The following is a 144,179-nucleotide window of genomic DNA, read 5'->3' as shown; positions in this document are numbered from 1 at the left end:
ACCAGTTACCACTCCTGGGATTGCTGGAATATTTTTTTGCAGGGAACAAGTAGTACAGCTAAAAATCAGGTAAGGATCGTTTCAAGCAAAGATGAATAGGGTCTACTGTTTCGTAAGCATCGGCTCTTTTACAGCTAATAGGAACATCAAATAATTTTTGTGGTTGTGAACTGATCCCCTGGCTCTAGCCTTTTCTCAAAAACAGTGCTATGTCTCTCACTGTCCTGAGCAGTGCAGCCTGTGGCAAGGAGAAGCGCTTACTGATGTGTGCGCTTACACAAAGGATACAGAGATTGCAAAATACTCAGAAGTAGGATTCCTGCACCTGATCCTCAGATAACAAAGTCTGAAGACTGTGTTACCACATGCACCTAAAGAGGGCAATAGTTGTACTAACAGTGACTATTACATGGACTATGGGTAGAGGCCACTTGCTACTCTTTCTCACAAGTGACAATGACATAGGCAGCATTCCCCAAGCCCTTTTCTTCATTGCTGACTTAACAATTTACCAGCACATCACACAATATAATAAAATCCTGAGAAGAGACTAGTACACTGCTACTAAGTCACTTGTAAGCTTTCAAAAATCAAAGCTCCATCAGACTCTTCTAAGCTTATACCCAGGAAATCTTGTTGGTCTCTAAGGTGCTACTAGACTTGAAGGAAGCTGTTCTGCTACAGACCAGCACAGCTACCCTCTGAAACTACCTCAAGCATTGCAGTGAAGCACAGGATCACAGATAGTTCCTGAGCATGAGAAGGGACAACCACAAGAACCTTCTAGATCTTGACACGTCTGGGTCCTATGCTGCTGCCTATGTACATATGAATTTATGGCTTTACTTGTCATAGGACTGTCATAATTCCCCACAAAAGAATCCCTTAGAACAAAAGAAAGGTATATCATCAATGGGTCTCTACAAAGTAAGAACCAACCAACTGAAGTATATGGTTTAAGTACCAAGTCTTGTGGGGAGGGAGTTGGGCACAAAAGGATGACAGATGAAAGGAAACACTTTATCCAACAAGCAGTTAAATTGTGGAATTTACTGCCAGGGGAGGTAGTGTTGGCCACAAGCACAGATGGCTTTAAAAGGGAGCTAGACACGTTCATGGAGGACAGGTCCATCAGTGGTGACAAGCCATAATTAGTAAAGGGAATCTGTGTATTCAGAGGCAGTGCTAGGAAGCAACATCAGGAGAAGAGGCCTCTGTGCTCTTTGTTGCCCTCCAGAGCAATTGGTTGGCTGCTGTGTGAAACAGGATGCTGGTCTAGATGGACCACTGGTCTGGTCCAGAAAGACTCTCATTGTTAACTTTCAGTACTGCATAATAAATACAGAAAGGAAGGCTCAGGGCATATAGTTTTAGCAGAAGGACCACCACCAAGGTTTTTAAAACAACACAGGGCAGTCTGTTACAAGGTACATAAATACAACAAGTATTTGTATAGCCTCCATCAATATATAATGCGGGTGGGAGAGAATAAATAGTAGATCATTATAAGCATGTCCCTCTTTTCACCTGTCAAATGTATGGTCCTCCAGCCATTAATTGCAGAGCAGCTGAAATCCACATACAAGGCTACAACCCTATTTGCTTGGTTAACACCCCCCACCAGCCAAAGGGTTACTTTTGAATGCACCTAGACCAACCAGAACACAGTGCACTTGCATTTTTACAAGAACTTTCTGCTTTCTTCGAGGAAGCACACAAATAAAGGTAAAGTCTCCACAAGCTAAAGAATAGTTCCATTAAGACTGCTTAACTCCAGGTTGAACACTTCCTGGAGATTTGGGGGTGGCGTCTGGGGAAGGCAGAGTTGGTGGGACGCGGGGTTTTCTCGGCCTCGGATTCAGCAGGAGCTCACAGAAGCACAGCTCCTAAACCTCTCTGAGGGTTTCCCCTCCTCCCCCCCACCTTGTCCATTGAATAGTAGGTGCAGCTGCATAACAACCCCTGGATGAGCTCCACCACCTGTTTTTCTACAAAGCGACCCCTGGTTGGTGGTGACTAAAACCTCAGTGGGGTGCACTGAACGGCCATACAATCCATCCTCCAAGGCAGCCATCTGCTCCAGGGGAACTGATCTGTGTAGCCTGGAGATATTCTGGGAATTATCCAACGTTACTTGAGGCTGGCAATTTTAAACTTCGCTGCTTGGGAAAGCCAACAGCCGTCGGGGCCTCACAAAGGTCAGGAAAGCGCTTGACCTTCAGCGAGCCCCGACAAACAGCCATGCGAGTACCTGGCTTGGGCCTGCCAAAAGATCTGTCTTACCCCATAGTTCATGCGTTCGTACAGAGCATCTACGCCCTGGTCGAAAACCCGCTCGAAGAACAGCGCGCCCACTACGATCGTGAGAGCAAACGTGGAGGTGCGGCGAAAAAGCAAGTTGTACACTTGCCTCCCTAGCGCCATTTTGAGCTCCTCTGCCGCTAAAGCGCACGCGCAGCTGCTTCCCCGCCTCCTTTATCTATCAAGGGCGCCCCTCGCGGGTTGACTGGTAACATGAAGACATTTCCGCTCGGAATTGTGGGCTTTGGAGTCTAGTCTCTCTCGATGCGGTCGTTGACCTGTCTAGTATTCCTAGAAACTGACTACAATTCCCATAAGGCTACACGGTACCTTCTTTGGCACGTGATGCTTGAGCGCTGATGCTTTCGGGAGTCAGAGTTTATTCGTTTATCATTTGTGGTCATCCGCGTTCGTTTGGGGACTGCGGAAAGAAAATACGTCCCAAACTCCAATTACATCTTTGGGGAGGTGGTTTTGAGGTTTAGGTCCGAATTGTGAAGTTTATCTATCTAGTGTCAGGCACTGAACACATGTAGCATTTGGAGAGCGGTGAGTAGTTTGTTTAGTAATTTGAGCAAAATAGGAAGCGTTACAAAAGTATATCACTCATATATCTACAATCTTATGCATGTTTCCTCAAGAATACCTTCTTTTGAAAAGTCAGGATGCTGTTGTAGTGGTTAGAGGGCTGTGGAGGCTTAAGCCTTAATGCCTTTGTTGCAATAAAATTCACATGAACAAAGTTTGAGTCCAGTGGCATTTTTATGACCAACAAAATTTTATTTTGAATATAACCTTTTGTTTGTGTGTGGGACACAGCTTTAGGTACGAAGGCTACAAGCCTGCAGAAGCAACATCTTTAAGGGTTTATACACTGGGTTGGCTGAAAAAGACAAGACTTAGTCTCACAGTGCAGGTGCTGAGACCAAGACAACTAAGGTTTCAGCCTTATCTGAAACAGAGACATAACTTTCACTATGCCTTACTGCATTTCTACTGTGTTTCTAAGTAACAATAGAAGTGGGGGGTTCTTAGACCCACAACCAGATTTAACTGGTCAAGACACATACATATTGAATTTTTTTGTTGCGCCACAGCTTGTAGCCAGTGAACTGATGCCTTGATAAAATATATTAGTAGTGTTCAGCTGAGTCTCACAATTAAATTATGAAGGAGGTCACAGCCAGTTAGTATGTGTATGTGCCAATGTGTCAGTAAGGATATATAAGGTTTTGACCACCCCGAAAGGACTGGAGCAGCTTGGTATGCAGGACTTGCCATAGCTCTGCTCCACAATTCATTGCAGTAAATCCTTTTTCCTCCTCACCCGGACTTCAGCAACATGTCTTTTACTGGCCAAAGGCATTCAGATTGCAGATTTGTGCAGCATGTGCACGCACACTTCTTCAGATCAAACTTTGTTCTGCTGCTTCAGACTAACACGGCTACCCACCCAAATAAAATTCATGTTAGCTTTGTGCCAGTCTCCTAGCCTAACTTACCTCTTTGAGTTTTTTAAAAATTGCATTATAACAAATCAACACAATCAGGGCTTTTTTTGAGCAGGAATGCAGATCTGGCTGGCTTGGCATTGGGCTTGGCGTCAGGGGGTGTGGCCTAACATGTAAATGATTCCTACTGGGCTTTTTATACAGAAGCCCTATGTGAAACAACGGTGACATCAGGGGGTGTGGCCTACTATGCAAATGAGTTTCTGCTGGACTTTTTCTACCAAAAAAGCCCTGTCTGTAATTACAACTGAATCCATCTTAATACTCACAGCTACAGATAGCCCTTAGTTACAAATTTCATTTTTACCATTTCCTAGTAATAGGATCCAATAAACTTCCTAACCTTTTATCACCTCATCTTTAAAAAAAAAAAAAATACTGCCAACCTTTTCAGTTTTACCACACCCCATTACCTTTTTTTAAAAAATGAGCCATTCTATCTTACTTGTAATGTGTTTTGTTTTCTGTCAACCAGCTAACCCTTGCATTTGTTAGCAGATTTTAACCACCTCTTAACCTGTTGATAGGATAGAACGGGAGGGGAAGAAACTTAGTATATATGCAATGCTGAGTTCCTTAAAGTTGTGGTGGGAGAAAGATAGGGTAGATAAGACTGTATTCATTAGTTCTGATGCCCTCTATACGGCTTACTCTCCAGAGAGTATATATAGTGTGGCAGTCATGATGCCTGCTTTTGCAAGTATGTGAGACTGCCAGAATTTTGAGAAAAGATCCAATCTCATGGAAGTGACTTGATGGAGGCTTCCACAATGGAAGAAAAAAGTAGGGTATATGTATGAAAGACGTGTGGATAAATTGTACTTAACTTTCCTTCAGAAAGTGCATTTGGTGGCGTCTGCATGGGGAAGCGCTACTTCTGCGACTACTGTGACCGCTCATTTCAGGATAACCTCCACAACAGGAAGAAGCACCTGAATGGGGTGCAGCACCTGAGGGCCAAGAAAGTCTGGTATGACCTATTTCGAGGTAGGAGACAAGTTTTTTCCCCCAGTACTAGGAAAGGGCTGTGGATGTAGTGGAGAGTGAGGGAGACCCTGTTGCACATGCAAAAGCACCTTAGGTGGCTTTTGGAGTCTGGCTGTTGGCTGCAGAGCCAGGAGCTCTGGCTGTTTTCACACAAGGAAGCTTCTTGCAAATAGGTGGGATCCAAGTATATGCAACAGAGAAGGGACAAAGCATTGCATTATCCTGCAAGTTCCTTTTGAAATGATGGCTTTGATTCCTGGGGGAGAAGGCTCACAAGGGCAAAAGCTGGACTCATGCCAGGCTGAAACAAGAAGAAATGCTGGGCCTGGCTCTCCCTCCCATGTGGTCCTTTTGTATTCCACAGATGCTGCAGCAATCTTACAGGAGGAGCAGAGTAAGAAGCCCTGTCGGAAGTTCCTGCAGACAGGTATGCACTTTTTTTCTGGCAAAGCCATATTTTTGTTAGGGTTGAAAGCAATGTTCCCTCTAAGCTGCAGAGTCTTGGGAGCAAAAAATCTATTTTGTGAGCTACTAGTATTAAAGTTGTGAGCTACTGGCAGTAAAGTTGTGTGTGTAAATTAGTGTGCTCTGGGGCTATTCTTCCTGAATGAGGACAAAAATATGTGAGCTAGAGGCTAAAAATCTGTGAGCTAGCTCACACTAACTCAGCTTAGAGGTAACACTGGTTGCAAGCTATAATTGGCTCAATCAGAGGAGTAAATTTACTTTGGGAGAGCCAATTGGTATCTGCAGGCCTTGCCTCCAAGCCAGTTTTATACAGCTCCTACCAGGTTTATCAAGATGTACAAAAAAGTGTGGTTGGAGTTTCATTCATAAGGAACATACATTATTATGAAGACAAAAGTATTCAATACTGTAATTTTAAAATCCATTCTCTCAGATTTTATATGTTGTTTGCACCTGGGGCTGCCCTGAAGCTTATGTGCCCTGTAATAGCAGCACTTTCTCTGTTAGGTGACACAGTCTTTAATAAGGAGATGGACCACTTGCAAAAGGGTATTTGTTGCTGGTGCAACAAGTCAGACTGTTACCTCTCCACCAGTGTTCCCTTTAAGCTGAGTTAGTGTGAGCTAGCTCACAGTTTTTAGCCTCTGGCTCACACATTTTTGTCTTAGCTCAAGAAAAATGGCCCCAGAGCAAATTATGTTATGCAGTAGCTCACATCTTTAATGCCAGTAGTTCACAATTTTTGCTCACAAAACTCCACAGCTTAGAGGGAGTATTGCTCCCCATCCCCTGCCAGAGTGCATTCTTAAGAGTTGAGCAGACCTCGGAAATACAGTTATTTGCCTATCTTTCTATTAGATATAGCCTTAGTTAATTAATTGGCAGGAACTAATTTTTCAGTACATTCTTTAGCATTGTTGCACCTAAGTCAATAGGCTTAGAAGGGTATAACTCTGTTTAGGATGCTTCTTCCTCTTCCTCCTTTTCTCCTTCTTATCTTCATATGTAGTCTGCCTTTCTCACTAGAACTGTGGATTAAGGATATGAACATTTGAGTTTTTCCTAAGGCTGCATTGGTTATGGTTTATTAACAGGGAATATATATATTTCATTTCTACAATCATGACAGTCTGCTCAGGTGAGAGATTCTGGGACTAGGCTACACATCTGCTGGGAACGTCTGGCCTATTCATTTGCAAATGCATCAGTCTTGCATAAATGCACTCAACTTGCATGCCTTTTTGGAACTAAACAAATTGTATGTGTGTCTAGCAAACAAAATATGGAGCTTTCTGTTTTCTTGTAAATCTGTAGAGAAGGGTGGGAAACATGCACAGAGGGGCTGAGGGATCTGCCTCTATGCTAAGTTAAAAAGCTCCACTCAAACCCTTCTAGTTCCTTAGTGTACTGTAGCAACTGTCCACGTAGTTTTTACATTTTCGTTTACTCATGAGGGCTAGAAACTTTCTCTATTGAAAACAGCAACACCAGCATCTTTTTGTGGTGATACCGAATCATGTGCTTGATGCAGTGCTCTGTACTGTTGTGTCCTAGTGCACATGATGGCAGGCTGAGGATTAACAGTGTTCTTTCCCTGCCCCTTTTTGTGCCGTCTGCTTCATATGCCCTTTGTCTGAGTTTCCTTGCAGGTCAATGTGATTTTGGCTCTAACTGCAGATTTTCTCACATGACTGAGGTGGACTTGGAGAAACTGAATGCACAGGTACAAGGTAAGTTGTTGCCAAGGTGAAGACTGGAAAGAGCAAACAAATATTGATGCAGTTTCCCAGTATCTGTTTCCTCAGAATTTCAAGGTCAGATTTTGCAGTATGTGGAATCCAGAAGTAATTGTAGGAAGTTCAGGGCCTTAGTTCAGTCCAAGGTATGAAGTCTAATGCATCTGAAGACCTGAAGTTGTCCTGTACCCAGTTGGACCACTGGCCTACCGACCTTAGTAGTTTCTGTCAAGCCCACTGATACAGCAAGCTAGAAAAAAATGCACCATGTTGCATTCACTGACATAGGAGCAGTTCCCCAGTTGCATCTTGCGAGGGAGGAATTACAAAATTAAAAAGCTTGTGTGAGCTCCAAGCACCCGTCCACAGAAGAGTCAAACTGCAGCTATGGCAGTGACTCATATAGAGATATGCGGGATTTACCTCCCAAATTGGGAGGCCTCCTCAGAACAGTGACTTGCACAGAGACCAGAGAGAGTGAGTTCTTCTGAGGGAGGGTAATTTCTTTTTTACTGATTCATACACCAAGAGTAAACTTTTGGGAGGTGTTCATATGCTTCCAATATAGGAGGGAAAGTGCTCATAGTTCTAGAGCGGTAGACTTGGAAGATATCCTGGTTTCAAATCCAAGCTCAGCCTTGAGGCTGGTGGAATAACTAGAGTTGATCTGACGGTAAAATGGGATGCTGTCCAGGTCTCCGCTCTGACCTCTTTGGAAGAAAGGCTGAATACAAATTGACATATATGACAATGCCTAATATGTCCATCCAGACATGTATCTAGTGATAGGCAGTGATTGTTAGTTCAGTCCTATTTTGGAGTCTGGGCCAAAACTGAGTTGAGCTAACAGTGAATCTTCATGGTCTCTGGCAGAGATCTTTCCTAGCCACTGATACTTTTTTGCCAGTGGGCCCGGGAATTGGACCTGGGAACTTGCATATGCAAAGTACATGCTTGACCACTGAGCAGTGATTCTTTCTACATGTCCTCGTTGTCCCCTTCTGTAAGTGGAATTTCTTTCAAATTATTCCTGCAGCACTTCAGCTTGTGTCGTAAAGGCAAGGGTACCTGGTTGCAAAATAAACATTTAAAAAACACTTAAAATGCTTCAACGAGCAGTGCCTTCAGGAAATGCAGCCCCTCTGCTATGGAGCTGAAGGGAGAGGTTGATTTGACCAGCTGTTCCTGTCAGGTTTGTTTGCCAATTATCCTGCTATTGATTATTGGCAGAGGTTAGATGGGCCAGATGAAAGCAAAGGAATTGAATTAGCTGGCAAGAGAAGCCATTCCTCTGGGGGACCTCAGCAAACTTTCCCCCTTTCATACTGCAAATTGAAACCTTTTTAATTAAACTCCTATGTGGACAATCCTGCATTGGCTTCTATTTTGACTTGCTAAGTGCAGCATACATTGGAGTAAAATCTTGTTTGCTGCTCCTGGAAGACTGCATTGAGACAAGCTAAGTTCCAGGGCATGGGAGAGGCATTCTGGACCCAGGATGACAGAACCTGGAAGTTGGAAGGAGCTGAAGGGGAAAGCAGCTAAGATGCTGTTGCAGCTATCAAAAGTGAATAGTTAATAATCCAGTGCTATAAATATGGAATTGAGGCTGAGGTACGAGCTTGTTCGAGCCCTGCAGGAAGCCAAGTGTTTTTTGCTCACATTGACAGTGGATATCTAGGGATAGAGAGGATGTTCTCAAAATCAAACATGTTTGTATCTTAGACTCCTGTGGCTGGTTCACACACGTATGCTTGCCACATGTTGGTGATGTGCATGTATGAATGGGGGTATCAGAGACATGATGCACAAATAAAACTTCCAGGTTACCCTAAAGGCAAAGACAGTGAATGGTCTTCACTGGAAGCCAGAATAACTCTTTGAAGGTAGGTGCATATCATAGCACCTTCTCTGCTTGCAGGGTAGGTACCACTGAGAAGGAGGTATGGGCTGCTTCACACATGCATATTCATCTGGTGATGACTTACATGTATGGAAGATGCCACTTTTGAATCCTTCTCCATGAGGCAGGGGAGCATCCCTGCAAATAGAAAACCAGCTAATCAGCAAGAATTTCAGTCCAGTCCTTGTAGTGTTGTGCTGGTTTACTGTTTGCAAAGATTTCTTTTTAACATGGGGGAGCATTCCAAAATGTGAATTTCCCCCTCCTGTTGCAATCTATTCTATTCCCTCATTGTGCTGCTTGTGTATACCAGACCTGGATTTGTATCACTTTAAGCAGTAGACAGTTAAGGGTAGCATATTTGAATGTTGTCCCAAAAGGGGATAAGGTCCCATCAGATAGGAAGATAGCCATCAAGGATCCCTTTATTTTTGTACTTTTGTCAAGTTTGCTCTTGTTCCCTTTATCTTATTTGTTATGCTTACATGGGAAGGGAAGGTGGTAGTAGCGGTTTTTTCTGGGAGGGGCTTTGGCTGTGTAGAAAAGCCTTCGCCAGGCATGCAGGGCCCAGGTTCAATCTTCAGCATCTCCAGTAAAAAAGGCCCAGGCAGTAAGTGATGAGAAAGACCTCTGCTAGAGACCCTGGAAAGCTGCTGTCAGTCTGAGTAAACACTGCTGACCATGATGGTCTGATTCAGCATGTGTGTTGAAGAAGAAGACTGCAGATTAATACCCCGCCCTTCTCTCTGAATCAGAGTGGCTTACAATCTCCTATATCTTCTCTCCCCACAACAGACACCCTGTGAGGTGGGTGGGGCTGAGAGAGCTCTCACAGCAGCTGCCCTTTCAAGGACAACTCCTGCAATAGCTATGGCTGACCCAAGGCCATTCCAGCAGGTGCAAGCGGAAGAGTGGAGAATCAAACCTGGTTCTCTAAGAGTTGCACACTTAACCACTACACCAAATTGAGATCTGCAACACCCCCATTCCAATGCACAAATTCACTTGAAGTGGTAGAGTCTAGGAAAGTTTCATCCCATGATTCTACTGGTGGCACACAAACCCACCACCACCAAAAACAAACCTTGTCCTTTGCAAAAAGGGTGATATGGAAGAAGTTAATCTGGCCACACCAAGACCTCAGAAGATCTGCCACACACCCCCCCCTCCCAAATGCCTGCCACTGCCTTATTGTGTGATTCCTGAATAGCAGCCAAACAGTGTATGACACGTTATCCATCTCTGGCTGCTCATTGTGTGTCTTGCTTCTGCCACCATCATTAATATTCAACAGGAAAGAAGAATAATTGGCTGCCATCATGAGTCTGGCGTTATCCTTCACTCTGTTGGCGTACTGGTGCTAATTTTACACACTGTTGAGAAATGCTTAACGTTTTGCTTAAAGCTGTGGCATACAGCATCTCATTTTAAAGCAGGCATCTGATGGAAAGGGGTTGGGGAAATGGTAGGGGCCTTCTGTGTGGGAGTGGATCCATGCTGATGGTGGGCAGAGCCAGGCATGCATCTCTCTGCCCTTCCCTTGGCATTTAATCCCTGTAAGCAGTCCAATAAGGAAAGAAGGCCATCTTTCCCCCTGCTTCCTAAACCTCTGTTAAGATCATCCTCTGAAGCCCTGCTCAGTCTCCTTCCCTTGTCAGAGCTGAAGAGAGCCATAACAAGGAGCAGGGCCTTTTTGAACGTGGCTCCCCAGCTTTTAGATGAATGGGTTTTGTTCTCTTCCCCTCCTTCTGACGCTTGGTTTTGAGTTGCCACTTTTACCAACCTTGCTGTTTTCAGGGATAGTGCTGTTGGCTTGTAATGCTTTAGAATCCTCATTCATGCATTTGCAGAATCCCTTGTTTCCCAAAGGGCTTTCTTAAGCATATCTTATCTCGCAGCATTCTGTTTTCAGAGAAGCAGGAGCAGCAGCAGCAGTTTGAGGGGGCTCGTGGTACTTGGCCTTGAAACCTGTAGATCATTGGTGAGCAATGCAGGCCCAGCTCCTCTTTAACTGCCATGATTTCCAGGCTGGCTCACCTCCCAGACTGTACAAATGCATCAGGTCTAGCCAGGCCAGAAGGGCGGATCTTTTGAAAGCCGTTCAGGGCTGGTGGCCAGTGTAGGACAGGAAGAAGGAAAGAGGTTGGGCCTGGATCTGGCCCAGTCTCCAAATGCGGGAGGACAGCTGGGAGGGAGGTTCCACTCCAGGCCAAATTGTGCAGGCAAAAGCCGTCAGCTCTGAGAGAACTGCAGGCTAATGAGCAGACTTAATGGAGTAAAAGGACAGCAGGCTAAAGCAGCTCTACTCTTGTCACCTTCTTTAAAAAAAAGAGGAGAGGAGAGCAAAAGAACAGCAGCGAGATGGGATACCAAATCCCCCAGGGACCATCGAGGAGTGGCTGGAGAAGAGGGCCAAGCGGCTCAGCTCGACTCAGACAAACAGGTACGTGCTTTTCAGGCTTGCTCTTGGAGGGGTTCCTGCGGCACTCCAGATGGTCTTGGAAGGCCTGCCTATATTCCCAAGGAGAGGAAGAGGCATTTTGAACTTCCAAAGCATCCCTGGCGTTTTGCTCATTCTGCTCGCATCCTACATCTGTTGCTATCATCTGCATAGCACCATGGGTGCCCACAACTCTTGGCAGGGTTACAGGAGGGGGTGTCCTCTGTCCTGCAGAACTTCCCATTCCGATTCTAGTACTGGGAGAGACAACAGAGGAAAAGACGAGGCAGGAATCAAAGGGGGTGAAGGTGCACGTTTGTATACATGTGCTTGGAGTACAGGCAGAGAGGTTTATTTTCATGGAAGGAATGAGCATGAAAGAAAGGTGGGAGAATTTATCTATTAGATATCTATTAGGTATTAATCCTCATTTATCTGTTAGGTGTGGACAGCTCCATCACCATCCTCTTTAGGCTCCCAACAAAACCCTTGACTTGTAGTTCTCACTAGATCCCTGACATCCCCAGGTATGGAAGGCAGAGCTCTGATTCAGAGTCACATGCTTGCATTCTTCCCTGGCTCTGCGATTCTCAGCCTTGTGCTCTTCATTTCTCAGTTTCCTTGTCTGGGAGCTACTGGAGGGTAGGGAAGACAGCATAGGATCCTTTTCTCCTCTTGGGGGAAAAAGCACTGAAGGGTTCTGTTGGTAGCTTCTCTACCCACTGCTTGCCTTTTGGGGCAGACTGTGCTAGCTGGTACCAGAGTGGAACCTGCTGCTTTCCCCTGCCTGCTGCCTCTGCACTCCCCTGATTCTGCCACAAGCTGAAGGCTCCCTCTCTTTGGATGGCTCCTGTCTGTCTGGTGCTGCCCTCACTGCCACTGAGTTATCTGCCTTTGGGCAGCTCTGAACCTAGTGCTGTTGTGAGGGCTGCCAACAATTTGGATTGCTTTGCTCAGCAAAGCTTATGTTGATCTGGCTTTCAGATCCTGCAGAGAGCATTAGCTGTGTCTCTTTGTTCAGTAGTGCATTGTGGAATTGTGGTTCCAGGCCTATTTCCTGGGGGTGGGGGGACACTGAGGTAGATATCCAGAGAAGTACTCTGTTGATAGACCATTGCCCCCCCCCCCTCCCACAACTAGCACAAATATCTGAACCTCAGAAAACTCCTAGGAGCCAGACTTCACGTGTGTATCAACCATGGGCACAGGTGTATGGCTCCACAATGGTTGCGGTTCATAAATCAGTTACAGAAGAGTTTAGGGGGTATTGGGTAAGACTAGTAAATCCCAAGGTCAGATTTCATTCCATTATTTTATGTAGCCAATCCAGTTGTCTTCCAGCCTCACACTCCCATCTGCAACCTGAGGATAATAATACTGATTCTACCTCCCAGGGTTGTTTAGAGATTGCTTAAATAATGTATCTGAAGCACTCTGAACATTGAAAAAGTGCCATGTACCTGCCAGTTATTTATCCAGTGTTGTTATCATCTCGCTCCTTCCAGTGCCGACCCTGAGGAAGAGTCCATTTTCCAGTATCCACCTGGTTGGCCACCAGTTCATGAGCTTCCTCCTTCCCTTCAGGCTCCGCCTCCCGGTGGATGGCTGGTCCCGCCCAATCTCCAGTGGGGATGAAGGATGGTTCAGAATTTGGAGGGTCATTGTAAATTGCAAGTATTGTACTTGAGGTTCCTGCCTCCCAGTAAACTTTAGCATTGGCATGTTATTTTTCAGAATGGATGAAGTTCAAATCAGAATTTTTAAAAAAGATAGGGGAGGGGAGGACCATAACAAATGGCGAGGAAAATAAAAGTGTGGAGAATTGTTAGAAAGGCAAGCTATGTGGCATCTCTAGTCTGTTCACTTTTAAAAAGATATTTGTATAGAGCCAGCTGGTGTTTAATGGGATTACACTCTTGCTTTGGTAAATACATCTTTTTCTAATGAATAAAGAACCATGGGCTCCACTCTGTGCTTGAGTGTGTGTTTGTGCAAGAATTAAGCCAGTGCTTCTCTGAGTGGCAGAATTTTAGTTGACTTCTCCAGAGTCTCTTTAGCCCAATCTAGGCAAATGGCTCTCCAGGCAATAAAACCATTCCTGGTCTTCCTTTTGTACATTATTCCATTTCACAAAGGTGCATTTGAGGCTGGGACTTGCTCAGTACTGCTTGGTGGGGGAACGGGGGGTGGGGGTGGAGATAGCATTTGAACTTTGCATTGAGCACAGAAAAATCTATTTTTGTCTCTGTTGATGATCTTCCATTTACTAATCTCCAGTATGTGTTTTGACAGGGTCTCATCACCAATAAATAGTATATTCAGTTACTGCAAACTGCAGTAGGAGGGGGGAGGCTTGTGCTGCAGAAAGATTTGCAGCTTTGATAGCACTTTTTTTGCGCATCTGACTAGTGGAGGTTTTTAGAGTTTTATGTTAAAAATCAGGATTCCATCTGCATTGTGTTCAGTTTCTGTGTGCTGCAGAGAACCTTGGCCATGATACTCTGCAGTGTTGGGAGCTAGATGTTTAGAGTTCTTTAAGGCTGTGGTACTGAGCAGGCTGGCTTGCAAGACAATCCTATAGCTCTAAATGGGGCTGACTTGGGAGGAAATCTGCTTAGGACTGGGCTTTTGTAGCCCACTCCCAGGTAGGGAGTGTTCATTGGGACTTCATGCAGGTAAGTATGCCTAGGATTGTACTTTACAGCTGCAGTTCTAGGCAGCCTTATTTGGGAGTAAGCCCTATTTGAAAGTGGCTGGACTCACTCCCAAACAGATAATGCAGAGGAAAGCACCTAGATCTTTCCTTTGCTGACAGTGACAACGTGGTGTTTTCCTTCGCACTCAGGATCAAACTTTGCAAGCTAAAAATCCATGTTTTGTTCTAATGTATACTTGCCAAAGGAGTGATTAGGATCAGGAGGACAGAGATTGGGGTTCGAATTCCGAAGTACGTAGCAACCCCTCACCTGTGTATGTTAGTGACTCCTTACCTGCTTTACTAAGAGACACTCTGCCTGGCACAAACTTTGCTATTAAAAGGAACATGTTGGAACCCATGAAGAATTGAGGGAGAGAAATAATGAGTGGAAACCCTGTTCCCTTTGGTGCAGTAGCTTGACACAGCTTGGTTCTGGGGCAAGACCAGCAGCTCAGTGTGCACCTACTCTTAAGGCTCAGAAGGCTAGGCCTATAGCACAGTAGTCCAGATTGCTATCCATCACTGGGGGAGCAGGAGGCTGGTCTTCTGGCTGTGATGCTGAACAGGGGGATATTTTTACTTCTTCATCCCTGGCCTGCCTGGGAAAGTTGGGGTTGGTGAATGTATGCCTTATGGTGTGGATCCTCCAACCCTAGTTTCCTCCCTCCCCATGAACCATTTGAGGGCTATGACCCCCTAAGTTATTGGCAGGTGAATCTAGGAATGCCAGCCTCCAGGTGGGACCTGGGGATCCCCCAGAATTACACCTCCTCTTCAGACCACAGAAATCAGTTCCCCTGGAGCAAATGGGTGCTTTAGAGGGAGGACTCTATGGCATTGCACCCCACTGAGGTCTCTGTCCTCCCCAGGGTCCATCCCCAAATCTCCCAGGAGTTTTCCAATCTGGATCTGGCAAACCTACCCCCCCATCCCCCACCAGTGGGCTAGGGGGCCTGGCAACCCTAGGTTAATCCCTTTTGCTGCCTTTCTTTTTTCTTTTTTGGCGGGAGTTGTATTTATATGTGCGTGTGTGTATGCATTTGTGAGTGTGCATGTGCACCTGAAAGTAATGTGACTGACCTCTATAGGGGGCCTGGAGGACATTCAGGGAGGTGACTGAATAAAACCTGCCCCTGCCTCCCGACTTCTGGTATTCCAAGGAGGTCTCTCATCCAAATACTTTACCAGAGTCAACCCTACTTAACTTCCAAGACAGGGGTGGCCAAACTGTGGCTCAGGAGCCACACGTGGCTCTTTCACACATATTTCACACTTTCGAAGCCCCCACTGCCCCGTCAGCCAGCTCGGAGAAGGCATTTGTCTTTTAAAATTACTTCTCCAAGCAAAGTCAGCTGGCAGTTTGGAGAATGTATTTAAAGTTGATTTCTTCCCACCTCTCCCCCTCCTGTTTGCTTTCCTCTGTCCCTCCCTGTCTTGCGGCTCTCAAACATCTGACGTTCATGTCTTATGGCTCTCAGACATCTGACATTTATTCTTCGTGACTCTTATTTTAAGCAAGTCTGGCCACCCTTATTCCAAGATCTCATGAGATTATGTTTGCCTGGACTGTCGAGGTCAGGGCCCTTTTGCTGCCTTATTGATAGCCCCGAGGCCATCTCCAGCAGTTATCTGGGTATACTAAACAAATAAGATACTAGGAGTGATTGTTATTGATAGCAATTGTATTTGCTTTCAGGCAGATTTCCAGATTTTTGATTCAGCAGTTGCCAATTAGATTAGAAATTTGGGAGGATTATACAGAATTTTCACCTACCATAACAGTGAACATCTCTGTCAAGCACATCCATTATCCCAGTAATCCTTACACCAGCTCTGCAAGGTAGGCCAGTCTTATCCCCATACTGCAGATGGAGGGAGCTGAATCAGAGTGGCTTTCAAGTGAGTTTGCGGCAGAGGCAAGACTGGCATCATGGATCTGTCAAAACCACAGCTTCTACTCCCAGACAGGATTTCACACCAACTCTCCTGTGTGTGGTCAGGATTGGAGAAAGCGATGGGGGGGTGGGGAAAGAATGGATGTTGTCAAGTGAACGGGTGCAAGGATGATTCATAACAGGCACAGAAAATGTTTTATTTGTCGGGCAGTAAAAATGTTTAAAAATCAATGCAACTATTTATGTTCCAGAATGAATGAGGAAATGCCAGCAGGGATAAAAAGCTTTGTTAGGCATGTTGGAAAAGATTGGGTTGCCACCTGGACATTTTCTAACAGACGAGAGAGGAATTTAATGCCAGTAAATAACTGCTGTCTGGCAGTCTTGAAAAATGCTACAGAGAACCAATAAACCAGCAGGTTGGCCAAGGTACATTTGGAACATGAGGGTCCATGCTCCCCCGCCACATTCCTTCTGCATCTCGGCTGATTGCTACAACTGCACCATCAAAGAACTGGAGCCCAAAAGTCAGCTTCCTGAGGCTTCAGAAGCAGCAAGCATTAAGAGCAAAGAGTCAGACGGACCCTGTACTGTGGCAGCCAGAGGCGAGACATTTAACCCATTCAACTCTGTTCCATGTGGCTAACTGAAACCAGGCTTCCCACACTCTTATTAAAGAAAATCAGTCACATCCTTTAAAATATATGTATGTATATTCCCACTACTTTAAAATACTAATAGCATGGGGTGCCCAGAGTCAATTTAGAAAACAGTGCAAGGGAGAGGTTAAGCCATGAAACCCTCCGAAAGAAAAATCCACATTCTGATATCCACTGTAGGCAGCAACACTATTAAGTGGGGGAGGCGGTGACACTGGATATGGGTACAATATGATACCAACTAATAGCCCCATCCTAAGCAGAACTGTACCCTTATAAGCCCACTGACTTCAATGGGCTTAAAAAAAGAAAAGTGTAACTCTACATAGGATAGCACTGTTGTTTCCTTGCATTGGGTTGTGGAATGAATAAGGGAGAGTTTGCCTTCCCTGGCTACAGCTGGTCTCCTTTAAGAGTGGGGGGAGAGATGTAATATTAGGAGGAAAAGACTGTTAGCTGTTAAACTAAGGCTGGGTGAGGGGTGGTTAGGAGGTGTTCTGGTTAGGCAGGGAATGCGCTAAGGACTTCAGGGTAAAATGGAGGAGAGGAGAATGATGTAAGCGACTTTGGGTTCCCATTGGGAAGAGAGAGGCAGAGTACAAATGAAGTAAATAAATGGGCATTTGATAGGCAGGATTTAGGTGCTGTTCCTTAAAAGACAAAAATCGATCTGTTTGGTATTTAAAAGTCTACTTTTTAAAGATGTTGAATGGTAAACATGTACTTTCCTGAGACCCAGCTCTCCATAACTTTGTTCCATTAAGAGCTGAAGAGGGTGGGAGAAAAACCAGTCACTCTTACCAGGTAAATGCTGGTTTGTGTGTATGTGTGTGTTTACTCCATACCTTCAGTGGTATAACCTGCCTGGGAATCCTGTAAACATAGGGGGAGCCACCTTGGAGAATATAATACCCGCCTCTGCAAGGATTAGTCTTCCCAGAGAATATATCTTCACCACACATTAGAGTGTCCTGGAAATTATGAAGGAGGGTGTGGTTGGTGAAGTGGGACACTTTGGCTCAACTTGAGGGGCCTGAGGAAGAATTATCTTTAAAGTAAAGAGCTTGGATCACAGATAGAGGTCAGTACAAGCTGCACAAGGAATTTGGTGTGCGTGGTGCCTCTGATGATCTCAGAATGTTAAGCCAACAAAAGGGAGATATAGAGAAATTGAGATGCATACACACACACACACTGAAACATTCTCATTGATGGAAAGCCCAAACCATTGCCCGTCTCCTAGTTGCTCAGCTTCCTCAGCCAAATAGGATATTGACAAGCTCTGCAGCCAATCACAGCAGAGCTTGCATTTACTGGAGCGGCAGGTCTTTGATCTAACCCAGTGGGGAAACATATCTATAGAATTGCTGAGCAGGGAGAGACAGAAAATTAAAAGATGCATTGCAGGTTACCCACAACAGAGTTTCAAATATGTTTCCCTGCATCAGCACTGCATGATCAGTGTCCACAGAACATGAGCCCAGCAAAAAGAGTGGGATGAAGCCGTAAACTCACCTTTTGCACAAGTCTTTGAGCTGTAAGCAGAACCCACAAAGTTCCATTACCTGTAGCAAGCTATAAATTACAGGCTTTTCATAGGTCTGCGTGTGTGTGTTTTTATGGTGCTGCTGAGTGGGGAACTGTAATGAATCTATGCATCATCTGTACCAGCTGTTTGGGACAAACTTCTTTTAAAAGCATTGTAAGAAAAGGAGCCTGCAGGTCGGCTGGGGAACGCCTGGACAGCTTGAGACCAGGCGGGGGTATTAATCAATGTGTCAGCCTCCGCAATGGAGGTGCTCGGACGGTGGGCCATGGATCAGGGAGCATTTGGTAGTAGCCTGGAGTAAACTTGCTGGGTCATCACCCTGGGACAGCTTCCAGCTGTTTGCTTGCATTAAGTGCCTGTTGAAAATGCATTACGTGTCTCTTCCGCCCTCCCAGTTCAGCCTCTTCATATCTGCGGTTGGCAGAAACTGTAAATGAGAGGAGAGGGTACTAATGGACCATCTAGTCAAGGGAAAGACTCTGTTAAGGAGCAACTGCTCTGGTTTAAAAGTTTTCATGTGGTTCAGTGATTTATTTCTTAAGATATGTCTATCCTGCCTCACTGCAAAGATTCAGGATGGTTAGCAAAAAAGGCCAACAGGTGTGGAAAAAAACAAAGACATAAAAATCACAGGGCACCAGCATCAGTGTAGATGTAAGTAGCAGCAGTGCCTATATGATTACACAGTTCTTGTGACTGGTAACTTTCAGAGAGCAGTGTTTCTGAAGGAGGATTGGAGCCTTTGCATGGTAAATGGCCATGGACCGGGGTGGAACTATCACACTGGACTGCAGGCAAGGGAGGAGCTGTACTTAGTTCTGTTCCCCTGCTATGCACATTGCATGTGAACATCTGTGTTGCGTATACAGGGGGAGTAGGTAGGGCAAGCAGAAACTAGAAAGCCAAGGCGTGGCCTGGACAAGAATTATACTTTCTATTGGCGAGGGTCATTCAAAACTATGACCTACCCACACAGTTTGAAGTGGTAGAGCTCTTTCTGCCAGCTCGGGATTCTACTACCTCATTCTTGCCTTATTCAAGGGAGAGGCTGTGGCTCTGTGGCTGAGCACCCTCTTGACTTGCTGAAAGGCCTAGGTTTGGTCCCCAGCATCTCCACCTAAACAGATAAGGTAGCAGTTGATGGGAATTGGGTTGCCAGCTCTGGGCTGGGAAATACCTGGAGATTGTGGGGGGTGGAGCCTGAAGAAGGTGGGGTTTGGGAAGGGGAGGGACTTCCATGGAGTATCTATACACTATTAGCCACCTGTGGCCCCCAACCTTGGACAGGTAAATTTAATTTAATTTTTAGATTTATATCTCTCCCTATCCCGCAAGTGGGCTTCAGGACAGCTTACAACAATAAAACAACAGAGTTAAAATAATATCATAAAAGCAGGCATTACGAAACAGGAGCAGCACAGTAAATTTGTGGATCGGGGCCAATTGGAGGCTAAACGTTTTCCCACACACTTGGGGCATTCTTCAGGTTTGCAGTAAAATCTGATTCACACACACGGGAGCTTAAATCCCCTGAAAAATAAAACAGTGTTCTCTGGACAAGCATAAAGAATGACTTACCTGCAGTGGTCAGTGGTGGCTGTGCAGCCCAAGGCTCCACACTGAGTCCAGTGACAGTGGCTGTGCAGTGCAGGAGCTGCACCGGGTCTGGCAGTGGGTCCAGCAGCACCTGTGCAGCCCAGAGCATGCCACTGCTGGTGCAGCCTGGGAGCCTCACTGCATGCTGCCAGTATCAATGCAGCCTGGGAGCTGTGCTGGGCCTGGCAGTGGCAGAACAGCCCAAGGAGAGCCTGGGGGGCTGCACCAGGCCCTAAAGCAGCTGCCGGAAGCCTGGAGGCCAGATCAGGCCCAGCAACAGCAGCCCCACAGCCTGGAACTGTGTGCTGGACCTAGTGCAGTAATGCCCAAGAGCTGTGGTGGGCTCCAAGGTGGTGGTGGAGGAGGAAACTCACCTTCACTTGGAATCTCAGAGCAGCTTACCTTACCAGCGATTGCCTTCCCTTCCTCTCCCCACAACAGGTACCCTGCAAAGTAGGTGGGGCTGAGAGAGTTCTGTGACTGACCCAAGCAGGCTCTATGTGGAGAAGGAGCGCGGAATCAAACCCAGTTCTCCAAATTAGAGTCTGCCGCTCTTAACCACTACACCACAGGTGGCTCTCTGCTATTAAAGATGCACAGTAAGTTACTAGTGCAGCCCTTAGGTGTCTTGATATTGTCAGCTTGGTGTCTTAGTTCTAGGGCTAGACTTGTGTACCTCCAAGCCTGTTTCTCTTGGACTGATAGCAATGGGAAAATGCAAAGGGTTGTGCAAGCTAAGCGTTCTTTCCCATGAACTTCAATTGCCGTGGACACTTTGCCAAAGTGAGAGTACAAAATCTGGAGTGGCTGTCAGTTTTATGGGCCCAGCAAATACCTGATCTGGCCACTCATTGAAGCTACAGTCCATCAAAGTGTTTGTGGAATGCTCATTGTCTGACGGCCTTTCTTATAAAAATGGAAAGGAAGGGCTGGGGGATGTCCCTGCATGTTGTTTAGCCAGGGTGGCTGAACCCAAGTCTGCACTTGGAATGCATATTCTTCAGGGTGTGTGTGTGTGTGTGTGTGAGAGTGAGTGAGTGAGAGAGAGAGGTGCCAGCAAGCCTGGGGAAAAATGGCCTCTCTCTTTAATTGTGGCAAAACATGCAGAAATAGGAATCTGAAGCTTTTCGTGGCATGGAGGTAAATATCCTTCCCCTGGTATTTGCTGCAGATCAGTTAAATAGTAAGAGGGATTAATTTAAATAAATTATTGTAGGGGGAAGATCAACAGATGGAAGTCTTCCCCAGCTGCGAGTGAAAACACTTCTCTTCACATACATTTGCAAACCATTCTGAAGGCCTAAAGGATGGAAAGGCTGGATCAAAATCTTTAAAATAAATAAAGAAGCCTTGGTGGAGAGGAGTGAGTCTTAATGAAGACAAAGCTGCACTTGCTTCTTTTGCCTCCTGGTATAGGGATGTCTCCAGATCTGAAGAGCTGAGGCTTCAGGAGGAATAGGGCTAGGCAGCCCCCCAGTGAACCAGCAGTCTGCTATAATAGAGCAACCCTAGGAATGAAATGCAATGGGGTGGGGGGGATGTAGAGCCAATGCCGAGGAAGCAATGTCAGTCCTCAAAGACCTGCTAAGGATTCTTGGAGTTTACCCTGTTATTTATTCTTTTAATCTGTTTCCCATTAAAAATGCATAATTGAGGAAATTAAGGAGGGATCATTCATTAGGCAGGAGTGGGAGGCTCCTGCCTAGAGAACATATAAAGATTGTTTTTTTTTTTTAAAGGAGGTCTTTTACATAAACAAGGCATTATTTTCCTGAGGAGCTTGTTCATCTTTTTGGAGCTCAAAGTACAAGTGAACCAGAGATGAAGGATACCCGAGGTGGGGGTGGGGAGGAATTCTTGGTTCTGCTGAAGTTATGGTGCGGGTTACTTCAGGCTGGCTCCAGAAATTACATTCTAATAGCTGTTAGATTTGTGTGACAGTAGCACTTTACAGACCAAGATTTTCAGGGTATGAGCTTCCGAGAGTCACAGATACAAGAAGGAATAGAGATTTCTGAGTCTGTCTATCCCAGTCAGAAGATAGGAGAAGTGTTGTGAAGAGGATCCTAATAGCTATCCATGAAGCGCTTAAGCAAATATATATTGCAGGGATGGCCAGACTTGCTTAATGTAAGAGCCACATAGAATAAATGTTGGATGTTTGAGAGCTGCAAGACATAAACGTCAGATGTTTGAGAGCTGCAAGACAGGAAGGCAGGCAAATAGATGGGGAGAGGGAAGGAGGTGGAAAGAAAGCAACTTTAAATGCATTCTTCAAGCTGCTAGCTGGCTTGGCTTGGAGAAGTGATTTAAAGAAGCAAATCCCTTCTCTGAGCCAAATGAAAGGGTGGTGGGGGCTTCAAGAGCCACACAATATGTGTGAAAGAGCCACATGTGGCTCCTGAGCCAGTTTGGCCACCCCTTATATAGGATGTTCCTGGAATCTTGTGGAACTTAAAAACACAACTGTACAGCTTGAACAAACTTTACTGAGAGGCGGCAGGATTATTCATAGTGTCATTGCTATGCAAAGCAGGACGATACCTTTACTTTGAATTTTGTATAGCTGAATCATTGAAGAGGCTGCTTTAAAGGGTATGGATCATGAGATGATGCTTGCTGAAGTGTGCATCGACAGCTGTCAGGTACTAGCTACTAGACTCCCCCAACCTGCTAGGGTTACAGCTGGAGAAAACCATTTGGTAGTTGGTACCAGGGGAGTCCAGAGTCTCCGTTATTGTGCCTGGCTCGCAAAAGAATTCTTGGCGTGTGTGTGGGAGGGGATTCCAAGGACACGCTGTTGCTTTTGGAGAACTGATGCTGTCTTAAAGTCTAGCACAGTCTGTTTGGTTCTTCTCCCCCACACTCAGTTTGTAAGATCCGTTTGGTTACCATTTAGTTATTTTTAAAAAAATACTATGTCTCCATCCTCCAGAACTGATCCTGTCTCAGCAATTTCTGCCGCCTGTGGAATTGAGATGTAAAAAAACAAACGATATTCTGAAACCTAAGTATACAATTAAGAGCTTTGTTGAGCCAAAGGAGTTGTAGAAACTGGTGTGACGCTTGTGGCTTAAATCACAGGTGTTGCTACAGGTAAAAGGTAAAGTGGTTCAAGGGGGGGCAGCTGGGATCTCTCCCTTGTTTCTCTTCCTCTTGGTTCCCTGTGGCAATGACCTTTCTCTGGGTACAGCTGTGGTTTGATTGTCTTATTGCTGTGCTAGGGTCTACTGCTATGTGATATGCCTTTGGACACAGAATTGCTGCCACTTGTTAGGAGAAAGCCAGAGGAGACTTAGAGATGCTTTTCTGGGGGATGAGATTCTCTTGAGTAGGTAGTCGACCAGTGTTTTCTCTAAGTTGAGTTCATGTGAGCAAGCTCAGTTTTTTAGCCTCCAGCACACACATTTTTGTCTTCGCTCAGGAGAAATGGTCCCAGAATAACTAATTTATCCAGTAGCTCACAGCTTTAATGCCTGTAGTTCACGAGGTGGCATTTTTCTCACAAGACTCCAGAGAGGGAAGAAGAAGACTGCAGGTTTATACCCCACCCTTCTCTCTGAGAAGTAGCCTTCGCTGACTTAGTCGTTGCGTGACCTTCCTGATCACCTTTCATTGGATTCACAGGAATGTGGGAGAATGGTCAGACGGTATGAGAAAAGATCTTGAGCTTGGGGGCTTATCATGCAGAAATGGGGACCCCCCCCCAAACATTGATTTAAAGGTATAGAGTAAACAATGAAGGAGAGAGAAAATGAAATAAAATCAAATTATTATTGCTATCTAGCCTATAAAGTTCTAGTTCTTAAGACAGAAATAATGACTCATAATTTTCTAGGAGTAGGCAGACATTTTATCATTCAGTATATGTCACTGGTTTGATCCTAATGTAAAGGTATTACACGGATTTTGGGGTTTTTTTGAGACAGCTGACATCCTTTAGGGAGACCAAATGCTGGGGTTTTTTTTAATGGAGTGTAAGGACCCAGGGAAAGCTGATGGTCCTGATTCATGTCCCATCAGATCCTAGGGGGGAAAGAGAAAAAGCCTGTTTCTTGGATTGTGATGGTCTACTGCAATAAACAAATAGATCCAGTGGTAAAGTGGAATGAAATTGAATCAACCTTTGGTCAGAGCCTATGCAAAAAGAAAAAGAAAAAAAGATCTGCCTATGGATCACATGTAACCTCCTTGCCAAGCACTGTTAGACCAGAGCAGTTAACTTATCTGGGAGTTCCAGGAAAACTAGAAAGGGTGTGAACCTCCTTATCAAGTGGAGAGAAAATTACTGCCATCCTTGTCAGGCTGGAGTAATTAATGTGCCACAGGGAGGTAGAGACATCGCTTCTCTTTTAGAAAAGAAGCAACACTTAGCTGAGTTAATTAAATTGCAGCCTAGTCTGGGAGATTGTGCCCAGTTCACCCCTACATGTTGGTTAGTGAGAACGGAGAAACTGGGTTTGAAGACTCTTTGACAGCACAGAAAGAGGGAAAATGGCAATTTAAAGAGTAAAGCTTTTTTTTTTTTTTAAACACCCTATCACTAAAAGTAAGCTCGAGAGTCACAGAGTAAAGGGACTGGTCCTCTTGTCGATCAAAAACTGGCTAATTAATAGGAAGAGAGTGAGTATAAATGAGCAGTCTTCGCTGTGGAGGACGGTAAGCAGCGGAGTGCCGCAGGGCTCAGTACTGGGTTCCATGCTCTTTAACTTGTTCATAAATGATTTGGAGTTGGGAGTAAGCAGTGAAGTGGCCAGGTTTGCAGATGACACTAAATTGTTCAGGGTGGTGAGAACCAGAGAGGATTGTGAGGCACTCCAAAGGGATCTGTTGAGGCTGGGTGAGTGGGCTTCATCGTGGCAGATGAGGTTCAATGTGGCCAAGTGCAAAGTAAAGCACATTGGGGCCAAAAATCCCAGCTACAAATACAAGTTGATGGAGTGTGAACTGGCAGAGACTGACCAAGAGAGAGATCTTGGGGTCGTGGTAGATAACGCACTGAAAATGTCAAGACAGTGTGCGATTGCAATAAAAAAGGCCAACGCCATGCTGGGAATTATTAGGAAGGGAACTGAAAACAAATCAGCCAGTATCATAATGCCCCTGTATAAATCGATGGTGCGGTCTCATTTGGAGTACTGTGTGCAGTTCTGGTCACCGCACCTCAAAAAGGATATTATAGCATTGGAAAAAGTCCAGAAAAGGGCAACAAGAATGATTAAAGGGTTGGAACACTTTCCCTATGAAGAAAGGTTAAAACGCTTGGGGCTTTTTAGCTTGGAGAAACGTCGACTGCGGGGTGACATGATAGAGGTTTACAAGATAATGCATGGGATGGAGAAAGTAGAGAAAGAAGTACTTTTCTCCCTTTCTCACAATACAAGAACTCGTGGGCATTTGATGAAATTGCTGAGCAGTCAGGTTAAAACGGATAAAAGGAAGTACTTCTTCACCCAAAGGGTGATTAATATGTGGAATTCACTGCCACAGGAGGTGGTGGCAGCTACAAGCTTAGCCAGCTTCAAGAGGGGGTTAGATAAAAATATAGAGCAGAGGTCCATCAGTGGCTATTAGCCACAATGTGTATATATATGTGTGTGTATATATATATATATATATATATATATATATATATATATATATATATATATATTTTTTGCCACTGTGTGACACAGAGTGTTGGACTGGATTGGCTATTGGCCTGATCCAACATGGCTTCTCTTATGTTCTTATGTTAAAATCTCTGTTTGGGAGAGGGTCTTTGTACTGGAGACCAGAGAAATGATGCTTGGGCCTACTTGAAAATATATTTATAAAGATAGACATCAGATCAAAGGAGGAGTCCACAGATTGCAGGGGGAGCATTAATTGCATTCAGAGATGGAGTGAAAGTGTGCCAGAATGGTTCTGATGCCCAAACCTGTGACTTCTGACCCCACCCTTGACTCTCCGTGGAGACTGAGAAGACTCCGAGGGCACCTCCCACCCCCTTTTCCAAATCACAACCAGGCTCAGGGTTTTTACCTCATTGATTCAGGCCACTTTCACAGTTTGTTAGTCTCTTGAAACTGTGTCAATGCACATGTAAATTGTTTCTTATTGCATTCTGTAAAATTGTCCCAAAATTGGTTGAACCAAGATGTGGAAAGTCTTCAGTATGGCACATGCAACCATTTCAAAGAAAGGCACTTTGTAAGCTATGCTGTTTGCTTTTAAGACATTTTATGGTATTTTATTTAGCTGGGGAAACAGCTGCATTCAGGCTGCACCCAGGGGGGAAAAGATCATGATGCATGAGCAGTTAATAAAAGCTGCATTATCAGCTGTAAAGGCATCCCCCCTCAGTCAGTTAGTCTGGCCATGGGCTGGAGATGAGCACTGGAGACTGGGATGGAATTGCTAATTCCTTTGCAGGGCCCGAGCCAAAAAGAAAGTATCCAGCACTTAGTGGTACAGGAGAGAAAGAGGCTCTACCTGCCCTCAGGTCAATACTTTGGACTATTGTAGGGTTGCCAGCTCCAGGTTTGAAAATCTATAGAGATTTAGGGGGTGGAGCCTGAGAAGGTGGGGGAGGGATTTGTATGGGATCTAATGCCATGGAGTCCACCTTCCAAAGCATCCATTTTCTCCAGGGGAACATCTCTGTAGTCTGGAGAGGAGTCGTCAATCTGGGAGATCTCTGGGCTCCATCTGGAGATTGGCAACCCTAATTACCATCTGGGAACCACTTGTGATCTGTTCAAACCACATGTCCTAGTGGGTGCCAAAGACCCTGCATTTACAAAGGCCGCTACATTTGAACTAAGCATGTCTGTCTTACACATTAATTCTGATACCTTAAAGAAAACCTGCTTTCTTGGGTTTTGTTTTTTGCCTTTGAAGCAGCTTCACAGTTGCCCAATGAGCCACAAAGGCTACTATCCTGTCTTGACTAGCAGCATCTCCAGTTCTCCACTTTGAGGAATTTAGGAGACGGATTTATGGAGCCAGGGGTCTACAGGATTAGATGAGCATCTTCCCAAACACCTGCCTAGAATGCTGGGGTAAACAAAGAAAGAGATGGCCTTCATAAGGTGCATATGCTCAAACTCTTCCAGTTTGCCAGGAAGAGTTCCTATTTCCTTATAACTATTCCTGATAAATCACCCACCTTAATCTTGACCGTCTGTTTGTCTTTTAAGAAGCATCTTGCTAAGCTTTCATTCTCAAGAGTTACTAGATGTGTCATTCATCAGGGCTGAACTCCCAGGCATCTACAGAAGTGAAATCCCTGAGACATATCTGAAGTGCACACATGTGTCACGTTTTATCTGCCATTTCACACCCCAATTAGGCTAATTTTGAACTGTTAACAGATTATAGGACAATTATGATGGGCCCCGCCCAAGCCTATCTTTAATCTGTGGAACAAATACCTTCTGGGCTTCAGAGCCTTCTGTAATGTGTAACTGAAGGAGGAGGAAAGAGGGGCACAGGCTCTAGGCCTGGTAGGAGAATGGGGTGTCACAAGCATGTCCCTGTTTCCCTCTGAGAATGGGTGAGAGGTATGCATGTGCAGATTGGCATTTTTCTTATACTGAGTAGCCCAGGGCTAAATGATTTGTGTCCTACTGCACTGAATGCACCTGCTACATAGAGGGGTCTATAAGGATATGATGAATTTCCCTAATTTGAGAAAGTCTGCATAGAGAGCAATTTTTCTCCCACTTCCATAATACTTGAGCTCAACCCAATGAAACTGATGGACAGTAAATTCAAGACAGACAAAAGGGTGGTCAATGGAGTTGCATCATACAACAGGCAGCTGACTTGTGGAGCTCACAACTATTAGATATGATGACACTGTTTTTCTACCCATCAAGTTGCAGATGGGTGAACCCATGGTATTTTCAAGGCAAGAGATGTTCAGAGGTTTGCCATTGCCTGCCTCTGCATAGTGACCCTAGACCTCCTTGGTGGTCTCTCATCCAAGTACTAACCAGAGCCAACCATGCTTAGCTTCCAAGAGCTGATGAGATTGGCCTAGCTTGGACAATTCAGCTCAAGGCAAGAGACAAAAAAGTTGTTTGCCATTGCCTGCCTCTGCCTAGCAACCCTGGACTTCCTTGGTGGTCTCCCCTCCGAGCGCTAACCGGGCTGACCCTATTTGGTCCCTGAGATCTATGGATTAGGCAGGTGTAAATGGACTAGTTGTATGTTCCATCCCACAAAGAGATGCAATGAAAATCTGAGCAACAAACTGAATGCTGACAAATCTGTGCACATTGCTTCAGTGCCTGTTGTGCTACATAGCAGCCATAGGGTGAGCTGGTTTGCATCAGGGCCACAGCACATAGATGTGGGGGGAGGGGTGGTCAAAACTGCCCTCCATGCCATTTTCTCAGCTTCAAATGGCCAATCAGAGATGTTGTTTGCCCTGGTAGGAAACTATCCAGGCAACATAGGGTAATCCGTAAACAACATCCTCTGCCTTGGGCAAATAGCTCTAGTAAGACCATAGGAGGGGAAATGACATGAAAGGGAGAAATTAACTCTCCCCCCTCCCCCAATTCCTGTGCCACAAGCCACCATCCTCCACTCTCTTGTGGCTGTTGCTTAGTAGTTGAAATTCCACTGGAGATCTGTTCATGGATCTTCCAGCATCTTCTATGCTTTGACCCTAAAGCACACATACAAAAGAGGATCCTTGAAATATACAAGCCCTTGTCCAACTGCCTATCATAATGACAGGCATCTTGCTAATGCAGATCAGAAACAGTAGGATTATTCCCCTCACCGTGTAAAATTGTTAATAACACACAGCAGGTTGGATTGTTTAATAAAAATAGGGGGGTGAAAAAAAACCACCCTGAGCTTTGTATTTAGAAATAAGCGTATGATTTATTCTTTTTATTAGAAATGATAGTGAGCAATTCCCTCTGCCGACTGCAACAGTAGAATATATTTCCTCTGTCGGGAACATTTTAAGGAGAACCAAGATTTAAAAATAAATCAAAACCAACCCCCCCCCCTACCAGCTTACATGTTCAATTAATCTTGAGGATGTACACATTATTCTAAACATCTTGGTAATTGCTTCAGCTGGGTTTCTGTCATCTTAGCTTAGGCACTCTGTCCTCCAGTTTAAAAACAACGAGGTGATGGAGGGGAAGGAAGGAGTGATGAGAATGTTGGGAGACTGGCGGGAATGATGAAAAGGTACCCAGCTTGGGAGTCTATGGTACTCTTGATCATAGACAGCCAACTTCAGTATTCTCAGGGTGGTCAAGGGAGTGCTCTCTTTTCCAGAACATGAACCAGGATGTGTTTTTGCCCTTACAAATCCCGTCTTCATTTAAGCACTCATTCTTCCTAACAAACTCAAAGCTGAAGAGCCTTCACCATTATGGAGCACTCCTGCATACCTAGTCATTCTGCACAGATCCAAAAGCGGGTAACGTAGAAATGGTGGATATCTCCACTTCCTGTAACTTGAAAAGCCACACCTGATCACACCCTGAGATTTGAGAGAGTTGCCAGCAGCCTGATTCAATATGTTCAGGAACCTCCTCCACCCTCATGGCTTCCAGTTGACCGTACTGGTTTTTGGACTTGGGCCTGACAAACATGGGCACAAATTCCATCCCCCCCCACACACACACACATACAGCCACACACATAATCCACCAAATTCAATTTGCATGTAGAAACAGATTTTTCATACATGGATCCCATAGGGAAGATGTGTTAATTAGAGGCAAAGTAAAGACTGCATCCAGCAAGCCCAGCACTTATCTCTAAAGGGATTATATCTGATGACGGGAAGTTTGACTTTCTGAAAATTTGGTTGGTTTCTAAGGTATGCAGGACTCAGGTCTAATCCAAAAGAGAGGTTCATTTGACAGCCTACGCAACTAGGATATCTCTCTTCATGTGAGTGTGGTTTTCTTTTTCATCTGCCATTTTGTAGACTGGGTGAGTCCACTGGGCAAATCAGTCTCCTCTTCCCTATTTGTGAAAATCAGGCCCAATGGAGAAAGTTCATTTCAATCTATATAAAGGATGGCCAACTTTTGAATGGTTGGCTCACTGGAAATCAGGTGCGCTGTGTACCAATACAAGGAACTCTGCAGCATTTTGCAATTTTTTGTATGCTTTAGGATGAGATTAAGAAACATACACTCAACTGCAGAGTTCTCCTGCAGCACCTGAATCAGATGGGCAGACACCTTTCATATCTGCAAGTTCTGGGGTGGGCACAGGAGGGGGCTACACAAAATAAGCACCCTGATCATTCTGATGCCAACTTTCCTTCTCTGTCTGAAGACTCTGGTCACACTTATATATCACTTAGCAGGTAAAACTCAGATCCCCTGCTCCAGCACCTGTCCAAGATGTACAGGATGAAGAAAATCTAAATACTGCCTTACCATCCACTTCCCCCACTCCCAAAGGTGAAAAACTTCACCATAAACTAGAAAGACAACAATTTGCTCTTTAATGATGAACCACCATCACCACCACCCTGCATCGTGCTAAATGTTGGGCTGGCCCTACAGCTGGAGTAAATGCCAATTGCTGGATACAAGTTTTGCCTCCATTCCCTGAAAAGCTGGGTTTTTGCATGCCCAGCATGTGCAGAACCTAGTCTGGTCATTTGAATCACTGCTCCTGTTGGATCTGAGCATTTGTGTTTTTAATTTTAAAAGTTTGAAAAGAGCTGACTTGAAGAGCTCCAAATAGATCTTGTCGTTTTAGTTTTACTGTGGATGTTCTCAGCTTGCAGAAAGGATATTGGTAAATGCCAGCTGTCACCATGCAGGGGCATATTTGCCTCCTGAAACTGATGATGCAGGTTACTCATGGGATTACCATGCTGAAAAGGAATATGGGAAGAAGGCCCAAAAGAGCACTCAGACTAGCATCCCCTCAGAAATCTACTGCAGAAAGGTCTGTGCAATGAAGTTCACACCACATACCAGGAAGGATTTGGCCCTTTTTGTACTCCCTGCTTGTATGTGTGGAAGAGACATTGGTTCACACATGCATGAGCTACACTTGAGACTGCATATACATTGACTTTGCTACATAGAATAATACAAATGTCCTTTATATACACAAACACAAATGGTATTTGCATTATTGTCTTTCAGTAACCAGTTCCAAGTTCATTCACACAATCAGAACGATAACCAAATGTGTGAACAGACTTTGCTGAAAAGCACTTGGGATACAGGTGACACGAAAGTTTTATCTGTGTTGTTGATATCTGGGTTCAGCCATTCATGCATGCAAGTAATTGGTTGATGTTTGCTGTTATCAAGCGATACCCATACATGTGTGAATCTGTGTCCTTAGTGCCTGCAACACCATCCAAAGGTTTGTTCATATGAATGGGTTTTTGCAGATACAGATACCACAAACATTAAGAGATCTTTCATAATCCCTGAAGTGCGATACTTTTAAATATGGCTAATTCAGCAGCTAGTCATCAAGGGTAGATACACACATGCCAGGGCTTTTTTTATAGCAGGAACTCTTTTGCATATTAGGCCACATACCCCTGATGTAGCCAATCCTCCATGAGCTTACAGGGCTCTTAGTACAGGGCCTGCTGTAAGCTCTTAGAGGATTGGCTACATCAGGGAGGTGTGGCCTAATATGTAAAGGAGTTCTTGCTACAAAAAAAAGCTCTGTATATCCACGTGTCCCCTAATTTCTGCATGCTTTCTTGTTGTCTTATTGATTAGCAGTTGAAAATCATTGCCCCTGAGACAATGGAAGTGTTCAGTCTGGGGCAGTATATCAGCAGTAGCCAGGGTTGCCAGCTCTGTGTTGGGAACTATCTGGATGGCCAGGTTTGGGCAGGGGAGGGCCTTCAGCAGGATACAATGTCATAGAATCCATCCTCCAAAGCAGCCATTTTCTTCAGGGGAATTGACCTCTATCGCCTGGAGATCTATTGTAATTCCAGGAGATCTCCAAGCCCCAACTGGAGGATAGCAATCCTAGAGGTAGCCCATCTACACATGCAGGGTTTTTTCTACAGCAGTCATCAGGATATAGACATGGATGTATGAACTAGACTCACACAAGAAAAGTTTTGAGTCCAGTGGCACCTTCAAGACCAACAAAGTTTTATTCAAGGTATAAGCTTTTGTGTGCATGCATGAGTGCATACAAAAGCTTATGCCCCTGAATAAAACTTTGTGGATCATGAAGGTGCCACTGGACTCAAACTTTCTTCTGCTGCTTCAGACCAACATAGCTGCCCACCCGAATCTAGACTCGCATAAATAATTAATAAACTTCAGTTTGCAAGAAAGAAGATTCTCACTTTCTTCCCTCTTTATCTGAAATTTAGGGTTTTAACTGTTTTTTTAAATTAAAGAATTTGCATCATTCACCTGGCCCATTTGTTAATTTCACCCAATCAGTTCCTTTCATCCAAAGCTAAACCCTGCTTCTTCAAGCCCCACTTTCTCAAGCCTCTTTCAGTTACAGATTCTGATTATCAAATTTCTCAGGGGTGTTTGTGTGCAACTGTGCAAATCCAGCACGTATGGGGGGGGGGGGAATCAGGAGACAGCAGGTGTGTGGGAGAGGGAGCATGAGGATGGGTCTGGGACTGCAAAAGACATATGTTTCTGAATTGTGTGGACTCTGGTGAAGGCATCCATTCTGCAATATTATCCTCTCCTGCCCCAGAGAAGAGAAGGGCATAAAAGAGTAGGAAACAGTTTGCAAAGACATAAAAGCAGGCTTTATGAGGGTGGATAATGTTACAGCAGGAAGTTAGTTCTGGGTGTTCATTCTCCAGCTCATAAAGCCATGCATAAGCCACAAAAATCACTTTCCAGCGATACCTGCAATGCACCCCAGAGGTATTTACTCTACACCCTTAACCTGGTTTAATTGTCATTCCCTCTGCTTAGGGAACTATAGTTCTTTTGAGGGGCTGGATTGGGGATCTCTACCAAAGAAGTCTCAGCATCCTCACCAAACCACCATTCTCAGGCTCTTTTTCAGAGAAGCGTGACAAGTATGTATGAAACAGATATAAACTGGTGCTGTAGATGTGACCCAATGATAAAGACCCAGATTATATTTCCTTGCTGTTTTGAGGCTTGAAAAACACTTCAGCAACAACTCAATATAATGGGTCGGGTCCTGTACACTGCCAGCAGAAACTGCTGACAAGAGGCAGATCTTTCCTGCTTCCCCCTTCCTTCAGCAGCCCTCCATGAGTACCCAAAAGGTGATGCCAGGAGTAAGGGGACCAGAACACCATGCAGCTCAGGTGACTGCACTGAAGGGGGAGAGGGGAAACAGACAAATTAGCTCTCTGCCTATTATTTCCAGTGGAGCCTCTTGCCAGAGCTGCCTGAGTTGCATGGCTTTTTGACTGTATGAGTCCCTTTTCCTAGCAGCACCTTTTTTGGGTACTCATAGGGGTTACCAGGGGAAGAGGGGAATAAGCTGTCTTTGCGAGCATCTTCTGATAGCAACCCAATGTTAGATGCACTTATGCATATTTAATATACGTAAGTCCATCTAGCTCTGTGCAGGAGAATGGTCGATGAGCACCTTTGGTCAGTTAGCCCACAGGCCGCCTAGGCTTCTGTATAGGCCATGCTGGCGCCAGGGCTTTTTTTTGTAGCAGGAACTCCTTTGCATATTAGGCTGCACCCCCCTGATGTAGCCAATTCTCCAAGCGCTTACAGGGCTCTTAGTACAGAGCCTACTCTAAGCTCCAGGGGGATTGGCTACGTCAGGGGTGTGTGGCCTAATATGCAAAGGAGTTCCTGTTACAAAAGAAGCCCTGGTTGGTACAATGTATGTGTATGTGAGGATACTGATTCTGTCAAGCATGCAAAGAAATAACTATCACAAAAGCTCCAAAGGTGGTCCTAGGGCTAAAGGAGTTATTAACAGAGGAAGAGCGAGCAGAGGTAGAGAACGGATCATACCTCTCTGATGAGAACGTGACTAGATCCACCAACATCCCCCTCTAGTCTCCACATTTTAAAAAAAAGGCATGCAGGAAGTGAAGAAGGCCCACCAATATAAGCAAAATCTTTTTTAAAATGTTTAAAGTATACCTATGGAGTATAATAATGAAAAGAAAGACTAGGGATAGGAAAAGGCTCTTTGATCTAGCCACAGAATAACAAGAAACAACAGCTTGCAAGTTAAACGCTGGGCAAATTCAAATTAGAAATAAGGCACAGTATTTTTTTTTTTTAAACAGAACAGGGAAAATGGCTAACCATTGGAACAGGCTACCCAGGAAAGGGATGAATTCCCCGTCAATCAAAAATCTCCACCTCAAGACAAGATAAATGTTGCCCAAGAGACACTCTAGCCAGATACATGATACTGAGCTTGGTGGAAGGGAAATCTGCGTTTTTAAAGATGGTGAACTTGATGATTTCAGTGGTGCCCTCTGACCTTTATATACAGTATGGTGACATAACGAGGAAGATGGTACAGGGCACAAAGAAGATGGAGTCTCTTTTGTCTCCTGGAATATCATGGCCCAGCATCTCCTTGAGGAGGAGAGGAATTTCTCTGCACCCACAGTGGCCTGCCTTAGAATATTCACATGCAAGGTTTCCAATGGTGATGCAAACAGCCACTGAGAGCGCACATAAGGAGTGTCTCCTGCAGGCAATCCACCCTTTCCCGGTGCCTTCCATCCATACAACTCCACATCCACATAAAGCAGGCTCTAATAAGCCCGTCCCTCCTGGACGGGGTGAGAAAAAGTGCATAGATGTCAGAGAGAGCCTGCAAAGAGGAGGTCGGATGATGATACAAACAACGAGTGATTTGTGTCCAGCCCTTGTTGTGTTGATGTCCATGCAACGCCCGAATCTTGGATAGAAAATCCCGACGCGTGTGTATTGCTTAACTGATTATTCGGTTTATCATAAATATATATATATTATATATATATAATATATTTTATATATTTTTTAGGATTCTAATATCCGATTATAAAAGCACACAGTATTGCATCACTCAGATTGAGAGGTGGGGTGGGGCTGGGTGGGGACTTGGGGGGAGATCTCCATGCACTTTTACATGCTCGTAAAGTTTAGTTTAAAAATCCCACCATGCGAATCCCAGTGACTCCCCCAGCTGGGCTGAGTTGGACTCACCTTGGGGAAACCATGCTATCTGCTGAGAAGACAGCTGTACCTCCAGGAAGGGGGAGGACCCCTTGGAGACAGGAGGAAGGGAAAGTGAATTTATGGGCGTGTGCAGGAGTTTTGCCATGGAGGAATTACAATTTCCCCCTCCCCCACCCCTGACCCTTGTGGCTATAGGTATTTATAGATATTTATAGTTTGTTTTCTGTTTGTTCTTCAAGAAAGTCCATCTGTCCATCCATCCATCTGCCCAGGCTACTTCATCCCACTTCGCAGCACCTGGTTGGCGGCAATCAGCATGACACTGATTATGAATGCAATGGCGAATGCACAAATGAGGCTTTTTCGGACACACGTCTGTCTGATCTGCTGGTTTGAACAAGCTGAAGAGGAAGGTAGAAAAGTAGAGGAGTATGTGTTGTTAGGAGGAGATTTGGGGTTTGTGGGGTGAAATGAAGTGAAAAACAAAGAGAAAGTAGAAATTAGTAATATAACTTTGGGCTGTCCGGGAAGATATGATGGCTCTACTTTCCAATCTATGGAGTCAATATCTCCAGAAGACCCCATCCTGATAGTTGCACCTTCGTTTAGGAAGGTACTTCTGCACAAATGGAGATATCTGAACAAGGCAATACACAATGGAGATATCTGAACAAGGCAATATACACCCTATTAGTGACAGATACTGTTCGGTAAACACGGAGGGTTTTTTCTTAAACTGTCAGACAAAAGTAGTCAATGGACACCGTCTTCAAATGCTACTTTTATGTTCCTACTCATGATCTGAAAAAACAGATTAAAAACTGTAGAAAATGGACAAAATCTGTGGTTTTATTGTATGGCTGAAGGAGCTTATTGTTAAGAAAGAAAATGCACAATACATTATGCAAAATAAGATCAGACTAATTCTCCTAATAAGTACTGGTTTGCAGAATGCAGCACTTTTTGGTGCGGAATTCAGGTCACTTTTGCAATGTTTAATTTTTGGTGCACAAACTATTCCACACTACTCCTGCTTTGAAAGACACCATTTCATCAAGAGAAGCCAACTGGAATGTCATAGAATGCTTGGGAAGACAAGCACCTATGGTACGCTTGATATGGTGGCTCACCCAGTGTTGGCTTCTGTCCTTGGTGAGACACTCAGGGTCCACTGCCTGTGAAAGATGCAACTCCTGGGATTTCTTCTCTGCTGTTCACTGACTGCCAAACCCCCTATTCAGTAGCATGGCGTATCAAGCAGCACTTTCTCTGCCTGTCCCCATGCGGCTTCCTTTGACATAGAATCATAGAGTTGGAAGGGACCTCCAAGGTCATCTAGTCCACCCCCCTGCACAATGCAGGAAACTCACAAATACCTCCTCCTAAATTCACAGGATCCTCATTGCTGTCAGATGGCCATCTAGCCTCTGTTTAAAAATCTCCAAGGAAGGAGAACCCACCACCTCCTGAGGAAGCCTGTTCCACTGAGGAACCGCTCTAACGGTCAGGAAGTTCTTCCTTATGTTGAACCAGAAACTCTTGATTTTATTTCAACCCGTTGGTTCTGGTCCTACCTTCTGGGGCCACAGAAAACAATCCTGCAGCATCCTCTAGATGACAGCCTTCGAGTACTTGAAAATGGTGATCATATCACCTCTGAGCCACCTCCTCTCCAGGCTAAACATGCCCAGATCCTTCAACCTTTCTTCATAGAACTTGGTCTCCAGACCCCTTACCATCTTTGTCATCCTCCACTGGACCTGTTCCAGCTTGTCTATATCCTTCTTAAAATGTGATGCCCAAAACTGTATACAATACTCCAGGTGAGGTATTACCAGGGCACAGTAAAGTGATATCATCACGTCACATGATCTGAACACTATACTTCTGCTGATACAGTCCAAAATTGCATTTGCCTCTTTAGCCACCACATCACACTGCTGACTCATGTTCAGTGAATGGTCCACTAAGACCCCTAGATCCTTTTCGCACATACTACTGCTAAGACAAGTCTCCCCCATCCTATAGCCATGCATTGGATTTTCCCTACCTAAATGCAGAACTTTACATTTATCCCTGTTAAAATTCATTTTATTGGTTTTAGCCCAGTTTTCCAGCTTGTCAAGATCTTAACATTCACAGTAAACCACAGCCTAAATACAACTGCCACTTTCATAATTAAGCAGTAAAAGAGACAGAGAGAGAACAAAGATTTAGGAACAAATAGCTCTTTTTGCTATTGTGGTTGTGCTACGGCCAGGGTAATTTTTTTGCAAGGAAGAAACACAACATTGGTTCCCACTATCATTTTTTCAGGTGACATGCCATAACTAAATACTTTTTCTGTTCCTGTCTCAGCACCGAACTGAATCCGGTGCAGGTTCTCAGGCAGTCAGCTCCTTTGAAGCAGACATACCTTCCATCCCTCTTCACACAGCCCTTAGAAGCAGCCACAATGGACTGGCAAGCAGATGACAATGGTCTTCTGTCTATCGAAATTCCTTCCCTTTTCGGTCCATCTGCACTCACTTTTAGGCACCAGGAAAAAAACTTTTTAAAAATCTGCCTGGGCTTTTAGGGGTATTTGATAGATAAATTCAACATATTTTAAAGTTTGTATGTAAATTCATAGCTGATATAATTAGATTTTGATGGCATATTATTGCAAGCGTCTTCAAGGACTTAGGCCAAAAGATAGAGTACAAACACAAATAAATACATAGGAGGAGAAGGGCAAGAAGAGATGGATTTGGTTACAGTCCAGCCAACTGAATACTGGGTACACTGAAGCCAAAGTATTTGTAAGTTCCATCTATTTATATGCTGCTTCCTCAAAGACCTGCTTGAGGAGACTCACAGAATGAACCACCAAAATAATAAAAACATTAACATTAACCAGCATTAAAAACCAGCCAATAAAACCCAGAAACATCAAACACTGAGCAGTTTAAATGATCCTCAGGCTACAACCAGATTTTAAAACAATGAAAGAGATCAAGCCCTAGTTAAAAGCCGGGGGGGGGGGGGGAATGTAGTGTGGCATTGAAACTTAGAGTAAGAACCCAGGCAGAGTTCTGCCATAACTCTTTCCCCTGAAGTCAACAAGACCTAAATGTAACTCCTTCTGGATAACACCCCTGGTCCTTACCCAACAATGATGCACTGAAGAGACTCATTAGATGTGGATCAGTCTAGGATATTTAAACTTCCTAGGCAGAAGCCTAACAGTGTTTCCTCTCATGGTGCAGCATTTCCCATCAGTTTCTACTGTCTCTGAATGCCTCCTTTCATTCCTGAAAGTGCCCATCTTTCCGTGGATTTCTTTTGGTGACGCCAAGCCTTGAACCCAACCATTGGACATATCTACACTGCATGTTTGTTTGTTTTTTTACTTGGGTAAATGATTTATTTTTATTTTGTGACCTGCCTTGGACAAGTTCCCTGAAGGCGTGACATTAAAAATTTCTGAACAAATAAATAAAGGAGGGGGACTCTTGTTTAACCCCTGTATGCCTGCTGGGAGGATGCTGTTTGGCATAAGTATGTAATTTGTCCTTTTGCCAACAACATGCCATCTCCACATCTTAGTGGTTGTTTTGCAAGCATAGGGTTGGATCCTGCCTAAAATTTCCTTAGGCCATATTAACTTTTACTGTGTGGTTCTCAAGCGGCCAGTAAGAATGTGCCCAGCACTCCAGTCTCACTCAATTGAACAAAGGTTCACTTACTTTCCACATCCACCGGACACTCCTCTGTGTTCCCCATGTGGCTCTCCTCCTCGGTCATGATGATGTTCTCGATGTCTTTCATGGAGAGGTGTTCGCAGAAGGTGTCGTAAAGCAGCCGCTTCAACTCATCTACGGTCAGCTTTTGCATGTCGCACTGCACAGGAGGAAGAGCCCATGGAGGGTGGGTCAGGTGGTTTGATGCCATTATACAGGGATCCAACTGAGCCAGGGTACACATGCTCATAGACATTTAGCTCTGTAAAGTGGCTGCACAGTACTTGGACCGATGTCTAGAAGTCACAGTACAGCACTGAGAGTCCCCGACTGGGGACACAAAGTACAGCACTGTGGCTGCTGCTTACCGTTTCCCTTTTATCTCTCTTCTGCCAGAGAGAAAAAGTGAGGTGGAATATGGGGAAAGTACTGTGGCAAACTCTTGGCTTTCTCGCCTTCCAGAGGCTAGAAATACAGGACATGTTTCTTCCCCTCCAAAAGCTAAAATTATGTTTGTGGTGTGAGTTATTCCCCCCCGTCCCTCTCTTATCTTTTGTACTACTTAAATCTCTGAAAGCCCACTTGACCAGAAGTGATAGCAGAACAAAAGCTGTGCATGAGCACAAAGTGACTGGCAGTATTTCACATGCTACAATTGCTGAGGGTTCACTTTCAACTATAACAATTATGTTTTTACAGTACAACTTTACCATGGAGAACAAACCTATTTTGGCTTTTCAATCAGTAAACGAATCCAGCTGATGGAGGCCTTCAATGAAGTGTAATTAGGGGAAGGAGAGTTTGGGCCACAATTCTCAGTATGAGAACAGGAATGTTTTAACAAGCATGCCCCAGTTTTCAATTGTGAAATGTCATAGGTTATATCATTATTGCCATATTTTCACCACAAGTTGAACAGTCACCCTCTTTTTGAAAGTGATGAGATTTAAGAACATGAGAAGAGCTTTGCGAGATCAGACCAGTGGTCCACCTAGTCCAGCATCCTGACTCACAAAGTGGCCAACGTGGTTACTCTTTTATTGCTTCAGCCACCTCCCTTATTTCCTTGTCCTCCATTTGTACCAACAGCACCCATCTCTCTTTTATTTTATGGTACACCATTTCTATACCAAAGTGGTTCACAACATAGTGAGAAACAGTGGTCCACCTAGTCCAGCATCCTGACTCACAAAGTGGCCAACGTGGTTACTCTTTTATTGCTTCAGCCACCTCCCTTATTTCCTTGTCCTCCATTTGTACCAACAGCACCCATCTCTCTTTTATTTTACTGTACACCATTTCTATACCAAAGTGGTTCACAACATAGTGAGAAACAGGGCTTTTTTTGAGCAGGAACACAGAGAAACGCAGCTCCAGCTGACTTGGCATTAGGGGTATGGCCTAATATGCAAATGAGTTCCTGCTGGGCTTTTTCTACCAAAAAAAGCCCTGGCAAGAAAATAGTAACAACAATAAAAATGTTACTGAAGCACAGTAAATGCCAAGAAACAGAAAGCAGAAAAATTCTAGCCTTTAACATGTATTAAATTTGTATGTGGATTTTTAGACATAAGGCCCTCAAAGAACCTTTCATCATTTCTAAAATGCAGTATTAAATATTACACTCTTCCACATCTGCCCATCCCCAAGATATCAGACCCTGCTGGTGGGTGCTGAATGACAGTTCCTAGGTGGTGTTCTCTTCCTCCCAAGACTGGAGAGCTTTAATGTTTTGAGAGCCAGACAGGAAGGAGACAGATGCTGCTCTGAGTCAGATGCTAATTGGAATCTTTAGATGTGCTTTTAATTTAAAACTGAATTAATTTGACTGTTTTACCTTGGAAAAATTTAGATACTATCAAATGTTTAAGGCCCAGCACAACAGTATAGTCTTTATCTGCCCATAGAAAGAAGGAAAGGCAAAGGGCAATTGAACATCCTGAGGAGTGAATGCCATGATGTTAGAGCAGCCACTAAATGGCCCCATTATTGATGGATGCCAATCTTGCACGCCTCCAGATGGAATCTTAGACTGGTAAATTTTAAGCAGTAAAAAGATTTCTTTGGGGAAATGCATTATGGACCATTTTTGGGTTCACACAGCATTTAGGGCAAGGCTCAACAACCTTCCACAATGCAAAGAGCCAGGCTATGTCAAAATTACTGCATTACTGAAAGTACGGTATATAACTTAATATTACTGATAATTGACATGCCTATTAGCATACTATACAGTATCTGCAGCCCAAACACTGGTTGTTGTGCAACTTTTATTACGAAGGTAGCATCCAAAAGGTCTCACAATAACTAACACATATAACACCAAAGCTCCTGCATGATTATTTTAGTGTATGTACTGGCAAAAATCTGTGCATGGTTTGCACTTGGATTAGTGACAACTGTTCATCTCTACCATTTCCTGTTCTGGAGATCCTTTAGTCCCATCAAAATCTTTGCCTGCCATAACCAATTCCTTTCACACACTGGCTACTCTAGCAACCCAATTATCTCTCCAATATAACGTAAAAGATTTGATTTTCCTTTTTGAAGAGCCATATTTAGTTCTAGTGTTGAGCTACATTTGGCTCTAGAGACATAAGTTGCATACCCCTGATTTAGGACTTTAAAGATTAAAAACATGCCTTAAATTGTGCCTAGAAACATTAGTAAATAGTATAATTCTCAGGGCAAAGTGTAATAATTCCTGCTTATTCTTAGAACTGCATTTTAAACTACCAACATTTTGGGAGAATCTTCACCGTCTCGGGTAAGCACAATGCAGCAGTCCAAACTAAGACCTGAAGGTGACAGCAGTATCTTTTTGTTGTGTACTATGTACATAAGCCTACAGTCACAGACTCATGAACTTGACAGAAATATAGACACATGTTTGAGAGGAATGATTATAACCTAGTGGAAAACTCAGGGTGGAGGAACAATTGTTTCCCCCCCCCCCTTCTCAAACAGTGCCCGTGCTTGTCCCCTAGAGGACAGCAAGACCTTTAGATCACCGGAGAAGGGACTGGTGCCTCCTTACCTTCCAGAACACAGTGTCAAAGTCAGTGCCATGGAACTTCTCAGGTATGCCGGAAGCTGAAAGCTTGGGGCCAAGTAACGTCACAAACTCCTCAAAGTCCACCTGTCCATCCCCTGGAAATAATTGACACCATCAACAGTGAAAGGAAGTCAAGGATGCAATATAGATAAACACACTGCAAATTGTTTGCAGCATCATTTGAAGCAGTAGCATAACTTCCTAAGCCCATTCACTACAGCAGACTTCGAAGGAAACAGCTCTGCTTAGGCTACCACTGTAAGTTATGGCAGGCAATAATGGTTTATTTAGTGAAGCATAGCAAGGAAACAATGCGACTGACTTGTTCATTAGTGAGAAACTATTAATTATAGTCACTTTTATAATAAACCTACATTTACCGCAATAGTTTGAAAAGCTGTATTGTCATTTTGTAAATTTAAAATATTCATATCCTGCTGTTCCTGTTTAGCCCAAGGTGGCTTACCAGTGGAACCATGGGCCAAATAGCACAGTTAAAATACAGTACTGCTCTTCAAAACCCCATAAAGCTTGCAAAGAAAGCAACATCCAATTGAACGCCTGTCAACAGAAGTTAATAAACTTGGCAGCTTAAAATCTGCCCTGTACAAGAAAGCCTCGTGGAAAAAAGGCCATATAAAAAACGATCAGTGATGGTACTTTCTGAACTGCCTCAGGTAACCCATTTCATAATATAAGAACAGTGAGTGAAAAGGCTTGTGAGTGGACACAGGCAGAATGCAATGAGTGATTCAGCTACTGGATAGACATTTCATTTTCTGAGCATCATTCTATGGCAACGAGCACTGGTATTTTATACCAACTGGGGTTATTAACCCTTGATTTAATGATTGATTACCTAGAATCAGGGCTTTTTTGTAGCAGGGACTCCTTTGCATACACCCCTGATGTAGCCAATCCTCCAAGAGCTTACTGGGCTCTTAGTACAGGGCCTCCTGTAAGCTCCAGGAGGATTGGCTACATTAGGGGTGTGTGGCCTAATATGCAAAGGAGTTCCTGCTACAAAAAAAAGCCCTGCTTAGAATACTAATTAAACCTTTTTAATTGATTGAAAAGGGAACCCTCAGTGAATTGGGGACAATGAGAAATGTTAACAAATTTTGAAAAAATAAATCTACATAACTTATGAAAGTTATGCAGGGCAAGCATTATCTCAGAAGAGGCATTCCTCCTAACACAGAGAAAGGAATGCCTCTTCTGAAATACACCTGCTGTGACATACATTTGCATCAAAAGGGATGTTTTTCTCTTTAAAATGATTGTTGTTTTATTGCTCTGCAAATAGATTTAGATTTTATAGATGGTCATAAGATTTTGTTGGTGATGGGCACAGATAGAGAATTGTGGTTCTGAACCTGAACCGGTTCACAAACTGGTTTTAATGAAAAAATGCCCCCAGGGGGCCTAGAGGCAAGGGATCTCCACCTGACTATCCCCTACATGCCCACCAACTTTGGTGAAGATTGGAAATTGGCCCCCCCAACAAGGTGCCACCAGACAGTGCTTTTCAATGAGAGGTCATGTACCAGTTCAGGAGTGCTCAAAATGGACCCTGGGTGAGCTTGAGGCATCCACCTTACAGAGTGCCTCCTGGGGGTATCCCTCCATATGCTCAACAAGTTACATGCAGCTTGGATCTGGGGGACCACCAAGTAAGGGGTCCCCAAGAAGGTGCTTTTTGGAGAGATTTTGGGCGAAGAGTGGGGAGGAAGTGGGGTGTATGGGAGCAGAGCAGAAAGAAAACTCCAGGCAGCAGAATCTCAGAAAGCTGAAGGGGGAGGGGGGTTCCCAGTATGGGCAGCAGAACCCCAGAAAGTGATAGGGTGGATGATGGGAGAGGCAGAGGAAGGAGGCAACCATAATGGAATGACTATGGAACAATAGAGAGGAAACCCAGGAAAAAGTGGGGTGTATTGGAGAAGAGCGGAAAGGATACCGCAGGCAGCAGAACCCCAGAAATTGGTGGGGTGGGTGTTAGAGATGCAGAGAAAGGAGACAAAGCCAAGGCAATGACTGTGGGATGATTCTGGTAGAAAACCCAGGGGAAAGGTGGTGGGGGGAGATTTGAGATGGGGAAGAGTGAGGGAACCCAAAGCAATCACTCCAAAGCAATCCAAGCACAGACAATCGAAGGAGATGTGGGGGAAGGGGGGCGGTAAAAAGCAGTTACACCCTTTGCAGCAGAGAAACAAACGGCGGGGGGAGGGGGGGAGGAATTGCAACATAGAAACCCAGGGAAGGCAGTTCCCCCAGGCTTCTGATGAACTAATGTTGATGAGAAATCTTGTGTGGCAGTCTGCACCGTAGCCAGGCGATCCAGCAATTCCCCACCACTAATGCTATTTCACAAACACAATAACACCCAGAACTCCCAAAGACTTGATGTGAACAAAGGCAATATGCACAGCTCCATGGCTTATATACACCCCACATTCCATCGCGAAGAGTGGAGAAGGATGTCTGATTGGCAAGCAGCATTGCCTGTCAAGCTTGGGAAGGTCTGTGTCATGAACCTAGGCCTAGTGCAGCCTACAGGCTCCAGAGAAGCCTGTATTGGAGTAGTAACCAGGTTTACATCTCCCAAGATCCTTTCTTTCCCTCTGATTGGGTGGCAGAAATTCTGGAGGGAAAACTAGAGGGGTAGGACCTTGGAGGAAAGGATAAAAGGACTAGATAGAGGGGGAAGTGCTCTCTCTGGAAAGGCTGAGCTGTAGAAAGTTTGCAGCAGGAGAGTTCTCTCATCCAAAGAAGGGTGAGTTGGAAGCAGAAAAAGGGAATGTATACTTAGTTATGTCAGGGCTTTTATTTTTCATTGTACCACTTTTACTGTTTCCCCCTTTTCACTATTGCACTAATAATTAAAACCCATGTGTTTGTTCTTGAGCACTTACAGTAAACTTTATAATTGTTATACTGCCTGGATCCTCATGTCTCTTCAGCCACGAAGGAAGGTACTTGCCGAGACGGAAAACAGAGGGGTTGGGTGAATGTTCTGGGCCCTCCCAGATAGACTTGTACCAGAGTGGTGGCAGCCTTCCCTGGCCCCCTGCTAGTGACAGTCTGTATTGGCACTTCCAGGGCTGCAGAAGACCACCACCATGGCATAAAGTTCAGATAGGTCCATGCCGAGCACATGATTCTGGAGCCACAGCTTGCAAACCTTGAACAGGGCAAAGTTCAGCCTGGACTTCTGAGTCTGAACCACTTTGTGTCCATCCTTAGATTCCGTAATAGGGTAACAACCATGTGTGTGTGCGCGAAGTGCTGTCAAGTCACAGTCTACTTATAGCAACCCCTTGTGGGGTTTTCAAGGCAGGAGACTATCAGAGGTGGTTTGCCATAGTCTGTCTCTTCATAGCACCTCTAGTATTTCTTGGTAATCTCGCATTCAAATACTAACCAGGGCTGACTCTGCTTAGTTTCCAAGATCAGCTAGCCTGGACCATCCTGGTCAAAACAAAAACAACCTTAGCAAAAACATAATGACTAATGGTAGATTTGTATCTCACCTTTCTTTCTGCACAGAAATCAAGGTGGTGCACACAGTCACCTCGTGAGTTCTCCCATTCAGATGTGACCATCCCCTAGACTTGCCCCACTTCAGCAAAGGTGCTGTGACAGACTCGGGGACCTAAACTTTGTCTATGCCACAATTCTGCAACGGCACAGGCGAATCATAGAATGTAGTTTACAGTGCAGATTTTACTTCTCAAAAATATCACTTTTGAATATAAAGTATGTATATTATTATATTTATTTTGCTATTGAGCGTGTATCAAAGTTGTTGGTTATTGTTGGAAAAATTAATAAAAATTTAAAGTTTTAAAAAAAATATATCACTTTTCATTTCAAAATGGACATGCTTTTGCAAAAGTCGGCTTCAAAATGTATAGCAATAATACCAAAAGTGGGAGCTTTGGCACTTTGTACAACTTTTTGACCTGCCCAGAACTAACAAAACCAGAACATGTTATATGCAAAACAGTAAACAATGGAATACTTTAGGAAAAACTAAAAATATGCAAACTGTCTCAACTTTAATTTGTGAAGGCTGCAGAACTGGCAAAGAATTTAGATTCCTATGGTATAAAATTTAATTTTTAAAAGTCTCTAGCACATTCAACCTTCATTAATTCTTCTATAAAAGTTTATTTTAATTCCACTGCCTGTTCAACAGCCCTTTGGGCCATTTTGGATGAATTTTTCAGCAATGCATGGTAGGGGATTGGGAGAAGCTCATTTGTCTCAATCATGCCTGTTCTGTTCTGCAGTCACCAGTTGTCCATGTGTGCATGCCATGGTTGTGTAAGACTTTGAGTGCAAACATCCAATACACATTGGTCCAGACTGCACAGTTTTCTGAATTTAATGTGAACATCCTCTGGATATTTTGCTCCCAAATGCAACATTGACACACAGCTGGCTGGCAGGACAAAAGGTGGACAAGTAAGCCATATCGCTCTCCCCCATGGTGCATAACCTGTACATTTATCCCAATCAGGTTCAATCCCCAGCATCTCCAGTTTAAAATGGACCAGGCAGCAGGTGATGTGAAAGGCCTCTGTCTCTGGAAAGCCCCTGCCAATCTGAGTTGACAGTATGACTTTGATGGATGAAAGGGTCTTAATTAGTATAAGACAGCTTCACATGTTCATGTTCACCAAGTTCTTTTTGGTTAGTCTGAAATCCTGGCTGCATACAGTTACATTTATTTAAGTGCATTTTTATCTCACTTTTCCATTCAGGAGCTCAGGGTGGTGTACGTCATTCTCCCACCCTCCATTTTATTCCCACAACAACCTTATGAGGTAGGTTAGGCTGGGAGGGTTAGTCGGCCCAAAGTCACCAAACAAATTTCATGGCAGGGGAGCAGTTTCATTAAAAATGTAATGTACTTGTTTACTTTGTTTACATAACCTGCCTTTCTTGCTGAGACTCAAGGCAGCTACATAATTAGAAAACAATGCAATAAAACCGTATAATCCTTCCAACAAACAATATGAAGGGAAATAAAATTTCCAGACATCAAAACTACAATCCTGCTTGAATAATCTCCCAAAACACCCTAACTACTCCACCTCACTGGCTTGGGTCTTCTCTCCTGAAAGACATTTGTTGATAATTACTGTGTTGAATTGGGGGTGGGAAGCTTCAGCAGAAACAATGAAGCTGAGTTATACTGAATCAGACCACTGGCCCATCAAGGTCAACATTATCTACTCAGACTGGCAGCAGCTCTCCAGGATCTCAGGAAGAGGTCTTTCTCATCACCTACCACCAGTGTTCCCTCTAAGCTGAATTAGTGTGAGCTAGCTCACAGATTTGTAGCCTCCAGCTCACACATTTTTGTCTTAGCTCAGGAAGGATGACCCCAGAGCACACTCATTTATGCATCAGCTCACAACTTTAATGCCAGTAGCTCACAAAGTAGAATTTTTGCTCACAAGACTCTGCAGCTTAGAGGGAAAACTGCCTACTACCTGGTCCCTTTTAACTGGAGATGTTGGGGATTTAACCTGGGAGCTTCTGCATGCTTAGCAGGGGCTCTATCACTGAGCCACAACCCCTCCCAAAGTTCAAATAAGTCCCAGCATCTCATTTTAGAAATTCAGCCATTTGTACTAAAGATCTCCTAGCTGCTCTAGCCTATGAGCAGGTCTCAGGAGGTAAATATAGTCGGTGCAGCGTTTGAAAGAAACAAACATGTATTAGGACACACAGCCAGCCAGAGATGCTTACAACCGGCATTTCAGAGAACGCTTCCACTGTCACTCCTCGAAGGAACAGTTTTCAGAGGTTAAGGAGCCCATTAGGGGAACCAGCTCACAGATTACCATTTGGGAAGGAAGTCAATAACCTGGGAAATGAGATGGGGCCACAGCCTCCCTCTGGGAATCTTATATCTACTCTGGTGATTCAGCAAGCATATCAGATGAGCCAGCATGGCCTCCGGATAATTATTAGGGGATGCCGGAGTTAATTATCTCTGTTACATGGATCGCTTTGTTCATCTGTCACTGAGAGCGAGGCTTTCCCAGAGGCAGCAGCAACTGAATATACAACCTGCTGTCACCATCCTGGTTCAGGATGGAGTTCGGTGGGGCTCAACCAGCACTTGTAGACCTATTAACTTTCCCAATCTGAGCGAGAGACATAGTTACAAAGCTGATGGCCTCCTGTGCAATCAAATCAATTTCAGTGCTGCTCATGTTAGTTTCACCTTTGTTCAGGTTTCTTTGTTTTGAGGAGATCTTTTAAAGGCAGCTTCATGGGTTCTTTAGGATTAAATCACCAAAAGTCTGTTTCAGACTCTAAACTGGCTCAATGGGCCGAATGTGACCGAGCCATTTGTGGGAAGATTTGATTTGTTCTGGGGAAGCAGTGGTAGTGGAAGCACTATTCTGTTCTGGGGAAGCAGTGAAGAAGCTCTGTGAGCTTTGCAAGACGTTAACTAGTTTGCTAAATACATTTGCAAGCAAAACTGATGCAGCTGCGCCTTGTTTCCTGCCCCAAATGTTGTTCTCTGTCTGTGTCCTTACTCCGGGTGTGAAAGCTCACTGGAAGCTCAATCGGCACATCCTGCTTGGAAGGCAAGGCTGGACAGAACTGGAGCTCCAGGGATAAGTCCCTCCCCTCCGGGATCAAGTTCTGCTGGCCCCTGCCTTCGGAGAGGAGGAGCTATTACCCTGGAGTAAGGACTGACCCACTCCTGGGACCACTAGAGAATAATTACTATTTTGCTGTGACGTTGCAGCTGACTTATGACAACTGTGTAGGGTTTTTACAGCAAGAGACATTCAGAGGTGATTTGCCATTGACTGCCTTTGCACAGCAGCCCTGGACTTCCTGGGTGAAATCCCATCCAACTATTGACTGGAGCCAACCCTGCTTAGCTTCTGAGATAGGACTAGCTTCAGCCATCCAGGTCCAGGCAAATTAAAGAATAGCTTTCCAAAGAGTCCTACATGTCATATTCCCATTTCCCAAATGCTTGGGATGATAAGTCTGAGGCTGCACAGAACTCATGTGGGAAGGACCCTGGCTCAGTGGTAGAACATCTGCTTTATGTTCATAAGGTCCCAGGTTCAATACCTAGCATCTCCAGCTTAAACAATCAGGTGGTAGGAGACATGAAAGATATCTTAAAGAGACCCTGGAGGGCTGCTGCCAGTCCGAGTAGACAGTACTGACCTTGAAAGACCAATGGGGTAGACTCAATAAAAGGCAGTTTTATAGGTTCTTTAGGATTAAATCACCAAAAGATTGTTTCAGGGACTCTGAACTGGCTCAATGCCCAGGTACAGCTGTCAGCAAGTCATTTGTAAGAAGATTTGATGCTTCAATCCTTCCCTGGAGGCCACAGGTTCAGATTCTACAACAGAGGAATCATCATCTGCAGCTACACCAATCCAGGCTCCTCACATAGACTCCCAACAGAGAGCTGAAAGTTATCTGGCAACCGTTACTGCTCCAAGCTAAGGCTCTGCCCTAGGGTTGCCAAGTCCAATTAAAGAAAAATCTGGGGACTTTGGGGGCGGAGCCAGGAGACTTTGGGGGGTGGGGCCAGGAGACATTGGGGGTGGAGCCAGGAACAAGGATGTGACAAGCATAATTGAACTCCAAGGGAGTTCTGGCCATCACATTTAAAGGGACAGCTCACCTTTTTAAATGCCTTTCTTCCATAGGAAATAATTAAGGATAGGGGCACTGTCTTTTGGGGCTCATATAATTGGACCCTCTGGTCCAATCGTTTTGAAACTTGGGGGGTATTTTGGGGAGAGGCACTAGATGCTATACTAAAAATCTGGTGCCTCTACCTCAAAAAATTGCCCCCCCAGAGCCCCCAATACCCACGGATCAATTCCCTATTATTCCCTATGGGAATTGTTCTCCATAGGGAATAATAGAGTGCCTAGTAGACATTTCCCTCCCCCCCCACGCTTTCTAAAGGGGGGGAAGGGCCTCCATACCAGGGAATCCCCCCTCCCTCTCTCACACACACAAATACTTACCGGGTCTTCTTCCTTCTGCCTGCTGTGAAAACTAAAGCAAAGAAAGGGAGGGGCCGTTCTCCGAAGCGAAGCCCTTCCTGTTTCCTCCTTCCTGCCCAGCGTTAAAGGAGCAGGCATTTTACAAACTGCTCAGGAGCTAACAGCATGAAGCCTACAGGTATGTTCTCCCCCCCTCCACCCCCCGCTTCCCAATTTTTGGAGAGCGGGAGATGAAGCTGGGAACCCAGAAGTCTCTCGCCAGAGCGGGAGGTTTGGGAAGCCTACTCTGCCCCTTTGAATTCCAGATTGATTTGTGGTAGGACTTGGGGACTCAACAGAAGTGCACTGGTTAGGATCTTTTGTCCGGAACTATCCCGACTCTTGCACAGCTTGCTATCGGCTTCTCTCATAGGATTACACCCTGACAAGAACTACACACTTTGCTTGCTGGATCAAAGTGCAACAATGCTGCAAAGCAATTCTAGCTTTTCTGTGAGCTTTGCAAGACATTAACTAGTTTGCTAAATACATTTGCTAGATGTGAGACAACTCATATCTCAGATCTAAAGCATGGCAAGTTGAATCATTTTAATATTTTGGGGCTTAGGGCCAAACTGCAAAGGTTTTTGAAGAGCCAGATCTGGGTTTCCCTGGACCCAGTTCTGGTTTCCCACAGCTGCTGTGTGGCTTCTTAAAAAAAACAAAAAAACTAGCAAGCAAGCAAACAACAAAATGGAAAGGCCAAACAGGACCTTAGTGCTACCTCTGAAGGAGGAGAGACTGGATTTATACCCCACCCTTCGCTTGGAGTCTCAGAGTGGCTTACAATCTCCTTCCCTTCCTCTCCCTACAACAGACACCCTGTGAGGTAGGTGGGGCTAAGAGAGCTCAAAGAGAACTGTTCTTGAGAGAACAGCTCTGAGAGAATAGGAAGGGCTCCTAAGTGGCAACAGGGCTGAGGGGATGAGTTATTTCCATTTTTTCTGCTCCATATGGAGTATTCTGTGCATGTGAAGCAGAAAAATGGCAACATAACTATTCCCCCTCAAAAAAACACTAACATGTAGGTTAGGCCTTGGTGCATGCTGAGGAATAGGTCCTTAATGAATGTAAACATCAACAGGTTTCCTTGTGTGTTTCAATTGGGTCAAGCTGCAGGGACACAAGGTAAATGTTTTAAGATTCAAGGGTCTGGTTGTAATGCTAAAACACTTTCTTGGGATTAACCCCATTGAATAACATAGGACTTACTTCTGAGTAGGCCTATTTAGGATTATTTCCTGCATCTCACCCCTCCAGATTTTAAAAAGATCTCAGTTGTAACTGAAACCAAATTCAGGAAGAGGGAAATGTGTTCCTTTAACCTGAATTTGCTTTATTTTCCTAAAATGACTGCTTCCCAACATTCTCAGTTATGGCCACATTTTTTTCCTCTTGATTTTGAGGTTTTAAAAATAAAATGAGCTATAAAAAGTAATAGAGGCAGCAGCCAGGTATACTTCGATCATGCCTGGATCTGGCTGCAGCAGACAGCTTGTTCCTTCTCCACTCCCAACTGCAATCCTTTAAGCCAAAAGGAGAGGAGGCAGCAGCCAGGAACCATTCCACAGTGCCTGAACCAAGACTTCACTAATGATTTATTTTAATGAGTATTTGTATTAGCTTTTAATTGCTGTCAACTGCTTTGAGAGCCAATCTTTTGGAATAAAAAAGGGGGGATGGAGTAAATATACTCTGGAACAGAAGGAATCAAAAGCTGCTGCAAATTGTACATGTGCACATTTGAAAAAGTTCTTAAAAACACCCTAATTACCTTGTAAACCAGGTCATTCAAAAGTCCCAAAATGAAAAAGTGTGGGGAAAAGGGAATTTTGAATCCCTAATTTAAAAAGCTTTTCCAATCCCCCCTTGAATTGCAAACTGAAATCTGTGGTACCCAGCACTGTGAATGGGCCCTTCCCCTCCTCTTCTGTAAGCCCAGGACCCAAACACAATGCAGCACCATCGAATTAGAACCAGACTTCCCACTGCCCACTTCCCTGCAGTGGAAAAAACTCCCCTCCTGAACAGTCCCACTAAGATAAATTCATGAGCTGCATTTTATTGATCCATCACATTTTTCATAGTGATGGGATGAGAGTCTCTATCAAAAGCAAATATTCGCTTTAGCTGGTGACATGAAATGTGTAATAGCTCTGGCAGTGGCTGCTCTGAAGGCACATTAACTGAGGATGTTCTTGTAGCCTAATGAAGGCATGTTAACATAGGATGTTTGCAGGGCTGAATGCATGATGGCAAGAAAGGAATCTGGGTGGGGGAAAAGGGGGTGGAGAAACAGAAGACGGGGAGTAGAGAAAGTAGAGGCAAGAGGCTTCCTTCTTGCACATTCATGTTACCATCTGAAGGTTAGGGGAGGGATGGATTTTTGGTTGCTATTCTACTTAGGATAGATCGCTTTTTCTCAACATAGTCCTCTGCAGCAGCTCTACTCATCCAAGCAAAGCACTATGAAAGTGCCACCTTGCAAATGAGGCAAGAATGACAGCTGCCCATACCGAAGCTCTCTCTGCCATGGCTCCCACTTAATGGAACAACCTGCCTGAGAAGGTCAAGAAAGCTCCCACACACCTCTCATTCTGCAGAATGTATAAAATGGAATTATTTAGAAAGGCATATTTATAAACGAGTAAGGTTGCAGTTAGTGTTAGTGGAATTTGAAGCAGTCATCATTGTATATATCAGGGGTGGCCAACGGTAGCTCTCCAGATGTTTTTTGCCTACAACTCCCATCAGCCCCAGCCAGCATGGCCAATGGCTGGGGCTGATGCGAGTTGTAGGCAAAAAAACATCTGGAGAGCTACTGTTGGCCACCCCTGGTATATATTACACTGGGTTTATTGCTTTGTTTTCTAATTCTGTAACCCAACATTATTATGTTGTTTATTGTAAGTAATATAATGTTTCACTGCATTGTTCTCCAATCTTGTAATTCCTGCTTTATTGTCTGTACTTTACTGTGCTTTTAGTGCAATGTTCCCTAATTTTGTTACAATAATCATGGAGTTATTGTTGATTGCATTATACTATTCTTACTGCATTGTTTTTAGTTGTTACCCACCTTGACTCTCATTGAGAAAGCCAGAATGTAAATTAATAAATAAATAGGAAGGGAGATCAAGACTTGAAAGTCCTGTTGTGCAACTCCATTGAAATGAATCGGGGAAGCTTACCAAGATGTACATCTGGTGTGGGAATTAACTTAGGGAATGGCAAGTAGCTTTTTTCTATGGAGTACCCCTCTATTCACTAGGAGTACCTTAAAAAAAAAGTTGTAAAAAATGAGCTTGCTACTAAACATTCTATTCAAAAAGTGAATTTGTAGTGTCAAATATTCTCCACATGCCTGAATGTTTCCAGAAGACATCTGCAGTATTTGACATTCCACATCACCAGCATGTAATCTGTGACAGCACTTGGTGTGTGTGTGTTGGGATTTAAGAAGGATCAAGCAAACTCCTGCCTCAGTAATAATGTTGACTAGAGACATGCCTTCCAGTAGGAGTACAAGCACTTCTAAACTGGCCCAGAATCTACTGCTCTGACAAGTTCCAGGTCCAGAAGGATGAACAAAAGGAGAAGTTCCTCAATCTCTTGGGGTGTAGTATAAGAACTGGACTAGGAGACCCAGGTTTGAATCCCCATGGAAGTTCACTGGGTGACCATGGGGCAGTCATTCTCAGCCTAACCTACCTCACAGGATTGCTGTGAGGATAAAATGGAGGAGAGGAGAATAGTACTTTGGGGTGCCTAATGGGGAAACAAGTGGGGCATAAATATCTAAATAAACCACTAGAACAGCCAACCAAAGGACTTTAGAATAGTCTATTAAAGATAGTAATGTTGTTTATTCATGAACTGGTTTCTGGGGCAGACTTTATTACAGCTATGGTTATTACAATAGAAGACAGATATCCCTGTGGATGGCTACGCCAGAGAAATCCATTTCTTTCTCTGCTTCGGAATGGTTCACATTTTTGGTATGTTGTGTCCTGATGATCTGCAAGGTCTTTTTCCCAATAGGTTGATGAAGACACATGAAAAACAGTGTCTATCCAGGGTATCACTATTATATTGTCAATCACATTATCATTATATTCATAGTTGAGATTGTGATTGTATTTGCACTTGATAATTGTGGTTTGTATTTGATGATAATGTCCTTTTATGTTTAATCAACTTTGTTAATGCACCATTTTATGGTCTTTTGGTTGGCTGTTTGCTCAGATCCTGGATCTGTTCTGGAAATAACTGGAAGGTGAGTGTTGTATGGCCTGGGAAGCACCTCCTGTGCATGGCCTTTGGCACATGGTGTGTGTGCTGGGGAAGGGGGTATGCTGCCACCCACACACTCTGCCACATGCCTCAGAGCAGACAAGGGAAGTGTAAAGAGTGACTTGAGACAAAACTTGGGTTGCATTAAGCCTCGTCTCATCTGCCAAGACGCCACTAGCACGTAAGGAATGTGTGCACTTCCTTGGTACACAGAAGCATGGCAAAGAGAAAGGCCTCTCTATGCTCGAGGTTGTTTGGCAGCACACCATGGATCTATTCTACATCAAAACTGATCTTCAGTGAATTCTGAATATTTACACCTTTGTTCAATATCTCCTATTAGTTACCTGAATTGAAGTATTTGAATTCCAGTTTTGATCAAGCTTTATCCGGTTTTTACAAATGGCTGTTATTAACTCAGATGATGATGTTCTTTGGACATGAAACTTAAGAGTACAATGACAGCTTATGTTAACAGGGAGAAGTAGCTGTGCCTATGTCTGTATCGAATGTTGGAATGCACTATTGGTTTTTTATGTTTTGGTGTAAACGGTAACAGAGTCACTGTCCCAGTTCTGGTGTCTTTAGCATAATGCATTCAAGAGTTCAGCAAGACTTTTAAACAAGAACATGTCCTTTTAGTTTCTAACTGTTGAGAGCACTTAAAAGCAGATCTGCACTGCAGACTTAAATTGATCTAACAGGCATTTTCTCTCCCCAGGAAATCCTGGAAATTACAGTTTTGCACTTAGGCTAAGTATTTCTCATAGAGAATTCTCAGCATCCCATCCTCCACAAACTATAGTATCCAGAATAACTTTGCAGGAAAGCCACTACAATTATTTAGTGTAAGCAACAAAGGTTTGTAGTCTAAAGCACATGTGGAGGTTTCTTAAATGTTTGTGAAAACATGCCTTCCTTAAAAAGCTGTAGACAGATGGAAGATACTTTTTTTATTCTGACCACAGCTATTCATTTTCTTGTTACCTGTCCACACTTCTTAGAACTTGTTTCCCACAACCAAAGTAGAAAACATTATCAGATGTTCAGACCTTGATAAGCACACTGAAAAGTAGTGCCTTGGGGGCAATCTTGATCAAAAGTGACTCTCCAGGATAAAAACCTGGTCCTGATCCTCCAAAAAACACCCAGCCTGGCCCATCCCCTGCTCTGTTGTATATACTAGGGTTTTTTATTTCCTGAATTCTGAACCACATGCAACACCAGATACAACCTGAAAGCTTACAGTAAGACTGTGTACATGGCTGACTGAGAGTTTGTGCCACATAGTAGTTAAGTTTGAAACCTTTCCTTGTGGCTGAGATGTCCTGAATTCAAGTCCTGCCTCAGTGACAAAGGTTGCTATTGTGCACGGAGTAAGCACCACTGAATAAACTTCCAAACAGCCCAGTTTAGGATTTTTTACACTCTCTTAGAGACAAAACTCAACAGACATAAAGAGATGGTTGCACATGTCCAACACTGACCTATGGTACTGATCTGCATGACAATTACTGAACTAAAGTATGCAAAGTGCTCAACTGAGCACCAAAAACCGTTCTATACATGCAATATTATTATTGTTACAGGTTGAAGGCCTACAAGGAAGCTCCTCCCCTGGTCTTCTGTAAGCTCTCATGGGCTTGAGACTGATTTCTTCTCCCCTCCTTTCCCCCCTTAACTGACTCTCAGCTGCTCCCAACATTCTGTGCCTCCAGGAGCACAGCTCAGTCTTCACTAGAGTGTTTTGAGGCTGAAGTCTCTTTTTCTTTTGGTTAATTAACACATCTGTACTTTCCTACTTATCTGGGGAGAAAACCAAGCATGTAGATAATCAATTCTTTATCTTTGGGTTTTGCTGCTTTTGTGATTAGCAGCTGCTTTACAAATAACAATAATGATTTCTGCTGTTCTTGCTCCTCCTAATCGTTATGATTACATATACCATTCTTTTACAAGCCTTGGACATCAGTAAGGAAGCCCAGTTGGATCCTATCACAGTGTCTGTCTTCTGCTATTAATTCAGTCTTTCCCATAACCTTGACGGTGCTGATAATTCAGTCCACTTGAATTCCACACTCAGGCCTACTTCTTGCTAATGGTACATCTGGGTACCAGTTCAGAGTGCAGGTGGGGGTTCACAAACCCTCCAAAGTGTCAAAAAAAGGGACCTAACATCATCCACCCAAAACCCAAGAGAACTTTGGGTCATTCTGAACCAACTAACTGATTAGCAAAGCACTGAGCTTACTGTGGGAAGGTGTATCACTGTCATTTGCCCTTGCTTTGGATACATGGACAGATTTTTGCTTTTTGATGTCTCAGGGTTGATAACCTTTCCTTGTGGCTGCGAAGGGAGCAAACCCTCCCCTTTCCTTGGAAACTGAAATGAAAAACAACCTCCCTTTCACACGGCAAAGTGTCCTTCCTGGTTCTATCTCCTCTATCTCCTCAGAGCAGGAAGTCCTTCAAAAGTCTAGGTTGCCAACAGGCCTGGATGAAAAATCCCTGTTCCTTTAATAAAGGTTTAATGTGTGAAATGGGCAGCTGAAGCTTTTCATGGCATGGAGGTCAATAGCATCACCTAGTAAATAACATCCTGTTAAGCTTCTATTAAAGGGATGGACAGTTTTTCTCCAGGCAGTTGGCAACCAATGAACTTACTCCAATGAAGAGCCCACAAGCTATTGCCTTTGCATCATTAAGGAGCACCCCTTCAGAAGCAGCTGCCTTTTATCCTTGCAACAGGTAGGTCCTAAACACAGAGCAATTGGCCCAAGATTACCCAGTGACCTCCATGGCTGATTAGGGACTAGAACCACACTAAGGTGCCTTGTAGAATATGCAGCAGTTCAGATGGCTCAAGCAAGTAAGCCAGGCTGCAAAAGGAGGCAAAACACACCCAATCAGTGTCACAAACCAATCTGACCTGCTTCATAGTCAGCAATAAATGCAACAAGGGGCAAATTGGGGCTTGATTTGAAGACAAAAGGAAGAAAGAGAACCCGGCATCTTACCATCCATGTCCAGTCTCTGGATGATGACTTCCAATTCTACCTCATTGGGCATGTAGCCAAGGGACCTCATTGCCGTGCCTAGCTCCTGCTTGGAGATGAAGCCGTTGCCATCCCGGTCAAAGACTTTGAATGCCTCACGTATTTCTGTGGGGAGAAAGAAAGAGGAGTCATTTAGGCAACTGGGGCTTGAGATTCGCAGTCCATGACAAGCCAGTGACTCTCCACTAATCTTGGATTAGTTTTGGCATCGACTACAGAGTTAGACTCAGGTTTACTGATAATGATATGCTGAAAGAATTTGATTGCCAGCCTCTCATACAAGCCTAAGAGATGTTTGCTTATGGCTGGGATTGGTGTCAATGCCAAGAGGAAAATTAGACGTGCTTATTTTAGCTGATTTGGGGAAACAAGTGGGTTCATCTGGTCTTGGCAAGCTGATGGGATGTATGACAGACATCTTCCTAGATCTCAGCTAGGGCTGCCAGATCCAGGTTGGGAAACTCCTGGAGATTTGGGGGATGTAGCCTGGGGTGGATAAGAACCTTGGTGGCATACAAGGACACAGAGACCACCCTCCAAAGCATTCATTTGGTCCAGAGCAAGGGTGGCCAAAGTGTGGCTCAGGAGCCCTTTGTGGCTCTTTTGCACATATTGTGTAGCTCTCGAAGCCCCCACTACCCCATCATCTGGCTTGGAGAAGGCATTTCTCTCTTTAAATCACTTCTCCAAGTCAAACCAGCTTCATTTAAAGTTACATTTGCTTTCTTTTCACCCCTCCCTCCCTTGTGGCTCTCAAACATCTGGTGTTCATGTCTTGAAGCTCTCAAACATATGACATTTATTTTATGTGGTTTTTACATTAAGCAAGTTTGGCCACACCTGGTCCAGAAGAACTGATCTCTGTAGTTTGGAAATTAATTGTAATTCCAGGGGATCCCCAGGTCCCTCCTGGAGGTCGGCATTCCTAATCCCAGCTCTCTCTTTCTTTCCCAGTGAGATCTGTCTGTTCCTCTCTATCACTGTTTTCCACCAGCAAGTGAACACTTTTCTGTTTGGTTTGGTATTCTCTAACTGACCTCCTCTGGATTATGTATTTGTTGTTTAAATTGTGATTTAGTTGGTTTTAATGTTTTTGATTGCTCACCACCTTGAGGGTCCTAAATTGGAACAGAAAGGTAATATTTAAATGTTTTAAATAAAATAAAATATTTACCAGGTATAATTTCTATTTTCTGGTACCTATCCCTGACAAAATGCCGTCCCTACTTTGTGCTTTGGGGAGACTGCAGAATACTCGTACTTTAGCATCCCTTCTAGCCCCTCACTGCAACCCTTTGCAGACAGTAAATCTTGCTGAATGTGTCTGAGTCAGCTATTCAGTAATATGCACTTCCAGATCTAGTGTGAGATTAAACATCCTATTAAACATTCATAGGAGGAGAGGGTATGCAAGAAAACTATTATGGTTAATGTACTTACATACTACAGAAGGTAATGTAGGATAGGATAGGCAGTTGTATTATAAATGAGAACAGCAGACAGCAAAAGGGAAAGAATTTAATTAAATTACTTACTTCAACGTGGTTGTTCTTTCTTTTGTAAGTTACTAATAATTTTTTTAAAAAAACGTTTTAATGTTAATATATTACTATACATATTTGGTTTCATTCTTAGTTGTCTTACAGGCCTTTTTGCCCCCCCTAAGTAAACAACTAAATAAAACAAGACCACAAAATCAAGGGCAGAGATTCTGCACCTCTGAATCCCTAGGTCTCTGTTGAGGTTACCAAATGCAAAAGCTGAACAATAAAGAATAATTTAAGAGACCATAAGAAAATGACGCCTAACACATGTCGGACTACAGCCCATTTATAAGAATTTGCCATCCTTGTTATATATTACAGTTGCTTTGTGCAGTTCTTTTCTTTCCCATAAGTATCCTTTTATATATATAAGCCTAGCCATACTGGAGACAACTCACCTACCCTCCCTTTGGCTGAGCCATACGTCACTCAAAGAGCAACCCTACACTCCAGCCCCAGGACAGACAAAGACTGGGCCACTAATGACCTGTCCTGCCAGGCCCCCCAGTATCCCTCACTGGCTGTTGCTAGACAACCATAGTATTCCAAGTTTGGTTCTGTTAGTAAAAGGTGAGAAGAGGAGGCCCTTTCCAGGCCTATTTTGGCCTTTGAGGGAGAACTCATTGGGGCCAGTTTGACTCCTGACTACGGTTGCCAGTTCCAGGCTGGTGGGAAATTCCTGGAGATTTTGTGGTGGAGTTTGAGGAGGGCAGGGTTTAGGAAGGGGAGAGGTCCGTCTCAGCTGAATATAATGCCATAGAGTCCACCTTCCAAAGTAGTTATTTTCTCCAGGGAGAAAGATCTGCTGTCTGGAGTTCAGTTGTAATACCAGGAGATCTTCAGGGTCCACCTGGAGGTTGGCTGCTATAGGGTGAAGTCTGAGAAGGTGTGGGACTTCAGACAGGTACAATGCCAAAGGCTCCACTGTCCAAACCAGCCATTTCCTCCTGGGGAACTATTGTTTCTAATCTCCAGGTGAGGGCTGGAGGTCACTCAGAATTACAACTGCTCTCCAAACGGCAGAGATCACTTCCCCTGGAGAAAATTGTAGACTCTGTGTCATTATACCTTGCTGAGGTCACTTCCCTTCTGCTTTGATCCCCACTGTGGAGAGAGACTATACTTTTCCTAGGTAGAGGCTACAGGTACTTTTCCTAGGTAGAGGGGGAAGGAGATGGAAAGTGGAAGTCAGATCATTTCCCTTGCAGAAAACAGCTGCCTTGAAGTGCATACTCTATGGTATACCACAGGGGTGGCCAATGGTAGCTCTCCAGATGTTTTTTGCCTACATCTCCTATCAGCCCCAGCCTTTGGCCATGCTGGCTGGGGCTGATGGGAGTTGTAGGCAAAAAACATCTGGAAAGCTACTGTTGGCCATCCCTGGTATACTATAACACAACCATGCCAAGCAAAAAAGCCAGCAGAGCACATGCTGATGCTAAAAGCTACAAGGCCAAATACAACAGGAAGAAGTGGCAACACACTGCAGATGAAAGGAATGCTGAGCTTCAGCATCTGCATGATCACTGTCACGGTATGATGCCATAGCAAACTGATGCTGAGTGCCCAAGGCTGGGCACTTGCCCAGAGTCTCTTTCTAGAGCCTGTTGTATTTATTTCCACAACAGGCCTTATTCCTAGATTCTGCAGTAAATGAATAAGCAACAGTTCTTTGAAATAAGAAGTCCAGCATACCTCCCCAGAGACACCAGACCTCACAGATCAGGCTTGACAGCTTACCCAAGCAAGACATGATGTTGGGAATTCCATGAAAGAGCTTGGGAAGAATACCATAATTTACATCTCACATCCCTAAGATCATACTGGGAAATCCTGTGTCTCTCATCCACATATATACAACCTGGCTTGCTTTATATCCCAGGAAACTGTACTTTGTTTTTCCATTAACCAATTTTCAGGCACTATCATGAAGAGGGGAGAAAGAGTCAAGTTGTACTTTATTTGGGGTGATAATATACTGTGAAATGACCTTGCCTGTGCAATTACTTTTTAAAATTGGGGGGGGGGGGGAGCACTTGGAACTTCATTTGCAGAATGTCTGGCAGCACCTTTTGAGAACAACTGCATGTCCTAAATTATGTGTTTTACATCCCTTTGGTCTTCTGTTTTCATTATATGAATCTTCCTCCCCAAGACACAAACTGTGAAAACATCTCCCAGATGCTCTGATTTGTCTATCCCAAGAGAAGTCAAAACAGACACAACAAGAGAAGTCAAAAGAGACATTTTCCATACATCAACCTGGATTTTGTTGGTTAACTGGGTACACTTACATGGCTAGCAGAAGATGCAATAATGTATATATGCTGTCTAATTTATCATTATCTATGTTAATATAATTGGCTGTAAAATGGGATGTAATTGCCTTTAAAATCTTTCAGTCATGGACTGGACTTTCCCCACAATAAAAGCTCTGCTGAGACTTGCTCAGTTCACAAAATGATTTTTGTTTTGCTTTGTAAACAAGATATGCATCATATCTTCTTGATGCAGGGAAACAAAACAAAATAAAAATAAACTGAAGGAGGAGGATCCAGGTAACTGGGGAGAAGGACTGCAAAAATTCTGGTGATTGGGAAAAGTGGAGAAACCTCTGATTGCAAGTCCTCTTAATTCCCCAGCTACAGCCAAGTTTCTTTCTCTTCCAGGGTCAAATGTTGGGCAACTACTGTGTACCCCATTACATCTCCAGCATCTCCAAACCCTTTTCAATATGGTCACATCTAAAAGTGGCTGCCCCAAGTGCCAATCACAAAAGCAGCAAAACCAGACCACTGACAGATAGAGGGAGGCTCCCTACATACTCTCTAAGCATGCAGAAAAAACATGACTTTGTAAATTAATTTACAAAGACCCTCCCCCTTCCTCAGACAACTGTTCTAATGAGGGCTGAATATGCCACAGAATGTTGAGAACAGCTGAAGATCAGTTAAAGGTCAGAAAGGAGAAATGAGAGAATCTAGGGAGAAGGAATTTGAAGAGAAGGGTCTGAGACATGACTTCCAAATTGTTCATCCCTCCTGCGATTCCTTACTGTTCTTTTGTCCAGTATTAATTTTGCTTTTGCTCTGAATTTTTCCATCCCTGAAATGGAAACAATTTCTACACAGATTATTTGCCCCAGGTTCAATGCTGTTGGGAAGCAGGTTCTGAGAACCTGTCACATTTTGGTATGATGAGTTAGCCTTTTTTTTTTTTTTTTAAAGATGCAATTCCACCTCATCTTGTTCCTCTCCTATGATCAGATCAGATCCAGCATTCCATTTCTGCAGCAGATGCCTCTGGAGTTTGGCAAGGAGGTTGTTAAAGTGATGGCCACCCCCTACTTTTGTTCCTGGCATCTAGTAAACGTCAGTTTAAATTTATAGGCTGCAAAACGCATTGCTCTCAATTTCTCTCCAGGAAATTGGCAATGAGACCAAGTCAGATGTCGGAAACAAATTTTTCACCTCACTGTTAGAAAGCAGCTTAATTATAGAAAGCCATCCAGGAAAAGTGACAAACTGGGACTTACATATTCATACTCATTCTGTGCAATTCTTAAAACTTCAGAGTATTTGAAGCATTTTAAGGTACCTTTCCCAGTCTTTAGTCACCCACTTTAGTCCACCCGAAGGAAAAATAATTCCCATACTTTACCTTTCTTTTTCAGACTTTCTCTCACCCATACAGAAAGTGAAAACAAAATGACAAATATTTTTAGTCAGTTTTCTTCCCTACCTATATGGATCAGTCAACCATCCACACTGTTGTCAGTCAGTTTCACACCAGTATAGGCCTTTAACAGCAAGTCTTAGCCTTGATTCTAGATAAGAGATAAGTTCTTCTAGAGAAAATGGCTGTGTTTGGAGTGTGGACTGTATGAGTTTATACCCTGTTGAAGTCCCCTCCCCGCTTAAACCCTGCCATCCTCATGCTCTACTGTCAAATCTCCAGGAATTTCCCAAAACCAGAACTATGGATTACCTATGAATGACCAGAAGCTGTAACTGCCCCTGCACTTAATTCCTTCATGATCACAATGCTTTGGATCACTTCAGATTAGATCAGAAGATAATCACACCCGATGTCATCTAAGTCATTCTGACCATGAGGGAAACAATAACGAGTTGTTTTTTTTAAATGCCTCTATGCTAGTTTCTGTTATTAGACAACCCTCCTTCCCCTAATCCAGCGACTAGCCAGGTCAGGAAAACCTGTTCATGCTGATGAAAAACTAGCCAGATGGGAGTCCTAGACACAACCATTATCTTCGCTACCACAGCCTTCCCACACACCTCCCTATGCATCCTGTAGTCCCCCTAACCTAGTTCTTGTCAGCTGGTTGGCAGTGGACTACAGGGACAAGCATACCTGTGCACGTGATGTAGAATTACATCATGTCATCTTTGCAGTGTAGAATTCTTAAACTTGTTAACAAATTTGCTATCTGAAATCAACATGTTCAGAGGCTTATTGAGGGCAGCCGGCCAGGCAAAGTGGCAGCATGGCTACTCCTGGTCAGCTCCATGCCTAAAGCCTTCTGCAATAAATCACAATCAGCCACTGAATACTGTTGGGAAGAGGAGGCAATCAGAGACACACAACACTGGACAGGAACACTAGCTAAACAGCTGTTTTTCTCTTTGTACAGCTCCTTCTGAACAGCACAGTCTATCTGAAGCAGGGAAAACTTGGAATTCCAGCTATTCTTAATCAGCTTCTGTTCTGGTTACAAAGCTATAAGAGACTGGAAACCTACCCCACACACTGAAATGTCTACAGCACTGGATTCATCTAATCCAAGCTACCCTTTTGCATCCTCTAACATACAAAAACTGCCTTCTCATCCTCTTTCAGGGTTTTTCCCCCCTGGTCTTACTTGCAATTGTTCTCTGAGATCTATAGAGCACACCACACCTCTTTCAGCAACCCAAGGTGCTTCTCCCTGAATTCCTGCAGTGTCAAAGTGTTGTTGAGGAAAAAAGAGGTGGCTCTCCAAGGACCAGAGGAAATGCACCCTGAGGATCTCCCTCCCCGTGCCACAATGGTTCATGCTAGCTGCTTAGAACCCTGGGCACGTGAGTACCAGAACATGCAGGCATGGCCACTGAACTCATGGTGCTATAACTCCCCTCAATTACTGTTTCCATAACCATAAATGTCAATAAGAAAAACTGTACCTGGCTCCTGAAGAACAAGCCACTCTTAAGCCAACTTATACCACAAGGTCTGTGTCTTAACTCTTGCCATCCTGTTTGCCGCAGGCAAAAGCTCAATTGAATTTTGTCCCCAGAATTCTCCACTGTGGGTACAGACTGCTCAAATATTTGCTAAGAATTGACCGGCTATCTGATATGGTAGCCTGTCAAATGTTACAGTAATTGATAGTTGACACACAGAGGTATTTTGCAATATTTGAGAACTGACAGTTTAGGAGATTTCATACCAGATGCCTCCAGGGACAGCCCTAGACTGTCTGGCACCCTGGGCAAGGCTAACTTCTGGTGCCCCTCCCCCACACTGATAATGTCATTGAGTCACATGAGGGGCACCCAATTTGGCACCCCCAGAAGGCCTGCGCTCTAGGCAACTACCTAGTTTGCCTAGTGGCAGGCTCGGCCTTGGATGCCTCCCAAAACAATCAAGGGATCCCAATAAGTCTAAAGTACTCCAATTCTGAGGTAAAGTTTCACATTTCAAGGGTAAAACTTGAATTTGACATTTTGCATATCAAAAATATGAGTAGCAAAATTTATAAATATTGTAAATATTTATACTCTGCCTTTCTCCTCTCACTGAGGTCATCAAGGCAGCTAAAGCTTTAAAAATTACATAATAAAAACATGTCTTAAAAACCATTAAAACCAAACCAAACATATCAATAAAACAACTAAAGCCAAGATAAAATACACATACAAAAACATAAAAACAACAGTTAAAACATAGAGCAGGAAGACTGGATCACTGAGGGAATGTCAAATGAAACAAAGTCTTCACCTGTTGGCATAAAGGGGCAGGCGAGGCTCCCTGGGGAGAGAATTTTGGCACCATGCTAAAGGCTGTCTTCTGGGTTCTCCACCTCAGAAGGTGGAGGTGCCTGAAGCAGGGTGTTGGAAGATGAATGTTGCAATCTGGTAGGTTCATAATGTTGTAGGCTGTCCTTCAGGTATGCTTGTCTCAAGTTCTGTGTGTTAAATGCTGTCAAAGTGCTTCTGACTTATGGTGACCCTAAGAATTAATGACCTCCAATGGGACCAAGTGTAGACGAGACAGGACTGGAATGACATAGTCCCTACGATCCACTCCAGTCAGCATCTTGGCTGCAGCACTCTGTACCAGCTGAAGTTTCCAAATACTTTTCAAGGGCAGTCCCAAACAGAGCATATTGCAGTAATCTAATCTGTATGTAACCATGGCATGCACCTGTTGCTAGTTCTTTTCTATCCAGGGAAGGCTGAGGCTGGTTAACCAGCTAAAAACCTGGTAAAAGGCACTCCTGAACACAGTTGCCACTTGCTTAATGAGCAACAGGCCTGGGTACATATCTCAGCTTGCTTGCTTTGAACAAGTTTGCTATCCCTTATAGATTCTGAAGTTAAAAGAGTATGGCAGAAGCAACAGAAACCGATAAGATTTCCATTAATCCAAGGTTGAGGCTTTAGTAGAATACATACTGCAAACCAGTAAAATAGTAAATAAAGAAAACTAAATCATGCAAATCCTTTCAATTTACATAATTTATAAGGATTTCAGAATTTGGCTTCCCTTGGCACAGAATTTGCTTATTTTATTCAAAACCCAAGCCGTTGCCCTGTCTTTACAATAGGTAAAACAAGCGGGAACCCATGAGATATTCCCTTACTAATTCTAGGATCTGAAGTAGTGAATGCTTGTTATGTATTCTACAGCTGCCACTTCTGTTTCCCTCCTTGGCTTGTAACTGCATCTATGTACACTCACCTTTGTCTCTCGCCTTAGCCATTGGCTCTCTGCCTCCTCACCTGTTGCTGAACTGTAAGCGCCATGCAGTCTGAGACCTGCCTGTTTTCATTTTTACATGTAAATGTCTACGTGGTACATACTGATATCACTACGTATAAATATTACAAATAATAATTTGCATGAAATACAGGAAGTCATCTTTTCCCACTGGTACCCCATGAATTTGGTTCCCCTTGACTTTGTTTAATGTGCTCTGAACTTTGGAATTCTGAAGATATCGGTATTTGGAAACTGAGCAGCTGCTCTGCCTACATACCTCCCCCACATCCTCAGGGCCTGTCACTGGAGCTCTGTCTGCTTGCTTCCCTTCCACTCCCAGCTTGTTCCTTACCCAGCTTGCCCTTGTCAGGGCATAAGAACATAAGAGAAGCCATGCTGGATCAGGCCAATGGCCCATCCAGTCCAATACTCTGTGTTACACAGTGGCCAAAAAGCCCAAGTGCCATCAGGAGGTCCACCAGTGGGGCTAGAAGCCCTTCCACTTTGCCCCCCCCCCCCCAGCACCAAGAATACAGAGCATTACTGCCTCAGACAGAAAGTTCCAATACACTGTGCCTAACAGCCATCAATGGACCTCTGCTCCATATGCTTATCCAAATGCAGCGCTTGCTTGCCCCCTCCCTTGTTGGAATACTACCCTTTTGCCCCCCCCCCCTCACCAGTTGCTTCCCCTCCTCACCCACCCCTGCAGAGCTCGCTTGGTGCTGGTTCCCCCCACCTCAGCGCTTCCCCTGTCAGCTTGTTACTTACCTGCCCACCCCACTCCCTCCCAATCCTCGCCACTGAGGAAAGAGGAAGAAGCCCTCGAAGGCAGGGTAGGCTGAGCAGGGGACCATCTCCACAAGGGGAACAGACCCTCTTCTGATGGCGAGCCAGGCAGTATTTCTTCCTTCCCGCCACGCCGCTCTTTCTCCCGCCCACTCCAGCGGTGCGCCTGCGTGGTCTGTGCTTGCCAGGCGGAGCGCTGTGGCGGGTGCGTGGTCGCGTTGACCTTGGCAGCCGCGACAGCGCTGGCAGGGACGGGTAGCATTGGTGGGCTCCTCTCCCAGCCAGGTAATATGACGGCTGCGGTTCTCCCTGGCGCTCTGCCCTCCTCGCCGCACTCGCTAGCCGTCGCCTGCCTGGAGTGCTTCCCCCCTCACGCCGCTCCAAAGGAGAAGTGTCTGCACTTGCGCAGACAACGCTCCTCGGTTTTAACAAATGTTGGCGCCCCCTCCATCCCCCCCCCTCCTTTAAAGATTTTTTCCCGCAAACTATGGAGTTCCCAACGTTTGTAAATAAATCAGTTTGTTGTAGTGGTTAAGTGCGCGGACTCTTATCTACTCCTCCACTTGCACCTGCTGGCATGGCCTTGGGTTAGCCATAGCTCTGGCAGGCGTTGTCCTTGAAAGGGCAGCTGCTGTGAGAACCCTCTCAGCCCCATCCACTTCACAGGGTGTCTGCTGAAGATGATATAGGAGATTGTAAGCCGCTCTGAGTCTGATTCAGAGAGAAGGGCGGGTTATAAATCCGCAATTCCTCTTCTTCCTTGTGTGTAAAGGGGAGTTGGGAACTCTGCCTATCAGGAACTTGATCTGAGCCAGTAAGTATTCCATCCTGCTTCTGGAAGGGGTGACACCCTGACCTGGCTCTGTTCTCCAGCTGCCACAACCCCTTGAATTTTTGTTCTCCCAAGCAAGGCAATGGACAAATCTCTCCACTTGAAATTAATGGCGCAGTAAATGGGGCCCCAGGCAAACCCATATGACCAAAATCACTCCTAAGTCCTGGAGTTACATTTTCCACACACCAGTGATAATGATTATATTCTTTCTGAGCACAAGCCTACCCCCTAAATAGGTAATATTTACAGCATTGCACTGGACAATGTGCTTTGACATTGTGAAAATAAACATGCAAGCTCTTTATGTCACTATGCTATGATTAGATGCTTCTGATAAGTAATTTTAGATATAATATTAGTAGGATATTCTATACCTCACAGGTCCTGAATTTGTTTGAGTCTACAAGCGCATTTGGATTTCTAACACAGAATGGTCAACAAAATAAATGGCTGCCTCAGGTGGAGCCAACCAGAAAATGGTTGTCTCAGTAAGCAGAACCAAACATAAGATGACTGCCACAAGAGGCAGGCCAACCACAAAATGTCCCAGAGTGAGCTTATGCACAAATCTAACAGTAACTTTAACATTTCAGGCAGAAGCTCTGATTCTTAAAATGAACATATTGGGGGGGGGGGGGAGTTGTGTGTGTGTGGGGGGGTGTGTGTTTCCACACACACAGTTTACATTCAGTCATATAATGAAGATCCCTGTGCTGCAGTGACAGCTGTTGTCAAAACAATTCTTTAAAAAATCAATACGGCCAGTTAGAAGCCCTGCTTAGCAAAAGCACTGTCCACTTTCTAAAAATACATTGTGGGCACCAGGAAAGGTTTGGGCTGTCGAGTTGTGGACTTCTAGGTGGATCCTGGAGATCTCCCAGAATTATAACTGATCTCTAGACAACAGAGATCAGTCCCCCCTGGAGAAAATGGCTGCTTTGGAGGGTGGACTTTTTGGGATTTTACTCTTCTGAGGTCCCTTCCCGAATATTCAGGAATTTCCCAACTCTGAACTGGCAACCCTAGTTGGTGGGCACCATGATACCTGTGGGGACCATGCTGCTCTCCCTTCAAGTCCCAAAGCAACGATGCTTGATTATTTGAAAGAAGCAGTAAATATCTCTGACTGCTAGTCAATTATGGATTTTTTAAATCTACGGCAAAAATGTGTATTGCCTTCTCTTGGGGGGGGGGGGGAAATCAAATCCTCCTTTGACAGAACATTTAATCAATTTGCATTTATATCTAATCAATTGCATTTATAACTAAAGTGAAAGATGGGGGGGGGAACACTTATAGGAAGTGGGGCAAAGCCAAGGTCTGCTTTCAAAATGGCAAGAGGCAGCTTGTGAGGATCTACATACAGGGTCTTTTCATGGTATTTTGCCACCCCAAGCAGGTTCAGTTTTTACCATTCAAAGGCCATCAGAGGAACTGAGATTTGAACCAGGGTCATCTTTTATCTCACACAGCCCCTATAGTAGATCAGCTTTCTAGGTCTCCAGAATCCCACTTCTGGCAACAGCCAAGCATCTCCTCCAAAATACTAAGCTTGATTGGGGCATGCAAAAGGCCTTCTATACTTTACACCCTACAAAGCTGCTGCCAGTCAGAGCAGATGATACTGACCTTAACAGACCAAGGGTCTGATTCAGTCTAAGACAGCTACATATGTGACTGTTGTGTCTTGCATTTCAGTCCTGAAATTACAACACAGCAGACGCTACGGAGGTGACCAGTGGAAGTCCACTGGTCCCCGGATGTAGCTCCGCAAATACGCTCCGCCAATCAAGATCTGTGGCGGGAAGTTTAACTGGCCAGGATTGGACCTGGCCAGACTGAGGGTTGTTCCGGGGTATGTATATAATTGGGACCCGGCCCGCGTTGCCTTGCCTTGTGATGTACTCGCTAATAAAGCATGTTGCCTTCAACACGTCTCGTCACTCAGTACATTACAGTGACTCAAACTGATTTTCAGCCACAGTTTTTCAACCAGTCTCACCAAATTCCCTTCCTTAGTACAGCTCCTGGTTTCCATGTGGGTCCTATGGTTCTCCACATAACCTTTTTAGTGGTCAAAGCAGTCTCTTTCCTCCCTTTTTTGGAAATGGAGAAGGTGGCTGGATCCAAATCAAGCTCTCTTGTCCATAGTAAGGTATACAGGGCTTTTTTTGAGCAGGAATGCACAGGAATGCAGTTCTAGCTGGCCTGGCATCAAGGGGTGTGACTTATTATGCAAATGAGTTCCTGCTGACCTTTTTCAACACAAAAGCCCCATATGAAACAATTGTGCCATCAGGGGTGTGGCCTAATATGCACATGAGTTCCTGCTGGACTTTTTCCTACAAAAAAAGCCCTGAAGGTACTTACTGTGGACTTCTGGTGCCCTATGCAGTTGATTGTGGGGTCTTGAAAACAGTAAGGGCCTTGATTGTATGTCAGCCTTTTGATGTAGATAGATCCAAATAGGCAGCCATGTTGGTCTGAAGTAGTAGAACAAAATAGAAGTCAATTGTACCTTTAAAACCAACATAGTTTTATTCAGAACATAAGCTTTCGTGTGCATGCACACTTCTTCAGACCACTTGGCATTCCAAACCCCACCAGCTATATGTGTCTCTGCTTACTGTACCTCATTCCTTGTCTGAAGAAATATGCATGCACACGAAAGCTTACGTTCTGAATAAAACTACGTTGGTCTTAAAGGTGCAATTGACTCCTATTTTGTTCTAGCCTTTTGATGTGTGAGACCCAGAACAACTGCCCTCATTTCTTCCCCCTTTTAAAAACGGCCTGTAGCTGGTAATTCCTATCAGGAGCAGACTGAGAAATGAAAATAGCCCTGATAGAAGCCAAGCTGAGTAGCCATTGTGTGGTGCTACAAACCAGTCCTGGTGGGGCCACTCAGCTCTGCAGTGCAAACAGCTTCACTTCCTTCAGAAAACTGACAGCAGAGCAGGAAAATACAGTTGGTGAACTGACACCAGTTGCCATTACCAGTGAAAAGCCTGAGGTAGATCCCAAAGCTGTGCTTCCTTGCTTGCTATGCTTGTTCCTGGCCACCAGAGGCCACCTGGGGCAGTGGTCCACTGGTAAATTTCTCTGCAAATTAAATTAAATGTCTGTCTGCCTATTTCCTATGTTAATTGCTCTATATTGAATTGTTTCTATATTGAATTGTTACTGTTTTGTTTGATGGTCATTTTGTTAGCTTTCTGGAGCCTGCCAACAAAAAGGCAGAGTATCAATTTATTAATCTTTCAAATATGTAATCAAACTGATAAATACAAGTGCATCAAAGAAAGACCCACATGAGGAACATCTCTTGTGCAAGTGCCATGGAAACCAAAAGGAGCAGCACAAAAAACACTGATGTGCTCTCTTACAGTTCTTGACAATAGTATGTATGTAGGAGATCCTCCCAACTGAAAAGTCTCAAAGCAATTATGTCACCTATGCAAGGTTGTCAAAATTACGGCAGGGTAGAACAAGGATCTTCTGTTTCCCAGCCTGGGGCTTGAACTACATAACCTTCTATTTCATCATATCTTTTGTTGAAGAAAAAAGCTTCCTTACAAAAAAAAATCAAGGATGAACGCAAAGAAGAAAAAGAATGTGTAAAGCAGTGAAGAAATTGGCCATTTGAACTAAATAGGAACATTAAACCTGAAACAGAATCACTGCAATGGGAGGGATTTTGCCAGACTGCTTAAAAGCAAATTCATTGCTGGCAAATGAGGACTATTTGGAAAAATGCTTGAGTGGGTGTGTTTACTAACCAGTGCCAGTTCCAGGAATTTGAGACCCTTTGGCAAACCACCCCATGGTGGGACCAAGATGAAGCAAGTTCTGCAAGCCAATATTTGTTTGTTAATTTGTTATCTCAAGATTTTTACCCTACCTTTCACAAAGCTCAGGACAGCTTGCAATACAACAAAATATCATTTGCACAGCCAACTGTAACCACCTTAAAAACACTAGCAAACCAAACATATTTGCATAGAGAATACAGCTGCCAACAAACAATTATAAGTCCAGGTCCTCAGAGAAAAGCCCTTTCAAACAAAACAGCTTTGCAGGCCTTCTGGACTACTTTTGGAAGCCGATTCCAAATGATAGCAGCAACAGGGGTGGGTTGGGGGGTGGACAACTCTCAAGTGGGCACCAGTAAAAGATGCCAGCTGCAACAACAGCAAACACAAAGTTAGTGCTGGGTGTACCAAGGGTTCTGGTAGGGAGAGACAGTATTTTAAGTATATGGATTCTTTCATGGGCTGCACATTGTTGCCAATAGTACTATAATTACACTATAGCAATCATTTGTATACCAGATAGTCCAGTTGCAAAGTAATTACTACACTGCAACAACTGCGCAGTATCTGACATTGCGTGGAAGCAGCCATGCTGCTTCTAACCAGGACTTGAATTCAGCAGGAGTTCACAGGAGCACAGCTCCTGAACCTTTCTGGGGGTTCCCCCTCCTCTTCCCCACCTACCTACCTTGTCCATTGAATAGTAGGTGCAACTGCATAACGATCCCTGGATGAGCTCCACCGTCTATTTTTCTACAAAATTACCCCTACGTCTAGCTTTTGCTGGTGCTCTGTGCAAAGCAAGAACAGTGGTCTTGTCAGGGAGATAAACTCATTGCCAGTCTTATGACCACAGCAAAAGCCTGACCTTGCCACCCGCTGGTACCAGAAACTTCTCAAGGCCAAATGACACATCATGGGTTTTGTCACGGGCTGGGGCCAGGCCAGGCGAAGTCCAGGGGCAGTCCAAGGTCTGTAGCTGGGTAGCAAGGAGGGTCCAAAGCGCCAAAACCGAATCACAGTCCAGATATCGTAGGTCAGAGGTTCAGAAGCCGAAGTCAGGGGGTCCAGAAGTCAATGCCAGAGTCAGGGGGTCCAGAAGCCGAAGTGGATGCTAGAACGTCAGATAAGTGACTACTTGCTTCCATAAAGCCTTCCCTCAAAGCCCACAGCTATATAGCCCTCTGCTGTCTGTTGCCCATTTGGGCTAATTGCTGACTCAGAGGGCAGCCAGGATCCTGCTGAGACTCAAGCACCCTCACTCCTAGAAGGGCCAGAATCCTTTCAAAACTCAGGGCTCAGGGAGCGTCTTGCTCGTGAGCGTGCCGCCCTCCTCCGATCCCTGAGGTCCTGACGAAGGCGGTCACGCACACGAGTCACCCGAGAGGGCGAGGCAGGGGGGCTTGGATCTTCTCCAGCAGGAGGCAGGGGCACTGGTGCAGGTGGCAGGGGCACAGTTTCTTCTGCAGGCTCGGCTTCTTCTGCAGGGCCCCCAGCACCCATGACAGGTTTCATAACTGAACCTCTCTGTCTGTCATAGTGGTGATCCACTGTGGAGTGTGTTCCTCTTGCTCTGTGCACTTTTCAGGATATCAAAGGATACTGGTCTTCTGTGAATAGAAGTGCCTAGTACCAGAGATGTGCATTCCGCAGTGGAGTACCCCCATCAATGGACAAAGAGGAATATCAGTGGAATGGTATATGAAAAGCCCAGGCTTGACCATTAGAAACAGCCACAGGCCTCCTGACCCATCCTTAGTGCTGAGGACCCATCCCATCCCATCTCCTTCTCTGGCTTCTTTGAGCCTTGGGGGGTGGGCACAATGCCGATTCCTGTAATTTCCTGACCTAGACCTTGAAACTGCACAGGGGGAAATATTTCTCACTGAGGAAAGGGCATGGGGAAGATTTAACACTGCCTTGCCAAATATCACAGCCTTGATCTATATTGACATCCCACATTGTTTTTAACAGAGTTCTGATTCTGGAATGCCAGCACTGGGGAAGGGCTGTTCCTTAGTGGTAAAGTATCTGCTTGGGATGCAGAAGGTTCCAGGTTCAGTCCCTGGTATCTCCGATGGAAAGATCAGGCAGTAGGTAATATGAAAGACCTCTGCCTGAGATCCTGGACAGCCACTGGCAGTCTGAGCAGGCAATACTAACTCTGATGGGACAACAGTCTGACTCAGGATAAGGCAGCTTAACATGCCGATATGTCAATTGGCTCCTTTAACTACAAGCTGAATGGCAGTTAATTGCTGGATTTGGGGTGGCTGCCAATGCTGCAGGTGTAGGGGCCTGGCTCATTCTTTATGAGCTGCCATAGGCTTTCACCCTGATGCAACTGTGTCAAAAAGCCATGAACAATTCCAGAGTAGTTACCATATTAGTCTGCTGTGGCCAGAGCAGCAGAAAATCTTGTGGCATCTTAAAGACAGATAAGATTGATTGAGGCAAAAGCTTTTGGGAGTGACAGTCCACTTCATCTTCACCTTTAATGTTTTGCTCTGGCTCTTTAAGGATTACCCTGGCATAAAATGGTTAGTTTTTACTTGCAACAGCTCATTTATATGGTGTTTACAGTCAGCGTTGGTTGTCTGTTAATATTTGTATGCAACTCTATGTACCTGAGTACAAAACACACAGTTCCCCATCAACAGCGAAAGTTGTAAGTATATATTTATTTCAGAGCACTGAGCCAAATGTTCTAAAAATGAACCCTGTTATTTTTTTTTATTCCCCAGATACCTATCCTTGGCAAATGACTAGCCCTCATTTTGTTTTGACTCACATGTCTTATAAAAATGCTATCATTCTTCAGGGATCAGCTTCCTCCCCAAGTGTTCTAGAAGTGAAATTTCTAAATGGGTACATGGATGCATCATCTCTTACGGACAAAAGAGATACATGCCTGGGCATGAGCACTATGGCACTGTGTGATTCACAGCCTTCCATTTCACACTCTTTAGCTCAGAAGTTATGTTCTAAAATGCTGATAACAATTATGTTTTTCTAGCACATCTTTAACCACAAGAACCATCACCCTCCTGGCTTTTAACTGAATGTAAGAAAGGGCTACTGTAGAATAAAATGAATATGTAACATAAAGTGGTGGCAAGGCATCAGGGTTCACAAAGTATCAACTGGAATTAGAATAGGGGTGCTGCAAGCATGTCCATCCGTAACAGGTTGGAAGATGTGGCGTTCTGATTGCTGGCAAGACATCATATTTTGAAATCCCACCCCCACCCCCTATAAGAAGCTCTCTGCTTGTAGTAGGTTAGCATATCAAGGAGATGTTCATTGCAGTCCTAAGCAGATTTACACATGTCTAAGTTCACTGAAGTCAATTTACTTAGAAAGGTGTTATGCTGCTTAGGATTCCATGGGTTTACTCTTCAATCTTTCCTTCTGCTGTGTTAGCTTACAATATACACAATATACAATATACACAATAAGTGTAATCATCATGTGAAAAATATGATTATTCAACTCTTTGCAAAGCAGACAGGAGAATGATAACAGGTCAGATCTTCACAAATATATATATATATATATATATATATATATATATATATATATATATATATATATATATATATATATATATATTACAATCCCCTACATAGACACACAAACACATGTAGACTAGACAGAACACAGAAGACTGCACTAACATTTTCCTGGGGACAACATTCCAAATTGAACTCTTGATTATAATTTATCCTCAAATCAGCCAGAAAGGTTGTTTTGACCTGAAATAGATGTAACAAAGGGGGGTCCATGAAGCTAAGAGTTGTTAGGATAGGCTGGCCAGAGTTCTCATTTGACCAGGATCTGAATAACAGGGTACCATGACTGAAAGCAGGAAGGAAGAATTCACTTTGGAGAGTGAAGGCAGGTTCAGTGCCACTGATTTATTACACTTTTCTGGGTCAAAAATAATTTTTTGGCTTATTTGAGGGATATTTATAACAGAAAACTTCCATTAGGGAAAGACAAAAAAGGAAAATATCAGCATATCTCTGTTAAAAAGGGGAAAGAGGACATTTCTGCAATGCCACTTTGTTACATCTACCCTCTCCAGTTCACAAAGTGTCAGATTTGAATAATAAAATTTCCCTCTCACTGGGAATACTGACAGGTTTTAGTCAGTTTTGAATCAATTAATGTTCTTTTGATCAATTAAAAAGATGCCCCTGGTTAACTGGGCAGAGGGCATAGGGTTTTAAACAAATTTAAAATTATTTTGAAAAGCATGTATTTGGAAATCTGAAACAGGCAGATGCCTTGTTAGAAGAGGCATGCCTCTTTCTCTCACATACCCAAGGGAAATACCTCTTCTGAGTAGCCTTGCTGAAATATGTACACAAATCATCTCAAAACAATGCATTTAGAAGAATACATTTCCCACTTAGAACTATTTTGCAAGTTTATGTAGATTTAATCAGCTGATAACCTATACGCTTCTATGAGTAATTAGCTAAAATTTCCTTAATCAAATAGCAGCTCTCACTGGTGTAAGCGTGGACATTTTGGTTACATTTACAATTGGAAAAATTTCTTTTGCATTATTCTGCTCCCCGTCCTGACTTTGACAAGCTGATGCTAACTATGACAAAGGACTAACATCTGTTGTTCTCCATGCACTGGCACCATTGTTGTCAGTGAGGCAAGGAAATTAGCTCCAAAAAGTGATCCAATTTCCAAGCCATTATTTTTGAAGTCAACAAGGTTGACGGGCGGCCCTAAAATTTTGCAGGAGACGTTTCTAGCCAAGGCAAGAAGAAGATTTGCATAACTTCATGATCCGATTGCTGCATCTGATTTTGGTCCCTGGTTTGAATATTAAGAGAGAAGCCTATCTCTGAAGCCTTGAAAAGAGAGGAGTTACGAGCAATTAAGCATCATGGCTTATAAAGTACAACCATTGCCCAGGAAGCTTGATTGGTGGTTTGTTAAATTAGAGTTGTGAAATTAATAGACAAGGCGAATCCTGTGACACATAATACAGCTCTGCATTTAGGGAAGTGTTGCACACAGCAAGTGTTTCATGAAATCCTCTCTGTAAAATTAATTTCACTTCGCTGGGATGGGTGAACACACATGGCCCTAGCTGAAGGGAGAGGCTCTTGGTAAGCTGGGGGTGGGTGGGAAGAGAGATGGTATCTCTGAAGGCAGAAAACTGGGGTGTCAGTGCTGATGGGTTGAGGGGCTGTTGAGAGGGAATGTCCAGTGGTCCTGTGTTATAGGAACTAGAAGCTCCTGCAGCATTAAATAGCAGATCAGAAGGACAAAATGTGGCAAGTTTCACCAAGCTGTTTGTGAGGGAATAAGGCCAGGAGATCATTCTGGGAAATAATGCCATTTGGTAAGCAGGACTGAGGGTATCTTCTTCCCGCCTACTAAAAATAACCCCCCCCAATCCAAATTCTGTGCCAAGAAAACCTGAAGTCTGTGACTTGAATAAATTATATGAATCAGATTAATTGATATGATTTCTCATGTGTTCGATAATTTATTCCAGTTTTGCTGGTGGTAGGGAAGAAAGAAGAAGAATCTCTTCAGAGCATTGCAGTCTGGCCAGAGCATTGCAGTCTGGAAATTTTAAACGTGCACCACTGGCTTCTGTTATTTAAGCAATATCTATACATGTCTAACCATAGTAGCCACAATATCTTTTTTTTTTTAAGTTTTCCAGATAGTTAAATACTGCATTTTGTACTTTCCCCTGTGCTCCTGAAGGGCTGTGACCTACACAAAGCACTGCTGGAAGACAGAGAAGGATACAAGGAAGGAGCATAAGAACATAAGAGAAACCACGTTGGAACAGGCCAATGGCCCATCCAGTCCAACACTCTGTGTCACACAGTGGCCAATATATATATATATATTGGTTCTTGTATTGTGAGAAAAGGAGTTCTTGTATTGTGAGAAAGGGAGAAAAGTACTTCTTTCTCTACTTTCTCCATCCCATGCATAATCTTGTAAACCTCTATCATGTCACCCCACAGTCGACGTTTCTCCAAGCTAAAGAGCCCCAAGCGTTTTAACCTTTCTTCATAGGGAAAGTGTTCCAACCCATTAATCATTCTAGTTGGCCTTTTCTGGACTTTTTCCAATGCTATAATATCCTTTTTGAGGTGCGGTGACCAGAATTGCACACAGTACTCCAAATGAGACCGCACCATCGATTCATACAGGGGCATTATGATACTGGCTGATTTGTTTTAAATTCCCTTCCTAATAATTCCCAGCATGGCGTTGGCCTTATTTATTGCAATCGCACACTGTCTTGACATTTTCAGTGAGTTATCTATCACGACCCCAAGATCTCTCTCTTGGTCAGTCTCTGCCAGTTCACACCCCATCAACTTGTATTTGTAGCTGGGATACTTGGCCCCAATGTGCATTACTTTGCACTTGGCCACATTGAACCTCATCTGCCACGTTGACACCCACTCACCCAGCCTCAACAGATCCCTTTGGAGTGCCTCACAATCCTCTCTGGTTCTCACCCTGAACAATTTAGTGTCATCTGCAAACTTGGCCACTTCACTGCTCACTCCCAACTCCAAATCATTTATGAACAAGTTAAAGAGCATGGGTCCCAGTACTGAGCCCTGCGGCACCCCACTGCTTACCGTCCTCCACTGTGAAGACTGCCCATTTATACTGACTCTCTGCTTCCTATTACTAAGCCAGTTTTTGATTCACAAGAGGACCTGTCCTTTTACTCCATGACTCTTGAGCTTTCTAAGGAGCCTTTGATGAGGAACTTTATCAAAAGCTTTCTGGAAGTCAAGGTAAACAACATCTATTTGGTCTCCTTTGTCCACATGTTTGTTCACCCCCTCAAAGAAATGCAACAGGTTAGTGAAGCAAGATCTTCCCTTACAGAACCCATGCTGAGTCTTCCTCATTAACCTGTGTGTCATGGGTGCTGGGGACCCTTCAGAGGAAGTTGAGTCTGATGAGGAAACTGTGCCCCTGCCACCTGCACCAGTGCCCCTGCCTCCTGCTGGAGAAGATCCCAGCCCCCCTGCCTCGCCCTCTCGGGTGGCTCGTGTGCGTGACCGCCTCCGGCAGGACCTCAGGGATCGGAGGAGGGCGGCACGCTCACAAGCAAGACGCTCCCTGAGCCCTGAGTTCTGAGAGGATTCTGGCCCTTCTAAGAGCAAGGATGCTTGAGTGGTAACAGGATCCTGGCTGCCTCCTTGAGCCAGCAATTAGCCCAAACGGGCAACAGCCAGCAGAGGGCTATATAGCTGTGGGCTTTGGGAGGAAGCTTTGTGGAAGCAACTAGTCATCTCCCTGACATTCTAGCATCCACTCCGGCTTGACTTTGGTTCCTGACTCCCTGACTTTGGCTTTGGACTTCTGGACTCCCTGACCTCGGCTTCTGGACCTCAGACCTGCGATACTTCTACAGTGATTCGGATTTGGCGCCTCGGACCCTCCTGCTTACTGGCTACAGACCTCGGACTGCCTCTGGACTTTGCCTGACCCGGCCCCAGCCGTGACAGATTGCTTCCACCGACAAACACCCACTCCACAGGATGGATGCTGAAGCAAGTGAAACCACAGAACTACTGGCTGCGCTCCAAGCCCAGGTACAGCAGCTAACACAGGCAGTAGTGCACTTGCAGCAACAACCTGCGGCCAGTGCTCCAGCCAAGTGCCCAGTTCCCCCACCTGACAGATTTGGGGGTGCCGTGGAAGAATTTCCTGCCTTCCTAGCACAGTGTCGGCTGTACTTTGAACTGAGAGCACGGGACTTCCTCAATGACAAAACCAAGGTGTGTTTCGTCATCAGTCTGTTAAAGGGGCAGGCGGCCAAATGGGCCACACCCTTACTGGTCGCGTCCTCTCCCCTACTGACTGATTACCAGGGGTTTGAGGCCCACCTGTCTGCTGCTTTCTCAAACCCAGTCCAAGCAGCCACAGCCAACCGGAAGATCAGGGCACTGAAACAAGGCAACTCCTCGGTGGCTCAATATGCCACTGAATTCAAGCTCCTGACCCAGGACTTGGCGTGGAATGAGGCTGCCCAGATGGACCAGTTTACTGAGGGGTTGGCAGAGGAGGTCCTGGATGAACTGGCCAGGGTGGAGCAGCCACCCACGCTCCAAGAACTTATCACCCTCTGCCTCCGCATCGATGGCCGCCTGGAAAGTCGCCGCCAAGCCAAGACCAGAGGGCGCCAGCTCCCTGCGCCGTGCTACCTGGCTCCTCGCCCGTCCCCAGCTAGTACCAGCACCAAGGATGAGCCTATGCAGCTTGGAGCTGCTCGACCCCGCCTGACCCCAGAGGAAAAGACCAGACGCCGCACGCAGAATCTGTGCCTCTACTGCGGCACGGCAGGCCACTATGCCTCTGGCTGCCCTGCTAAGCATCGGATACCTGGACCTTCGCTGCCACCGCCACCAAAAGGGCAGCCCCAGGCGTAAGTGGACCCCCCAGCCTGGGGCGACTAGCTGGGTCCTCCGAACAGCGGGCTGATACCCCAGGGCCATTCCTGCTACCAGTCAAACTCCGTCTGCCTGACGAACGCTGGCTGTTCGTGTATGCCATGCTGGACTCGGGAGCGGCCCACTGTTTTATAGATGCCGCCTTTGTGAAGCAGCACCAGATCCCTGTGCAGACAAAAGGGATTCCGTCGCTGGTGGAGGCTATTGACGGGCGCCTCCTCCGTTCTGGCCCCGTCACCCAGGAGACCTGTCCCATCACCTTCCACGTCCAGCAGCACCAAGAACAGCTGCGGTTTGATGTCGCCCGCATGCCTCGCTTCCCGCTGATTCTAGGCCTTTCCTGGCTGAAGCTGCACAACCCCATCGTGGACTGGGCCCAGCAGGAACTACGCTTCCGAGACCCATGCCCCCATCTGACTCCTCCCACCACTCTAGCAGCTGGCATCCCGAGTGGTGGTCCTCAGCTCCCTCAGAAGTATGTGGACTTTGCTGATGTCTTCGAAGAGACAGGAGCTGATCAGCTTCCCCCTCACCGGCCCTACGACTGTGCCATTGATTTGGTACCTGGGGCACCACTCCCGGTGGGGCGTCTGTACCCAATGTCGGAGCCGGAGTTGGCAGCTCTGCGAGACTTCCTGGACAAGAACCTGAAACGCGGATTCATCCGACCCTCAACCTCTCCCCTATCTGCTCCAGTGCTCTTCGTGAAGAAGAAAAGTGGGGAGCTCCGGCTGTGCAATGACTACCGGGCCCTGAACAAGATCACCATCCGCGACCGGTACCCTCTACCACTGATCCCTGAACTCTTGGATCGCCTAAAGGGGGCCCAAATCTACACCAAGCTGGACCTCCGTGGAGCGTACAATTTGGTGCGCATACGGCCCGGAGACGAATGGAAGACCGCGTTTGGGACCCGATACGGGCAGTACGAGCACCTGGTAATGCCCTTCGGACTGACCAATGCCCCCGCTGTCTTCCAGAGGTTCATGAATGACATATTCCGGGACCTGCTCGACCGCTTCGCGATCATATACCTGGATGACATCCTAATTTACTCCCGCAATCCTGCCCAGCACGCCGAGCACGTCCGCCAGGTCCTGCAGCGCCTACGAGCCCATGGTCTCTACACCAAGCTGGAGAAGTGCGACTTCGACCTGCGCTCCGTCGAGTTCCTTGGGCACATCGTGTCACGGCAGGGGATCCTCATGGACCCGAAAAAAGTAGAAGCGGTCCTGACCTGGCAGGCTCCTCAGAATCGCAAAGACCTGCAGCGGTTCCTCGGTTTTGCCAACTACTATCGGCAATTCATCCCGGCCTACGCATCCCTGACCACACCCCTGACTCAACTACTCCGCCCCAAAGAACCCTTCCACTGGTCCCCAGAGGCCAATAACGCCTTCTCCACCCTGAAGACTCGCTTTGCCACCGGGCCACTCCTGAGATACCCCGACCCCCAGCTTCCCTTTACGGTGGAAGCTGATGCCTCCAACGTGGCCCTGGGAGCAGTGCTTTCCCAGCGTGAGGAGCCGTCCCAGCCACTACAACCCTGCGCCTATTACTCGCGGCAGCTCACTGCTGCAGAGAGGAACTATACCATCTGGGAGAGGGAGTTGCTCGCGATCAAGGCGGCGTTTGAGGTTTGGCGACATTACCTCGAAGGGGCTCGCCACCCTGTTCAAGTGCTCACCGATCACCGGAACTTGGAACACCTCCAGACCACCCGCCGTCTCAACCAGCGCCAGATCCGGTGGTCCCTATTCTTCTCTCGCTTCGACTTCCGGATCTCCTACATCCCCCATACCCAGAACCGGAAAGCAGACGCGCTCTCCCGGAAACCGGAATACGCCCCTGCCTCAACTGAGACCGCGCCCGCTGCTCCAATCCTGCCGCCCTCAGTATTTGCAGCCACCTCCACTTCACCAGCACTCGTGGAGGACATTCGGGCTAGCCAGGCCAATGATCCCTGGGTCCAGCAACACCTCCAGGCTCTCCAAGATGACCCAACAGGGGAGTTCACGACTCGAGGCGGCCTCTTGCTACACCGCGAACGCCTCTATGTGCCGCCCGGGCCCTTGCGGGCAGAAGTGCTACGCCTGACCCACGACTCGTTACCCGCCGGGCACTTTGGACAGCATAAGACCACCCACTTGCTGACAAGGGAATTCTGGTGGCCACGAGTTCGCGCTGATGTTGCCCGCTATGTCAGCTCCTGTGACGTCTGCCGACGGGCCAAAGACATCCCAGCCAAACCCTCAGGGTTGCTGCAGCCCTTGCCCACATCTTCAGGACCCTGGGATACCATCTCGATGGACTTCATCACGGAACTTCCACGCTCCAAGGGTCAGACTTGTATCTGGGTGGTCGTCGACCTATTTACCAAGATGGCCCACTTTGTTCCGTGCCCGAAACTCCCCACAGCTCAGGAGACGGCCCAGCTTTACCTGCAACACATCTTTCGTCTGCATGGACTCCCAGCCCATCTGATCTCCGATCGGGGCCCTCAGTTCTCCTCTCGGTTCTGGCAAGCCCTCCATTCCAGCCTGGGTACTCGAGTGCACCTGTCCTCGGCCTACCACCCACAGACAGATGGCCAGACAGAGCGCACCAATGCCACGCTAGAGCAATATCTCCGCTGTTACACCTGTTACCAGCAGGATGACTGGACCACTCTATTGCCCCTAGCGGAGTTTGCATACAACAACGCGGTCCATTCATCCACCCAAATGACCCCGTTTGCTGCAACCTACGGGTACCACCCTCGGTTCTTCCCAGCGATCCTACCACCCACGAATGTCCCCGCCGTCGATGCCTACCTGCAAGAACTCCGTGCCAGCCAAGACTTGCTCCGAGAGCAGCTACAGCAAGCCAAGGAGGCATATAAATGGGCTGCGGACCGAAAGAGGCAAGAAGGCCCTCCAGTGCAGCCGGGGGATCAGGTGTGGCTCTCAACTCGCTACCTGCGCCGGCCTGGTCGGTCTCACAAGCTGGATGCACGGTTCATTGGACCCTACCCCGTCGTTGAACAAATAAACCCCGTCGCCTTCAGGCTCCAGTTGCCACCCCACCTCCGCATTCACCCCGTGTTTCATCGCTCCCTCCTTGTTCCGGCTGCACCCCCTGACCCAGCTCGGACTCCTTCCCCACCGCCGCCACCACCAGTGTTGGTGGATGACGAGGAAGAATATGAGGTGCGCCAGATCCTGGACTCCCGGTACCATCGTGGAGGCCTCCAGTACCTGGTGGACTGGGAGGGATACGGCCCAGAAGACCGGTCTTGGGAGCCCGAGGACAATCTTCATGCCCCGGACTTGGTGCACCAGTTCCACAACGACCACCCCGACCTTCCAGGTCCCTCGATGGAGGGGGGCCCTGGGGGGGGGGATAGTGTCATGGGTGCTGGGGACCCTTCAGAGGAAGTTGAGTCTGATGAGGAAACTGTGCCCCTGCCACCTGCACCAGTGCCCCTGCCTCCTGCTGGAGAAGATCCCAGCCCCCCTGCCTCGCCCTCTCGGGTGGCTCGTGTGCGTGACCGCCTCCGGCAGGACCTCAGGGATCGGAGGAGGGCGGCACGCTCACAAGCAAGACGCTCCCTGAGCCCTGAGTTCTGAGAGGATTCTGGCCCTTCTAAGAGCAAGGATGCTTGAGTGGTAACAGGATCCTGGCTGCCTCCTTGAGCCAGCAATTAGCCCAAACGGGCAACAGCCAGCAGAGGGCTATATAGCTGTGGGCTTTGGGAGGAAGCTTTGTGGAAGCAACTAGTCATCTCCCTGACATTCTAGCATCCACTCCGGCTTGACTTTGGTTCCTGACTCCCTGACTTTGGCTTTGGACTTCTGGACTCCCTGACCTCGGCTTCTGGACCTCAGACCTGCGATACTTCTACAGTGATTCGGATTTGGCGCCTCGGACCCTCCTGCTTACTGGCTACAGACCTCGGACTGCCTCTGGACTTTGCCTGACCCGGCCCCAGCCGTGACACTGTGTTCATCAATGTGCCTCGCCCAGATTGCCCAAAGGTATGGGCTGGGTTGTCACCAGTATGCTGATGACACCCAGCTCTATCTGCTCATGGGCGGTCGGCCGGTCTCCGCCCCACAAGACCTGGACCGGGCGTTACAGGCTGTGGCTGGGTGGCTCAAACGGAGCGGGCTGAGGCTAAATCCAGCGAAGACAGAGGTCCTTTGCTTGGGCCGTCGCGGCCCGGGAGGGGAAATACCCCTTCCGGTTTTTGACGGTGCTCCACTGACGGCGGCGCACAGGGTCAAGAGCCTGGGGGTACTTCTGGAGCCTTCTTTAACTATGGAGGCCCAGATAGCAGCCACTGCCAAGTCCGCATTCTTCCACCTTAGGCGGGCAAGGCAGCTGGCTCCCTTCCTGGAACGCGACGACCTAGCAACGGTGATCCATGCTACGGTCACCTCGAGATTGGACTACTGCAATGCCCTCTACATGGGGCTGCCCCTGTGTCGAACCCGGAAATTGCAGCTGGTGCAGAACGCCGCCGCCCGGCTGTTATTGGGGCTCCCAAGATGGGAGCACATTCAGCCGGGACTTCGGGCTCTGCACTGGCTGCCAATATCCTACCGAGTTCGGTACAAGGTGCTCGTTATTACCTTTAAAGCCCTATATGGTCTAGGACCTGCCTACCTAAGGGACCGTCTCTCCCCGCATGTTCCCCAGAGAGCACTGCGATCGGGATCTCAAAATCTTTTGGTCGTCCCCGGGCCAAAGGAGGTTCGCTTGAAGATCACAAGGGACCGGGCCTTCTCTGTAATGGCTCCATTTTGGTGGAACCAGTTGCCGGAAGAGGTAAGGGCCCTGCGGGATCTTAATCAATTCCGCAGGGCCTGTAAGACAACCCTCTTCCGGCTGGCCCACAACTAACCGGCCTTGTATCCTTGTATACCTGTATACCGACTACTGAATATCGAATATGGAACATCGAAATGTTGAAGACGGTATACCGAATCAGTATTTGAATTTGAATAGTATAGCTTTACGACCGCTGTCTGATTTTAACGACATGTACATTTATAACAAACGTTGGATTTTAATTATTTAATGAAATGTTAATTTTATAGTGTAACTTATTTTTATGTTAGTTTTACATATGTTGTAAGCCGCCCTGAGCCACTCGATGGGAAGGGCGGGATATAAATCCCAGATAAATAAATAAAAAAAAATACTCATTCTGTCCTTGATAATGGTTTCTACCAACTTTTCCAGTATTGAAGTCAGACTGACTGGCCTGTAATTTCCTGGATCTCCTCTGGAACCCTTTTTAAAGATGGGGGTGACATTTGCTACCTTCCAGGCCTCAGGAATGGAGGCAGATTTCAATGAAAGTTTACATATTTTTGTCAGAAGATCCACAAGTTCAACTTTGAGTTCTTTCAGAACTCTTGGATGTATGCCATCCAGACCTGGTGACTTATTAGTTTTTAATTTGTCTATCAGTTGTAGGACCTCCTCTCTTGTCACCTCAATCTGACTCAGGTCTTTCAACACCCCTTCCAAAATTAGTGGTTCTGGAGCGGGCAAACAGTTTTCGTCTTCTACAGTGAAGATGGAGGCAAAAAATGCATTCAGCTTCTCAGCCATTTTCCTATCCTCTTTCAGTAATCCTTTTACCCCTTGGTCATCCAAGGGCCCCACTGCCTCCCTGGCTGGTTTTCTGCTTCTAATATATTTGAAGAAATTTTTGTTGGTCTTTATGTTTTTTGTAATATGCTCCTCATAGTCCCTTTTTGCCTGCCTGATCACAGTCTTGCATTTGATTTGCCACAGCCTGTGTTCCCTTTTATTAATCTCACTTGGACTAGCTTTCCATCGCTTAAATGAGTCCTTCTTACCTTTTACAGCTTCCATTACTTTGTTTGTTAACCATGCAGGCCTTTTCTTATACCCGTTTGTGCCTTTCCTAACTTGTGGTATATATTTTATCTGAGCTTCTAGGATTGTGGTTTTAAATAGCCTCCAAGCTTCCCCAAGCAAAACTGGAGGGAGGAAAACAAAGTTTAAAACTGGCATTGTAGCCAGGGTGGCAGAATTGGACAGCTTCCCAGACCCACAGACAGGCAAAAGGTCCACCACCAACATTTCCTCCATCTTCATAGCAAAGAAATATCTGATGACCATGGATGACATGTGTTCAGATGTCTTTTCCATGTGCCATGACCATTCAAAATGGGAGATCGCTCCAAAGACTGCTTGCAGGGGCTAGATCCAGGTAAGTAGCCATGTTGGTCTGAAGCAACAGAATAAAATTAGAGTCCAGTGGCACCTTTAAGACCAACAAAGTTTTATTTCAAGGTATGAGCTTTTGTGTGCAAGACACTTGTTGGACTTAACGGTGCCACTGGATTCTAACTTTATTCCTTGCAGGATATCTGAGATGATCTCTCACTTCCTGGTTGGAAAAGTGCTTAAGGCAGTAAAAAGTTGACTTCAGGTTAAAAAGGACAAAACACCTATTGCTCGTCTCTCTCCATGAGCTCTTCAAATTGCAGGGACAATCTCCCATCTCCGAGGCAACCTCCATTTTCCTAGAGGAGGGATGCCCCATCAGTGCTGGAGGAGGGGGGGGAGGGAAGAGCCCAGAGAACACAATGAATTTGTGCTCTGTTGCTGACAAGCATTCCTCCCATCAGGAAATGGGAAATTGCTCCAGTGGCCCCTGCAGCTTCACTCACAGAGACAAAGAATAGCAGCATTCTCAGACCTGTAATTTTTGAAGGCTTTCATTTATACATTGCCATCAATGTACATGGCACTTTACAGAGCAACATCATGACAGTTTCCTGCTCTGAGAAGTTTGCAATGTAACATCTGACACAAAGGAGGCAATGGAGGGGGAGGCAATGAGGGAAAGCAAAGGGAGAGCATGTTTTCCAATTGCACTTCCTTAGGTGTTGCTTCTGTAGGGGATGGGGGATTAAGGTATTGTACTCCTTATGGGAAAAAGAGGGTTTTAAGGGGGAGATCTGAAGCAAAGCGGCATCATATATCTTTCCAGGAGGCAGTTTGAGGCAGAAGGGGGAAAGTGTGGAGTAATTCATGGAAGACCTTCAGGTAGCTATGAATGATAGAACAGGAGGAGCAGAAGTTAGGAGCAAGGAGGTCTCAGGATAGAACAGTGGGGAGAGAAGGTCCTTTCTTCTCACTTGTTCAGTTCTGGTGCTGCAAAACTCAATCATTCTCAAACTGAGCACCAGGCTAGGGTTGCCAGTTCTGGGTTGGGAAATACCTGGTGATTCTGGGGGCCAAGCTTGGAGACAGCAGGGTTTGGAGAAGGAAGGGACCTCATCAGGGTATAATGCCATACAAAGCAGCTATTTTCTCCAGGGGAACTGATCTCTGTCATCTGGAGGTCAACTGCAATGGTGGGAGATCTCCAGGTGGCACCTGGAGGTTGGCAACCCTTTGCCAAGCACACAGCTGGCCCTGGGGAGAACCAGGACTGGAGCTACATGTTTTTTGAGGTGGGGGAAATTAAAATTAAAAAATTATGCCCCCTTATGGGCCCATAGAACAGAATGAACTCCATACCCAATTTGCCCCCCCCCCCGGGGCAAGTACCTCCCCTGCCCCTCCGTAGATCCAGCCCTAGGGAGAACCTGTAGCACCCCCTGAGAAAGAAAAGCATTTATCACCAGCAAGATCCTGTAAGCTGGTAGGTGTGCTGGGCTTCTTCTACACATGTTCCTCTGAATGCAGGTAGAATCGTAGAACCCCAGAGTTGGAAGGGGCTATACAGACCATCTAGTCTAACCCTCTGCTCAATGCAGGATCAGCCTAGAGCATCCCTGACTAGGGTTTGTCCAGCCACTGCTTTAAAGACTGCCAGTGAAGGGGAGCTCACCACCTCCTTAGGTAGCTGATGCCACTGCTGAACAACTCTGTGGATCTGTCACCTTTCCCTCTCTGTAAGTCCCTGCCTTTGCCTGGCTGCTACCACCACCTTCCACTCAACTTTACTTCCAAGGGAACACAGAAAAGAGCTTGCAATTTGTGGGAAAGACTGTGTTTTGTATTTTATATTTCATTAAATCGACCAGTTCGTTTCAGTATTTAATTAAAAATGGTCAGTATCATATTACGCCCTACAAGTAATTTTTTTCCCAGTGGGGCATAATGAAATCCACAAGTCTCACCCCTCTGATTCCCTTCAATTTCCAGCCCTTTCTACTGGTCTTATAAGCTACAGCCTCTTTGTGATGGTAGACATTTATTCTGGCATCATTGTGAGCCACGTTTATGTGGCCATGTGCATAGCTTGGAACTGTATGCCTTATTGCATGGGCCTTCAATTCCCTGGAGAGGAGCAGGCAAGAACATATGAACATATGAAGCTGCCTTATACTGAATCAGACCCTCGGTCTATCAAAGTCAGTATTGTCTATTCAGACTGGCAACGGCTCTCCAGGGTTTCAAGATGAGGTTTTTCATGCCTATTTGCCTGGATCCTTTTTAGTTGGAGATGCCAGGAACTGAACCTGGGACCTTCTGATTACCAAGCAGATGCTCTACCACTGAGCCACCCTCCCTCCCAAAGAAGTTATCTGGCTAAAGACAGCTCCTCCTGGATGTGATAACATGGGTGAATCTAGATAAAGTAACATAGAGCTGGCGACCACCAGACATGGGAAGGCATTGAAGGGGGAGAATGAAGTTAGAAGCTGCTTTGAGTCTCCCCTGGAGAGAAAAGTGGGGCATAAATATCTGAATCCATTATTAAAACGAGTGATGATCATCTGCTACAGATCAAACTGTAGGAAAAGGGACCGCTATAAGGGCTGGCTCCCAAGTTGTATTAATTTCTTCTCCATCTATCTCTGTCTCACTCACTCGTTTCTGGCCCTGATGGCAGCACTTCAAATGCTACCCAGCAGTTTAAAAGGTCCCCACAGTATATCATCAGCTCAGTCGCTGCCTTCTGTCATGCTTGCCCAATCAGCTCAGGTCTCTATTCCTCCTGCTTGCCTCCATCCATGGCAGGGCTCTGGAGAAGCTCTCTTCTTCTGCATACTATCACTCTCATTTTTAATCTTGCCCTCCTTGACTGGGCAGCTCAGAACAGTGCATGTGGCTATCCCCTGGTCCATTTTATCATAGCAACCCTGTAAGGCAGGTTAGACTGAGAGTGACTGGCCCAAGTGAAATTCCTGGCCAGGCTAGGTGAGGATTTGCACCTGGATCTTCGACAGCAGAGTTGAACACAATAACCACAACCATGCTTTCCACTATTCCCTTTCACAGTTTAAAACACAGACATGGTTTAATGCTTTTTAACAGAGGGACTTCAATGCCAATGTTAACCTTCCCAAAGCAGCCATTTTCTCCAGGTGAACTTATCTCTGTTGCCAGGAGATCAGTTGTAATTCCAGCAGCCCTCCAGCCAGTCACTACCTGGAGGCTGGCAACCCTATATGATCTGGCTCTGCCCTGTTCTAGCTATTCTATCTGAGCAGCACCAACTGACAACATTTATCTGCAGGTAGCCTCCAATGAAAGCAGGACCTTGTTTGCTTCTCTTTTGACCTTGACAGTCCAGCCTGGGGCACAGGTCACATTTACTAATGAGCTTGCCAACTTCCAGGTGGGGCCTGGAGATCTCCTAGAACTACAACTGATCTCCAGGTTCTAGGGATCAATTCCCATGGAGCAAATGGCTGCTTTGGAGGTTGGACTCTATCTCCTCTTAGTTTAAAACAATTTCATATGAACATATGAACATATGAAGCTGCTTTATACTGAATCAGACCTTTGGTCCATCAATGTCAGTATTGTCTTCTCAGACTGGCAGCGGCTCTCCAGGGTCTCAAGCTGAGGCTTTTCACACCTATTTGCCTGGACCCTTTTCTGGAGATGCCAGGGATTGAACCTGGGACCTTCTGCTTCCCAAGCAGATGCTCTACCACTGAGCCACCGTCCCTCCCTTCATTGATAACATATGGCAACAATGTCTAATTATATCATGACTATCTCTAACCCATATGATATTTTCCAATCCCCCTCCCTCCGTTACTAGACTCCCGCCGAGGTTATATACTTAAGTTCAATTATAAAGGTACCCTTAACCAATCAAAGTTCAATGTCTTTCTTTTCTCGCATTCATATTAAAAAATTGTCCAATGTCTTTTTACATTCCACTCTTTCCCTATATATCCTCTAAATTTCTTCCACTCCTTTTTAAACACGTCCAAATCATAGTCTCTTAAAGTTCTTGTTAGTTTGTCCATCTCACTCCACGATAAAACTTTTATAATCCAATTCCATTTCTCTGGTATTTTTTCTTGCTTCCACAACTGCGCATACAATGTCCTAGCAGCTGAGAGCAAATACCAAATTAAAGTCCTATCTTCTTTTGGAAATTTTTCCATTTGTAATCCCAGCAGAAAAGTCTCTGCCACTTTCTTTAGGACTCTATCTCCTCTTGAAACCCCACCTGCCCCAGGTAGCACCCCCGAATCTCCAGGAATTTTCTAACCAGTTGGCAACCATACTTGCTTGGGTTGCAGCCAGGCCTTCCTCTGCTTCTTAACAGTCAAAAAAGAATAAAAAAAGAATCCACTGTGGAAGATTGCAATAAATGAAATGGACTTAACTGGGTCTTCATATGGACTTTGGGCTGAGACTGCATGGAACTTATTATTCATAAATTGCCTAGTGTCGGGTTTTGTTCTTTTTTGACTGCCTCTGCTTCTGCCATTTCAAGGATTGCAGCCTTAAACTAAGCTCCATCCATCTGCCCTCTATGGGGGGCCATAGCTTGCTGACAGTGCACTATAATACTTAAGACTGCAAGTAGGGGAGACTGCTATGCAGCTCCTTCATATTAAAAAAATGTCACATAAAAAGACAATTATCGGCCAGGCTCAATCTGCTCATTTTCTGCTTGCAGGGAGGAGCATTGAAAAATATGAGCATAATTTACAATCTGAAGTGGCCACAATCAGTTCTACCGCCTCAGAACTCTGTTGTTTCATTCTCACCTCATTTTGCTGAACAAGTAGACATAACTGTTTCTATTATTAAGCAACATAAGCACTTGCTTGGGGTCCCTCTAGCCAGCAGGGGACTCATTACTGAGCTCAAAGCATCATGACTTTCCTTAGTATTCTTTGTTACACCTGCTTGAGAATTCTGTGCCAAGGATGCACTGACGGGTGTTGGACTGGTCAGTTCCTGTTGTGCTTCAGTGTTCCTTAGCAGCTGTAAATGGGAATGCCACTTATAGGGTGTGTGTGTTAGTGCGAGATGGTATGTTTGAAACAGGCATTTCTTGGTTCACAACTCAGTTTTGTAGAGTAAATACAAATAGGCCTCTTCAAACAGTTTGTAATATCAGTTTGCAGTGTAGGGATGCCATTGGAGTTTGTGAAACTGTTCACATAAGCTCAATAATCCTTACAATAACCCTGTGCAGTAGGCCTTTATTATTACCCTTGAAGACAGTGGAGGCAGAGACAATGTTGGCTTTCTTATGAAATTCTCATTGCTTCTCTAGGGAACTGTGAACTTCTGAAATACCAACCTTATTTTATATAATTATGTGATTATTCATGCTGGGATGAAATGGAGGGGGAGTCAAAGTTGCTGACTTTCAAGATTCATTTCTCGAATGTATATGCAAATAAGAGACTGTTAATTTGGGATAAAGGATCCTGTAGGGCTCCCAGTGTTTCCTGGCTTACTTGTTGGCCTTGGTTCAAAATCAGTTTGAATCAAACTTAGTATTTTTTGAGCTCATGCTTTGCAAATGTGATTTGGAAATACCCTGATTCAAGTCTTGTGTCCTCTGTGAACTCACAGTATGGTCTTGAGAAACCTGCTCTCTTGGACTCTCATGTCTGCAATAAGAGGGCAATAACAACTTACCAGGACACTGTAGGTTATTTTTAATAAACTCATGTTGTGCTGCATCTAGCTAGACAATGTACCCTTATATTTGGAAAGACCCATTGTTGAATTCTGAAACAATTAGATCAGGCCGCCTGAGTGACTAGGAACCAAGTGTTTTGGGTACCTACACTCCCCTGAACTGAATTATCAACAGACCTATGGATAAGTTGCAAAATGCCACAGTTGTGTACAGCTGCAGAACATAGTCTTTTAAGAGCTGGACACTGGGGTTGGGATGAGCTTGGAACAGTCCCCAGGGACAGCTACAGGTGAGCTCTGTGATTCATTGGAGCAACTTGTCCACTACCTTGAAGTTATCCATGATCCATCCCAGGTCATTGCTAAGCCAGACTACTTTTGCTGCCTGTTCCCTCCATTATGGCTGTCCCATCTGTCTGTCTTCTGCCACACTGTTGTGTCATAGTTACTGGCAATTGTGGCCTGTTGCTTCCTGTCTGTCTTGCTCATGCTTCCAGACAGAAGTTGGAAAATTTTTCCCAGCATGTATGAGCCTGACTGGCCAGTTTGACTGTGGGTAGTATATGCCATCCATGGGCTTTCTCCACTTCCCTTCCTGCTGTAGTCTATTGAGTCCCCTAAAATTTTAGTTTCAAGTCCAGTAACAACCTGAAATGTTGTTCCTGGGGTCAAGGAATCCTCAAGGTCAGCACAGGGGCTGCATAGGAGGTTGCAGTGGAAGGGAGTCAGTGAAAATTCCCACCCCCTTTTCCATAAATGGAAATGTCATCCCTTTGGAGGAATTGCATGGCTAGATACATGCCACCTTGTTCAGTCCTTGATTAGCTTTTTACACATCACTTTGGACTCCACACTTATGACTGTCTGGCCTTCCTACAGCTTAGGAGATGCTGTGAAGAACGTGTGTTTTGCATCAATCCCTGGCATCTCTATTTTTAAAAAGGATTCAATAGACAATGATTTGAAAGCCCTAACACCATGGACAGCTACTGCCTGTAAGTACAGACAGTACTGACCACAACTGAGTAATGGACTGACTGAAGGCTTTTTTTTGTAGCAGGAACTCCTTTGCATATTAGGCCACACACCCCTAATGTAGCCAATCCTCCTGGAGCTTACAGCAGGCCCTGTACTAAGAGCCCTGCTCTCATCAAAGCAGCAGGAGACCCCTTGGGAAGTGCTAAGATACTCTGTAAAAATTGATTCTGAATTACTTCAAGGCTAGCTAAGTTGGCATTATTCCATCTCCACACTTCAACTCCATACAGAAGGTGGGGTATGACCTTACTCTTGTTTAATTTCAGAACAGGATCTATAAGGCAACCACCCCTAGAAAAGTAAAAGCTCAAAATGGACCCAACCAATCTAAGTGCAGATGATTTAATTGATACAACATGGGAAGACCAATTAAGAGTCTCCCTAAATGTGATGCCGAGATATTTAAATGAGTTACATTGTTTAATAGGGTTGCCCAAAATGTTCCAGTTGGAAATTATGACTTTTTCCTGAAAACCATTACTTTGGTCTTGTCATAATTTATAGAAAGAGCTGCTTCTTTGCAAAAAGTCCCTAGCTGATGCAATAACCTCTTCAGAACAATTTTCGTAAGCAAAATTACGGCCATATCGTCAGCGTAAAGTAAAACAGAAATATTTTGATGGCCCAAGATGGGTGTGTGTGAAGTGAAGGAAGGTAGAGGAGATTGTGACAGCTCTGAGACTCTGAGATTCAGAGTATAGGGAGGGATATAAATCCAAAATCTTCTTCTTCTTCCAAATCGGAATTCTGTCAGTGAGAGAACCAGAGGTTCTGACTCTGACTTGAGCAATATGAAGGGATGATTTGTAGATTTATGTGTATATTGTTATTGCTATTGATGATGATGATGATGATATTGGATTTATATCTTGCCCTATACTCCGAATCTCAGAGGAGCTCACAATCTCCTTTATCTTCCTCCCCCTGTGAGGTGGGTGGGGCTGAGAGAGCTCTCACAGAAGCTGTCCTTTCAAGGACAACTCCTACGAGAGCTATGGCTGACCCAAGGCCATTCCAGCAGGTGCAGGTGGAGGAGTGGGAATCAAACCCAGTTCTCCCAGATAAGGGTCCACACATTTAACCACTACACCAAACTTGTCTACAAATTGTATTGCATCTGTTGTTGTACCCTTTTGTTTCACTTCGTATGCTCATTAATGCCTAGTTTACTTTGCTTTTCCTTGAGATTTTTGTAGACTTGTAACAGCCAATGGCTAATTACAATAAACTAAGTGCCTTGTAAGCTCTTGGAGGATTGGTTACATCAGGGGTGTGTGGCCTAATATACAAAGGAGCTCCTGCTACAAAAAAAGCCCTGGACTGACTTAGGATAAGGCCCCTTCTTCCTGTGTTCATGCATTAATGGCTCCATTAACCATGGTGACAAAATGGAACCTCTATGTTCAGAGGCAGCATGCTGTGGAATACTAGTTGCTGGTGGAGAGCAACAACAGAAGAGGGACGTTGCATTCATGCGCTGCTTGTGGGCCTCCTAGTCAGCATGTGCTGGGTCCGACATGGCTTTCCTGATAGTCTCAGCATTCTTAAAGGTATCAAAGTTGTTGCAGACAAGGACACACAACTGGCATGGGGGCACCTTCAGGCTGCTATTGCTAAGGACAGTCCGGCTCACAAATCAGCTGGAGCTGGCTTTCTGCAGTGCAAGAGAAGCAGGTGGCAGCGGCAGACTGCGAGACCAAGCAGGAGAGGTGAAGAGATGGGACAACAGAGAAATTAATGAGAGGATCAGTGTGGACATTGGAGCACAGCCAACCTTTGAGATGTTTGCTACAGTCTCTGTCTTTGACTAAATTTGTGAATGGTTTGTTGTATATCCTCAAAGTCTGCATGGTGCCTTGCATGCTCAAGCCTTGGGGTGCACATGAGAATGTATGAATGCTTTTATTTGCATGCTTTATTTCTGGGTGTGCCCAATTCTTATGACAATAATTTATTTTTCTCCCTGGACACTCACCTGAAAGTCCCTGTATTTGTGCGGAAGGGGAATTGCTTAGTGCTCAGTTTTGATAACAATAGCTACAAAAGTGGGCTGTGAGATGGGAAGGCCTGAGTTCACATCTTGCCTTTGCCACAAATTCATTTAATGGCAATCTTTGGCAAGCTGTTTTCTCCTCAGCATGAAGGATATTCTGCCTTTCGCATTGCAAAACCTGACCGTTAATTACCTACTTTCTGTTTCCTGCTTTTAGATCAGTCATGGATAAACCAAGGATGGGAAAGGCCTTATCAAAAACTTAAGTTCACCAACAAGATCACCAGAAAGACTAAAAATGGATCACTTTTGGTATATCATTTTCATGCCGCAGATTTTAGAAGGAAGGAGAGTCCAATTACACCATCAAGGTGCCAATTCCATGCACCTTTGGGACTTGGAGGAACATGAGATGCCATCAAAGCACTGAGGAAAGCACAAATCTTCACCTCTCATGCACTTATGTGTATATTGATTAATCTGATGCATACCCCCACCCGTCAGCCACATGTGTAGAGCAGCTTGCAAAAACATTCACATTTAATACATTAAAATTAACAATGGATTGGTGAGTGCAATTAAAATCATTAATCTACTCTCTCTCCAAAAGACAATGGCATAAAATCAGTCTGAATTCATTACACCAGCCCATCACAGGCATCTTCCACCAAATGCAAATGAAGCCTTCACAGGTCTCCTGAATGAATACAGAGGGAGAGGCAGGAGGATTTCTTTTGTCAAAAAATTTCATAGAAATGGGGCATAATGACAGAAAACACCTTGCTTCAAGTTCTGCCTTACTTTAACTTCCCAAATGTAGTGTGATGGGGGAACGGAAGAGGATTCCATTAGCCAGTGTTAAATTGGGGGGAGGTTAGTAAGGAATAATGCAATCTTTCAAGTACACTGGGACAACCGTGTAATCCTCATACTACAGAGCTTCTGCTGTATTGTAGTTTGAACAAAATCTCAGTCCAAACGCTCTCCACATTTAAACACTTTGCAAATTGGTTTGTCTGACGAGTGACACACACACAAACATGGTCATCTGTCATGGAATCTCAGCGAGCTGTTGTGTGGCACATTTTAGATGCACACACTCAACTGACTTTGGGCACACCCTTGAACATGTTCCCACCACATGTTCCCAGCTGGACATTGCAGGAGAAGGTTTGCAATGCAGAACCAGCCGTCTTTCAGGGAAGCTTGCTTTTCATTTCTGATTTTCTTGTCAAGAAACATGCAATAATCTTCTGAGGAACTTCAGGGTTCCTGGAACACAGTTTGAAACCCACTGCTTAACACCACTGATACCAGCCACTGTTCTTCCCCAAATCCCTCAGCAATCCAAAGGCAAGATTAAAAACTCTGATCTCCCTCTGCCGAAGTCTGTAGGGCATTCTGCCAACTGCCTTGCAGAGTGCAAAGGAACAATCACCACCTGCTAACAGAAGTCAATCAAGCATCCAGAATGAACTGGACCACAGCCCCAAAGCTGGTTACAGAAATGGGCTGCAGGGTCTCCAAGCATCCGGCGCTTAAAAAGGCATGCATAATACATCCTGCTAGCAAAAGAGCCAAAGAATATGGGGACTGGGGAGCATGGTTGCTGCCTCTGGGGGTTCCTGAGGCTCATCATTATACCTTGAGATAATCCCAATGCTTATGTTCCAGTGTGAAAGGCACATTTTTATGAACAGCTATGATAATCGTTCAGGATTTCAATGTATTAATCAAGTGCAAACACACACTGAAAAAATATTATTATGGCTTTGCAGAATGAGGAAATAACCCTTCTGGTATGCTTTTAGTTAGCTAAGAGTGAAAGATATTTACTCAGTGAGCATCAGTGGCTCTAAGAGGCTTGCTCAATGTCCTTGGATGCCTGGTGGGTGGCTCCTAGCTAGGGTAGGATGGAATGCAGTCAATAAAGGAGATTGTTTTAGCAATTCCTATGGAACTTCAAAGGAATGCTGATTACTTTGGGAGGTGGGTGGGAAGTGATGCTACTCTGAAGACTAGTATTGTCTGCCTGAGGTCTTGCCTAGTCTCCCATGCTCATCTTGCATTTTGTAGGACTTGCAAGGCAAATGACCTTGACTATGGAACATCTGACTGCTCAGGGTGTGAAATCTCTGTAGACAGAGACAGCACCATCTACCTCTGAATATCAAGGCTGGAAACAAATGGGAGGGAGAACTTTTTTACACCATCTTGCTGCCTACAGCTGGAAAGGGGATGCTTGATGATGACCTTTGGGCTGGTCCAGGAAGGTGATCCTTACATGCCTACAGAGCATCTTTCTCCCTTCCTAGCTGGACTCTGGGTCCTCCTTGTCTGTCTTTCCTATCAGCAGAGAGGAGAAAGGCTGGTATAGTGGGGAAAACAAAGTCACTTTCAGATGACTCCTGGCTGGGTATTGATGCGCCGTGTGTTCCCTGCCGGGTGACCATTTGCCAAACGTTTGACACTGATTGGTGGTTTTTTCCTTTGGCTTTTTGCCTTCAGTCACATTTTGTCTCACTCATTCACGCCCCCTCCTTTGTCAGCAGCAATGATTTTTTATAACACCTTGATATACACGGTGCTTTACAAATCAATAAGCCAAAAAAGGACAGATCCTTGCCCCAAGAAACTTCCAATCTAGATTATGGTAATGGGGGAGAGAACCGAGGAAGGGAGGAGAAAGAGACAGAAAGATACCAGGATAAACATGGAGGAAAATGCTCCAGATCAGCAAGGGAACATGTGTTTTAGTGGGTTGTCTGTGTGGGATGGGCTGGAGGGTGGGACAGAAGTAACAGAAAAGCAGAAAAGCTGTTTGGATTCAACCCTATCATCTCACTAGTAATACCATTTGGGGAGGGGCTGTGGCTCAGTGGTAGAGTACCCACTTGGCATGCAGAATGTCCCAGGTAAGGACTTCTAGTGTCCTGGCCCCACTGATGGACCTCCAGGAGGTACCTGGGTTTTTGGCCACTGTGTGTCACAGAGTGTTGGACTGGATGAGCCATTGGCCTGATCCAACATGACTTCTCTTATGTTCAATCCCCCAGCATCTCTAGTTAAAATGGACTGGGCAGGTGGTGATGGGAAAGACCTCTGCCTGAGACCCTGGAGAGCCCCTGCCAGTCTGAGTTGGTAATACTGATTGATGGGCCGATGATCTGATTCTGTAGAAGGCAGCTTCATATCTTCATACCCATCAGATGAAACATTCACACTCATTAAATGATATCATTTTGTCATAGGCCCCAGGAGATGTGTCAGTAAATATCCTCAGCCAACCAAGAAACACAACCTTTAGAAGTACTGTAGGAAAGGTAAGGTAAGGTTTATGTCTGTATCTTTGCGGCAACTACAAGTAAGAAACATTTCACATTCTTGTGATAGTCAAGTCAAGCAGACCTGACATTCCAGTGCTGATGTAAAAGAACAAATGTTTGTTTATTTATTTAGATATTTATATCCTGCTTTTCTTCCCAATTGGGTTCCAAAGTGGCTTCCAACACCATTCTTTTCTCATCCACATTATCCTCATAACAACCCTGTGGGGTAGGTTAGACTGAGAGTATGTGACTAGCCCAGGCTACCAACTAAGCTTCTGTGGCAGGGCAGGGATTCGAACCTGCGTCTCCCAGACCCTAGTCTAATACTAATCACTGCACCACACTGGCTTTCAAAAGTTGGTTGTTCTTCTGTTGGAGATGCTCAAGAGATGAAGACTCTGTTGCAGTGGACTGACATTATTCTTTGTGGTACAAAATGTGGGTTTTTCCCTGCGTCTTATTTGGATGACATTGCCAAATGAATAGGATTCAGCCTCTTGATGGCTGGAGCTGCAGAGAAAGCGGAAACTTTCTTTTGGTCTCTTTCTGTCCCCTCCCACAGCTCTGAAACCTAAGGCAATTCATGCAGCTTATTTTGAAGCTTGCTTCCAATTCATGCCAAACCTTTTTGACAGCCTAGATGGAAAATCCAAGCAGTGGTGACCCCACAGTCTCACTGTTCCAAAATGTATACAGATTAATTGATGGCTCTGGCTCACATCCTTTGGAAAGGCCAGGGAGTGGAGTTGTACAACACAAAATCAGACTTACTAGATCAGACTGAGAATCCATCTAGTCCTGCATTCTGTTTCCAGCAGGGGCCAACAAGAGACCTCCAGAACATTTACATGCAGGAAATGAATCACAGAATCAGAGCTGGAAGGAACCCCCAGAGTCATTTGGTCCAACCCCCTGCACAATGCCGGAACTTCACAAATATCTTCCCCCAAGTTCACAGGATCAGCATTGCTGTCAGATGGCCATCTAACCTCTGTTTAAAAATCTCCAAGGAAGGAGAGCCCACCACCTCCTGAGAAAGCTTGTTCCACTGAGGAACCACTCTGTCATTAAGTTCTTCCTAATGCTGAGCCGGAAACTCTTCTGATTTAATTTCAACTCATTGGTTCTGCTCCTATTTTCTGGGGCAACAGAAAACAATTCTGCACCATCCTCCATATGACAGCCCTTCAGATACTTGAAAAGGGTTATCGTATTATCTCTCAACCACCTCCTTTCCAGGCTAAACATACACAGCTCCCTCAACCTTTCTTCATAGGACTTGGTCTCCAGACCCCTCACTATCCCCTGGACCCGTTCCAGAGTCTTCCTTTGTTGTTTTCTGCCAGCCTTGTGTATTCATATTATTTATTTAACTCCATTAATGCCCCACCTTTCTCCCTAATGGGAGATCCAGTGAGGCTCCTCCATTTTATCCTCACCATAATCCTGTCAGGTAGTTTAGGTTGAGCATGTGTCTGGCCCAAGATAACCCAGCAAGCTTACATGGCAGAGTAGGGATTGGCAGTGGAAAATGCAGTTAATTTACAGCTGATCTATGGTGAGCCCATTGAGTTTTCAAGGCAAAAGACATTCAGAGGTGGTTTGCCATTGTCTGCCTCGGTGTTATAACCCTAGTATTCCTTGGAGGTCTCCCATCCAAATAGTGACAATGGCCCACTCAGCTTAGCTTCTGAAATCTGACGAAACTGAGCTAGGCTGGGCTATCCAGGTCAGGGCAGATGAGGGATTCACCTGGCTTTCCCAGATCGTAGTCCAATACTCTAACTACTATACCACACTGGTGTATGAGGATTTCATTTAGTTATTATGGCTAACAGCTGCTGATAGCACCTTTCCATTAAATTCTCTAATTCAGACTCTGCTGCATTAGACAGTTTTCAAATATTTCACATGCTCTTTATTTACTTCCACTTATTATGCAACAAGAAGTTAATATCTAGTTAGTGAGGGTCAAAAGACTCATTCATAAATGTCAGAAATGAACAAGGAGGGAGGGAACTGAGTCTATGGATGACCCCCAAAGTATTTAGGATAGTGAGATCTGAAGCAGACTGGGAAGAGCTTTAAAAGGAATAGATAACAACATGGCAGATAGATGGGTAACTGTTGGTCTGAAGTAGCAGAACAAAGTTTGAATCCAGTTGGCACCTTTAAGACCAACAAAGCTTTATTTAAGGTATAAGCTTTCACGTGCTAGCACACATCTTCAGATACAATGCCTGCAAGTGGCACCACTGGGGCAAATAATTCTAAATTCACATATATAGTGTGGAGGACTGAACTTACTGTGATTGGGGCCCAAGCACCATTTCCCTGGAAATGGGACAAACTTGTAATATACTTTTCTCCCCAAATCTTTTCCATATATACAACATCCTGAAAAATGGAAGACAAATTCTGGTTTTACTTCTGAAATGACATAAATCTCAGCCATCTTCATAACAGCTCTGTAGAGTAGGCCATTATTCTTAATAGTGGGTCGTTTGGTTCATGCTCTCCTCTTCCTCCCAGCTAATTCAAAGGAAGGATGATTAGATCTTCCATATTCCATTCCCCTCTCTGTATACCCGCCCTTAATTTCAGTGGAACTAGGACAAATAGCACATGCAATTCTTTCAGCTAATATGCAGTATCGCCTTGTTCTGTGTTACCAACAAACAGGTGTGCACTGAGCACTGCAAAAAACAAATGGAAAAGCAACGAGCCATCTTGATGTGATCATACATAAAACACTGTAGAAAAAGACACAACCATATCAAGATGACCTTTCAGCAGCATTTGCTCAACAAGCACGTATGCATTGCTAATGCAGAAGGCAAAGAAAAATTGCATGGGAATGGAAAGAATGGAAAACTGTGATACATGGCATGTACACAAGGCTTTGTACAAAACTCAGAAGTAAAAGAAACAAAACAAAACTCAGACCACAGAGAGTTTCTAGTGCATCTGTTCCACTTCGGAAACAAAACCAGGTAATCTGGTCCTGCAAAACCCAAGGAGAAATTCAGATTAATATTTCCCTACTTTGTTTATGGTTTCCATGTAGTCTGTGGTTAGTAGTCTTTCCTTTATGGCCTACTCTACAGGGGAGAGAAGTATATTACAAGGTAGATTCCGGCTCCACACATTCTATCAAACAATAATTTTTTGAATCCCTGTAAACAGAAAACTAGCACAGAAGGGAGGAAGATTCTACCCTCTGTTTGTGTCCTCCCCTCCCATTTGTTTATTTCAAAGTGCCATTCTCCCCCTATTGTTTGAAATTGCTTGTTCCATTTTACCACCTCATTCTGAGGCATGTGTAGACCTTGCAGCTGCACAGGATCCAGGCAATGTTCCTCAAAGCAACTTTCCCACTGTGGGAAAATTACAGTTTGCCAGCAGGGACCTTCCCAACATTTTGTCACTGTCAAAATTTCAGGTGCCCCCTCCTTTCCCACCCTGCTGCCAGCAGGTCATTTACAATTATATTTAAGTGTTGTGGGCATATATTGGCTAACTCCTGTGCCATCACTAATGGAAATGCCTGGGCTCTTGTGCATTTCCCTTCATTTCAATTAGATTTGTGCAGGAGAAATTCCCGCTGGGTTACGCCCCATGCCAAATGTACAACTGCACTCCTCGACCTTCTGTTTGCAGGAACGAAAGCAAAGCAGGATATGTTTTCTTTCAAATGGTGGAGTGCTTTTCCTTGTTGCATTTGGCTCTGTGGAACAATGGAGAAAGCTCACTCTATGGGCAAGGAAAACAAATCTGCTGGGGAGTGCTTTTTGCTGTCGCTTTGATATGGCTCAGTTCCTGCCCTTGTTTTACAAGTACTTGGCTTGAATTTTCTAAGCACTGTTGTGGTGGAAAGGAGGAGGAGGAGAGTGGAGAGAGAGAGATACCTTTTTCTATCAAAATGGCAGGTCCCAGGATTGCATTACTTTAAGGATATTCTGGGGTTTGTTTCTTTTTTGTTCCCCAAAGACTGAATGAGATGCTGCAGAGGAAGCATTCTTTAATAGTTTTTTTTTTAAAGGTGGCAGTTCTAATGAAAAATGGTTCTCTTGCCCTCCCAAAAGTTGTCCTTTCCACTTGGTGCCATGGCAACTGTCAGAGGCCTAGGTCACACATGCAGGAAAGAGGTGGTAATGAGGGGAAAGAGCCATGAGCAGGTCACAGGGATTGCATTACTTCAGCCTACAGATGGTAGATCCCAGCTCCACACATTCTATCAAATAATTTTTGAATCCCTGTAAACAGAAAACTAGCACAGAAGGGAGGAAGATTCTACCCCATTTGTGCCCCCTCCATTTGTTTATTTCAAAGTGTCATTCTCCCCCTATTGTCTGAAATTGCACGGTCCATTTTACCACCTCATTCTGAGGCATGTGTAGACCTTGCCTGATATGTGTGCTGTGAAGTACCAGCAAAAAAGTAATGCTGTGGTTTTCAAAGGCTCTGCCTTTGCACTTCTGAGGATGAGCTTCCTGCTGCAAAGTATTCTGGGATATGCTTTAGGAAATATATCTAGGTCCTGTGTCAGACCTGCTGGGCATCACACTAGCTTATGAGAACCAGGGTGATGCAGTGGTTACATGTGAAGCTGCCTTATCCCAAATCAGACCATGGTCCATCACTGTCAGAATTGTCTACTCTGACTGGCAGCTCTCTAGGGTCATAGTCAAAGATTTTTTAACATTGCCTAATACCAGATCCTTTTTACTGGAGATGCTGTGGTTTGCACCTAGGACCTTCTGCATACCAAGCAGAGGCTGTACTACTGAGCCACTGTCCCTCCCCATGTAGTATTGGACAAGAATCTGAGAGACCCAGGTTCATATCCTCACTCTGCTGTGGAAGCATACTGAATGACCTTGGGCCAGCCACATATTCTTAGCCTAATCTACCTCACAGGGTTGTTGTGAGGATAAAATGTAGGAGAGGAGAACAATGTATGAAGCTTTGGGCTTCTGTTAGGGTGGGCTATGAATGAAGTAAAAAAATAAAGTTGTAATTAAAATGCAGCCCGGAAGACAAACAGCATGTCCCCACAACTGCGCACTGGAGGGGAAGATCAGTAGCCACAAGTAACCTGTCTTTTGAGGATGCTTGCTTGCAATTGGTTTTTCCATTTAAGGAACACCTAGGTTTTCCCTAGGGCGTTTTCGCACTGACCTTAATCAGCAGTGACGCCCCTCTTCACCGCACAGGATCGGCGTGGATTTCGCACTAATTGCCGCGGAGCACCCGGAAAGTCCCGCGGCTTTTGTGGCGCAAACGGAAACCGCCAAAAACCAGTTTCCATTTGCGCCGCAAAAGCCGCGGGACTTTCCGGCTCTTCCGGGTGCTCCGCGGCAATTAGTGCGAAATCTGCGCCGATCCTGCGCGGTGAAGAGGGGCGTTGCTGCTGATTAAGGTCAGTGCGAAAACACCCCTACTAGAGAATATATGAAAATGATCTACAAATGTAGTGAAATCATGGCAAACACTCCATCTACCAGCATGTACATGTTGCTTCTTTCTGTCATTCATTCATCCTCTCCAGTTATCTTATCTTCTACTCTCCCTCACCTTTGTTTGTCCTCTGCATGTCAGCCAGCATCCAAACAATGCATTCATTCACTTCCTTCTCAGCCCATCTTCTACAGTAGCTCTTTCAAGTCACATTCAGTGCAATCCTATGCAGAACTACTCCAGTCTTAGCCAATTGAAACTGATGTATTTAGCCTCAAGCAACTGCATAGGACTGTACTGCTAACTTCTGAGCTTCACGGCGCTCCTTGTTTTTTGGCTGCTACAGATCAGAACCCCTGACCTGGATAGCCCAGGCTAGCCAAATTCATCAGATTGGAAACAAAACAGAGTCAGCCCTGGCTAATATTTAGATAGGAGAACCCCAAGGAATACCAGGGCTGTAATGCAGAGGCAGACAATGGCAAACCGCCTCTGAATGTCTCTTGCCTTAAAAATTGTATGTGGTTGCCATAAATCCTCTACGAGTTTATGGCAAAAAAGAGCATCAAACAGATCAGGAGGATTACTATTCCACAATTTCAGGCACTAGACAGTACCATCTGTTCCCACAACTAGGAAAACTTAAAAGTATTTACACTTTGTATTTATTTTTGCATTTACATTTACAGACCTGAATATACAGTGCAAACCTTTTATACAGAACAACAGTCTTTGTATTTACTGTATGAGTCTAGTGTTTTAAATGAAACAAAATAGAAGTAGGAAGGAAAGTAACAAACAAATATATTTCCCCAACATGAGACAGACGGTTTCACATAAGAGAGTCTGAGCTATGAAACCTTACTTCTAAATTCATTCACTGGGAACCTTAGTCAAACTCTACTGTCTCAGCCCTGCATCCTCAATATGGGGATACTAATGTTCATACCTAATATTTTTAACCCCAACATTTCTCCAAAGACCACAAGGGAGCATGTATGATTCTCCCCAGTTTAATCTTCAAAATAACCCCATAAGATAGGGTGAGAGATGACCCAAGGTATCCTATTAAGCTTCATGAACCTGTCTCCTGCATTAGCCAAACACAACAACTACCACATCACAGTGTTTCTAAAGAGCACTCTGATATGAAACTCTGTGGACATTATCAGAAACAAACATGATAAACAGCAAATTGCACATGCATGCAGCACAGGCAGTACAGAGAGCAAAGGGGGGCTTCATATAATTAGATTATACTAATTGAAACCAGGATCCTTTAAGTGTAATTAGTGATTTAAAGGGAGAAAGAAGGGGCTTTTAATGGGCACATCTATTTCCTTTAAAATGCTGTTAACAGTGTGAAGATCCTGATTTTAATAAAATGAAACAGAGCAAGGTTGAAGGATTCAGTTCAACCTCTTCTCCCTTCTCTATGCAGTCCAGCAGACCAAATTTGGATTGCTTGCCTGCACCATTTACCTTTTCCAGACAGACGGTGATCTTCATCAAATGCTTTTGTGCCCTCATAAAGATTCAAACTTGCCACAACGCAAGCTTAGTTTATTCGTACCCAAGCCCTGAATGTATCGATTGGGAAAAGTGGGCTTAACTTCCCAGTAAGTATCCTTAAGGATAGCAGCCTTATTTTCACATGTGATTTTCCCTGTAGAGCTGGTGGCATTCTTTGTGCTTTTAAAGGCAACAGAACTGGGGTGAAATTTGTCAGCTAAATTGAAAACAAGGCTCAGTTTCTATCCGTTGGCTCCAGCTATCCATGGACTACTGAAAATCTGCAGTTCCTCAGTACGAACACCAGATGTAGCAAAACACTTTTGAACTGGCCTCAGTCTATCTTGTCCTTATTCAAAGCGATTGCTGACAATAGAAAGAGCTCCCTTGGGCACTGGGCAATGGAGATATTTGTTCTTTTTAATGGGATTACACGAGGCGAGATGCTGGTTCTGCTGCTCAAAGTCAATCTGCTGTGCATCTGGGCCACCAAAGGCTACAAGATGATAAGAGTGGCTGGGTGAAACCACCTGTGGGTCTTTAATGCTTTTGGGGAAGGAATTTATTGAAGAGGAAGCAATGGAGGAGACAGTATCCAAACGCTCCTCTGAGGTTGCTTCCACCAGGGGTTTTCCCTTGACTTGGCAGTAGGAGGTCCTTCAGCATTTGGGATCATACAGACAAGGATATGCCCAATCTGGACATGATTAATTTGTCTCTCATCTTTTTTTTTCCTGTTGAGGAGGATTAAAAATAAACCTACTGTAATTCATCTCAAAGGGGAAACTGTGAGGTGGCTGGAGGCAGGACATGTATCTGGATGCTCTACCCACAGCCGCTCTGGGATGGGACCAAGTTATGCTTCATTGTAAAAACGGTGGAGATAACTTCCATGCCTTCCCTTCCCCTTAAACCCTATAAAGGTCCCCCCCCCCTTTCTAGTTGAGTTGAACATCACAGTGTGGCCTGACAGGGAAAGAAAGGGGGGTGAGGATTGCAGGCTATGGGGCAGGAATACCAAAATCGCTACTGCATTTATGGTTTGATGTTGACATGACACAGAAAATGGAGGGGGGGGCAGCAGTGGCCATGAGCGTGGGAGGGGGTGGATGTATGGGGATGCCATTCATTCCCACCTGCTTCTGCTCTGCTTGCTGCTGTTGCTGTCACGGCAGGGGCATATTTTTGTGCCCCCATGCAGAAGCAGCTGTGGTTAGGGCCCAGATGTAGGGTGGCCAGGCAGTGAGAGTACGGATGGCTGACAAATGTCTGGCTATATTTCCCCAAATCTCATCCCAGCAGGGAGACTCATTGTTGCCAGGAACTCTCTCACTGTACCTTTTTATTGGTCCGCAAGGCAGTTTACAACAATGAAAACATTATTAATGGTTTCATTAGATCAAGCCTGCCATGGACTAAATGCAGCAATCAAACTCAATATTGGCATGCCTGCAGACCTGTCTGCCTTTTCCTCTGGTTCCTAAACCATGAGTGCCCCACCATCCTAGAGAAATAAGGAAGGGGACCTCACTTAAGTGTGATTCTGGTGTGCAAAGAGATACCTGTGCAATCTTGCATGGTCCAAGCATCTAATTGAAACAGTGCTGCTAAGTGTGCAATGTTAACTAACCCAGCACAATGCTGACCTGAGATATGAATCTCTGGCAAGCTTAAATTCACATATGAAGCAGGTCAGTGCTCGATTTGAACTATGGGTATGTAAAACATCACCCAGGTAAGCTCTTCTTACCTGGTAGGATCACATTTACATCAAAGCTAAGAGCAGCACATGTTTTCAGACTTGTGTGTAAAAAAGCTCTGCATCTTGGGCATTGACTCTCAAACTGTGCAGCCTCCTGAATATGCACAACACAGGGAGGGATAAGGGTGTACAATTAACAGCAGGGATGAAATTTCTTCCTGTGCTGTAATGTCAATGTAGCTGATTCAAATCATGCTATCTGGTTTGCCCAAGCTTCCCCTTCAGGCTTCATGCATATGAAGGATATATTTATCAGTGGCTCTCAGCCATGATGGCTAAATGGAACCTCCATGTTCACAGGCAGCATACCCCTGAAAACTAGCTGCTGGGCAGTAGCAACAAGGGGAGGCTATGGCCTCATGCCCTGCTTGTTGGCTTTATGGAGTCCACTGTGGGAAACAGGATTCCAAATTGAAAGTTTGATCCAGCAGGTTTTACTGTAGTCTCTTAATGGAATGGGCAAGCATCCCCATTTCACTTCTTGTGATATTTATTTATATTTGTCAATCACTTTTTCTGAATCTTTGGTTTTGTAAATTTCCTTTGTATTGCACATGCAGGTTTTGCAGCTTTTACATACAAACTATATGTACAATGTATATTGCAATGCATACTTACTGGTCCACAAATAATGCTGAAAATGTATGCATTTTGTGGGAATCGTTCTATGCAAAGAAACAGGAAATGGCACAAAACTTTAAAATAACAGGTTTGGTTTGCACAAGAGAAGTAGGGTTTGGGGGCTGGGACAGTGTGGAAAGAATTCAAAACTACCCTTACTTCTTAAAGCTTTGGGGAGTGAAGATATTCTGCACGCAGCACCACATAGCACAGATTCTGGCACTGCAGCTCTCCAAACTGCATTGCTAACCTGCAGAGAGGCAAGAAGCATACAGAAACTTCTGACCACAGTTGCTCCTCCTGCTCCCCTACTTGGCTGTCTGGTGTTTAGAGGGGGTCTGAGATGCATTGTTCCAGTCCTGTTCTAATGCCTCTGCTGCATGAGGGCTCCTGTCCACCCATCTTCAATCCAAACCTGTGTCACTGAGAGCTCCATCACTGGTAGTTGTTTGATAGTAAAAGGGCCATACAAAAGAGAGGGGTACTGAATCCTCCCCTGTTCTTTGATTGACCTCCTTGCGGTCAGGTACTCCAGGCATTTTTCTCTCCTCCTGGCTCTGGTACCATCATTTAGAAAGTAATGGAGGAAAGGAGCTGGAGCCATGGTCTGATGGGCATTCAGGTTTATTCAGGACAGGCAAAAGGAACTTGTGGAATTCACTACTGCATGCTGTACTATGACACCCGCTAGTTTGAAAAAGGTAAAGGTAGTCCCCTGTGCAAGCACCAAGTTGTTGCCACCCCATGGAGGGCAGGTGTATCAATGGCTTTCAGGCATGATAGCAGAATGGGACTTCCATGTTCAGAAGTTCAATGTAGGGGGTAGGAGGGAAGGACCACAGGGATAGCCTTGACCTCTGTGAACTGCTTGTAGGCTTTCCACATCCATCTGGTTGGCCACAGTGTGAAACAGAATGCTGAACCAAGTGGACCACTGTTTTAACTAATTTATTTGTTATAACTGGTTTTTAATGGTTCGACAACTATTGCTGTTACCTGCCCACAGCCCGTTCATGGGGAGGGTGGGATAAAAATCAGAAAAAATAAATTAAATAAATCCAGCACAGCTGCTCTTGTGTTCCCAGGTAAGGTACAGAAGGGTATGGTTAAATGCTCCTTTCCTGTGCACCCTTTCACTGCTAAACAAAGGATCCCCTCCTTCACATTTTATGAAAAGAAATATATGTCAGTCACTGTCACATCTAACTTGGATATTCTGTAGAGAGCTTCGCATGCTTAAAAAATACAATCAGATTTCTGAAGTTTTATTATTCTCTAGCCCAGCCGTGGTCTCCTGCAATGCAGATGGGCAGGGACTCAGCCCGGTCTGAACTCTGAGTCTTTGAGCAGTGCAGGGATCAGTCATGTGATCGATCCCTGAAGAACTCCTCCCCCCCCACCTCTGAGATGGTGCTCTCTTTCTCAGGAATAACTCAACAGCAGTTTGCTGCCTTTCTCTGAGAGGCCTGAGGGATGAGATACATTTGCCAGGATGCAGTCAACATTTTCTGGTGGTGGGACTTTTGAAATGTCTGCAGAAAAAGAGCACGTGCTATAAACAAACAATGCTTCTGTGTGTCTGGGGTCTGCAGCAAGGTCCTAGGTTTAACAGGAAATGTGTCATTCCTACAACCATAGAACTGACAAAGGCTTTAGGGGCTATTGGTGCTGTGGAGCAGTGCCCCTTTCAAAGCGTGGTCTTGTGACACAGACAGAGAAAGCAGGTGAGTGAATGTCAGTGGCCACTGCTAGTTACCATTGCTTCTTGCTCATCGGCCTAGGTGAATGCTCAGTTGCGCTGCTGCTGTCAGGAATAGAGGCTCCTTTTTCATTCAACTGTCCTCTTCCTCTGGTTGGCAACAGTGTCTGCTTCTCCAGGTAGCAATCATTGCTAGCTGGGCCAAGCAACAGCCAAAATAGATAAGACACTGGGAGTTCTGTGGCTGTTTTTTTAAAAAGTCAGTTGTCAATGGGGTGGGGTGGGGGATTTGGATTGGGACCATGGCACAAGTGGAAGGGGAATTTAACCCTTTTCTGTGAGCCATTCCTGACCTAAAATGGCCCCCAGGGAGCCACTGTTTGCCCAAACCACCTATATATCTCTGGCCAGTTTCTACATACCCTCCATGCATCTGACAAAGAGAGCTGTGTTTTTTGAAAGCTTATGCTACAACAAAATTTGTTCATCTTAAAGGTGCTACTGGACTCTTTACTATTTTGCAGCAGCAGACTAAAATAGCTAGTTTGCCCTGTTGGGGAAACATTTAGGTTTTGGTCTCAGTACCTGAATGTTTGTTCCAACAGGGCAAACAGCAGCGAATTGGGGGAAATGGTGCACAAGAGGACCTTGTGCCATAGTCTCAATCAAAATTGGGCCATATCTGATAATGAGATTTTTTAAAAATGCATGAAGCTTGGCTTAGTGGTTAAAGTGTTGGACTAGAATCTTGGAGATCCAAGTTCAAATCCCCACTGTGTCACAAAGCTTGCTGGGTGACCTTGAGCCAGTCACTTTCTCACAGCCTAACCTACCTCATAGGGGTATGGTCATGAAGCTCAAAAAGAGAAGTGGAGACCCCTGCATGCCACCCTGAGCTCTTAGGACTGTCACAGATAACAAGTATGAAATTGACACCTCATTTCATCCAGAAAGTAGAGTTCTGATAAAGCGGATCCTTTGGTAAATGACGCCGAAAGGCATAATCTTGCTGAACAAAGCATCCAGGATCTGCAGAAGTGCACGGATTCTCTCCACGTAAGCATCTAACAGGGTACTCAGCTTCCATACCAGGCATTTGATACTCACTAAGCCCAGCTCTGGATTGTGGTGCTTGACAACCACTTGCTTCTGCAGTGCTGAGCTGGTATCAGAAAACAGGGTGATTGGCTCTCTTGTGCCAAACACTGACAATCAGCTATGTCCACAAAGGAACAGTACATGCCTGGGCACCTCAGTGGCAGGATCAGCAGGGGAGAGAGATCCTGCAAACTCCCAGCAGAAAGAGCTGGTGGTCTGGGGAAACCAGGGCAGCTGTTCCAAGCCCTGCACTGTGTGTGGGGGGGGGGAGGAGGGGGGACTGCCGAGCTGCTCTGTTTGAGACTGAATCAGCTGCAGGGTGATGGGAGAGTGCCCTCTACCCTGCAGCTCATGACATTTTGCTGCCTGGCAATCAGGCAGTGCCATAAGAAGAACATAGAACATAAGAGAAGCCATGTTGGATCAGGTCAATGGCCCATCCAGTCCAACACTGTTTGTCACACAATGGTCAAAAAACTCAGGTGCCATCAGGAGGTCCATCAGTGGGGCCAGGACACTAGAAGTCCTCACACTGTTGCCCACCCAAGCACCAAGAATACAGAGCATCACATGCCACAGACAGAGTTCCAACAATACACTGTGGCTAATAACCACTGATGGACCTCTGCTCCATATGTATAAGAACAAGTGATGCCAGTGGTGGCAATGAGCTAGAGAGGCTGGGGTGGGGGTGTAGAGGCTGTGCCCTATCCTTGAGTTTTGCCCAGCCCTCAGAATCACTAAAACCAGGCTTTTGTTTTGAGCAGCAATGCACAGGAATGCAGTTCTAACTGGCTTGGTGTCAGGGGGTGTGGCCTAATATGCAAATGAGTCCTGGTGGATTTTTTTCTACAAAAAGAGCCCTGTGCTAAACAATGGTGATGTTAGGGGTATGTGGCTAAATATGCAAATGAGTTCCTGCTGGGCTGTTCCTACAAAAAAAAGCCCTAAGACCGACCCTAGAACTCTTTCCGAGTCTTGGGAAAGTTTGTTATTAGGGTTGCAGGACTCCCACTTACTAACAGGTGTAAGAGGTGGGTGAGGAGGGGAGAAGATACAAGCTGACTCTGCTTCTGGAGAAATGGAGCTCCACTCACCAAAAAGGAAGAATGAGTGATTTTGTGCTCTTCCGCACCCCCACTGCAGCTACCTGACTTGTGTTTGTGGCTACTAGTGTAGGCAAGCCCCTCAATTCTGGCAAAAAAAAATTTCAAGATCAGAAAGGGCTCCAGAGGGGAGCAGAAGATGTTGATTACCCCTGCACAATACAGGACCTTGCCCCTGCACAATATGGAACCCAACTCATTGTGTTAATATATGCAATACTGCATCTGCTCCTCTTTTCCTGGCGTTTGTTCCTAATAAATTACCATCACAGTCTGTGGCTTTGTGTGAGTGCGGGAGAGGGGTGTAGGGCTGTTAATTACCTGCAGTAAAAAACATTCTCCTGTTCTTTAATAGAGGCTTAATGGGATATTATTTACCTGCAGGGCTTTTTGGGGACAGGAGTAAAGGGAAGTGGAGCTCCGCCTGGGCTGGCCGGGGCTCCAGTTGGCATGCTGGGGAAGGTGCGGGGAGACATCTTTAAATGCCTCCCTAATGACTTCAGCACTGGGAAGGCACAGAGGAGCTCCTGCTGGTTTTTTTCTACAAAAAAAGCCCTGTTTCCCTGCATGCCATGAATAGTTTCAGCAGTCCCTTTTTTGTGCTGTTGAAGGGTCAGGATATTTTTCTCCTGGTCTGCTGGCAACTCAGGATGAGGGGTGGTAGAGTGTATTGTTTTTGTGAGTGTGAGACACTAAAGTTCTGTTTTGTACATTTTTAATCCTTCCTTTCTTCAGCAAGCTCAGAACAGCATACACAGTTCTTTGTTCTTTATATCTTCACAACTACACTTTGAGATAGGCTAGAATGAGACAAAATGACTGGCCTAAGGTGGACTTGAGGGCTGCACTGGGATTTGAACCTGGATCTCCCAGAGATTGGTTGAACACACTAACAGCAACATTGCATTGGCTTTGAAGTCATTCTTTAGAGCTCAGCTGATCTCAGTTTCCCTTTTCTTTTTTACTGTCAAGACTTACAGCAACCCTGTGGGGTTTTCAAGGCAAGATACAGTCAAAGGTGGTTTGCCATTACTTGCCTCTACATCATGACCCTGGTATTCCCTGGTGGTCTGCCTTCCAAATATTGCCTGGGGCCAACCATGCTTTGCTGCTGAAGTCTGATGAGATCAGGATAGCCTGGATTATGCAGCTGAGGACCTTGGTCTCTCTAGAAGCTGAAGCATCTGAGTAGGGAATGGATATCTTGTCTCTAGTGCTCTGTTAGGTAAATGACTATGCACAAGCACTAAAACACCAGCCACACAATGCACAGGCTACATATGGCACACTCTAGCTGCTGCAGTATGTCTATAAACTTTGGATTGCACATCGGAGAATAGTTATGGTTCTTTCTAGCATATCTTTATGAGATATGCTGTTTGGGTTTGAAATCAGTGGAAGAGCGGGCTTTTTACTGATACAGTATACAACGTATGGGTAAGAATCTTCAGCACTGTGTAAGAGTGGAGGGGAGAGAAAGAAAGTGGCGCTGGGGACGATTAGAGTGGCACAAGCATCTGCTTAATTTGATCGGTGATATGCTGGAAAACATACTTCAAGGAAACAAAAAGCAAAAAGCCCCACGTGAACCAGCTTCTATATCCAATTACATAACAAGAAAAACCATTCAAATATAAATAATTGTATTTAACCCACATATATTGCTTTCATCAAAACAACCATAATACTCAGTCCTTTGAACAAAAGGAAGCATTTACACCAAGAGTTCTTTTCCTTTATATGGTAAAATTGTCCAGCTTTTCCATGTAATTCTGGTGTGATATTCCAAATGATGAATGTCTCTCAATGGATGCAGCCAAATTTTCAAAGAGGAAAGGACAAGGTTGTACTAATACTTCTGCATCATGCAAAAAAAAAAAAAACATAAAAGAAAGTGCCTCTTTAATGAGAGACTAACCATGGGCAGGGGTTGGGGGGTGAAGCTGACTTCCTATTATCTTTACGCAGGGCTTTTTTGTATAAGGAGCCCAGCATGAATTCATTTGCATATTAGGCCACACCCCTGACATCACCATTGTTTTACACAGGGGTTTTTTTGTAGAAAAAGCCCAGCAGGAACTCATTTGTGTATTAGGCCACACTCCTGATACCAAGTCAGCCAGAACTGCATCCCTGCGTGTTCCTGCTCAAAAAAGGCCCTGTCTTTACTCCTAAGCAGTGGTATCAGGAAGCCCCCTTATTTATGGCTGCTGTACCGTTCTAGATCCAGGGAGCTGCAGTGCCAGAGTTCAGTTGCAAAACCTCATGCAGAGAAACTTTGAAAGTGTCCTATATTTTGTTATAAACACAATGCTATAAACGTTCTAAGAAAAATGACAAAAGGTTGTGTTTTTGGGAATACATTTTATTCCCTTTTCCCTTCCAGCAACCAACATTTTTGCTACGCTAAGGGCATCGTCTTCCATTCAGTGAACAGTGCTGGAGGCTTCTGCCAGAGAAGATCTGTGAAAAATAGCCCCACCCTTTGGGTTGCAAAGAATTCTCTTATCTGTTTTGCTTTCTGTTGCCACAGGCATATATTTTTTTTCAATGCACTTATTGATCCTGTGACATTTCTTCAGGAGCCCCACTTCAGTCAGTAGACTTACTCTCAGAGTAAACCATCATGCCATTTCTCTAGGCATCTTTTAAGATCCCTGAAAAATTTAGGGCAAAGAGAGTTCAAAATATCCATTTTAAAACATTAAAAATTTACTTCTAGTAATGATGCTGTCAGATTTCATTATATTTGTGTGTATGTACATTTGAGTGTATGTACATACATAGTTGGACTACTTTGCTTTAGTAAGCAACTCAGATTTTGATATGTGCACATTTCAAATTAATTGATTCAGTCAAATAACCTAGTCCCTGCATAATTTGACCCCAATTAACCAGGTATAGGATTCTAACCCACTAGAAATTAAGGATGGGTCTCTGAGCAGGAGTAGATTGGTCAGGGCTTTTTTTTGTAGCAGGAACTCCTTTCCATATAAGGCCACACAGCCCTGATGTAGCCAATCCTCCTGGAGCTTACAGAAGTACTAAGTGCCCTATAAGCTCTTGGAGGATTGGCTACATCAGAGGTGTGTGGCCTAATATGCAAAAGAGTTCCTAATACCAAAAAAGCCCCGGCATGATCACCACTGGGAAAAATCCAAGGGGGCCAGTGACTGAGGGGGACACATCTCCTGTGTCCCTCCCCCAAATGTGGAAAATGAACAAGTCAGAGAGGAAGCTGCCACCCCCAGTGGTAGATGGTATGGTGCCTGGCCTCGCTGCCCCCATAGCTGGCCCTATTGCTGCTATCTTGTCCTTGGCCAGCTGGACCCATCAAGGTTGGCCCCAACTGTGCCAGCTATGGGCAACTGCTGATTGGCTGATTAAGCAAGGAGTGGCTGAGGGAAGCAAGCAGCTGTAGTTTGAACAACTGGTCCTGGCGCTCCATTGGGTAAATAAACAGGGCTGGAGGAGAAGGGGCATATTCCAGGGTTGGTTTGGATGCCAGTCTGCCCTTGCCCCTGAGAGATTCTTTCAGCATCCATCAAAATCCCCCAAATCATTCAGCTCTAAAGGAAATTGTGTAGCTGTGCGATTGCTCAGAGGTGTGAGACAAGAACCTGTAGGTTCAAAGCTCATCTCAGCAAAAGCGTACTCGGAAGCCTTAGGGAAATCTCTCTAGGGCCTAGTCACCTGTTACAAAATCTTCCTGTCTCCCATGTGACTTTTGAAAACTTTTGCTCAAACATGTGCTAGGAGTCTTGTGCTTGGACCTTAATTCCGGGGGGACGGGAGGGGTCCGATTTGGATCTGAATCACAGGGAGAGGCGGCTTAAGCCGCCCTCCCTATGTCATTTTTCCAACCTGAAACTGCCCCAGAAGTCACTGTTTCCCCCACTGGAGAAATATACATGTAGTGCTCCTAATCCACAATGAGGAATGTTACTGTCGTGCCTTACAAGGTTGTGGTTGATTGCAACCAAATAATGCCAACGTAGCGTTTTGAATGTTATATGAATGCTAAGCATTATTGAACTGACAATTTATGAACTTGTAGAACTTGAATAATGGGCTGGGGTGCAGCATTTGAATTTCTAAAGCTTAGCACACCTTTGTTGCAAATCTCAGCTACTGTGATTTTTACAATAAATGGCTACTGCTATTCCATCTGCTATAGGGCTTGGTAATTTCCTGAAGCAAATACTTAACTTTACTTCTCTGCCATTTGACCGCCATGAACCCACTTATATGATGATCTCTGGTTTGGTCTAAACGTGCAACAGAATGAGGTGGTAATGTGGCGGCAAGGGGCAGTAGAAGGAGCCACAGCACTCCACACACTTTAGTAATTCTCTGTAAGCCGAAAACTAGCTCAGCATGTAACGGCCCGTGCTAGGACCACTTTCCCCAGATGTCCTAAATGTTATCCATAGAGAACTCAAACAAAAAAATGGGGGAACATTACAAATGTGACCTTCCTCTCCTGCATTCTGAAGCAGTACAGCCCATTCTAACTTTATTTATTTATTTTAGTACATTTATATTCCACCCTATCCTGTGGATGGGCTCAGGGCAGATTACAACATAGAATTCTCTACATTCTGCCTCCTCAAACTGTTGAGGGCCTTATTCCTTTTTTGCTTTTTGTATTTTGTGTGTGTGTGCACTTGGAACTAGTCATGGTGACCTCTGGTGACTTACCCGACTTGGGGGCATGTAGGCTATTCAGAGAGGTGGCTGAATAAAGCCTGCCCCCATCTCTCGAGTGATGGTATTCCAAGGAGGTCTCTCATTCAAGTACTGCTTAGCTTCTGAGATCTGAGGAGATCGGGTGTGCCTGGGCTATCCAGGTCAGGGCTGAGGGCCTTATGCCTTTTGTACCTTGTTTTGTTAGACTGGAGACCAATGACAAGGGCTTGTGTTTGTTTATAATTTGTATAGCACTTAGCGTCATATTAGATACAACCACCACCACCTCCATTGGCCAACACAGTTTGCCTCTGCACATCCCACCCTGCAAGCTCTATCTTGATTACAAGTGAAGCTAAATTTCTATTTACTTGGCTGTGATATATTGGGCTTTGATCTTCTTTTATCTCCTGTGGAGCCTAGAGCTGTAAATCACCTTGGCAGGACCAACAAAATGCGTAACAAAGTAGTTTTCTTTACTGAACGCTGAAAAGCTTTTAATAGGTACCATTGGGATTGGCAGGAAAGTGGTGAATTGGTGGCCCAGCAGGAATAGCCATGGGGGTGAGAACAGAACGGAAATAAAAAGTTGGACTCCCTGCACAACTCTCTTTAAAAATGTCATTGGATTGCCAAATATTCAATATCGGTCAGACCCTTTTTTGAATGCTTATTGCATTTTCAGCAAATAGTTGATTATTTGCGCCTTTTGAGTTCAACAGCTAATCTTTGAGATTATGGGGTTTAATATCTGCTGATGGTTTATGGCATTTCAAGTATCTGGTATTGATTCAAATTTAAAAACACTCCAGAGTCAGCATGGTGCAGTAGTTCAGTGTGTTGGAATAGATCCAAGTTCAAATCCCACTCTGCTATGAGAGCCCACTGAGTGTCCTTGGGCCAATTACTCCCTCTCAGTCTGCCCCACCCCACCCCACTCCACCCCACCCCACAGGGTTGTTGTTGTGAGGATAAAATGGAGAACAATGCTGTAAGTGACTTTAGATCCCTATTGGGATGACAAGGGGGAATAAATGCCCACATAAAATAAAGAAAAAGGGGATAACATCTTAAAATGTATTCATTTACTGGGGAAATGAACATCTCCCCTTCCATGAATTCAGGATGGTTTACAAAATTATTTCCAATCCACAATATAACTTGACTTAAAACAATGGTACAAACACAAACTAAACCACTTGAACCAAGCAAAAGCAAATTACTTAAAATCCCCGAAAGCCTTTGCAAAGATGAAATGTTTTGCATGCCCTTGGAAAAGAGGCCAGAGGGGTAGATCTTGGCACCTTCACTGGCCAAGTGTTTAAAGGAAGGGGACCATGAGCCTGCAGTAAACAATGGCATGACAAGATGTTTCTTCTGCTCTCACCTGAGATTTCACACAGGTTCATACCAGGAGAAGCAGTTCTTTTAAATGTGATTGAAATGCAACATCTCACATTCAGAGTTTAGTTCTTGGAACAAGAGGGGGGTAGAGGATGCTGGGTTGTATTGCCACCTCCAGGCTGGGAAACTTCTGGAGATTTGGGGGTGGAACCTGGAGAGGACAGGGACCTGATGGGGTACAATGCCTTAGAATCTAGCCTCCAAGGCATCCATTTTTTCCAGGGAAATTCATCTCTGTAGTCTGAAGATGGGCTGTAATTCTAGGGGATCCCCAGGTCTCATCTGGAGGCTGGCATCCCAACTTCACAGGTATGAGTTTTGAGGGTTTGCTAAAAATACAGAACAATTCCCCACCTCCCCACTTTGGTCTTCCTTCTCCTTCATACTGCGATTCCAAAGGTCTTTCTCCTTTTACTCTACTATTTCACTTCTTTTCTGTTTCCCTGTTCAGCTACTCAATGTATGAGGCTTCCCCATACACAGATGAACATCTGCAGAGAACAGGGTTGCCCACTCTGGCTGAGGAAATTTGAGGGTGGAGCCTGAAGGGTGGGATTTGGACAGAAGAGGGACTTCAGCAAGATGTTTATGTTTAATTTGATTTATACTCCGCCCTCCCCACCAAGGCGGGTTCAGGGCGGCTTACATCAAATCATAGTATACTATGATTGCAATCATAAAATCAATAAAACCACTAAACAGTACAAGTTAAAACAATCTACAGATATAATCCCATTAAGTCCACCCTCCAAAGTGGCCATTTTCTCCAGGGGAACTAGGGTTGCCAGGTCCATGTTGGAAAATACCTGGAGATTTGGGGTGGATCTGGGAGAGGCTGGGGTTTGAAGATGGGAGGCAAGGTCCAATGCCATAGAGTCCACCCTTCAAAGCAGCCATTTTCTCAAAGGGAGCTGATCTCTGCCAGCTGGAGATCAATTGTAAAAACAGGAGATCTCCAGGCGCCACTTCGAGGCTGTTAACTCTAAGGGAAACTGATCTCTATGGTTTGGAAATCAGTTAGCAACTTCCATGCACACAGAAGGGCTGGATCTCAGTCACGCATACAAAGCCTACACATGCTCACCTGAACAGGTACAGGGCTCTTTGTAAGCATTTGACTGGGTGTGCAGTAGACTATGAGCAGGGCCTCTGAGCACAATCCTGCCTCCTTTTAGGTCCCTTTGAATTACTGCATGTGCCTCTCCTTCCCTCAGCTCTTCTTTTTCTTACAAGAAGAATCTGACAGCTGTACAGCCAGCAGAATCAAGTGGCAAAGCTTCTTGTGGACCACAGAATTTCAGATTGTATGTGTGGTGTGATGCTGTCTGTTTGACCACTACCCCATAAAAAATGCTCCTTTGCACATAGAAACATGCATGTCTGATAGGAGAACTCTTTACTATCTTTACCAAGACAGGTGGCTTGTTTTATGCGTAAGAAGATTGTTTTCTTTGTGCAAAGGGCACACTCACAGATGAAATGCCACCAGCCCTGCTACTCATAGCCTGAAATGGTAAGGCCAACTTGATTCTGTTGAATCTATAAATTGAGCCTCAGTTTTTCTCTTCTTCAGCAGGGGAAACAATGCAATCACCCATTAGGCAAGACACAGGATTCCCTAGCTGCTCTCCCACTTTTTCTTATAAATTACTCTTAATTTCTTGCAATTGTCCCTTTTTAATTTACCAACTTTTCCTTGCATTTAAGTGGGCTGTCAGAAGGACAGTTGAAAACAAAGAGGTTAGTGACAGCCAGTGTGGGACCTTGGCATTTGGAATCAAGACCCATCTCTGAGATACATCACTTAGGGTCTGGGCTTGGCAGGTTATTCACCCTAACGTTCAGCCTCAAATCCCTGTAAAACTGAAATGTGATCATTCTTATAGGAGAGAATTGCATGAAGATAATTGCTTGTGAAGTCTTTTTAGTTCACAGGGGTGCAGGTTGAGCAGATCACAAGCAATAGTTCATTCACAGCATTTATGGCAGGCTTGTGATGTTCAAAGAGCCCTATGGAACAGAGTGGTACAGTATTGCAGTCAAAGCTCTGCTCACAACCTGAGTTTGATCCCAGCAGAAGCTGGGTTGACTCAGCCTTCCATCCTTCCAAGGTTGGTAAAATGAATACCCAGCTTGCTGGGGGTAAAGTGTAGATGACTGAGGAAGACAATGGCAAACTACCTCATTTAAAAGTCTGCCGTGAAAATGTCGTGATGCAACATCACCCCAGAGTCGGAAACAACTGGTGCTTGTACAGGTGACTACCTTTTTTGTGATGCTCAAAGCTCTTTGTTTTCTTGTAGTCTTTTCAAAAGCGCTATAAGGCAGGCCAGCATTATCAAGGAAGGCCAGTATTATTATTCCCACACTGCAAATAGGAGTAAGAGCTTGGAGAAAGCATGTTACGTAAGCACTAGGATGAGACCCAAGCAGGATCAATTCATCATCTAGTATCCTAGAAGGAGTATCTGCCTGCCAGAATTGTCTTAAACAGGGACATTTTCATATACTTGTAAGTTAACACCCTAGTACTCACACTAAGGATCACTACCTGAACTGCCCTCTATTCAATGCTGAAGACTTGTTACATTCTGGACTTGGCATACTGTATTAATTTTCTCTACAGTACATTATCTTACATTGACTTCTGAAAGAGGAGTATCAGTGAACTGGCCATGTTGTCTGTATTACACTGTTCGGGTCTCTATGATACAATTTTGGAATCCAGTTTTATGGTGGTGCTGTTTATATGTATTATATTGCTTTTCTTGCCTTGTTTTTAATTGGGTCATCCATTTTGAGTCTCAGTGAGAAAGGCAGCCTATAGCAAGGATGGCCAAATTTGCTTAACATAAGAGCCACATAGAATAAACATCAGATGTTTGAGAGCCACAAAACATGAACATCAGATGTTGGAGGGAGGGAAGGAATCAAACAGATGGGGAAGGAGGAGGGAGGAAGAGGTCAAAAGAAAGCAACTTTAAATGCATTTTCCAAGCCACCAGCTAGCTTGGCTTAGATAAGTGATTTCAAGAGAGAAATGCCTTCTCCAAGCCAGCTGACAGGCCAGTGGGGGTTTTGAGAGCCAAACAATGTGTGAAAGAGCCATATATGGCTCCTGAGCAACAGTTTGGCAGCTCCTGGATTATAAAAAGAAGTAAATAAGACTTTAAAGACGCTTAAAAGGAATGTTTAATCTCACAATGGGTCTAGTCCTATTCAGGGCTTTTTTTGTAGCAAGAACTCCTTTGCATATTGGACCACACACCCCTGATGTAGCCAATCCTCCTGGAGCTTACAGTAGGCCCTGTAAGCTCTTGGAGGATTGGCTACATCAGGGGTGTGTGGCCTAATATGCCAAGCAGTTCCTGCTACAAAAAAGCCCTGGTCCTACTTATTCATTAGTTTCAGAGGGCAACCGTATTGGACTGCTGTAGAAGAGTCCAGAGGCACCGCAGAAACCAACAAGAGTTTCAGGATATGAGCTTTCAAGTATGAAAGCTCACATCATCAGATCCTTCATCACTGGTATCTGACAAGGGAGCTTTGACTCTCGAAAACTCATACATACTCCCAAAATCTTGTTCGTCTCTCAGATGTTACTGGGCTTGAATCTAGCTCTTATTCATTAGTTCATCAATACTTATCTGGAACAGCCAGTTATGGGAAGAACAAGAGCACTAGTGTTTGGGGTTTATGCAAGTGCATTTAGATATGCTTGTGCATGACAGTCAAAGGACGTCCCTCACTGCTTTCCCAATTTTTAACTTATAGAGATCCAAGGGAGATAGTGGAAAGTCAAAGTGGGTGTGAATGTACACTGCTAATGTTCTGAAAAAACTCCTCCCCTGTTGTAAACAGGACACTGGACCACATTTGCTTGTACACCTCCACTTTCATAGCAAGGATCACTGCTGGAGCCTCAGCCCTGCTCTTGCATTATTACTCACTGCTCAAAGTTCTGCTGTGTGTTTGGTATACGACATTCACCGACACTGCAACGGTTTCTTCTTCATTCGTTTAAGAATCAAAAGAGGGATTATTCCTGGGGTTAAAGATGTATGAGAGAAACATAATTGTCTAACAACGTATAGTTCAGACTATCCTCCAACAGTTGTGGAACGTGAGTTGTCGGGCTGAGGATTACCCAGTGCCTTGGTGCTAATGTGTGTACATGTCCCCACCATTCAAAGATTCATACTCTATAGCAATTTGAGGGACAGAGTTGAATTCTGAAGTATGATAACTCTCCCATCTTGTAATACCAATTGTTTTAGAAATGTATTGTAATGAGCTTGGAATTACAGGCTTGTCCTAAAGAGGTATGCCTTGGGGAAATCAGAGTCCACGATAAAAGGAATGGTAATGCTTCCGAGCAATTGCAGACATCCCTATCAATGGGCTTTAATGGCTTTGGTCATGCTCGAAAGCTTGCACAGAGTTCTGTGCTAATTCGGTTGGTCCAATAAAAGGGTGTTATGTGGATTTTGTTCTAGCTTCTGGTCCAGCAGCCCATCAGGCCTTAGGGAAGATGATGCCCCATCTTGACTGAAGGGCATGGGTATGCAGACTCCTGGAGATCTGGGGATGGAGCCTAGAGAAGACAGGGGCCTCACTGGAGTACAATGCCATACAAAACAGCCATTTTCTCCAGGGGGGCTGATCTCTGTAGTCTGGAGATGAGCTGTAATTCCAGGGGATCCCCAGGTCCCACCTGAAGGCTGGCATCCCTGAAAGCAGTTCTGATGCTGGGGGAAACAGGGCCAAAGATGTTACAGCTTCCACAGATCAGTCCCACAGATGCCACTGCCATTTTAGAGCTGAACTCGGCCCATTTAAAAATGTCATGGGGCAGCGGCAAGCTCAGGCAATCTTGTTTCCCCTCCCCATGTTTTTTCAAATGACAAAACAGCTGAGAGGGGCTGTTTCAGCACCTGAAAAGGTATAAGAGGGGAGGGCTGGCGTGAAACAAGATTTTCTGGTACTGCAACAGTCTGAGAGCCCAATCAGGCTTTCATGGCATTTTTAAATGTCCTGAGTTTAGCTCTAAAATGATGATGGTGTCCAGTGAAGGTCTGACCTGTGGATGCCATAACATCTAGTTTGGCCCACTGAGAAGGAGACAGCCTTGTGTTGCCATTTTGGGGGAGGAGGACAGAGTGGGATGGTGGCTCTGCTGCTCTATTGCAATGCTTCTGTGCCTCCATCTTTGAGAATAAAGTGAATACTATGAAGAAGAAGAAGATATTGGATTTATATCCCGCCCTCCACTCCAAAGAGTCTCAGAGTGGCTCACAATCTCCTTTACCTTCCTCCCCCACAACAGACACCCTGTGAGGTGGGTGGGGCTGGAGAGGCTCTCACAGCAGCTGCCCTTTCAAGGACAACCTCTGCCAGAGCTATGGCTGACCCAAGGCCATTTCAGCAGGTGCAAGTGGAGGAGTGGGGAATCAAGCCTGGTTCTCCCAGATAAGAGTCTGCACACTTAACCACTACACCAAACTGGCTCTCACAATATGTCTCTAATGCTTTTCTTTCCAAAGGCAACTGATCCATAGAGATCCACTCAGAGAAATGGGGCATGTGCAGCAATAACATGTAAGACAAGAGTATGAGGAAGGTGCCATATACAAAGTCATATGGTAGACCCATCAAGCTCAGTAGTGCTACTTCAGGACATGTGGTGTACTGGTCAGCATACTGAACTGGGGAGACTTGGGTTCAAATCCTTGATCCACCATGCCCAGACCCAGATAGCCCAGGCATCAGATCTTGAAAGCTAAGCTGGGCCAACTCCGGCAAGTACTTGGATGGGAGACCTCCAAGGAATACTAGAACTGGAATGCAGAGGCAGGCAATATCAAGCCGGCTCTCTGAAAAACGTTCTAGCCCACTAGGGCTAGTCCAAAAGTCATCATGACTTCCAGGCACACAAGCACAAGCACACACATACAAAAGATCTACCATGACATTTACTGGGTGACCTTGGGCCAGTCACCGGGCCAAAGTGCTCGTGTTTATTGAATGACAACATGAGGACTTTGCATCAGATAGATAAAAATACCCCATAATATAGTGTTCTGACAGGCTGCAGCTCATCAAGATCTCAGGTCAAGAGAGGTCTTTTGCAACAGTCCTTTAAGTGGAGATGCCAGAGACTGAACCTGGGACCTTTGCTGACCATAGCACCTTCTGAAAACAGGAGTCTTGCTTTTTTTTTAGGGACAGGTAGATTGTCCATGGCAAGTAGAGTCAGTTGATGCATGCAAAATATAGGGATAGCAACTTACAATGGATGAATGCCAGAAAGTTTGAGATTTTCCCTGGTATGTACAGACAGTTGGGAGGGTATGTGACCACTGATTTTATATGTGAGAAAGGGCATTTCAAGGAAGAGGGACTGAGGCCTCCCAAACTCCCTCTGTCTGCTGTCTTGGGACAACTGCCAGATGTCGCCCATCTTGCTGCACAGGTGGCAGATGAAAGCAAAATGGGAAAGCTGAGGTTGGCTTTCACAAGCTTCATTACACAAGCCAGGAGAAACGGCTTCCTGCCGGTTCACCTGCCTGCTGCCGTTTTGCAACCATTGCCTTCCCTCCAAATATTTCTCTGCAAGTGGGATTTGATGGTGCCAAAAATGCTTTTTAAATATGGTGAAATTTCTAGGTTCCAGTTTTGAATTTCAAACACCAGCAGAGTTCAGTTTTGACATCTGGGTGTCAGGGACACTTTTTTTGCTTAACAAAAAAATGGGGGTAATTAAATCAAAGTCAAAAATACAGCTAGCATATTGGCTTACCATACTGTACTGGGAGAAGTAATTGTAGAGGTAAGGTCCATCAATGGTCATGAAAGTAAAACGGAGCCGCTTGATCTGAGTAGCAGATGCTGAAGATAATCAGTGGGGAGGATAGTTGCTTTAATGCCCTGCCTGTGAGTTTTCCAAACACATCTTGCAGGTCACTGTTGTAAACAGGATACTGGACTACACAGATCTTTCGCCTGCTCTGAGAGGGCTCTTTATTTGCTCTTGATCTGATTCAATAGGAATTCTCATGCTCTGAAATGAAATATACTTGAAATATAAGATGGTATTCATGGAGATTTTCTTTTGATGATAGCTGCATGGTATTTCCAGATCACGAACCACTTCAGTATGCCATAAAATGTAACCCTAACAAGTGCAATGTTGTCCACCATTTACACTCTGAAAGGTAAACACAAATATAGGTTTAAAAACTTTCCTAGTGTGCATTTCTCGCAGGAAAGGTCTTTAGAAGCTATTCTGAGCACATCCATCAGGTGTAAGGGAAGGACGGGGAGGACTTCTTTACATACTGGAGGTGGGGAGAAACATTTTCCAACCAAAATCCTATACAACGTAGGAATTAGGTTTGCCTAGAAACCTAGTTTAAAACTGTTGGTTAGAGGTTGTCCCATATGTGTGGCTTCCATAACTTTATTCTTGAGATGAATGAAATGACCCACAACTCCCTTTCTGCCATTCAGGTGGTATTTTCTGATTGTTAATTGGCTGGGTGGAAATCACTGAGGAAGGAAAACAAATGCTTCTGACTAAAGGCCAAACTAGGTAGAAGTCCAGTAGCACCTTTAAGACCAACAAACTTTTGTTCAGAATGTAAGCTTTTGTATGCATGCATACTTCTTCAGACAATGGAATGGGGTACAGTGAGCAGAGCTACATATAGCTGGTGGGCAGTGGTTAAGAATGCAAAGTGGTACAAAGTTAGAATCCAATGACAAAATAGTGAAATTAACAAACTGAAAGAACATTTGGTCTGGATAGCATTTGTGTGGGAAACCAATAAAAGGTAATAAAAGCTGCCTGTTAATTGCTCTGTTGCTTACAAGTCTTACAAAGGACATGTTTTTCCTAGTGATGTTCCTGTCCACCTAATTAACTAGGTGTTATTTTTTTTTAAGTGAATCAGGTCTGGGTTCTCCTAACCCAATGTGCATTCTCTGCATCCAGACAGTAGCTGCAGGGAACTAATTGCCCAAATGCTACAAGGGTCCAGTGCTCATTGGGACCACAGTGCATGGGGAAGAGGGGCTTTGGCTTTCCCCCTGCTTTGTTTCCTGATCCAAAATGGCTCAGGAAGTGTTCTTTGCCCCATGAGAGGGCTACACATACACTGAGGACTGGACACAAAGCTTACCCAACTGGGCAATTGCATTAGCCCTAGAGTTGGGAGTCACACAAGACACAACATCAGATCAAATCACACTGAAAGGATCACTCTTATGAACATATGAAGCTGCCTTCTACTGAATCAGACCCTTGGTCCATCAAAGTCAGTATTGTCTATTCGGACAGGCAGTGGCTCTCCAGGGTCTTTTACAACGGCTCTCCAGCTTTTTTACAACTAATTTCCTGATCAGACATCCCTCCATCCTTCAGTTCTAAGCAGCGTTGGTCCCGTCATTGGTTGATCAGAGGTCTCAACCGGACCTCATTTTTTGAGATGGCATTCCACACTTGCGCAAGAGCAGTACCGTGGGATATCGTGCTTGGCTTTTTTTTTTAAAAAAGGTGCCAGAAAAGGTGGGCGATCTGCCCCCCCCCCATTTAAACACCTGGAAAGGAAGGGGAAGCCCAGGAGTTCTCTTTGCCGTCTCTCCACCTGGTGGGGAGACAGCAAAGGTGGGTGATCTTCCTCCTCCCCCATTTAAACACCCCGACGTGGTGTTTAAATGGGGGGAGCACGGCAACTCTCTTTGCTGTCTCTCCGCCAGGCGGGGAGACAGCAAAGGTGGGGGATCTTCCTCCACCCCATTTAAACACCCCGCCATGGTGTTTAAATGGGGGGGGGGGAGCATGGCAACTCTCTTTGCTGTCTCTCTGCCTGGCGGGGAGACGGCAAAGGTGGGTCATCTTCCTCCCCTGGCAGGGAGACAGCAAAGGTGGGCGATCTGCCTCCTGCCCCATTTAGGAAAGGTCCCCTGTGCAAGCACCAGTCGTTTTCGACTCTGGGGTGATGCTGCTTTCACAAAGTTTTCACGGCAGACCTTTTACGGGGTGGTTTGCCATTGCCTTCCCCGGTCATTACACTTCCCCCCCCCCCCCCAGCAAGCTGGGTACATATTTTACTGACCTCGGAAGGTTGGAAGGCTGAGTCAACAATTGCTGGCGCAATGATATCATTTGGAGTGGGCTCTCGTAGGGAAGCGGATGTGCGCTTGCGACGAGTCAGCTACAATGGAGCATTCAAACATAGAAAGTACATGCGGGAGTCATCGGAAGCATTCTTATTCTGGATTTAATGTACTATCAAAAAAGTCCAAGTCTCATTCGTGGCAGTTTGGGACATGAACGAGCCAACGACCATTGCCAGATGCTGATGTTTGGACAATCGCATAAAATCCGACATGCATCTGGCTTTCATCCATGCCCATCTCATCAGTTTATGTGGGTCTGACCTCGGCCAAGCTGAGGTTTTTCACACCTATTTGCCTGGATCCTTTATAGTTGGAGATGCCAGAGATTGAACCTGGGACCTTCTGCTTACCAAGCAGATGCTCTATGTCACGGCTGGGGACGGGTCAGGCAAAGTCCAGAGGCAGTCCGAGGTCTGTAGCCAGTAAGCAGGAGGGTCCGAGGCGCCAAATCCGAATCACTGTAGAAGTATCGCAGGTCTGAGGTCCAGAAGCCGAGGTCAGGGAGTCCAGAAGTCCAAAGCCAAAGTCAGGGAGTCAGGAACCAAAGTCAAGCCGGAGTGGATGCTAGAATGTCAGGGAGATGACTAGTTGCTTCCACAAAGCTTCCTCCCAAAGCCCACAGCTATATAGCCCTCTGCTGGCTGTTGCCCGTTTGGGCTAATTGCTGGCTCAGGGAGGCAGCCAGGATCCTGTTACCACTCAAGCATCCTTGCTCTTAGAAGGGCCAGAATCCTCTCAGAACTCAGGGCTCAGGGAGCGTCTTGCTTGTGAGCGTGCCGCCCTCCTCCGATCCCTGAGGTCCTGCCGGAGGCGGTCACGCACACGAGCCACCCGAGAGGGCGAGGCAGGGGGGCTGGGATCTTCTCCAGCAGGAGGCAGGGGCACTGGTGCAGGTGGCAGGGGCACAGTTTCCTCATCAGACTCAACTTCCTCTGAAGGGTCCCCAGCACCCATGACACTATCCCCCCCCCCAGGGCCCCCCTCCGTCGAGGGACCTGGAAGGTCGGGGTGGTCGTTGTGGAACTGGTGCACCAAGTCCGGGGCATGAAGATTGTCCTCGGGCTCCCAAGACCGGTCTTCTGGGCCATATCCCTCCCAGTCCACCAGGTACTGGAGGCCTCCACGATGGTACCGGGAGTCCAGGATCTGGCGCACCTCATATTCTTCCTCGTCATCCACCAATACTGGTGGTGGCGGCGGTGGGGAAGGAGTCCGAGCTGGGTCAGGGGGTGCAGCCGGAACAAGGAGGGAGCGATGAAACACGGGGTGAATGCGGAGGTGGGGTGGCAACTGGAGCCTGAAGGCGACGGGGTTTATTTGTTCAACGACGGGGTAGGGTCCAATGAACCGTGCATCCAGCTTGTGAGACCGACCAGGCCGGCGCAGGTAGCGAGTTGAGAGCCACACCTGATCCCCCGGCTGCACTGGAGGGCCTTCTTGCCTCTTTCGGTCCGCAGCCCGTTTATATGCCTCCTTGGCTTGCTGTAGCTGCTCTCGGAGCAAGTCTTGGCTGGCACGGAGTTCTTGCAGGTAGGCATCGACGGCGGGGACATTCGTGGGTGGTAGGATCGCTGGGAAGAACCGAGGGTGGTACCCGTAGGTTGCAGCAAACGGGGTCATTTGGGTGGATGAATGGACCGCGTTGTTGTATGCAAACTCCGCTAGGGGCAATAGAGTGATCCAGTCATCCTGCTGGTAACAGGTGTAACAGCGGAGATATTGCTCTAGCGTGGCATTGGTGCGCTCTGTCTGGCCATCTGTCTGTGGGTGGTAGGCCGAGGACAGGTGCACTCGAGTACCCAGGCTGGAATGGAGGGCTTGCCAGAACCGAGAGGAGAACTGAGGGCCCCGATCGGAGATCAGATGGGCTGGGAGTCCATGCAGACGAAAGATGTGTTGCAGGTAAAGCTGGGCCGTCTCCTGAGCTGTGGGGAGTTTCGGGCACGGAACAAAGTGGGCCATCTTGGTAAATAGGTCGACGACCACCCAGATACAAGTCTGACCCTTGGAGCGTGGAAGTTCCGTGATGAAGTCCATCGAGATGGTATCCCAGGGTCCTGAAGATGTGGGCAAGGGCTGCAGCAACCCTGAGGGTTTGGCTGGGATGTCTTTGGCCCGTCGGCAGACGTCACAGGAGCTGACATAGCGGGCAACATCAGCGCGAACTCGTGGCCACCAGAATTCCCTTGTCAGCAAGTGGGTGGTCTTATGCTGTCCAAAGTGCCCGGCGGGTAACGAGTCGTGGGTCAGGCGTAGCACTTCTGCCCGCAAGGGCCCGGGCGGCACATAGAGGCGTTCGCGGTGTAGCAAGAGGCCGCCTCGAGTCGTGAACTCCCCTGTTGGGTCATCTTGGAGAGCCTGGAGGTGTTGCTGGACCCAGGGATCATTGGCCTGGCTAGCCCGAATGTCCTCCACGAGTGCTGGTGAAGTGGAGGTGGCTGCAAACACTGAGGGCGGCAGGATTGGAGCAGCGGGCGCGGTCTCAGTTGAGGCAGGGGCGTATTCCGGTTTCCGGGAGAGCGCGTCTGCTTTCCGGTTCTGGGTATGGGGGATGTAGGAGATCCGGAAGTCGAAGCGAGAGAAGAATAGGGACCACCGGATCTGGCGCTGGTTGAGACGGCGGGTGGTCTGGAGGTGTTCCAAGTTCCGGTGATCGGTGAGCACTTGAACAGGGTGGCGAGCCCCTTCGAGGTAATGTCGCCAAACCTCAAACGCCGCCTTGATCGCGAGCAACTCCCTCTCCCAGATGGTATAGTTCCTCTCTGCAGCAGTGAGCTGCCGCGAGTAATAGGCGCAGGGCTGTAGTGGCTGGGACGGCTCCTCGCGCTGGGACAGCACTGCTCCCAGGGCCACGTTGGAGGCATCAGCTTCCACCGTAAAGGGAAGCTGGGGGTCGGGGTATCTCAGGAGTGGCCCGGTGGCAAAGCGAGTCTTCAGGGTGGAGAAGGCGTTATCGGCCTCTGGGGACCAGTGGAAGGGTTCTTTGGGGCGGAGTAGTTGAGTCAGGGGTGTGGTCAGGGATGCGTAGGCCGGGATGAATTGCCGATAGTAGTTGGCAAAACCGAGGAACCGCTGCAGGTCTTTGCGATTCTGAGGAGCCTGCCAGGTCAGGACCGCTTCTACTTTTTTCGGGTCCATGAGGATCCCCTGCGGTGACACGATGTGCCCAAGGAACTCGACGGAGCGCAGGTCGAAGTCGCACTTCTCCAGCTTGGCGTAGAGACCATGGGCTCGTAGGCGCTGCAGGACCTGGCGGACGTGCTCGGCGTGCTGGGCAGGATTGCGGGAGTAAATTAGGATGTCATCCAGGTATATGATCGCGAAGCGGTCGAGCAGGTCCCGGAATATGTCATTCATGAACCTCTGGAAGACAGCGGGGGCATTGGTCAGTCCGAAGGGCATTACCAGGTGCTCGTACTGCCCGTATCGGGTCCCAAACGCGGTCTTCCATTCGTCTCCGGGCCGTATGCGCACCAAATTGTACGCTCCACGGAGGTCCAGCTTGGTGTAGATTTGGGCCCCCTTTAGGCGATCCAAGAGTTCAGGGATCAGTGGTAGAGGGTACCGGTCGCGGATGGTGATCTTGTTCAGGGCCCGGTAGTCATTGCACAGCCGGAGCTCCCCACTTTTCTTCTTCACGAAGAGCACTGGAGCAGATAGGGGAGAGGTTGAGGGTCGGATGAATCCGCGTTTCAGGTTCTTGTCCAGGAAGTCTCACAGAGCTGCCAACTCCGGCTCCGACATTGGGTACAGACGCCCCACCGGGAGTGGTGCCCCAGGTACCAAATCAATGGCACAGTCGTAGGGCCGGTGAGGGGGAAGCTGATCAGCTCCTGTCTCTTCGAAGACATCAGCAAAGTCCACATACTTCTGAGGGAGCTGAGGACCACCACTCGGGATGCCAGCTGCTAGAGTGGTGGGAGGAGTCAGATGGGGGCATGGGTCTCGGAAGCGTAGTTCCTGCTGGGCCCAGTCCACGATGGGGTTGTGCAGCTTCAGCCAGGAAAGGCCTAGAATCAGCGGGAAGCGAGGCATGCGGGCGACATCAAACCGCAGCTGTTCTTGGTGCTGCTGGACGTGGAAGGTGATGGGACAGGTCTCCTGGGTGACGGGGCCAGAACGGAGGAGGCGCCCGTCAATAGCCTCCACCAGCGACGGAATCCCTTTTGTCTGCACAGGGATCTGGTGCTGCTTCACAAAGGCGGCATCTATAAAACAGTGGGCCGCTCCCGAGTCTAGCATGGCATACACGAACAGCCAGCGTTCGTCAGGCAGACGGAGTTTGACTGGTAGCAGGAATGGCCCTGGGGTATCAGCCCGCTGTTCGGAGGACCCAGCTAGTCGCCCCAGGCTGGGGGGTCCACTTACGCCTGGGGCTGCCCTTTTGGCGGCGGTGGCAGCGAAGGTCCAGGTATCCGATGCTTAGCAGGGCAGCCAGAGGCATAGTGGCCTGCCGTGCCGCAGTAGAGGCACAGATTCTGCGTGCGGCGTCTGGTCTTTTCCTCTGGGGTCAGGCGGGGTCGAGCAGCTCCAAGCTGCATAGGCTCATCCTTGGTGCTGGTACTAGCTGGGGACGGGCGAGGAGCCAGGTAGCACGGCGCAGGGAGCTGGCGCCCTCTGGTCTTGGCTTGGCGGCGACTTTCCAAGCGGCCATCGATGCGGAGGCAAAGGGTGATAAGTTCTTGGAGCGTGGGTGGCTGCTCCACCCTGGCCAGTTCATCCAGGACCTCCTCTGCCAACCCCTCAGTAAACTGGTCCATCTGGGCAGCCTCATTCCACGCCAAGTCCTGGGTCAGGAGCTTGAATTCAGTGGCATATTGAGCCACCGAGGAGTTGCCTTGTTTCAGTGCCCTGATCTTCCGGTTGGCTGTGGCTGCTTGGACTGGGTTTGAGAAAGCAGCAGACAGGTGGGCCTCAAACCCCTGGTAATCAGTCAGTAGGGGAGAGGACGCGACCAGTAAGGGTGTGGCCCATTTGGCCGCCTGCCCCTTTAACAGACTGATGACGAAACACACCTTGGTTTTGTCATTGAGGAAGTCCCGTGCTCTCAGTTCAAAGTACAGCCGACACTGTGCTAGGAAGGCAGGAAATTCTTCCACGGCACCCCCAAATCTGTCAGGTGGGGGAACTGGGCACTTGGCTGGAGCACTGGCCGCAGGTTGTTGCTGCAAGTGCACTACTGCCTGTGTTAGCTGCTGTACCTGGGCTTGGAGCGCAGCCAGTAGTTCTGTGGTTTCACTTGCTTCAGCATCCATCCTGTGGAGTGGGTGTTTGTCGGTGGAAGCAATCTGTCACGGCTGGGGACGGGTCAGGCAAAGTCCAGAGGCAGTCCGAGGTCTGTAGCCAGTAAGCAGGAGGGTCCGAGGCGCCAAATCCGAATCACTGTAGAAGTATCGCAGGTCTGAGGTCCAGAAGCCGAGGTCAGGGAGTCCAGAAGTCCAAAGCCAAAGTCAGGGAGTCAGGAACCAAAGTCAAGCCGGAGTGGATGCTAGAATGTCAGGGAGATGACTAGTTGCTTCCACAAAGCTTCCTCCCAAAGCCCACAGCTATATAGCCCTCTGCTGGCTGTTGCCCGTTTGGGCTAATTGCTGGCTCAGGGAGGCAGCCAGGATCCTGTTACCACTCAAGCATCCTTGCTCTTAGAAGGGCCAGAATCCTCTCAGAACTCAGGGCTCAGGGAGCGTCTTGCTTGTGAGCGTGCCGCCCTCCTCCGATCCCTGAGGTCCTGCCGGAGGCGGTCACGCACACGAGCCACCCGAGAGGGCGAGGCAGGGGGGCTGGGATCTTCTCCAGCAGGAGGCAGGGGCACTGGTGCAGGTGGCAGGGGCACAGTTTCCTCATCAGACTCAACTTCCTCTGAAGGGTCCCCAGCACCCATGACACTCTACCACTGAGCCACCATCCCTCCTAAATGAACACAAGAAGTCTGTTATTGTTTTGAGAACATATATTTATCTAATCCAGTGCTCTGTTTGCAACAGTGGTCAACCAGATAACTCTGGACAAACAACATGTGAAGCATGCCTTCCCCAGCTTTTCACGCACCCTGTCTCTCATCAGCAAGGCTTCAGTTATCATAGCTAATAGCTGTCAACAGACCAATCCTTCATGGAGCTGTTGAATCCTTTTGAAGTAGGCATCTACTTCACTAGAAGCTCTTTGATATCCAGTCCATTCAGTCTTTTTGCCAAGTCTGCCTGGTAGGTTACCATGTGACTACCAACTGCACTGAAGCAAGTAGCTTTTAGATCGGGGCTGGTGCCAAAGATTGACATGGTTTTGGCACCCAACAAGGTTCAAGGCCTGGCAGGGGATCTATTGCTGATTGGATGCTTGGCTCAGAGGTTGCCTCAGTGGGCTCTGGGATGAGACAGGAACCTCTGGATGCTGCTCATTTTCTATTCTGAGTGGTGGCCAGAGGAGACTGTTCTGCACTCCTTAAAGTCCGGTTGGTTCATTTTGAGCTCTAACAATACCAAGAGGTTTAAAGTAATGTGAAAGTGCATGTGTCTATGTGCACAGAAGGGAGATGCTTTGTTTTAGCCCTCCACTCTCTGAATGTGGAACTCTTCCTGCTTGGGATAGTAGTATTTCACTGCCAAAAGAGCTAAAAAGGCTACAGTGGCCTTGAAAGGGACATATTAATAATATGTTAACAAGTATGTTTGGGATAGCTGTTTTTGAAGATGCAAGGAAGAGACACAAGCAGAAACTTGCTTCTATGTTAGAAGGCAAATGAGAGACTGGAAACTGTTAGAAGGCAAATGAGAGACTGTTGGCTATTTGTATCCCTGCAGTGATTCCGATGTACAGGGCTGGCTCAAACGATTCTGCAGCATTCCAGGCACTCGCACCCACCCCATTATCAGGCCTCTTTTCTATGCTTCATAAAGATGGAGAAAAAAGAAAGGGCTCCAATTCCAATCCCTCGTCTGGAACAAATGGAAAAGGGAAAAACCATGGGACAGGGGCACAGTTGAGCAAACTTCTTCAGACCATGTTATTGCAAAGTCTCTAGGGTAAGGTGAGAAGGGGAATTGTGTCTCCCCTGCAGTTTTTCCCCCAATTAACTTGGTGACCTGGAACTCCAAGCCTGCTGTCTGCAATGCCTGTGGGTACAGCCAGCACTGACTGCAAAAATCTGACATCTGATTGACAGGGAAGATTTTTAGAAATGGAAATCCAATCCATTTCTTTTTGTCTACGGGAGACCTTTCAAAAAGGATATCGTGCCAGTTCATCAACACCTTGATGAAAACAGAAAATGTAATCATGGTACTATAGAGTGACAGAGGAAAGGCTCTTATCACATGGTGGAGCAGCAGAATTTGCATTTGGTGCACAATAGAAAATTGAATACTTATTGTAGGATCCTCAGTGTTGTTGTTTGGTGAGGAAATAGACACAATTCTTCTGCACACACTGTGGTCTCGGTCCCCAGTGATTATTCCTCAGGGGCATCTATATCTCTAGCGAGCATGACAACTTTTCTACAAAAAGAAAAGCAGCCTCAGAAAACTGTTGTTTTGACCAGAGGAATGGGGGGGGGGCAGGCGGGGCACGAGATGCTCAACGTCCCCCTGCCCTGGCTCTTTAGCCATTCCAGATTGCTAACTCTAAGCTGCTGTAACCCTCTTGGGTTCAAGATGCATACAGAGATGAACCCTACTGAGAAAATCAGGAGGGGATGAATTTTGAGCAGAAAAATGGCCGGAAAAGAAAGTAATAAGCACCCTATAGCTGCATTGCTCCTCTTCTTGAAATTGCAGCTTCAGGGCTACCTTTCACTGAAAAAGAAAGAAAAACCTGCGGCTGAGTTGCACACATTTTGCATCCTGCCATTTGCACCTCTTTGGGCCCATGCATCAAGGCTGCAGTTTAAGATCACCTTCCTGGGAGTAAGCCCCACTGAGTAAAATAGGGCTTACTTCTGAGTAGACATGTTTAGGTGTGCTCCCTAAGTATCCAAAAAACAAAGGAGTTTCCAAAAACAGCAATGCATGCCGAAGACACAAATTCATTTTCTCCCTCCCAGCAAAACATTTTTAATAGCTGACTGATCTCTGTTGATAACGGTCCTGTAGTTATTATATAAAAACCAGACACAACAGCTGCTTTTAAATAGCACTTTCTTTTTTGCAATTTGGATTTTGCATCTATCCAAGAGCAGGATTATAAACCTGGCTAAGAGTCTTCCCCTCCAGCCACACGTACACACAGAAAGCGGAAATGGTGCCACTTGAACACAGCCCAGGAAAGCCTTGCATCTTCCCTTGGGTTTCTACGACAATAACATGAAACACAAAAGCTGGCTTGGGATGTCTATCAGCACCGAAGAGCACCACAATCAGCAAAACATTGTCCAGGTTATTAGCTCCCGCTTGCCTCATACGATTGCAACAATATGCTGTGATCAAAAGAAACTCTTGCCCCCGTATTGCATTGTTCAAGCAGCTGGGGATAGAAAAATGCTCACTTTCCTATTGCTACGGCACAAATCGTTGCTGCCATTAGACCACAACAAAGTCACAGCTGACAGCTCAACAACATTCATGTTGGAAGGTTCCTGCAGACTTGGCCCCAACTTGGTGCCAGTTCACACCGATGCTTCATATCATCCTGACAGAAGAACTGCGGGAGCAGAGATGGCAGCTGTCAACACCGTATCCTGATCAGGCCTGACCCAATGGCATAAGCAATCCAAACAGTTGTTAGAGACATTAATGACACTGTGCCTCATCGGAGGTGAACCGCATGATCCCTTGCAATGTTGCAGAGGACAAATGGGTGCACCGTCAGCATGTGGCTGGGAAGCTGTGCCCCGGGGAGGGGGGGGCACCCGAAGGTCCAGAGAACTAGTTAAGGTGCTACAGGGGGATATCAGCAGCTTCCCTGTTTTAATCACACATTGTGGATGTGTGCTTCTAAATGTGTGATGGAGCCAGAGGGAATCTTTGCTTGGCAGCTCTGCCATCCAGCATTCCCTGTGACCTTGCAGGTGACCTTGTATGGCTGCCATAGTGTGATACAACCATGTGGCTGCCTGTGATGCGGCCTTATCACAGGGCAACGATAGACCATCGGCTGTCTATGAGCTGTGATCAGTCGCCATTTTTTCCCCAGAGTTCCAAGAGTTTGGGGAAATTCTGGGTAATATTTCATTGGCTCCCTATCAGGGAAATTCGTTGATTTGGATATTAATATCTTGCTTTTCTCCCTGATGGTGACCCAGAGTGGCTTACATCATTCTTCTCTTCTCAATTTCATTCTCACAAGAACCCCATTTGATAGCTCAGACTGAGACAGTGCCAGATTAAACCCTGTGGAGGCCCTTAGGCAGTCAAAATCTTGGGGGGCCCTTGCAAATTATCTTAGAGTTGGAGCACCCAACCAATCAACCAAACAAACAACCACAGCCCCCGCTGCAGCCTGCAGGCACCTTCTTAAAAGCCCCTTTTACTAAGCTGTGGAGGAGAGGCAGAGAGAGGCAAACTTGGTGATGACGCCAGCAGCAGCCACACCAGGCAAGTCAGGCAAAGAGCTGCTCAATTGCTGGCTGCACATGCAGGCTGGGAGGGCTGCAAGCAGGGGGAAAGTTGGCCTGGGGCCCCTAAAGGTGTGGGGACCCATAGGCCAGTGCCTATTTGGCCTAATTGATAATCCAACCCTGGACTGAGAGTGAGTGACTGGCCCACAGTCACCCAATGAGGCTCAACAACAGAGTAGGGATTTGAACTTGGGTCTACCAGGTCCTCGTTTGGCACTCTAACCGCAACACCACGCTCACCCATCTCCTTCCCTTTCAGCAGCATCACCATCTTCATCCCCAACAACCTGAGTGATTAACCTCCACCTATCCACGCTGAGACATGGGCTCCCGTGGAATGTCTGTGTCTCAAACAAAAAGTATCACTGAACCAGTCATCAAATGGCTGAGTGCTTAAGCATATAGCCCCTTCCAGTGAACAAGTTGGCCATCCAACTACTTAAATAATTGTCACAAGACATGTTGACCACATGGGGGTTCCTGTGCTCTTTGGGTTCAGTGCTCTCAACATTAGTAACTGAATCCATTAATTAGAAGGGCAAGGAAAGGTACCTTGGAGAAAAGGTATGGCGTAGGAGTGTGCAACTGCAGTGCTTATTTCCCCATGTGGACTGTCTCATTTTGCCTCCAAACATGCTATATAGATGGGGTAGGATGGGTACATGGCTACCAAAAAGCTTGTGGAGAGAATGGCTCAGACAAAGAAGAGCACTCCTAAGATCTCTTCTGGGGAGGCAGAGAATCAACTTGAATGCATACATGTGCATAAAATGGCCAAACTCAGTAGTTGGTGATACATCATGTTTGATGGACTTAACAGGGGTAGACAAATCCATGGACAAGAGATCAGTCAAGTTCTATTATGTATAATGACTAGGAATATCCATCCTCTGAGACAAAACACCTCTGAATACCAATAGCATGGGTTGGAAGGAGGACCTGTAACGCCATGCTTGTGGTTGCTCCGGGGCATGTGGCTGGCCATTGATGGGATGCTGGCTTTGGTGGTCTTATCCAGTGTGGCTCTTCTTTGATTGTGATCCTGAGACATTGCATGGTAGCCAATTATTACATGAAGTGCTTTTTATGCAAGCTGTCATTTCACCAACAGTGTGGTATTCAGAGCAGCACACCCCATCATATATGATCAGGGAGCACCTTCTTTTCGAGTGCATGTCACATGTGACAGCTTGGCAAATAAAACTTCTCCTTACAACCCAGTCTCCAACTGTACAGCTCATGCTCAGCTCAGATATTCTGCCGTGGTCTAGTGTGCTCTAGAAAAACAAATCAGGATGGTGCTATGCAGATAGGAACTGTCTCCCTTTGCCATGGCTAGGGGCACCAGAGTAGAGGGCAGGTTTAGCCCCTCTCAGCGATGCTTCCCATCGTAGACTTTTGACTCTTGCACCCAGGGCTTTTTTTGTAGCAGGAACTCCTTTGCATATCAGGCCACACACCCCTGATGTAGCCAATCCTCCAAGAGCTTACAGGGCTCTTCTTACCGGGTCTACTGTAAGCCCTTGGAGGATTGGCTACATCAGGGGGTGTGGCCTAATATGCAAAGAAGTTCCTGCTACAAAAAAAGTCCTGCTTGCACCTATAAATGGCTATTTCCTTGTTTTGTCCAATGGGCAAAGTACAGCGCTGCACTTGGGCTAAATCAAAACCTGCTTTGCACCCCTGCTCCTCAGGTAGCTTGGCCTTGTTCACAAGGATCCCCCTAAATGCCTCTTGGTTTGCCTTCCCTAAGGACCTTGTAAGAGACGATCCTTTCCTCCGTATAACCACCCACCTTAATCATAAGCAGCTGCTTAGTCCATAAATAGAGGTACATGCAGAGGAGAGCCCTGACTGGCCACGGCTGATCAGCGTGTGCACCCATGCGGCAAAGCAGATGTATATGTCCAGCAGGGTACCAGGTGTCTGCATCCAGATATCCAGGGCAGGGATTATATTTGTGTTATCAACAACCACATGGGAAGGGGGCTTGTCCAGGAAGTAGCTCTCATGCTGCTGCTTTGGCGCAGTCGTTCCACAGCTGTGAGCATGCGAATATCTGGAGAAAAAGCAGCAGCTTTTCTATACACCTCAGCCGTGAGGCCAGGAGGCTAGCCATGTGCAGAACGACCAACCCACGCTGGTCTCGCGCCAGCAAAACATTCGGCCTGGCATCCGGGACATTTCAGAGGTTTCCACGCAAGAGAGAGCACAGCCAACCTTGCCCTCCTTCAGTGGCACTCCTGAACAGGAGGCAAGTGCCCACCTGTCTGGGCTGTAGGGTCAGGAACACTAGCCCAGCATTTCCTGGGCCCCGACATATATGCTGTAAGGACGAATCCTAAGTTCTCAGCGTGCCTGATGCAAACCTGTTGATCTGCTGAGCCACACAGACACCCCCCACATCGCTGACCACCGGTCCCCGTCCTTTCCATGTCACCAATCTCTGTTCAGAGAGTCTCTAAAAGCCACACACTCCATGCCACTCTCTGATGACTTTGGCAAATCGATAGATTGACTGAGAGACGGAAGGGGAGGCAGCTAGGCAGGGAGGGAGCGAGAGAAGCATCTCCTCTGCCTTGCCTTCACCCAAACAGATTGGATTCTTAAAGAGACACGAGTGGAATTTCAATAGGGGAGCGCAGTGAATGGTTGGAAGCTCTTGCGGGGGGGGGGGCAGGTTTGAGGAGAGATTCCCTCCACACATCCTCAGCCCACACATCTCTCTGATACAGCAAGCACACAACCCTGGCTGTGCCAGTTTCCCACACACACACACTGATAATGCAACTGTCGTGACCAGACCGGTATCAGAAACACTCTGGAATCTGTGGGTGTTTTCATGGGGGGGGGCAGTCTCTGCCCTTAGGGAATACAAGATCAGAGGCGCTTAGGATGGGAGGGGGAGGAGGTTACAGAAGGGGGATTTTTTCCCCCAAGTTACAACTCCAGGTCAGCACCTGCAGTGGGTGTTTTTCTTAAACACAGACGCATGGGGGACCCCAGCACCATCCATGGCTGCCTGGAGCAATCCCCGCACCACTACCTGTTCCATCCACACTGACTGCAGGAAATCTCTCTTCCGGAGAGATCATTGCAAACACTCAAACTGAGGGTGGAAAAGAAGCCCGCACCCCCTGCCCGTAATGAATATCAGCTGGACTTTCTGACACCCTGCCGTTCCACATCCTGCCTTCTGTCCCTTCGCTCCCCCTCAGGCCCCCTTCCTTCTGCCCCTTCCCTTACACTGCTGTAGTTTCTGCCTCACTTTCTAGCCTGGTCCTGACTTGGCCAATCTTCTGCTCCTTTTTCTGTCCCACACCCCCAGTCCCATCTCTCATTGTTCCCCCTTCCTCTCCTTCCACAGAGCTTCCTTCCTTTGTCCTCCCAAGTGACACTGACAGGACAAGCACACAAACACACTCACGCACAAATTCACAAGCCAGCATATGCTTCCATGTCCCTTTGGATTTTGTGTACTTTGCAATGTGATGCATCTTACATGTGATTTCATCCCCCCCTCCAAGCACCGAAATCTGGTTTTGCTTCCTGCCTCCATTCTCCTGCAACCTGGTTGTAAGTAAAGCAGAAGGGACCCCCCCCCCCATCAGAGATGCATCATCTCTTTCTGTGCGTGCTTCATCGCTCAGGACTATTTAGTAGCATAAGAAACCTCTGATGCCAAAAACAGACTCACCTTCCAGCTCATCTTCAGGTATGTCAACAGGATGCTGTTCTGCAAGGATGTTGGGGATGGTATAAATGCCCCTGTACATCAATGCGGCGGTCACTGGATGGAAAGGCATCTCGGCAGCTCTTGAAAACCCAAACTTTAATCCCAAATTTCATAGGAAGCAACCTGGCTGGAACCGGAACACAGGAAAGTGAGACGGGACTTGCACCTGCCACCAGAGCTACCTGTGATCCTGAAGCTCCTTCCTTGCCCACCACAAAGGGGATCCACGTCTCTCGCTTTGGGCTATGTTCTTTAGTCACAACGGGTTCCTTGCATGGCAGATTCCAAGCCCCTCTGGCTCAGTTGTAGTCTCAAGAGAACGATGGAGAAGAGGTTATGACCACATTGGCAAGATTCCCCCTTTACCTTTGTACCCCATGAGACTTTGTTTGGGTTCGGCATCAAAACTGGAAGCAACAAAATATTTCCCCCAGTCTAATTCCTTGGTACCAACTCAATTGCTCTTCATTCCAGCAACTCTGTCCCTGGCTTGGCTGTCTGTGGCTCAGGCACAGAGGAGAACATCGGTCTGCATCCTTTCTTAATTTTTCAGCCTGATTCAGAAACAGAAACCCTCATGCAGCTGCTGCACAGCATGGCTCTAGGCCAGTCCCCTAAGGTCGCCTGGGGGAGGGGGGGGAGGCCTCCTGCCACCCCGGGGGTAAGTTCCCCCAGTCGGAGTTCAGAGCCAGACTCGTTCTTCCTTGCAGTCTCTCCGCCTCTCCAATCTGTATAGTGCTGGCTTCCTTTCTTCCTCGGTCTCACTCACACACGTACAGTACACACATGCTCCCCCCGCTGCCAACCAAATGAACATCTGAGCGGCGGAACATCTAAATCAATAGGAGGAGAGAAAGAATGTCTCAGCCACATGCAGAGGAAGGGAGAACCGAACGGCGTTCACCCTCTGCTCCAATTCCCTCCTCTCCCACGCCACACACACTAGCACTGCAACAGCGCTGGCTGCTCTGAGGATCACAAAGCTGAGAATTAGCAGCCACCGTTCCCCTCCTTGCCCAACAATACCTGTGAGTGTGTTTATGTCCCAGTTGGGAAACCTGCAGGCAGAACATTTTTAAGGACACTTGGAATCTTGCCAGATAGCTGAAGCTGGACCATACAATATACAAGGGTCTTCTCAATGTCCTTTGCATGCAAAGAAGGACACAGACAAATGCATCCATGCATACACACTTTTTTGGTAGACACAGAACCTTAAACAAGTCCACTTTGACCTGCTTTGTCCCAAATTACTTTTGCAGTACATATGGTATAGAATTTGACTTGTTGGCCACACTCTTAAATATGCCTGTGCCTAACATAGTAGCCATTGAATCTTCCTGTCCTTTCAGGGGGGGGGGGCATAAAAGAACAGAAGGAGATACTTTTAAACTTTACATTCCTCCAGAACGTCAGCCCCTGCTCTGCACAGCGCTTTGCACTGGATAGCCACTGCAGGAGAAGCTGAAATACCTGCCAACCTCTGCACTAATCTAAAGCACCCATAGCTGCAATGAGAGAAATGCCATAGGGACACCCCAAGAGATCACACCCAGATTCCCATACTAACTGCCCAGACTTATCTTTGTAGCAGACAAAAGCCAGCTCACCCACTTCATTGGTAGGCAAACTACACTTGGTATTGTGGGCTAGCCAGTGTTTCTGCTGGGGATGGGGCAGGTCTGAACATCCTTGTAACTAAGAGTGAGCAGATTTCCTCAATTCTTTCTTCTTCTTCTTCTTTTTTTTTGGTGGAGCTTCACACTGTGTTGTATTCCATTTGTCCCTAATTCCAGTTTAACTCAGAGAATTTCCAAAATTAATTCTGGAAGGAAGCGGGGGCATTTAGCTGCAGCTTTCAAAGCCTTTAGTGCCCACATGTCTCTATCACCACCATTTGAGCCTGTTATGTACATCCATGCAGCTGTTAATAAAATACTGTAAAAAAAAAATCTTGATGTGCCTGTACATCAAGCCGCCCTGAGACACTTAGGTGAGAAGGGCGGGGTATAAATCTTAATATAAATAAATAAATAAATAAATACATATGCCTACATCCAGATTTTTCTTGTGCAGTGTTTCACTGGTGCAACATTCGCTCCTATACGTTGGTGAAACACCTCACAAAAAGAAATGTGGCACAATTGTATGTACTATCAGGCTGCTTTTTCTTTGCTGTATCTCACCAATGTAGTAGCCCTGTATTTCAGTAATGTAAAGGAGGGGGAAAACTATAGCACAGAGCACATACAAGGGGTTGTATACATAACTCAGATATAAAGCACAACCACAGAGGATGCTTTAATACAGTGCTTCCACTTTGGAAATAAGGCTGGGTTATCTGGTACTCAAAAATCTGGGAAGAAAATTGGAGGAGCAGAACTTTGGAATCATCTCTCTTTGTGACCCTGCAAACAGGATCTGTCTCGTGCATATTTACCCTCCAGGGACGTGACAAGGCTCTTGTTTTTGCTCCCTGGGGAAAAAAAAAACATGGGAAGGGGCTCCTCAAGCCTCTGGTAGCCTACAATACGTGGCTTATTGCTTGCATCCAACATGTTGGGGTTACAAATGATGCAGGCCTGGGAGAGCATCAAAACTGTATCATGTTGTGAATCTGGAATTCAATTTGTATATCAACCCATTAGGAACCACACATGGGCCAGACCAGGGGTGGCCAAACTACAGCTCGGGAGCCACATGTGGCTCTTTCACACATATTGCATGGCTCTTGAAGCCCCCAGTGCCCCATCAGCCAGCTTGGAGAAGGTATTTCTCTTTTTAAAGCACTTCTCCAAGTCAAACCAGCTGGAGGCTTGGAGAATGCATTTAAAGGTAAAGTGACTTACTTCCCACCTCTCCTTCTCTCCTCCCATCTATTTTCCTTCTCTCTGTCTAACGGTTCTCAAACATCTTTTTTTTTTTGTGGCTCTCAAACCTCTGATGTTTATTCTATGTGGTTCTTATGTTAAGCAAGCTTGGTCATCCCTGGGCCAGACTCTGAGCACAGGTTTGTTACTCTATTGTGCATTCAAAGATGAAAATAGGCATGTGCTTGTGAGCCCCTCCAATTTTCAGGAACCCCCCACCCCATTATACATTGCTGAAGACTCTTCAATATACTGTTGTAAACTATGCACACTAACTATGCAATCTCCTCTTTCAGTAAGAAATCCAACAGGTGATTATTAAAATCCAAAGGTAATTATTCTGTTTTGGATAAAGATATGGTAGAAACACATACTTGTCCTGCAAAATGTTATTAGTTATTCAAAAATGTGTGAAGTGACAGCCTAGGCATCACCCCTTAATATTCATGCATGTGCCTTTATATACATGAGCTCTTAAAAAAAATGTATCCACACAGTCAAAATTCTAGAGATCCTGGAGAAAGAGCTAAACCCTGAAGAATGACAAAGATAGCACCTCACACTGACAATATGTTAACAGAGCATTCCCCAAAGACAAAAATAGGAAGACTACAGGGAGAGTGGTTTGCCAGGAACAGGGTGGACCAGAAAACAGAGCCTGTCCCTAATAAACAGGGACAGTTGAAGTGCATGCACTACTTTTTTTTTTTTTAAAGAACAGAGAGGGAGAGAAATCTTAGCATTTTATATTTGCCTGCATTTAAAGAAATGTACCATGAAGAAAATGTACCATGAAGCAGATTGTAGTTAATCCAGATTCACAGATGGGGGATCATGGTTGAAGCACAGGAGTTTCCCCAAGGCCACTAAGCCAACCTCTGGCAGATTGCACAGCCTGACTGCTCTGTAGCTCAAGGAAGATTCCAGTGGTGCTCCATCCCCAGGTCTCTGAGTTATTTCCTAGAGGCTCTTCTTTTGGGCTTCCATAATAGTCCTTCCTTACTCATCTTGATTGATAATTCCCAAGCCAGGTCTTAACATTCTCCCTAGCTCTACAGTCTTGACCACTGTGTGTTGCAGTGGGTAGAGTGCTGAGAACAGACAGAAGTTTTAAATTGCTGCTCAGCCATGATACTTACTTGGTACTCTTGGGCAAGTTCACCTTGGGGAAAACGTCCACAATATAGACTTCTTAAGCAGTTATTTCCCCTTCCCAAGGAATCTTGGGAGCTGTGGTTCTAAAATGGGCAGTGGAGCAGAGATCTCTGAAAATTAGAATTATTAGCACTGCACCAGACTACAGTGCCCAGGCTTCTTTATGTATGGGGGGTGGGGGTGAGCATATATATAGAATTGACATGTCTTGCAGACATGTTTATGGACTAAAATAGTGTAAACACAAATAGACAAGATCCTGTCCATCTAAGGATAAAAAGAGGATAGATTCATAAGGATATCTAAGGATAAAAAATATAGATTCATTGTGTAGATGGGCAAAAGCTCACTTATGTCCCATCCTATCTTGCAGCACTCAGTTATGAGGATAAAACTGATGGCCTTCATGCATGGCACCCTGAGAGCCTCAAAAAGAAGAGAGGGGACCAAGGTGATGAATTCAGATAACATTTAAAGTTAAAGTAACATCCCCCCCAGCCCAGTCTTGCTGCAGTGATTCCTGCTCTGCTTAAGAACCTAACATTTTCCAATGACTCGAATCCCCTTTTGACACCTCCCTCCCCCCAGGTGACATTTCAATCTCCCTTATTATTTATTTATTTAAA

At 45.7% G+C, this 144,179-nt stretch overlaps 3 protein-coding genes across 4 annotated transcripts in view; 1 reads left to right on the top strand and 2 right to left on the bottom strand.

The window, feature by feature from the left end:
- The window catches only part of LOC132579420 (cytochrome b-c1 complex subunit 9), a 2,853-nt gene extending 338 nt beyond the window's left edge, over positions 1-2,515 (bottom strand). The window contains exon 1 of the mRNA XM_060249755.1: positions 2,284-2,515. Within this exon, the coding sequence (XP_060105738.1) occupies positions 2,284-2,424 (141 nt within the window). The 5' untranslated portion in view covers positions 2,425-2,515. The remainder of the gene's footprint in view (positions 1-2,283) is intronic.
- Positions 2,510-13,313, top strand: ZMAT5 (zinc finger matrin-type 5). Of its 2 annotated transcripts, XM_060249753.1 has the most exons (6): positions 2,510-2,850; positions 4,650-4,799; positions 5,164-5,226; positions 6,917-6,997; positions 11,238-11,349; positions 12,852-13,313. In XM_060249753.1, the coding sequence occupies exons 2-6, from the start codon at positions 4,673-4,675 to the stop codon at positions 12,979-12,981; spliced, it is 513 nt and encodes a 170-aa protein (XP_060105736.1). In that variant the 5' UTR covers positions 2,510-2,850; positions 4,650-4,672; the 3' UTR covers positions 12,982-13,313. The 2 variants fall into 2 exon arrangements, with proteins under 2 accessions (XP_060105736.1, XP_060105737.1); XM_060249754.1 differs by lacking the exon at positions 2,510-2,850 and having other exon boundaries at positions 4,623-4,799.
- A 21,765-nt stretch (positions 13,314-35,078) lies between these two features.
- On the bottom strand, positions 35,079-140,475 carry CABP7 (calcium binding protein 7). Its single transcript, XM_060249751.1, has 5 exons — positions 139,490-140,475; positions 56,998-57,141; positions 41,619-41,731; positions 38,588-38,741; positions 35,079-35,260 (listed from the first exon to the last, which is right to left on the bottom strand). Exons 1-5 carry the CDS (start codon positions 139,596-139,598, stop codon positions 35,133-35,135), a joined length of 648 nt encoding a protein of 215 aa, XP_060105734.1. The 5' UTR covers positions 139,599-140,475; the 3' UTR covers positions 35,079-35,132.
- Between the last annotated feature and the right edge of the window lie 3,704 nt (positions 140,476-144,179).

The sequence above is a fragment of the Heteronotia binoei genome, chromosome 11, assembly GCF_032191835.1.
Source record: "Heteronotia binoei isolate CCM8104 ecotype False Entrance Well chromosome 11, APGP_CSIRO_Hbin_v1, whole genome shotgun sequence".
Lineage (NCBI taxonomy): Eukaryota > Metazoa > Chordata > Lepidosauria > Squamata > Gekkonidae > Heteronotia > Heteronotia binoei.
The sequence above is the reverse complement of the archived record's forward strand: the minus strand, read 5'-3'. Positions and strand labels throughout refer to the sequence as shown.

Excerpts from the sequence above, each read along its gene's own strand:
- ZMAT5 (XM_060249753.1), top strand. The coding sequence starts at position 4,673 with ATGGGGAAGCGCTACTTCTGCGACTACTGTGACCGCTCATTTCAGGAT. Across the intron at positions 6,998-11,237 it reads ACTGAATGCACAGGTACAAG|AGGAGAGGAGAGCAAAAGAA; the intron begins GTAAGTTGTTGC and ends TTTAAAAAAAAG. Across the intron at positions 11,350-12,851 it reads AGCTCGACTCAGACAAACAG|TGCCGACCCTGAGGAAGAGT; the intron begins GTACGTGCTTTT and ends CGCTCCTTCCAG.
- CABP7 (XM_060249751.1), bottom strand. The coding sequence starts at position 139,598 with ATGCCTTTCCATCCAGTGACCGCCGCATTGATGTACAGGGGCATTTAT. Across the intron at positions 38,742-41,618 it reads TTGACACTGTGTTCTGGAAG|TGCGACATGCAAAAGCTGAC; the intron begins GTAAGGAGGCAC and ends CCTCCTGTGCAG. Across the intron at positions 35,261-38,587 it reads GTGTCCGGTGGATGTGGAAA|CTTGTTCAAACCAGCAGATC; the intron begins GTAAGTGAACCT and ends CTTCCTCTTCAG.